Here is a 144,179-nt window from a genome sequence, read left to right as displayed (position 1 = left end):
TTCCCAGGCTGCAAACAGCTCTACAACCTGGAAGGCTTACCCAGGAGGCATTTAAAGGCCCCAACAACCAACTGTAATGAGAAGCAACTGTTGGAGATGAGGTCCTTGTCATTGTCAAATTGAATCAGCTAAATAAAGCCCAAACTGATTCAGGTCTCTGTGATTTAGCTGATTTAAACACATTAAATGTTTTTATTTGGCTTGGATAAGCATTGATCAGCATTGATTCGGGTACTTTTTGTCTTATCCAAGCTGAATGACCTATCCCTCATAGACATCTGTTCTGGCTTAAAAGTATGGGAAAATAAATTTCCTGAATATGCAGTAATGATGAAACTAACAACTTATTTGAGAAATAGCCCAACGGCAAAATTTGAAATGAGATGGAATGTACTATGAAAGCAGGAGACAAATTTAGAATGAGAAGTAGTCTAATATCTTATGCAAATGTATTAAAACAGAAAGAAGGTCAGTTTTAAAGGTAACATTGATTAATCATGAAATTTGAAATGTAAAATATTCAATACAAATGTACCTAACAGAAGTCTGTATCAGATAGTGTCCCAACAAACTTCTCAATGTAGTGAATAAGTTATTGGGAGTGTTAAGATATGTAATCCTTCCTCCTCACCCTTTTCTGTGTTTCCTTTATATTATTTCTTCGAAAAATAATTAGAAGTGTCTGTGTAACCACACAGCAGGTCTACATGATATCTCCATAATAGTCTACCTGCAGTTTGCACTCTAAATGAGACAGGTCCTGTGACTTGCACTATTTTCAGTGGAATCCACTGGGAACTGTTCTCATATTTCCAAGCCATATTTCCATGGAGAGAAGGCATGAAGATCCCTAGATTTCAAAGTGGAATACAACTGAAAGTAATTGAAAGTAATTTGCAATATCATAATAGAAATGATCTAAGCATGTCCTGAGATAAGTAACCCAGCAGGGCTGCACCCAGTTGAAGGGCAAGGTGTAACATGTTGTGCCAACAGGAATCTTACCAATCTGGTTGCCTACTCTTCAGAAATTACCCATTTCAGAGCAGCTTTCGTAGTCTGTACCATTCACTCTGTTTGCACATTTACCCAGGGTTGAGATGGTATCACAGTGATAGCCATAATGAGATATTTATTAGCAAGGTCATAGAATCATAGAGTTGGAAGGGACCTCCTAGGTCATCTAGTCCACCCCCTGCACTATGCAGGACACTCAAAACCCTATCACTCATCCACTATAACCTGCCACCCCCTTGAGCCTTCACAGAATCAGTCTCTCCATCAGATGGCCATGAAAATTTCGAAAGATGGAGAACCCATCACCTCCCGAGGAAGCCTGTTCCACTGAGAAACCACTCTAACTGTTAGGAACTTCTTCCTGATGTTTGGATGGAATATCTTTTGAATTAATTTCATGCCATTGGTTCTGGTCCATCCTTCTGGGGTAAGAGAAAACAACTCTGCATCCTCTATATGGCAGCCTTTTAAATAATTGAAGATGGTTATCAGATTCCATCTTAGTCGCCTCCTCTCCAGGCTAAACAGACCAACTTCCCCCAACCTTTCTTCATACATCTTGGTCTCCAAACCCCTCATCATCTTTGTTGCCCTCCTCTGGACACACTCCAGTTTGTCTACATCCCTCTTCAACTGGGGTGCCCAGTCCTGAACAATTTCAGAGGTGAAAGCTATGCCATCATCTAAAACTATTTTGTATAGCAGTTTGTGAGTTGCAAAAAGTTGGTGGACAACTGTAATGGCAGCATTCAAAGTTACAGCCTGGACAGTGGTTACTTCAAACCAAATTGAAGAAGCTGTTGAACAGGTAATAAATACAATAAATTAAAATGGGCAAAATGAATACAGGCAAAAATGAAAAAGCAAGGGACCAATAACTCTTAACTTCAGTCTTTCATGCATAATATGAGGATGTTAATGCTAGGCCAACTTTTAGGGCTGCTTGCAGAGATTACCATGACAATGTAAGCAAAATGCTTTCAGCACTGATAACACTGAATAAATGCTAAGAATCATTTTAGAGACACTACACAGCACACAAAGAAGCATCAACGTCTTTGAAATACTTAGAAAATGCACATTTTACATGTATTTTTGTTTTTTAAAGATTCTCTCTTGTTTCCTTGAGGCTTTTATGGATGCTTCAGGAAATAGCAGCAGGTAAGCCAATCTAAAAAGCTACATGCAAACTGAGCCTGTATTCTTTCAATATCATCACCTTCTTCCCCTCCCCAGTTTTGTGTGTGTGTGTGTGTGTGTGTGCTTTGGAAATCTGACTATACATATCAATCTGTTTGTTGTATGGATTTTTAAAATCAGTGATACAGTTTCTCAGGGCAATAAATCAAGTGAAATCAAGGGTGCTCTCATCTGGAAAGACATATCTCATTTTGAGGCTGCCTTTCTTTTTTTATTATTGCTTTTTGTAGCAGGAATAATGCTTGTCTGTGGATGTAGGTGGCATAACTACACAATTCACACTGCATTGCTAGCAGTTCACTGACTTCAGTTTCCCCCCCCCCCCAAAAAAAAGCACCAATTCAAGACTGAAGCATTAGACATGCAACAGCAGCAGGTTCCTGGAATGCTTTCCCAGGAGCCTTAGTCAGGGCTCACAGTTGTGCTAAGGATATCATTCTGGAGTAGCAATTAGACTTCTGCATTTATGCTCTTGGAGACTCAACACAAATCTTAGCAACTGCATGAAGCAGAAGATGCTTTCTTTGACAATCCCTTTGCAGCCATTCCTCAAATTCTTGAGGCTTAATTTAAACATTTGAATTAAACAAGAATATCAAAGCAAAGTAGCATCCCAGTTCTGAATATCCTTCAAACTAAGTCCAACTGGTATCCCACGACCTTTCCTTTTAAAGAAAAGAGTTTGATGCTATGAATCCATTAGTGCAATAGAATTTGCCAAATGGAATTTTTTTTCTGCCTTCCTCTTCAACTGTAGCTCTCACATGCCAGAGTTCAGAAGACTCCCAGAACACTACTCAGCATAAAGCCAGGAAACTGGCAAAACATTTTTCAGCACGTGTTTTTTTACTGTAGAAAATAAGATCCCATTCAGAATGTGTGTACCAGTATTGTGGTATTCCTCCACACTGTTGAGATGTTGTTGCTATAAGTGTGACATGATATGTAAAATCTATTATAACATTAACAGTCAGGAATCCTAGTAAAACTGATTTCTATTTTCTGGGTTTGTATTTTCTGGGTTTGAGTCTGAAGTGTCCAATTGTGCTATCAACACTGAACGATTATATGCAAGAGTGCTGTCCTGATAAGGTTTGTTTCTTTTGTGTTTTACTTTTCAAAGATGTAAATGATAAAAAGGACTGCCCCTTCAGAAATGGCAGCTCTACTAAACATATGTTCTGGGTCTGATTAAATATATAAAAATACCTTCATCATTGCTTAGTATAATATTGTTTATATAAATGTGAATAAAAGGAAAAATGTCTGAAATGCTTAGGCAGTCATATGGTTAGGTAAAAAGAATGGGCCATTCTGTACAACTTAAATGTAGCAGAAGTTTTACCTTTGGTAAACACTGCTAATTCAAGGTTCCGCATGACGTCGCACACAATCTGCAACACTCCTGCAACATTCCCACAAAAAGCGCTTCGTTGTAGCGCTTTTCTCCAAATCGGGAAAAGTGGATTCCCCCTGAGAAAATTGCTACACTTCTGTGCACAAGCTGCAACACATCAGCGAAAGGCATGTGCGTTCTCAATGTAGTGGTAGAAAGAAAGTCCCTCCACTGCTCTCGCCGCCAAAGCAATCGCCATTTTTTTTCCTTAGGCGGGGAAAGCAACGAATGAGCGAGGCTTCTCAGAGGCTTCTCCAGCTAAAGTCTCCCCACAGAAGTGATTAAAAGTTTTAAAAAAGCTCCATACTGCAAGTGTCTTGCAGAACCCTTGTCCATCATCTTCGGGACCACTTTAAGGACTGGAGATGTCCCGGAGGACAGGAAGACAGCAAACGTTATTCCGATCTTCAAAAAAGGGAGGAAGGATGACCCGGGAAACTACAGACCAGTGAGTCTGACCTCTGTTGTGGGGAAGATAATGGAGCAGATATTAAAGGAGCAATCTGCAAACATCTGGAGGACAATTTGGTGAGCCAAGGAAGTCAGCATGGATTTGTCTCCAACAGGTCCTGTCAGACCAACCTGGTTTCCTATTTTGACCAAGTGACAGGTTTGCTGGATCATGGAAATTTGGTTGATGTCGTTTACTTGGATTTTAGTAAAGCTTTTGATAAGGTTCCCCATGATGTTCTGATGGAAAAATTGAAGGACTGCAATCTGGATTTTCAGATAGTTAGGTTGTGCTAAGGATATCATTCTGGAGTAGCAATTAGACTTCTGCATTTATGCTCTTGGAGACTCAACACAAATTTTAGCAACTGCATGAAGCAGAAGATGCTTTCTTTGACAATCCCTTTGCAGCCATTCCTCAAATTCTTGGGGCTTAATTTAAACATTTGAATTAAACAAGATAGTTAGGTGGATAGGGAATTGGTTAGAGAACCGCATTCAAAGAGTTGTTGTCAATGGTGTTTCATCAGACTGGAGGGAGGTGAGTAGCGGGGTACCTCAGGGCTCGGTGCTTGGCCCGATACTTTTAAACATATTTATTAATGATCTAGATGAGGGGGTGGAGGGACTACTCATCAGGTTTGCAGATGACACCAAATTGGGAAGACTGGCAAATACTCCAGAAAATAGAGACAGAATTCAACGAGATCTGAACACAATGGAAAAATGGGCAAATGACAACAAGATGCAATTTAATAAAGGTAAGTGTAAAATTCTGCATCTGGGTCAGAAAAATGAAAAGCATGCCTACTAGATGGGGGATATGCTTCTAGGTAACACTGTGTGTGAACGAGACCTTGGGGTACTTGTGTATTGTAAGCTAAACATGAGCAGGCAGTGTGATGCAGCGTTAAAAAAGGCAAGTGCCATTTTGGGCTGTATCAACAGGGGCATCACATCAAAATCACAACTTGTCATAGTCCCATTGTATACGACACTGGTCAGACCACACCTGGAGTACTGTGTGCAGTTCTGGAGGCCTCACTTCAAGAAGGACGTAGATAAAATTGAAAGGGTACAGAGTAGAGTGACGAAGATGATCTGGGGCCAAGGGACCAAGCCCTATGAAGATAGGTTGAGGGACTTGGGAATGTTCAGCCTGGAGAAAAGGAGGTTGAGAAGGGATGTGATAGCCCTCTTTAAGTATTTGAAAGGTTGTCACTTGGAGGAGGGCAGGATGCTGTTCCCACTGGCTGCAGAGAATAGGACACGCAGTAATAGGTTTAAATTACAAGTACAACGATATAGGCTAGATATCAGGAAAAAACTTTTCACAGTCAGAGTAGTTCAGCAGTGGAATAGGCTGCCTAAGGAGGTGGTGAGCTCCCCCTCACTGGCAGTCTTCAAGCAAAGGTTGGATACACACTTTTCTTGGATGCTTTAGGATGCTTTGGGCTGATCCTGCGTTGAGCAGGGGGTTGGACTAGATGGCCTGTATGGCCCCTTCCAACTCTATGATTCTATGATTCTTTAAAGTTCCCAAGCACAGTACAGCCCCTTGTTCGACACTGCCCATAATTTTGGCCACAAATGTTGCCCATTGGGGGGGTGAATTTTTTTTTAATTGGAGGAGCCTGTAAATGATTAAGCGCCAGCTCCTACACCTGTGGAAAAGGTCTTTCTGATACATTGAAGGAACGAATATGCGTTTCTACAGGTGTTTGGGGTTTTTTTAAAAAGAGTTCTTAAAGGGAAACATGACACAACAGTTAATTGTCTGTTAAGGGGTGGGAGGAAGCACGGAAAAATATCACCTCCCCTATTGTGATTTCGGTGAGACCGGAAACTTGTGCGTTACGAGAACAGCGCTAGTGAGAGATCCTTTTTTCGCTAGAAACGGCTGCGTGTGTTACCGCGATCTGCCCCTTTTGCCTGCAGCGCTTTTCAATAGCACACAGATTTAGCCACATTGCCCTTTGTGCGGAATGGCCCAATGTATTTTCATATGTTACAGGGCTAGGCAACCTAGTATCATGTTGGATAACATTAAGCTTTGGATTGTTGTTGTTGTTAGGTGCAAAGTCGTGTCCGACCCATCGCGACCCCATGGACAATGATCCTCCAGGCCTTCCTGTCCTCTACCATTCCCCGGAGTCCATTTAAGTTTGCACCTACTGCTTCACTGACTCCATCCAGCCACCTCATTCTTTGTCATCCCCTTCTTCTTTTGCCCTCGATCGCTCCCAGCATTAGGCTCTTCTCCAGGGAGTCTTTCCTTCTCATGAGGTGGCCAAAGTATTTGAGTTTCATCTTCAGGATCTGGCCTTCTAAAGAGCAGTCAGGACTGATCTCCTCTAGGACTGACCGGTTTGTTCGCCTTGCAGTCCAAGGGACTCGCAAGAGTCTTCTCCAGCACCAGAGTTCAAAAGCCTCAATTCTTTGACGTTCGGCCTTCCTTATGGTCCAACTTTCGCAGCCATACATTGCAACTGGGAAGACCATAGTCTTGACTAAACGCACTTTTGTTGGCAGGGTGACGTCTCTGCTTTTTAGGATGGTGTCTAGATTTGCCATAGCTTTCCTCCCCAGGAGCAAGCGTCTTTTAATTTCTTTGCTGCAGTCCCCATCTGCAGTGATATTGGAGCCCAGGAAAATAAAATCTGTCATTATCTCCATTTCTTCCCCATCTATTTGCCAGGAATTGAGAGGGCCGGATGCCATGATCTTTGTTTTCTTGATGTTGAGTTTCAAGCCAACTTTTGCACTCTCCTCCTTCACCCGCATCAACAGGCTCTTTAGTTCCTCTTCACTTTCTGCCATTAGAGTGGTATCATCTGCATATCTGAGGTTGTTGATATTTCTCCCTGCAATCTTGATCCCAATTTGTGACTCCTCTAATTCCGCATTTCTCATGATGTGCTCCGCATACAAGTTAAATAGGCAAGGTGACAGTATACAGCCTTGCCGAACTCCTTTCTCAATTTTGAACCAGTCAGTGATTCCATGTTCAGTTCTCACTGTTGCTTCTTGACCTGCATATAAATTTCTCAAGAGACAAATAAGATGCTCTGGTATTCCCATCTCTTTAAGAACTTGCCACAATATGGTGTGCTCCACACAATCAAAGGCTTTAGCATAGTCAATGAAGCAGAAGTAGACGTTCTTCTGGTACTCCCTAGCTTTCTCCATGATCCAGCGTATGTTGGCAATTTGATCTCTAGTTCCTCTGCCTCTTCGAAATCCTGCCTGTACTTCTGGAAGTTCTCGGTCCACATATTGCTGGAGCCTAGCTTGTAGGATTTTGAGCATAACTTTGCTAGCATGAGAAATTAGTGCAATGGTGCGGTAGTTTGAACATTCTTTGGCATTGCCCTTCTTTGGGATTGGTATGTAAACTGACCTTTTCCAATCCTGTGGCCATTGTTGAGTTTTCCAAATTTGCTGGCAAAGCTTTGGATAACAGAGTTCAAATAATGAAAGGACCATGTTTTGTTTATTATATAATGTCTGTTTTGCAGGGTGGGAGTGCTAAAATCTGTAAAGGACTTGATTTCAGGTTCATAACAGTGCAGTTCTAAGTAAATAGAATGGAAGACTGTTACTTATTGAACTGTAAAAATAGTGTGCATTGAATGAGATCTGATTCTCTTGGAGTCTAAAGATGCTTTCAAGAGATGTCTCCTACTTCTGCTTTTCTGACAGTGTACAATAGTAATGAACATGTTGTATAATATCTTGAAAGATCATTTCTGATTTCTATTTATGTGGCAGTTTTTATCCATTGGTGAAGATCAGATTAGAGATGTCAGGAAATCCATCGATGAATCTTGTATTTTTAGCAGAGTAAAAAGCAGCGACATGGTTCTCCCAATTCATCAAGGCAATGAGGTTGGGCAGAATGGCTTAGCCCTTTTCTCCTGCACTATTTTCCCAATTTCACTGGACCAATTTGGAGCTACTCTTTCCCCCCATGGCAAATACCTGTCATATCTACTTGGCCTCTAAAACTCATAGCAAATTCTGTGACTCAAAAGAAAATTATCTATGGAAGAAAGGATTGAAATGTTATCTATCTTGTGCTTAAACTGAAATGATCACCATTTTAATCTATATTCCCTCTTCCCTTGCTTCACATAAAATATTTATATCCTGCTGTTTCCATAACAACATATAGAAGGCAGCTATTTTGGTGTTCTATCTAACAAAAAGTCGATAGTGGGTAAGGAGGGCAGGGTGTAGTATCCTAATATATGCAATTAAAAGGCAGCAAGTATGATGTCCTTGCTTACAGGCTATGACAAGATTACTATGCTGAATTCATAGCAAATTTCAGCTCTAGATTTGAGATCTTTAAGTAGCATTTATGAGAAACCGCAAAGACAGGGTTGCTATTTACATCCTGCTATAAAATCTTCAGGTAACCTGAGTATTGCTTAAATCTTGAGAAATATTTCCATATTCCAAATGGATAAAAAATGTAGGTTTAATATGAAAGGCTGCTATGTTTTTGGACCATGATAGGGAATTCCGGGAAATATCCTTCAAGTCGGGCGTCCAGATAAGCACAAAAATTCTATTCAGAAATCAACGGTCCTCTAAAATGTAGGGTTTTTCAGCAGCTCAAAAGCCATAAAATATAGGGAACCAAACCAGCTTTGGTGGGGGGAAAATCCCTTATTAATCTACACTTGATTTGATCATCCCTTCTGCCAGTAATTGAAACTGTAGACATATGTTGCTTTTCTGAAGTGAGATTTGATAAAAGTGAACACATCCAACTTTACTTCACCAATTCACCAAAGTTAAGATACGCACAACTGCACTTGCTTGTATTAATTCCGTGTTACACATCAATCAAATTTTAAATAGTACAATGGATGTTTAAATTAAATTTGATACTACTTTAATTATATCTACCACACACAGGCAGGGTCTTTTTAAAAAACCTTCTGTCAAAGAACCATGCACACAGAATGTAATATATTGATCCATTATTATTATGGATAATAATAATAAGGGTAGGATATCTAAATAGATTACTAGAATGAGTTTATTTATCTCAGAGTGCCAAGAAATTACTTAATAAAGGCAAGACCTACAACGAACTCTAACTGTGCTTTGTATTCATCAAAAACTGGTGCAAAATGAATATGCTTTCTCAGTCCTCTGGGAGCTCTAGACAATATGTTTTATCTCCTGCCTCCAACAACTGTTTGTCCCTTGTAAAATTTATGCTGCCCTGAGCCTTGCTTTTTGATGCAAATGTGTGTTAACAAAAGGCATCATTGCCTGAGACTTTATAAGGAAAATGTTCCACATATTACACATCCTTTAGCTCAAAGGCCACACTATTTATGCTTTACCTGGGTCTAAGCTGAAGTTTCCAAAATACTTGTATCCTCCAAGGAACTGCCAGAACTGGGTTATCTCATTCTCTGTGCATTTTGCAAAGGCCTATTATGCACGACCACCGAAATGGCGATTTCGGGTCACATGGAAAAGGAGCCAAGCAAACCGCTTATACACGGAATGGGATGCAATAGCGGCAAAACCCAGAGTAACCGATTATGCACGCGGCGACTGCGGCACCTCTTCTGGTTGCGCCCTGGTTTTCTGGAAGCTCTACTTTCTTTTGCGTTTCGCTAACGCGATTTTTCCGGCGGCCTACACCAAATCTGCGGCTGGTTGCAGCCGGCACCATGCGTTATCGGTGATTTTAGGCAATGCCATTCCACCCCAAATGTGGACCTTCCCCTCCATGCATAATGGGCCGAAGTGAAGTAAGATGTGTAGCCATAAGACCTTGAGTTGGCTAGGGACTCTGCGTATTATTGAGTACCCCCAATCCAAATTCTAGAGGAAATTTCTATTCTAACATCTTGCTTCCTCCTAGATAAACTTCTCTAAAAGAAAAAAAACTATTTCAATATTTTATAAATGTATAAATATAATTAAAATAAATTAACACATTATAAATAAATATGGCAGCTCATGTTTGTTCTGTTACAAAGTTCAAAGCATATCCCAGTGTCAATCCATTTGTAGTTCCAAATATGAACTTCTGATTCCATCTTTATATATATACTAGTATCAAAGCCCGTTTTCAAAATGGGCTTTGCAAGGGGTGGCAGGCAGGAGGGCATGAGAGGGTGGCCGTGGCTCCCTTTGCATTGCAATGGAGGCCGCAGCCACAAGGCTTCTAGCAGGCAAGGAGGGAGGGTGGGAACTGGAGGGAAAGGCCAATCAGCGTGGACCTGGACAGACAGGGTTCTGGACAGTCATATATTATTATTATTATTATTATTATTATTATTATTATTATTATTATTATTATTATTATTATTATTATTATTATTATTAGATTTATTTACCGCCACTCCCTACAGGCTTGTGGCGGGTAACAATAGTCTTAAAATCCCCCATTAAAACCGCTGTTAAAAGACTATAAAAATACCCAACACGGCGGAAAATACCACTCTCCCCTACTCGAACAAGGGCATTGGGGGACGGAGGGTGATGGTGACTACTTCAAACCCCCCAGGGGGGCAATGTTCTTCCTCGCCAATCCCAGCCTCAACCATAGACCTGGTGGAAGAGCTCCGTTTTACAGGCCCTGTGGAAAACTGGCAGCTCCCACAGAGCCCACAGCTCACCCAGGAGCTCATTCCACCAGGTGGGAGCCAGGACAGAGAAAGCCCTGGCCCTAGTTGAGGCTAGGCACACTTCTCTGGGACCGGGAACGATCATTAGGTTTTCTCCCACAGAGTGTAGAGCCCTATGGGGCACATAGGGCGACAGGCGGTCCCTCAGGTATGTGGGTCCCAACCCGCGTAAAGCCTTAAATGTTAAAACCAAAACCTTGAACCGGATCCGGACAGCAATTGGCAACCAGTGCAGCTGCCTCAGCACTGGCTGGATGTGGGCCCTCCAAGGTGTGCCAGTGAGGACCCTAGGAGCTACATTTTGCACTAGCTGAAGTTTCCGGATCAAGGACAAGCCCGCGTAGAGCGAGTTACATAAATCTAATATATATATATATATATAGCCATCTGCTCAGTTGTTGGGTCACTGCTGTAATGTACATTCTGTACTGCGCATGAAAAGCATAGAGATCACTAAAGCAGGAGGTTTAATAAAACAATAGAGAGGATGTACATGTTTAGCAATGTGTATTCTTTAAAGTTTGTAGTTACCCGGCCTGCTCGTCACCAAGCCTCACAACTTTTACTCTCTCTGATTAGTATTTAACCATGCTACTAGGCAGAACCACACACAAAATGATTTGTTTTCTTGCTGAGACCATTCCCTTCTCTTGTCTGCACTCTCCTTTAGGAAGCCCTCAACCCTCCTCTAGAAGAAGACTGAATGCTGAAGTAGCATTCCCATATGCTCAGGTGTGAAACCAGCTGAGTAGCTATTCCTTTCAGGGGCAGGCCAGCCTCTTTTCCATCACAGAACCAATACAGGGTTTAAGTATACAAACTAAACATTATTATGAAGGTTGACAGACATAATCTTCAAGTCTAGGGAATGGGCACAAACTGGCTCACAAACTAAGATTCATGACAAATTTTGATCAAATAATCTGAATTTTGGCCTGTGGTGCTTTGCAAAGTCAAGTTCATGGGAGGTCACTCAGCACAAACTTTCCATGAACTTTCAAGCACTCCTGGGGATTTGTGCCAGTTTGTGAGCAGGGAATTTTCCAGACAGACTGTGTCTCCTCAATCAAAATGTTTACAGAATATCAAAGCAAGAACTTGGAAGGCATGTAGAGAAACATCCAGGGGAGGTCCTTGGCAACTTCGATGTCTCTAGCTTGCACAGGATCTGTTATATGCAGTCATTTCAACAGGGTCCTGTTACTTAGCAGATTTCATCTGGATATTCTTCAACAACTGAACAGTGATGTGCAAATGAACCACATAAAGAACCATGAACTGAGCTCCATTTTCCCAGCTCATGCCCATCCCTACTCAAGTCAGTTATCTAAATTAATGCTGGTCTACTTGACTTCCACGCATTTTAGCTAAATAGCAAACATTCCACATTCTATCTTAATTGGTTTAAATTTGATCATCTTTCATCTCTGCTCATGCCATGTAACTATCAGTATTGAAAACATGTTATAGCAGACATTAAGCTTGAATAGACCGAGAAGCTTGGGCAATAACTGTATTTTATAATAAGTCACTGGTTTATTTATTTATTATTAGATTTCTCTCAGCCAGGCCAGTTATAGTATAAACACTTTGTAGACTACCTTGAGAATATCTGAATTCAAGGTCACAAGGAACATATTCAGCTAGCAAGAACATAAATATTCAAAGCAGACAAGTGAACATGAAATAGTTTAATTGTCAGCTTCCTAAAAACAGAAGTAAAACTTGCTCTGGTTACAGGCTAGGATTTTGTGAATCCTTCCTCAGTGAATTATAAATACAATACAGCAAAGTAAAAAGCCATGGTCAGTCACACCCTCAGTGCCATGATCAGGCCATTAAAGTGACCTACTTGCCATAATGGGCAAAGAATGCAGAGACAACCCAAACCACATAGCCACAGAACACCATTTTTATTAGTCATATACAAGTTAAAATTTGGGAGTAAAAGAAGACAACAACACTACAATTCCCAGATGGTAGTGTGAAACTATCCATGCATGACTTGTCCTAGATCTGGACACTTCAGCTGCCATTGTCATTAACAAACACTGAATCAGGAGCTGTAAAGGACAAAGAAAGACACCCTATGTCTATAAATGTTTTATGTGTAGGCAGTGTGCTAGTTAAGCAAGTATACATATTCCAGGGAAACACACAAGTGTATTAGGCACAATGCACTAATGTGCTATGAATGTATCGGTGGATTATGTGTCTTACTGAATCCATGCATGGACCCTGATGATAGTCTTGTGTATTCTCAAAGTCACCAGCCATTTCTATGCATTAGTATGTTCTTTAGCAATCCCCCTGGAAAATGTCACTTAGACAGTGACCCTACTACTTAGAATCCTATGGAGACCCACCCAGTGGTGCTTACTCATAGGAAAGTGTTCAATTATATATTACAGCACCCATAGGACCAACCCATGGGTGCTGATACCCACTATGCTGTAGGCCTGAACAGAATTAGGTCTTCAAGTCATTTTTAAATGGATGAGTTCAGTTCTAAAATGTGCTCATATCCATGAGTGAGACCCATAAATCACTAATCATCACTATCACTAAACATTATAAAGTTAAAGTTGCGTGCAGCCAACTCATTCCCTTTCTGATTGCCTCTCCCTGGGGACGTGCTGCCAATAGGGAGACAGCACTCTGAAAATAAGGGCCAATCAGTTCAAATTGTACTCTGCCAATGAGGGCCAATCAGGTCACATTGAATGCAGACAACTGACTCCCTACCTGATTAGCCATCCCTGGAGGGTATGCCACAAATAGGGAGAAAACACACTGCCAATGAGAGCCAATTAGTTCAAATTCCACTTTGCCAATGAGGGCCAATCAGGTCAAATTTCAATTTGCCAACGAGGACCAATCAGGTCAAATTGCACTTTGCCAATGAGGGCCAATCAGGTCAAATTGCATGCAGACAACTGACTCCCTACCTGATTGGCCCTCCCTAGAGGTCTACGACCAATAGGGACAGAACACTTTTCAAATGAGGGTCAATCATGTGGCTTATCTGTCCTCTTCATGTTGCTTGCTGGGTTACGTTCTGGCCTCTCTGGAAAGCCCTGCCACTGGTAAGTTGCTCCATCCCCAGGCTTTTCCCACCCTCCATCTCCTCTGGGCAAGAGAGAGCAGCCAGCTGCTTCCTTTGCCTCCTGTATTGGTCTCGGGTTTCAGCTCTCTGCTGTAAGGAACAAAGACAAACTTCCAGGGAATTAGAGAAAATCAGTATTTCAAAAACAACATACCATGGGACAGATAGAATGCAATGAATGTCTTAACTCAGTCCTAGTGCATCAAGGGTTCCTTCAGGCAGTCCAAGGGCATCATCAGAAGGAGCAGGTCACAGGTTGTGTCCACAATGCAGATCTCCCAGCCTCAAGCTAATATAGGCTGTCAGTAGCCTCTCAGTCTTCACTTTGTGAGGTCTCAACATCTTCTGCAGTCAACAACGGTCTTGCTAACATGATGTGGTGCTTTTTAGAATGGAACTCTCTTCCAGCACATAGCTGGCATTGCTTAATTGGCTCACGTGAGCCAGGTGTGCTGACAAGGCAGGGAGTTGCAGCTAGAGGCTAGGAAGAGGAATTAGGAGATGCTGCAACAACTTTGGAATCTAAGCTCTGGTTTGTCTGCAGCTCTATTCCCTTCTGCTAGTTAGAGCTCTCTGCCTGTTAAACATCTGGCTGGGTTAAGCTCTCATCCAGCTGAAGCCTGGGTGAAGCTGGGAGCTCCTGGCAAGGCTTTTTCTCCTAGGAGTCCTCCCTAACAGGATCTGGGCTCACAACTGGCCAATGGAGCACTCTTTGCTTTCCCCATCCTCCTTCTCCACAGAGGGGCTGGGTAGATCCATCAGTCTTTCCTATCCAGCCTGTCCTTTGGAAGATGTGAGGGGGTGGGAAGCCCCCCACAACCTTCCCTCCGTGACCTGGACTTTAGGAGATATGGTGGTGGGTGGGAAAGGAACCTCTGACCTTCCCTACCAATCATGGGCTCTGGGAGATGTGGGGGGAGGGATGGGAATGAGGCAGCCCCTTTATGTCCTTCCCTCCCTGGCCCAGCCTTTGGGAGTTGTGGGTGGCAGGAAGGTGACAGTCCCCACTCAACCTTCATGGCCCAGCCTTGGGAAGGTGTTAGGTGGGGAAAATGGTGACCTATGTAGACACTGTTGTATTGGGGTGGGGTAGGATTGCCAGTGTCCTTCTGAAACAGCTGTTATCTTTAGGAGAATTGATGCCTTCCTTTCCCTTCTTTCTGTCTGTTTTCCTCTCTTTTCTCCTGTTTTTCTATTTCATCTTCCTGAAGGTTTCCAAACTCTCCCCCGGAAGTTGGCAACCTTGCTGGATTCATATGGAAGTGGAGTCAGGAATCAAACTCAGCTCTTGAGATTAGCCTGCTATTTTTTAACCAGTTCACCACACTGGATCTCAAGATTGAGTATGGAACCAGGGAGGTTAGGAGGGCCAGAACTCAGGAAGGTCACAGTGCAGGTGTATGTGCTAGCATCTGTTGTATTCCTGGGTGCAAAGGGCTTTGCTTCTAGTGCTGTAATATAATTTGACCCTTAAAAAGCATCCTAAGCAGATCTACAAATCCTGCTGAGGTGTATCCCATGGAATTACTTGGAGAAATGCTTTCATACAGTTGCGCTGTATCATCACAAATCTCTGCTTTGTTTCTTTAAAGGTGTTTACAGCAAAGTATCTCATATGATTAATATATCTAAGAGCATATGGAGTATCAGTCTTTTTAGTGCACTGAGTGTACAAAAGAACCTGTGTACACTAGGCATTCTTGATGCTGATGCTTGCTAATATATGTGTCACTGCTTGCATTATATATTCTAACAGAAACATGAGTTTCTCAGAAATATCAAAGCATGTTCCCAAGACATTAAAACTTAGAGTCATCTTGACCATAGCTAAATAGTCGTGTGACTATAAATAAAAGGATCAGTTGACTTATTGATGTAGAAATCACCCTTTTATATCCTAATAATAAAGAGGAGAAACAAAGTTTTATATGTCATGCTGGACATAGGATTTGGGAATTCCAAAATAAGACCATACACAATACAAGAAATTCTTTCTCCCAAGAAAATGACAGCAGAATTAATGTTTAAAAGTGCTAAGAAAAAAGGGCGAGGGGATTTTTGCACATCTAGAAAAACACTGTAGGCACTCAAAAGATAAGAGGTTTTCTTTTCTTTCTCTTCAGTCCCTCAGCACTAAAGCCAGATGATTATGCATTTGAGAGCATAGGAGGTTTTTACGAGAGTATTTTACAATGCAATCTACTCTTATGCCCATTGACAGACTAGTATAACTGCATAAGATTTCTTAGTCTGAGGAAGAGTGCTTGCACTCAAAAGCTCATTCCTTGAATAAATCTTTGTTGGTTTTAAAGGTACTACTGGACTCTGATTTCATTGTGCATAGGAATGCATCTTACTGAACAACAATAATTCTGATCACGCAGTTCCTCTCAAGATTCCCTCCTGCCAACTTCCAATTTCCATTGCTGATAGGGCTGTCAGCTCCAGCTTGAGAAATTTCTAGAGACTGACAACAGTATCTACAACAGAGTTTGCAATGGATACTCAGAAGGGATATGATATATCGGTAGGACTTCTGCTTATCTTAGATGCTATGGCATACCACAGGAAGCCCTTGGAAGCTGCCATTTACTCTAGGGCAGGGGTAGTCAACCTGTGGTCCTCCAGATGTTCATGGACTACAATTCCCATGAGCCCCTGACAGCGTTTGTTGGCAGGGGCTCATGGGAATTGTATCCATGGACATCTGGAGGACCACAGGTTTGACTACCCCTGCTCTAGGGGACTGATTTCTCTTGTCTGGAGATCAGTTGTATCTCCTGTAAGATGAAAATCCCACATGAAATCTAGTAATACTAATTGCTGAAGTCATCAGAGGAAAGTTAGGCATCAAGCCAGAAACAGTGAATTAACTGTCATAAAATAGTGAGACAGATCCCCTTATGGGTTAGTAATTCTATAAAGAATCAGGAAGTGGAGGAGATGGAAATGGACCCCTTCCAAACAGGTGAGCAATGAGGTTTTCTCAATTAACTGCATTTTGGCTGCTATTTATTTATTCATAATAAAGTATTTGTAGTCAGGGTTAAACAGCAATTAGATAAATTTGTGGAATATACCTTATTAAAGAGAGGGAAAAATCAAGCACACTGTGAAGAACAGACGGGCTTTTCCTAATAGGCTGAATGAGCAACAGAAATAATGTCACATCATGCAGGTCAGAGTATGAAGCAAAGGAGCCTGAGAACAGCCTCAAGAAAGACTGTACCCCAGCTGCTGAGAGGAAGTAGGACTGGACTCCGAGGACTGAAGAAGGGCAGGCAGGGTTTTCAATCAGCAGAGCTGGGTTCAGTAGCACTTTCACATGGTGAACTTATTGTTTCTTAAAGAGTACATAGTCATCCAAAACAGCTAAAATACCATTTTTTCATCCAATAAACAATACTCCAAATTTGTCTGGATTTTCAGCCTTTATTTGCTCACCCATACTTCTCTGTGCAGGGGTAATACATAGACCAGTCTAAACAAATAACAGACATAAATAACATATCAACATTGACGTTGTATTTAAACTACTGGATAACCCCTTTCAGTAGTTTCATGTACATGTGGAAACAAGAACCTGCAGTATCCTATGGACAATGTCAATGGTTTATGATCTATAGAATAAGTCTCTTTGTTTAAATATACATTACATTTTTATGGTGCTCTTCCCTTGTGGGCTCAGGGCAGTTTACCCAGGGCTGGTTTATCCTTGTAGCACATGCTATAGGACAGTGGTCCCCAACCTGCGGGCTGCGGCCTGGTGCCGGGCCGTGAAGGCCATGGTGCCGGGCCGCGGCTCCCTCTCCCCGCCCCCCCCCGCAGTAAAAAACTTCCCAGGCCGCAAGCCTGGGAAGCTTCTTACTGTGGGAGGGCAGGGAGAGGGAATCGGGGCCGGGCCGCACCCGTGCGGGCGCGGCCCGATGTGCAGGCGCGGCTCGCGGGGCGCAGCCCGATGTGCGGGTGCGGCTCGCGGGCGCGGCCCGATGCGTGGGTGGGCCCGCGCGGGCCGCGGGCCGCGCCCCAATGCTTTGCCAGTCCCCAACCTCAAAAAGGTTGGGGACCACTGCAATAGGACCCAAGTTTCCAGGGCCCTCCATGTGATACATTTCCCCTATGGATCAGGATGTATCTCTCTCCTCCCTTTTCTTTAAGGACACTTAGAGTGATACCCCTTTTAACTGTGGGGCCCCCCTCAGGCCCTCAGTCTGGCTGCTTCTGCCACAATTGTACTCTGGTAGGGCCTCGCAAATGCTTTAACCACTCATGAGTTTAAAGATCTGTCTGATAGGAAGGTCTGAACCTACAGTAGAATTGTAATCCCCAGGCACATGACTGTTAAATAATTACACCAAAATTCAATGGCAATTCCAAGAAACCAGCAAGGATTTTCTCCTCATATAGCTGCCACGTAAAGGTTATCAAGAAAGATAACCAAGGCTATTTTTGTCTTACAGTTAGGTTAAAAACAGATTGAAAGGTTTTAGAATCCATTTTGTTCATACTCCAAACGCAACTGGAAAAGTAAGATGTCATCATTTCCAAGTGGTAGGATCTGAAGTGAATTCTAACACAATTTATTGAGTGAACATTCACTCTTGCTATTTTTCATACCATTTTATCAAGATCAGGTATTCCAAAAATTAAAACACCAAATGAGAACTTCCAAAAAATAGTTATTTAGAGCAATTGTATCAATTAATGGGTCATTTTCCCATTTAAAAATAAACTAGTGCATCTGCAAGACTGAAAGGAGGTTATTTCAGGGTGTTCAATAGACTGATATAAACAGAGCAGTAGTCTGATGACTCAGTGCCAGCAACATTGTGGGAGCCTCTCTCCAAGTCCTGAGGGCAAATTGATGGAAGTAGGCATAACTTTATATAAAAGCACCAGCAACTTTTGATTACCAAAAAGGAACTAAATAAGAGCTATAATTGTCTATGGACAGTCCATTGTAATACCTCATCACCATTTCCACTGCAGGAATTATGGAATCCCCAAAATCCAGATCTTAGTGAGTGATCTGTCCATGACTTCCTTATCCAGGTCACACTCCTCCTGTGCTGAACAAAATACCAAGTAATGTTTGGGTCCTCACTTATACTTCAAGACTGATATTAGCTAGTTGTCATGGCAACTTTGAAGTTCCAATCCATAGTTATCCACTATACCTAGTAGGATCTGTTGGTTAGTAACAAACAATGTGTTTCTTCACGCTATTAGCAGAAGTGGGCAATTTTATGGTACTTTATATTCACTTCTATTTCAGGTCAATCAGTGCTAGACTGATGTCTATAATCTTTAGGTGGATCAATCATTATCACTTATAATTTTTGTAGATCTGTCCCAGTTTTGAATTAATATCAGGAAATCTCAGCATTCCTATTTTAAATTCTGAAAATACTGTTCTACATACAAATTGTAGGCAATAGTTAGTTTTGCCAACTCCAGATTGGGAAGTTTCTGAAAATTTGGGAAGGGCAGAAGTTGAGGAAGGGAAGGGGTTGAGCAGGGAAGTGATGGTGAAGAGTCTCTGAACTTGCCCCTTACTCCAGGTGAAACTGATGTCCATAATCTAGAGATCTAGAGATCAGTTATAATTATGGAAGAACAGCACATTCCACCTGGAGGTTGGCAATTTTATCAGATGTTCTTGTGTCACTGGCAAAATAAACCATCTCTCTTTTGTCCTCTCTGCTCCATAAGAAATTACTGACTCACCAGAAACAGCACCATTCTCCCATGCCTCTCTTTCTCTCTTCTACCCTCTCATTCTGAAATTTCTTTTCTGTTTCTTCTTGTGTCCTTGCTGTATAAAATGAACAAATATTCCCTTGACCCTGCACCAAGGGATCAACACAATATGCAGTAAAAGAATATTACAATAACATTAAAGAAACTTCTTCTTAAAAAAACCAGTTACATTCTGTAGCAAAAGAGTTCAAAAGAGAACATGGAAACATTGTTTACCTCTTCTGTTACATGCAGACTTAAAAATAAATTATGCAGATTGTTTCCTTCGTGATACAGGATAAAGTGAGCTGCTCTTTCTGAACTAAACCAGACACAAGATGACAAAAAATGTTCCATTCCATGATTTCCAGTTTATAGTTCATTGGATGTAATGTATTTTCATTTTGTACTGTCTCCCTTGCTTGGGCTGTTTCACCTCTCTGCCCTAATGTTGTTTTTATCCTAGTCATCTTTTCAGTAGAAATTATCTAGTATACATTTTCATACTTTATACATTCATAACATTTATATTTCCAACTTTGAGTAAACGTGCATCTCACCTCCTTCTGTGCCAGTCTAACTGTTCTGATCTGTTATGAGATGGCTATGATTTCAGTTTTCACAGAATTACTATGCTACAATGGAGATTTGTGACCTGTTCTTTTGAATGTCATCCACTTGGCATATTGCACAAGTAGAGCAAGGGAAGCAATGATATGTCCAGTTCACACCGAGGGGCTGCTATTTTATCCTTAGCAACTTAAATGAATGAAATAATTAAGGGTCAAATGATGGGCTTGTGATGCAGAAATCTGACACTTAATTGAAATATGCAGACTTTACCACTGAAAAATTTAGAATGTGTTTTGACTGTCAGATTGGTTTATCTTTTGCCACACAGTGGCTTTGTGTTCTTCTTGGGTCCTTCAGAAATATACATTTAGAGGAACCCGTAGCTGTTCTGACAACAGTTGTAAAACACAGGTTTTAGTAGATTCAACAAACTTCACCAGCCAGTATCTCTGTACACATTCTTCATTTTTATATTATAACTAGAGGCAAATCCTGTTGTACCCAGGAATACAATGGGCAGTAGGACGCAAACCTGCACTGTGGCCTTCCTGGGGGCTGGTTACATGACAAAAGCTCCTGCCTACTCTTGGACTCTGGACCCCACCTCCAAACCTCAAGGAGCATTCTGGACCCAGGGGTCACCAACCTCCAGCTGTGGCCTGGAAATATCCTAGAATTGGACTATAGAGATCAGCTCCCCAGGGGAAAATGACTGTTTTGGAGGGGGAATCTACCATGATAACTCATCTCTAAGCTCCCAGAGAAGAAAAGGCTTACTTAGGGGGGAGGGAGAACTCTGTGGCAGAAAGGTTGCAGGATGGGAAAGGTAGGGGCCTGGGGATTTTCTGGAATTGCAGGTCATTTCCAGGCAACACAGATCAGTCCCCCTGGAGAAAAGCCCTGTCTTTAGATTCCATGGAGGTGCAGAGATGTCAGGCACCAGGTGAAATGTTGGGTGGCAGTAATTGCTAATGACAATACACATCAAATAATTCATAAATTTGTCACAGTTTCTTCCTTTAATGAAATATTTAATGGATAGCAAAGTTTGTTTAAAGAACAGAACACCTTTCAGTCAGTATGTTCTTCTGTTCAGTTCAATATCAAATTAAAAACATTTGTATGTCCTGGGCCCCAGTAGGCTTGCAGGGAGGGCATTCCAGGGCCTCCCACAGCACCCCCCTCCAGATGCACCCCTGAATATAATGTCCCAGACATCCTACTTGCTGCCATTATTTCCTATGGTGGAAAAACATATGCTTTCTTCAGGACAAAGAGTCCATTAGAAAATACACCATAGCACACAACCACTTACCAAGACTAAGTGCAAACAGGATCGACAAAGCAAATCTGCTTAAGCACAAGGCACTATTGCCAGCTTAATGGACCCAATGTCAAATCACAGAAGCAAAGCACAGCCCAAGGTAATGTGGCAAGCCCAAGAGAACCAGTGTTAAACCAGAGAACCCAATAGTCATGACTGGTCAGAGTTCTAGTGTTTCCACTAATGTCTGATCCCATGGTCTCCCCGCCTTCCTGTTGGCCATGAATCCTTTAAAATGAAATAAAAACAGACCAGGGAGCCTTAAAAAGCCAGTGCTAAATATTCCTAGAATTTTTCAGGCCCTGATTGTATGGAAAGTGGACAATTTTGGGGGCAGAATGATGACACAACACACAGAAATATAACTTTTGGCAAGAAGTTGGCCACAGCTATTATTGTTAAGCAAATTAGCATATGTGCAGCATGGGCAGATCCAACCATCTTTCAGTCAGCCGGCCACAAGAAAGCCCCAATACTAGCAGACAAACATGGAAATATATGGAAAGATGCGTGTGTGGTACCACAGGCCTAATGCTTACTGAGTACATGAGAGGTGGCAGGTGGAAATGAGACCCATAAGCATCAGCTTCTAATAAGATCCCCTTGCCACCCAGATATGTGAGACAGACAGCCATTCCAGGGATGGAGCTGTAGCCCAACTTCCACACTGCCTCTTATGGCACTATAGCTTAACAACCACTCAGCAAAGGAGCTTGACCCCCAACATAGATCGATCCCATGCACAATAACCACTAGCTATGACACAGAAGAAAACAGCATGAATGTAACAAAAAGAAATGCATAAAATGAGATGATACTAATACATTTCAAATATCATAAACTTACAGGGGGGAAGGGGGTGGAATGGGTGGGTCGCCACAGCACTGCAGGGGGGAATGAGGGTGAGGGACCCCACAGGGCCCCCTTTAAAGAGGCAACCTGCTCATTTTCATCCCTCTGCCCCCTGAACCACTCTCCAATCATGGAGGTGGGCTCTGGCAGCTTGGTGGAAAATTGCACCAGGGAATGTTGCTGCAGCTGCTACTGGTCACCCTGCTGACCTCATCCAGTTCAGCATTCCCATGCAACCACAATTAGTGGCACTGATGAATTGGCAGTGGCCACATTTATTAGAATTTTGAAAAAAAAATCACTTATGTGAGAAGCAAACGTAAACTAAAGGAGGCAATAGGCCTACTGTTGGGTGCAAGTGGACAAATTCTAACGGGGGATGCAGAGAAAGCAGAAAGGCTTAGCACCTATTATACATGTGTTTTTTCCCACAGGTCAAACGGTTTAGGCACATCTAGAGATGGCGGTAGCCAAGGGATAGTGTCTGGGTGGCAGGTTGACATGGAGAGAGAGGTTGTTGAGAGGCATTTAGTTGCACTGGATGAGTTCAAATCCCCTGGGCCAGATGAAATTCACTCGAGAGTGCTCAAAGAACTTTCCGGAGAACTTGCAGAACCCTTGTCCATCATCTTCGGGACCTCTTTAAGGACTGGAGATGTCCTGGAGGACTGGAAGAGAGCAAACATTATTCCGATCTTCAAAAAAGGGAGGAAGGATGACCTGGGAAACTACAGACCAGTGAGTCTGACCTCTGTTGTGGGGAAGATAATGGAGCAGATATTAAAGGGAGCGATCTGCAAACATCTGGAGGACAATTTGGTGATCCAAGGAAGTCAGCATGGATTTGTCTCCAACAGGCCCTGTCAGACCAACCAGGTTTCCTTTTTTGACCAAGTAACTGGTTTGCTGGATCATGGAAATTTGGTTGATGTCGTTTACTTGGATTTTAGTAAAGCTTTTGATAAGGTTCCCCATGATGTTCTGCTGGATAAATTGAAGGACTGCAATCTGGATTTTCAGATAGTTAGGTGGATAGGGAATTGGTTAGAGAACCACACCAAAGAGTTGTTGTCAATGGTGTTTCATCAGACTGGAGGGAGGTGAGTAGCGGGGTACCTCAGGGCTTGGTGCTCGGCCCAGTACTTTTAAACATATTTATTAATGATCTAGATGAGGGGGTGGAGGGACTACTCATCAAGTTTGCAGATGACAGCAAATTGGGAGGATTGGCAAATACTCCGGAAAATAGAGACAGAGTTCAACGAGATCTGAACACAATGGAAAAATGGGCAAATGAGAACAAGATTTAAAAGATAAGTGTAAAGTTCTGCATCTGGGTCAGAATAATGAAATACATGCCTACTGGATGGGGGATGTGCTTCTAGGTAACACTGTGTGTGAACGAGACCTTGGGGTACTTGTGGATTGTAAGCTAAACATGAGCAGACAGTGTGATGCAGCGGTAAAAAAGGCAAATGCCATTTTGGGCTGTATCAATGGGGGAATTACATCAAAATCACAAGATGTCGTAGTCCCATTGTATACGGCACTGGTCAGACCATACCTGGAGTACTGTGTGCAGTTCTGGAGGCCTCACTTCTAGAAGGACGTAGATAAAATTGAAAGGGTACAGATGAGAGCGACGAAGATGATCTGGGGCCAAGGGACCAAGCCCAATGAAGATAGGTTGAGGGACTTGGGAATGTTCAGCCTGGAGAAAAGGAGGTTGAGAGGGGACATGATATCCCTTTTTAAGTATTTGAAAGGTTGTCACGTGGAGGAGGAGGATACTGTTTCGTTTGGCTGCAGAGGAGAGGACATGCAGTAATGGGCCTAAACTACAAGTACGATATAGGCTAGATATCAGGAAAAAACTTTTCACAGTCAGAGTAGTTCAGCAGTGGAATAGGCTGCCTAAGGAGGTGGTGAGCTCCCCCTCACTGGCAGTCTTCAAGCAAAGGTTGGATACACACTTTTCTTGGATGTTTTAGGATACTTTGGGCTGATCCTGCGTTGAGCAGGGGGTTGGACTAGATGGCCTGTATGGCCCCTTCCAACTCTATGATTCTATGAAAATTTGAATATTGCTTTTGATGCCGAAATGCATACAAAAAACACCAAGATGGTATTTTCTGATATATTTTAGGCCTGGAACTATCCAAGTGTATATCCCTACTTCTAAGCCAGTTGACTTCCATGGTCTCAGAATGGTGAACGTCTCCTTAGGATTGCATGGCATATTGCATATTTCCAGCTCCTTTTCTATTCCTCTAAATAGTTGTACTCGCTCTTGACATTTCATTTGTATGTTGGTTTTAACATGATGACCATGGCTGATTTTCTTTTCTTTTTTTCATTATTGCTATTGTTCCTCTCTGGTTCCTAAAAAATTCTGTTGCTATGGGGAAAAGACATGACTTCTTCCTACTTCTTCGTTTTGTTACTTCTAGGTTTTTTGTTTACAAATATTTGTATGGGAGAAACAAGTCCCCAATGTGTATGATTTAAGTTATTCAGCCACATTTTCTACAGTTGTTGTTTACCCAAGAAGTTTTTGCATTAGCATCTCACTTTAGTGCATCACCTTCACATACCGTCATCCAATAAGGGAAACATTTCCAGAAAGATTCAATATATAATTTTTTAAAACAAAATTACCCCCAATAAAACCACCTAAACTTCATGAAAACTGCTACTTCAATAATCCTTTTTTCTTCCCTGTGGGGTCCATAGTGGCTTATAACATTCTACTCTTCTCCACTTTGGCCCTCACAATGACCAAATGAAGTTAGGGTAGGGATATCTGACTAGTTCAAGGTTACCCAAAAAACTTTCAAGGCAGAAATTAAACTGGGTCTCCTACACTGACATTCTAGCGACTACATCAGGGGTGGCCAAACTGTGGCTCTTCAGGTGTCCATGGAGCACAGTTCCCATGAGCCCCTGCCAGCATGTGCCAAACTGTGGCATGTGCTGGCAGGGGCTCATGGGAACTGTACTACATGCACATCTGGAGAGCTACAGTTTGGCCATCCCTGCACTAAACTATGCTAGCTCTTCAGAATAAATAAACTATGTCTACGGTTGTATCCTACCAGGTTTTTCACTGGTGCAAGAAGAATGAGGGCAAGCTGCAATGCAATGCTAGGTTGTATGTTAGTCAGATGGGCAAAAGCCTTGTTATAAATAAGAATGGGTTACATTAAAAAGCTGGGGGGTTGTAATGCAGATGTAGTAGCTCATGCTTTTATTATTATTATTATCTTTCGATTTATTGCCCGCCACTCCCTTACGGCTTTAAAATCAGGAGTGTTTGAGATTTTCGGAATATGTATGGATGGAATTTAGGTGCATTGTTGCAATTGTATTGATACTGAATGTGTAAAGGAGCTGGTTATAAACAAAATCAGAAATGTGATTAAACATTTGGACTCCATCAAGCATGCCTGCAGTTATCTAGAATGTTCTGTATGGGAAAAAGATGTATCCTGTACTAAAAACTACTTTTGAATTTTTGAGCAGATAGCTGTGAGTTACTGCATTGTGCAGAGGGCTAGAATAGATGACCCAGGAGATACCTTCCAACTCTATAATTCTATGAAAGCATTCATAATTGGAAATATTCTCCCAGTCACATATCAAACCATGTTCCTGTTAAAAATTGCAGCCAGTCTTTACCAATTAAATCAATGCAAAGGATTTCCTATTCATTCACCCAGAAGAAAATGCTGAATAAAAACAAAAGCAACTCTCTTTGTCCAGAAACTAAACTGTGAGAATGATCACTATCTATTCTAATGTATTTGCTATGAACATAAAGGAATCCTACCATACTCAAATGTGAGTGTGGATAATCATTTTAATTACTCATAATTTAACAGCACTAGTACCATCAGATTAAAAAAAAATAGAAGAAAAATTCATTGTTGACCAGTAGTATATCTGTTGCAAGTTTGATGGTGATAAAGTGAAATCATCTTAAAGTCATTCATAATGACAATATGTGCATATTAATTCTTGTTTATGCCAATGAAATTGTCACTCTTCCATGTTCTACAAACAACAGTGTAACTCTTTCTTATAGTAATATCTTGTATCTGTCTCTCATTTATTACTATGAATAGTTAGAATTCACACTCTGAATTATATTAATATTATGCTCATTGAGGCAGATAAAATTAATTTCTGCCCCATTTGGGAATTATTATAGAACTAACTTCAAAGCCTGTTCTTAAGAACAGGCCTTGAAAGAGTCCCTTTCCCTGGCTCCTGGCCAGGCAGCTTAAGGTGGCTTTGGGCCGCAGTTCACAGCCAAATCAAGTGGGACGGGTGGGGGCTGAGCAGCTCATGAGCAGGGCAGAGACAGAGCTCCTTAGCAGGCCCTCGTGAGCAGGCCCAGCCTAGCTGGCCAGGAGGCCCTCGTTAGCAAGGCCTCCACCACAACCCTTTGCCCAGGGCCCTCTCACCTGCTGCTGGCTCCAGGCACTGAGGCGTCTGAGAGCAAAGAGGCTAGAGTCCAGGGCCAGAGGGTGGGAGCTGCAGGGGCAGGGCCAATCAGGACAAAGCTGGCTGCACCCTGATTGGCCCTATTCCAACTTGGACAGCCAGACACGTCCCACCCCCTAGGCTGTTTCAGAAATATATAGAGGAACAACAATGGATAAGGATGTTCACTATGTCCGCTTTCATAGTAAATTCAAAATCCTTGAAATGTTTCATTTGCCTCGTGGAACTCATAGATCAATATAGAATTTACTAGTAAATTGTGCTGACCATTTTGGGGCCAACCACTTGAAAAGGCTACATTCTCATAAGATTGTTTCCCCCCCCCCAAAAAAAAGAAAAGAAATTAATTTACTTTAAAAATGCTAAATTTTTAACTATGGTCACATGTATCCTTATGTATTCACACAGAATTGCATGTATTTGTGTTTTAAACATTCTCCTAGTCAATCTTGCCAATAAATTTTAAATTCATATAAGTAAAGCAATTTGCTTACCTTTAATTAATATGCTTAAGTAAATCTGTTTTCTTCAGGTTGACTATATTGTTAATCAATGCTGTACTTAATGGAACTGTTTAGTTTGAAAACCCTGCAAAGAAATAGATTTACTGTATACCAAGGTTGCGCATTTTAAGAAGTCTCCACTGTGTTCACTTACCCTTTAGCATAATTCAAATACCTAGTGCTCTATCCTCTGTCAAGCATTTACTAATTAAGTTTGAACACTGTGACTGACACAAAGATCAGAAGAGTATTAAATTTAAAAGTACCAACTTTCAGCACCAGCACCAAAACAACACTTGTATAATGTTGGTGAAAGAAGCTTTCACCCTAACATTGGGAAGGAATAAAACCTGAAGCTCTAAGGTTGGGCCAGGACACTATGGCTCATGTGGCCATACCTCATGCTTAGCCTTGACTTGAGGTAGCCATGGCCACCACTGCATAGTGGGGGGGGTGCATGTAGGAGGTCAAGAGTCTCCATGGACACAGTCTATGGAGTAAACAAGGCCACAGAGATCAGCAGACTGCCAGGAAACATCCCTACCAATAGCCGCCTGTGCAGTTGAGGCATCCACTCAATCTTCAGGGCCAGCTGGGAACAACCCTAGGGGAAGTGGCAGGTGATGGGTACTAGTGGGCATGAGCCTCTAAATGGTAACCCTCTGCCACCCAGAAATGTGAGCTCACCAGCTGCCCCAATGAGGCAGGCCATGATCAGCATCCAACCAACTTCTTATGGAGGCCCCCAAGCTGGGTATGTACATTGCACATACTCAGACTACCCCCAAAACATCTTCACCCATGCCCAAACTGCCACTTTAAGGAAACAAAGACCTAAGCAGTAGCAAGCACAGCCAGCAAGAATGCAGTTGGCCAGGTCCTTACAGAAACCAAGTGGAGAGAAAACATTCAAGTAGTGTTCTCTCAGCTGCCCTAGTTTTAGATTGAGAACCAAATCCTGGTACTTATTTCTAAGGCCCTAAATGATTTGGGACCTTTATACCTGTGGAACTGCCTTCTTCTATATGCTTCCCACCACACAGATATATGAGATCAAGGCTACAAAATTTGCTTCAGATCCTTTGCCCCAGAGAAGTTTAATTGACCTCAACTAGAGCCAGAGCTTTTTCTGCCCTGGAACTGGCTTGGTGGAACACTCTCCCAAAAGAGATCAGTGCCCTATTTTACAGGGTCTGCAAAATAGAGCTGTTCCACTAGGTCTACAGTTGAGGCCCACAGAATAACATCAATATAGTTTCCTCTCTACATAGGCAACAATATCTGTGCACCATCCATCAAACTTCATAGCACTTTCCTCACCTTTCCTCCCATCAAAGGAGGCAGCGAGCATCCTGCTTTTAAAATGTAAATTGGACTTTAATATTTGAATGTTTTAATATCTATTTTATAGTATGAATATGTTGTGAACCACTTTGAGCCCTCATGGAAGGGTGGCATAATAATGTTAAAATAAACAAATAAAACTTTTTAAAAAATCTAGTTCTGAAATGGAATCTGCAGGGAAGGCCTGCTTTTTATCCTTTTTGTCCATGCTCAGAGACCCATAGAGGGATGTAAGAGAATTGTCATACTGGAAAACAATTCTTGTGTTTCCAATAATGCCTCATCTCATTACCTGGGAGAAATATCTCCCTCATCTTCCTTCCAGTTGCCCAAGAAACCTATTAAATGAAAAGAAAATATGCCTGGGAGTCTTAAAATGTTGGCCCCTGATATTCCCAAATATTTCTGGAGATATTTGGGACCCGATTATTCCGTTAATTGAGACCTAGTGTTACAAGGATCCGCAATATTAATTATGACATCTAGCTATTCATCTGATACATATTCAAGCAAGAGCTAACACGTCTCTGATTTCAAGTTACACAAATGGGTTCCTCACACACATTCATTAGAATTTACCAGGGTGAATGAAATTATAAACAAAAATGAGGACAATTCTAAACAGGTCAATTCAGGATCCCACTCAGGTCAGATTTGGGGAATTCCTCAAGTACTGTGATGTCACTTTGGATTGTACCTGCATAAAATCTCACCCCAATTTTTCTCTGCCCTTGTGAAGAACAGAGCAGTGGCAGGAAACTGACAATAGATTAGCTGCTACAGCAGGCAACTTGGTAAACAAAATGATGGTCCCCATCTCCAGAATGTGAAGGGTGCTGCCTGGCTGGTGGGAGTGGGCAGCTCTCAATAACTATGGAAATATCATATGGGAATCATTCATGCGTAGCAGTTTGAGTGCTTCCAAGAAACAGCCTCCTCTTCCATGGGGTGGGGGGTGCTATTAGATCTACTCAAGTCTATTATCTGCCCACAATTAACTATATGTTATCTCTTAAACAAATATTAATCACTTATATATAGATGTTTAGGATTTTGTGAGGAACAATCAAGGTTAGGATTGAATCTGTGGCCAAATTTCCACTTGGCAATGAAGTTCACTGGGTATTATTGGGTCCTGTATTCTCTTGGCATAAGATATTTCACTGGGTTGTTGTTATGATAAAATTGGGACTGTGAGAATCACAGGCATGTTATCTGGAGTTTATCAAAGAATGGAGGGGGGTATAATTGTGCATGGATAGATGACAGGGTGGTTGGAGCAGAATCTCTTGAAACTCTAGCCCTCCAAGGCGAAGGTCCTGTGGCTGAGCAGGAAGGTGGCGGATCAGAAAGAACACCTCCCCACCTTGGCTGGGGTATAACATAACATCTTGCCCTTGGCCTGGAATATGGGAGTAGTTCTGGGTGTTTCCGTTTCTGTGGAGGTCCAGGTCATGGGAGTAGCATGCATGGCATTTCTCCATCTACATTAGCAGTTCTCAACTGCTCTGTCTCGGTGACTCCAACTGTGGTAGCGGCAGGGTTGGCGTGCACATGCACGCGTTCACGCACAACAGTTGAAGCAGCGTGGAGGTGGTAGCACCACTCCCCGCCAACTCCTGTTGCCACCTGCTGCCATCCACTGCCTGCTACCGCTGCTTCAACCCACCACCACCAGCCACCACTGCCAAACTGGTGACCCCGGGGAAGGGTCCAGGTGACCCCAATAGGGGTCGGGACCCCAAGGTTGAGAACCATTGATCTACACCAAGTGAAGCTACGAGGGCCCTACCTGATGATGGATTGCTTGGCCACAGTCATCCATGCAACAGTCACTTCCAGACTGGACTTATGTAACTCACTCTATATTGTCCTAACCTTGTCCCTCCATAAATTACAGTTGGTGCAAAATGCAGTTGCTAGGGTCCTCACAGAAACACTTTGGAGGACCTATATCCAGCCTGTGCTGAGACAGCTGCATTGGTTGCCAGTTGTGGCCCAGATGAGGTTCAAGGTTGTGGTGTTAACCTTCAAGTCTATCCATGGTCTGGGCCCCTCAAATCTGTGAAACCACCTATCTCCTTATGCCTTCCTCCACAGGGCACTGGACTTTGCAGGTATGAAGGTCTGTTGGAGGTCTGTGGCTCAAGGGAGGTGCATCTGGCCCTGGCCCCTACCTGGTGGAATGAGCTCTCAGGAGATCTGGAGACCCTGATGGAACTTTCTCAGTTCCACAGGGCCTTCAAGTTTGAGCTCTTCTGCCAGGTCTTTGGTTGAGGCCAGTGCTATTAGATCTAGGACCCCCACTAGTTAGTCAGTTCATTCCCTCCCCACTTTATGGCCCCTGAAGCAATGTTTTATTAAAGGTCAGTTATGCTGGGGGAGGTAGGAATTTCGCTGCTTAGGGGGGGGGGGGTTTCATATTGTGATTTTATATTGTTTTAGGGGGTTTTAATGTTGGGCTGACTGCTCTTACCACGAGCCATGCTTGGGAGTGGCAGGATACAAATTGATTAATGGATGGATGAATAAAATGAACAGATAGATAAAAGCTCTCTGAAATTCTTCTTGAGTGCCAGAGACGATATATGAGATGGCCATAGAATAATGGTCTGTAGGATGGTAGGCAAGTTTGAATATGACCACAATTTTATAATGTGGTTAAAAAAAATCAAGAGATGGCAGTGCATTATACAAAGAAGGACCAGAGGCACTCTAGTCTTCTTTGTGTTAGACAAATAGGAAGGGGTTTATTGTTCAGTGGTTAGGCATCTGCTTGACAAGCAAAAAGTCTCAGGTTCAATCTCCAGCATAGAAGGTGATGTGAAAGACCTCTACCCAAGACCCTAGAGAGCCACTGCCAAGCTGTCCTGGAATTTGTCAACTCTAGATGTTGGCTATTTGATAAGGAGAAGGGAAAGAATGAAAGAAAAAACTATCTTGTTTTGTCTCCATAACTTGCTTGGAAAATTGACTTCCTTAAACTAATGTATAAACACATATTAGTTTGAATTTGACATGTATGGGTTTGATTTACAGGCAATTGACAGATGAAAGCAGTATTTATATAAATTGTGTTTACAGTGATAAAATACAATGTAAGCATACATTCAAAAGTAAAGTAAAATCAGCTGAAAATCAAAGGATTTTTTTGTTGTTAAAACAATATGCAGATAACACTACAGTTCTCAAAAACATAACAGGAGTTGACATTGGATGATAATGCAGGGTGAAAACTGGATGGCTTACAATTGTGACACTATTTGATGAGTCATGGTAGACTAGATAGAGAAATGTGGGGAGGAGAGTTGAAAACACTAAGGGTGAGAATCCAAGCAAGGATGCTCATTTTTGCATAAGAGATGTTGATTTGAAAGATAATCACAATTGCCTTCTTTTCTAACATCTGAAAAGTGCTTTCTGAAATTAATTCTTTTGTTAAGCAGAAAATATAGCATATAACTAGGGAAGGAAAAATCACACCTGAGACAAAAGAACTGATTTCTTATTCTAAGTATTCGGGGAGGGGGTGTGTAACAAGGAATTAAGAAGCAAAATCAACACAGAAATAGCATGTTAAGTAATGCAATTACAGGGAAAGCCAGTTATTGAAGCTGACCTAGGACATTGCATATTCCAGCTTCTACTTTGTGTTTTAAAATTTGTATAGGATAGGGAAGCAGTTGTTATTCAGAAGCACTGCATTATTATACAGAGGAATTGTATCCAAACGTCAGAACATCAGAACATGAAGTACTGGTATGTGCAGGGCCGCAAACATAGGGGAACTGGAGGAATCCAGTATGAGAGGCCTGAGTCAGCAGCATATGCTGTGTACAGAGTCCATTGTATGCTAATGGTTGAGAACTATGCTACATAACCAGGTTGCAGATCACAGATATGCTCGTGATTGACATAATAAAATTGGACTAAAAGATACGCTGGACCCCTGGGAGAGCAATATTATGATACACCCACTTGATGTACTGTATATGTTCACTTAGCCTGCAGTGCCACTGTTTGAATTGGTTCTTCCAGTTGCTGTAAAGTAAAAATCAGGCATTTGTAGATGAGGGTGCTGACCCTTAGAATTTTGCAGCTCAGATACATTTAGGACCAAATTGCCAGTCTTTCTATTTGAACATCTTCATTACATAGCTCTCTAAGAAATTGGCACCTCTCTAAGAAACCTTTCCTTAAATGCCGCAATAGTCTTCACCTATTCTAGATGAATTATATAGAGAATATGAATGGGGAAATGAGGCTGAAATAACTGAATAAATTGTGCCCCTAAAATTAGTCAGAAACATTCTATATTTTATGAGCTACATAAAGCAAAGTTAGCACAGAATGGAGTGTCGCACATATAATGGAAAACCACAATTCCTTTGTGACTAAAAAATAGGGGGAAATGGACAGACAGTATGTTATTTGGCTATTATTGCTGCTGGAATAAGTGTCTCTGCTGTGCTAACTCCTGAGCAGCTTCCCTGTGGTGTATGAAGATGGAAATGATGCATGAAGGTCTACAGGGAATGATTCAAGCCCTGAATGAGTTCTGTAGCTCTTCATCTTTCTTCTACACATCTATTTTTCTCCTTGATTGGAATACTTGCACTGCCATTGGAAATAAGAGTACTCGTAGTTAATCTGAAGGTGATTTCTCTATATATTATATATATTTATGAAAGTATCTCAAATGGCCAGGTCTACAAGTTCCTTAATATTAAATTCTGCTTCTGTACAGATCTATCTCAGTTGAGAACTATTTGGGGCACAATTCCATATACTATGAGTCTCTAAAATAAATAGGCAGTAACAAATGGACAGTGTAGTGTCAGATTCAAATACTCAAAATTTAACCGGTATGAAGTTCTACTGCTTTGGAAACCATAAGTGGCTTGAATTCATTGACTATGTCAGAATGTCTGCTTCTTGGGGTAAAATGGAATTGTCAATTAAAAGTGACAAATGCAGTTAAAAAATGTTCAGTTTGCACATTTTGCTCCTATTCTTTTTGCTTTGTCTTGATAGACTCGATGCTTTTTTACTGTAAATGCTGGCAAACAAAGATCCATTCTTGAAAGTTTAGATTCAGTTTTTAGAAACAAAAGAAAAATTAGTTTAATTTTTAAAAATGGATCTAAAGATGAGAGGACAAAAGACCCAGTCAAAATGCGCGGCCAAGACTCACCGTGGCTGCTGGTTGACTCTGCGGAGGGCTGGCTGGAGGCAGACGCAACCGGCCCAGGAGCCATTCATGGCACGAGGTGTGCACACACGCATGTGCAGCCTCTAAGTAGGTAGGGGGGACCCACAGCACCTATAAAGGTGCCACATACGTGGGTCCTGGATGCTTCACCCAGGATGCTGTGGAGCATCTTCCCTCCCATCCTATGTTGATGTGGAAAGAGCCTTATTCTAGTATTTGAGGTAGATGTTTCATGTTAATATTTCATCGGAGCTGTGTGTTTATATGGGATGGAGCCTATTGGCAGTGAGTTCGGTGTGTGATTGGACTCCCTGGTGTGCGGAGCCTCCATAAGAGGTAGCATGTAAATGAGTGTGGCTTACCTGGTTGGGAGGCTAGGGGCTTGTTGTAAGGCAGCCTGGGGGAAGCCAAATGAGATGGATGTCCATTGGCTCCCCCACACAGCGCTACCCTTAGGGCGGACTTCAGTAGGGAAGGGATTCTGTTCTTCTAGCTTGGAATGGTGTGGCACCTCTGGACTCTGCGAGTGTTGGTGCAGTCCACTGAATGCTAGATCAGGTTCCCTCTCCCATGCTGGGCTAACCCTCCCATCAGGAGTTAGTAAAGCTATGGTTTTGGTTATACCCAACATTGGCATGTTATGTCTTATTCCAGCCTAAAATGTCCTCCTGCGAGCCAATCCAATAGAAAACCATGCACAGTAGCACAATTGTAATCTCCTTAACTGGAACTGGAAATAGCAAAATAAAATGTACATCAATAATACATTTGATTTTAGAGAGCAATTATACAATAGACTGGCTGGATTTGCATAGGGATGAATATGATTTATGCCCATTCCTGATATAAGTAAAGAGTCCATGTTTAGAAAGCTGCTTTTACAGGTGGATCTTTTATTAAATTAGAATGCTTGGTTCCATGAAGGCGACTCTGTGGACAACTGTCAAAATCATGGCCCCTCATTGTGATAAGTACCTACATCAGCTGCAATGGATGTTCAACCCATAAAATAGTAACAGGAGTAGGTGAGCAACTTTGATCCTCCTTCATCCAGAAACCCCTGAAATACTTGCACATGTGCCCCACCCATGAGTGTGCAAATACATTTCCAGGCAATTTGGGCTCAAGAATCTTCTCCTCTCCCTAAGCCATTGGTCAAATCAGAACCAAGCCTCTGAAGCACTTTTATGCAGAATTACCAGCACGGGTCACAGCTGCAATATGGCTGTCAGTGCCTTTTGGGAACTTGGTAAAATGTGAAATATAGTTTGGTCCTCAGAAGCAACATTTCAGGATGGGAGTCAGGGTGCAGTGGGGGGAGATAAGAAAGTAATGACTCATGGATGGTAATCCTTCCATCTTTACAAGGGTTGTGGAAGATCCAATCCTCTTCATGATCCATATGATCAGTGCTGTTATTCCATTACACCTGATGGTAAAAATAACATAATAGTCAGTGTAATAGAAATTTCAATTTTAAAAGACATGACTGTGACTAGCAGATCAGAGGCTGAAAACAAGAACCACCACAATTGAAGCTAAAAAGCAGAACAGGCTTCTATCGCACAATCACAAAATCGCTTGATAAAAAAATTCAACAACCACCATAGAATGAATCTAATCAGGTACGCATATCACATTTAGGAAGTCATGCAAGGTAAGTTTAATAATATTCAATTCAAGCTACATGGCAATCATTTTTCAACATATATATGATTTTGATAAGTAATGAAATTTCATTTTTATCTAAAATGTGTATGATCTTGTTTAGAATCAGTTAATCATTACAGAATAAAGGCTGGATCATATTCTAGATCTATATTATCTAAATATTAATCAAAGTTAAACTATGGACATAGGAGTGAGGAAAATGTGGTGCTTTAGATATAACAGAGGACTATCAATGGATTTTACACTATAGTTACCTGAAGGCTAGCATTTTGTCCTAACATTTGATTATCTCCCTAAACTCTTTTCCTGCTTAAGAATCAGAGGGATATTCCCACATAAAATAACTATTAACTTGTAAAGATAATTTTATGGAACATGAACTTCTCTTTTCACATCTTTAACCGCTCCTATTAAATAAAAGGGTAAAGCCACCTGGGGAGGAGTTAGGGCGGGCCCCCCTTCAGACCTGCTGCGAAGGAGCCTCTAACAGCCCCTGACTGAGGGGAGGAGGCCTTTCCGAGAGCAATGCAGGGGAGTCTGAGGGCCTTCCTTTTGAGGGGGGGACTTTCCCCTTCTGCCAAACAGTTGCCTGAAAGGGGGGCCACAGAAAAGCCCCTTCTCACTTAAAATACTGCTCTGCCCGGAGGTTAGACACAGCCAAGCCATGTGTCTTTCTTCTTTGCAACTCTCTGCAGATTTGAGGCCACTGCACAGCATTATTCTGAAGAGGAAACTGGCTCTTTTGTCTCCTGTTTCATCTGCACAACAACCCTGTGCAGTAGGCCTCAAGTCTTTCAATTCAACAACAACCTGTGTGGGAAACCTTAAATGTTTCTTCTCTACCACAACCCTGTCCAAAGTAGCCCTTTCTGCCTGGGGAGCTGATCTTTATACTCTGCAGGTGAGTGTAATTCTAGGAGCTCTCCAGGCCACACCTGTAGGTTGGCTACCCCTGGGTTGGAAATATTCCTGGAGGTTTGGAGGTGGGACTTCAAAATCATACAATGTCTCAGAGTCCAGCCTTCAAAGGAGCCATTTTTGCCTGCAGTTGGTAGGGAGTGGTGCAGGGCTGTCCCTCCTGGCTTGTGGGTTATGGCCAGCCCTTACCAGCAACTGTTTGTATTCCGGGGCGCATACAGGCAGACCAGCATCAGTCCTGTGAGTCTGCAAAGTGCAGGAAGATTTAAATAAATATTTACAGCCTGAAACTGTAAATAGAGAACAAGTAAATGTCTGGAGACACATAGTAACTGAATGACTTATAGGCCTGGCAAATAACCTTGGCCTGGCAAATAAAAAAACCAGTATAAAAAACCTTACTAAGGTCAAGACTGCTGTGTACAGAGAGTCTTGCTAGCTTCCCTGTGAGGCTCTCTACCCCACCTCCCTCATGTGGCGTCTGCTATGGGGAGAGAAAGGGAAGGCGATTGGAAAATGCTTTGAGGCACCTGAGGCCTGCTGGGTCACTGCGGCCCATTCCCAGGTCTCTCAGATCTCTCACAACCCCACATACCTCACAGGTTGACTATTGTAGAGAGACAAATGGAAAAGGTGTTTGTAAACCGCTTTGAGACTCCTTTGGGTAGTAAGCAATAGGGTACAAAAATCCGTTCTTCCAAGGAGCAACCATGAAAGAAGCATGTGGGCACATAACATTTTACCAACAGTGAAAACATGGGAGACAGAAGGAACAGGGTGGACACCTGTGTACTGTGACTACCCCATGTGTATTAGGGCAGAGGGGCATTTTGGTGAATGTGGCCTAATTCACACAAGAAGGGAAATGACGCAGAACTGGGAGGAAGTGGTTGCCATGTAATCTTCCCCTACGAATAGTCTCCAGTCTGATTTTCCCTTCACATATCTGAGGACATGGCTCTGGAAATCTCATCTGTAACAACTATGCCAAAATTCCCAAAGGTCAGTCCTCTCCCACACTCAATGAACATTCCACACCACAGGTTCTTGACACCCATATCTCCACACCCATGTCCTCATTTGCCACCATGCCACCACAACCTCCCATACAACACACACATTCAACCCCAAGCCCTTACAGACTGGACAACTCCTCCCCTTCCTCTTCCTGCTGCCAAGCTCTAGCGCCCGTTGTATTCTTCGATACAACGGGCTTTGCCCCTAGTTTGAAATAAGATAGCAAAATAAAGCATTACTAGCAGTCAGCTGCACACCTTCTCTCTTTTCAAATCACCTTTTGTGACAACACAGGTTATTTGGAGAGCTAGATTTCCTAAAGTCTATACATCTAATTGTGTCATAATTTCATTCCAATAACATTGCTAAACAGGGGCACCATTATGCCCAAGCACATGTTCATTTGCTTCTAAGTGAAACCCTTTGCTGTCTTGCATTGGGAAAAATCACCGGATGTTAAATGAGCAACACTTGCTATAAAAGGAAGCTAAATGTGTCCCTGTATTACCAACCCACAGATTAGGGATAGAATAAAATAATGAAGAATACTGCTTGCCAGCATCAAGAAGAAAATTATAGTGCCTGAGTGACTCTAAAAACAGATCCATTGCCCCGTGCTGAGCTGCAGCTCCAGATCTCATGTTTCAAAGCAAGCACTATAAGGGGAGGGGAAGAGTCTCCTACCGTGACAAAATAAGTTTTCTTTCCCATAAAGCAAAGTGCAACCCAAGGGGTTTTTATTAGTCATTTAATTACCCCAGTGAAGGAATTATTTTATGATAATAGTCTGTTGCAATTTTTTTCTTTAGAGCTAAAAATAAAATTGTTGCTTATATCAATTCCTATTTTTGCCCCCCATTGCTTGGCTCACACTATTAAAACTGTTTTCTTTGAAATGATTTTGAGAGAGGGATTCCCCCTACCCCTGTTTTCTTCCCTTAAGAGTAGCAAGACTCAGAATCTAAGGATTATTACTATGGGACATCTTTGTATATGCAGCATCATGGGATTATTTAATTGTGGCTTACATCATTTATAAGGCTTTGTCTATAGTAGAGCATTATACAGTAGCCACATAAAGGAACAAATATATGCCCATGAAAAGGCCTATGAAACTCAGAGAGAATTAATAATCTACTTCATGAGATTGACCATTTTATTCACCATAAAGGAGTATTTAAACCAAGGGTTCACTTTGATAGACCAAAGACTTCCTGTCATCCTAAACAGATAATTTAACCACAAAACGTAGGTTTAGAAAACAGAAAAGAAAACCAGCCCTGTAAAAAATTTAAGTGCTGCAATTTTTACTAGTGCCAGTCCATCACTAACACTCTGATATCTTCACATATAAATTCTGAAAGATTAACTTTGATTTGCTCAAAGGAGAAATGTCCTAGATAAGATTGTGGTTAGGAGTGCAGACTTCTAATCTGGTGAGCTAGGTTCGATTCCCCGCTCCTCCTCCATATGCATCCAGCTGGGTGACCTTGGGTTCACCACAGCACTGATGAAGCTGTTCTGACAAAGCAGTAATATCAGAGCTCTCTCTACTTCTATGGTGTCTGTTGTGGGGAGGGGAAATGGAAGGCTATTGTAAACCACTTCGAGAGACATTCTGCGGCTCCCAATTGGCCCCTTCGAGTTTTTATCCAGGACTCGCCCCGCCCCTTTCTCCACCCACTTACCTCTTACTCCTTTTTTTTTTACCGCTCCCGCGGGAGCGGTTTACAGATGTTATATTTTATTTGGTGCTTAACTGAAAATCTAACTTCCTTTAAAATCATTGTTTTGAAATAATAAATGACATTGCGTTCAAAATGTGGGGAGGGAAGAAGCATTTTATTTTTAGATGAAACTAAAGCAAATGTTCAGTACAACTGAATTACAAGGTGATTTATCAGTATTTAATGTGCCCTTACTTGTATGATATGAGGAAATAAAAGTATCTATAGTTGGCATCCCTGTCTCCTTACTATGAATTCCTTCAGTAACTCCTGAGATTTGCTGAAGGGCACTTCATAAATGAGATCTACTGGAGAAGGGATTCTGCTGTTGCTGAAGGAAATGCTATAATAGGTGAATATGTTAAATTTTAATAACATTGAAATATTCAAGTGAAAGAACCAAATTAGGTGTTAAATGTAGAAACTCAATCATAACATATATCAAGGTCCTGATGTGAATTGAGATCATGAGGTAGAAGGTGATGCAACCTTCTCTTGTGCCATTTTCCTGACCTGAAACAGGCCTAGGTGTGTTATTTACCCAAATGGAGACTGAACACTTGCAAGGGCAGCCCTATGTGGAAAAATAACATCCAAAGGAAGGGTGATTTCACACCAGTGGCTCCATTCTGGGCTGCCGCTTGTACATTGCTGCAGAGCTGCATGCTCCTCAGTGTACTGTGTCCCCATGGGGGACACATGTCAGTGCTGGATCATCTTGGCCCTGAAATGTGTCCCACGGGGGACATTTTTCAGTGGAACGCCCGGTGTTCTCCTGAAAGGAGTCCTCCTGGGAATTGCAGTAGCAGCAGGAAGGTGAGAGCCAGTTTGGTGTAGTGGTTAGGGGTGCAGACTTCTAATCTGGGATGCCAGGTTCAATTCTGCACTCCCCCACATGCAGCCAGCTGGGTGACCTTGGGCTCACCACGGCACTGATAAAACTGTTCTAACCGAGCAGTGAGATCAGGGCTCTCTTAGCCTCACCCACCTCATAGGATGTCTGTTGTGGGGAGAGGAAAGAGAAGACGACTGTAGTCCACTTTGAGCCTCCTTCAGGTAGATAAAAGTGGCATATAAGAACCAACTCTTCTTCTTCCTCTTCTTCTGCCATGAAAGGGGGGTGGCAGGGAGCATTATAGTTAGCTGCAAATTAAATATACAATGCCCTGGGCTGCCCTGTGACACCACAAAGTGCTGCAAAGCCATCCAAGGCATTATTTGTCCCCTGCAGACCTCTGTAGTGTGGGGAGGACCCATCCTGATGGGCCTGCCATGGGACTGGCCCCCACAGTGCCAAAGGGAACACAGTAGAATCCGTGTTCCCTTAGTGCAGGGCCCAGGAGGGTAGTGGCCTGGCAGTGGCATCATATAAACATAGGGTTTAGCCCCAGCTCCATATAGATGCTACCCCGGCGATCAGAGAGGGTTAGGGCAGTGGTTGAGAGTAGAGGAGTAAACTAACCCCCCCCCCCCACCGGGTCTCAGAAAAGGCGTTGAGTGGTCCCTGGCGTTGAGTGGTCCCCGGTGATAAAAAGGTTGGGGACCACTGCCTCAGTGAGTTCCAACTAGCAAAGGTAAGAAACGTTAAGGGAAAATGGAAAGTTTTATCCCAATTCATTGAATGTGCAAGGACAAAGATCTCTAGCAAGCAAAACTGCTGAGAGGATCTTAAATTATTCAAGCTATGACACCTAACACAAAGCCTATAAACATGATTATGCAGTGGTTAGAAATAATTTAGTTTTCATTATAAGCTAAGCACTAAATTAACAGCTAACCACCATTTCAGCCTGGAGTGGCTGGTGGGTGCAAGCAGAGAAGGGAGCAGCCAGTCAGCTGAGTTGCCTGGCAGGCAAAGGCCTGTCACAGCAGCAGCCAACTGGGAATGAATCCAGCCACACAGAATGGGTCAGGGGACAGAACTTTGAAGCAGGAATCAGTTGATCCTGCCTTAGCCTATTCCTCATTTTATCAAATCAAATAGTTTACTGCAGCCAAAGATCATTAGATGTCAGATACATATAAAACTGTCAAAATCCATCTGCTATCCATTATCAGCATTACCAGAGTTTTAAAATATTTTATTTCAAAACAAACTGCACTTGTAAGGTCAAGTATAAAAGCTTTTATTGAAATTTGATACAGAAACTGAACAAGTTAAACAATGTATGATTAAATGGATGCAAAATTTACATTCTAATATTTCAATGGAAGAATGGAAAAGACTATAGTTTAAAATTCCTAAACTTACAAAATGTCAACCATTAAGAGAGAACTTGTATAAAATGTTTCATTGTTGGTATGTTACTCCTAAGGTTATTAGTAAAACTGCAAAAGAGTATAAGGATACTTGTTAGAAGTGTAATGATAAAACTAGTTCCTTTTTTCATAAGTGGTGAAGTTGTACTAAAATTGCTAAATTCTGGGCAAAATTGCATGTGATATTACAGTTAATGTATAATTTTAAGTTTTCTTTGAAACCTGAGAATATGTTGCTAAGTCTCTTTCTGGGGAAGCTACCACAACAAGCAGAGGTCTTCTTTTCATGCTATGACCATGGCCAGAATGATCCTGACAAGAGAATGGAAAATGTCAACTTTATGCGCTTTATCGGCTTGGTTTGACAAACTTGCCGATTTCTCAAAAATGGCCAAATTAACGGGAGACCAATACAAGAATTCCAAGAACAATAGCAGCATTACTTCTCAGATTTTCTTGGTAAATAGAATGAATGGAGAGAATGGGAAAACGGAAATTTCTGAAGTCCTAAATGGGGGGCTCACTGCATTTGCTACATTTTTGTATTATAATAACAAATAAATATTTGAAAAATTCATCTGGATAGTTTAAAATCACAATAAAATCATATAGGACAAAATCATTAAACATCCTAAAACAAAAATTCTATACATTGTGTTCTAGCCACTGTAATCATCATGTATCTTACTTGGAACTCTTCACAGATGAGCACAGAATTTTGCCACTTGCCTTGAGTAATATAAAATTTTAATAATTTGTTTGAATAGATCTTCTCTAAGTAGCCATAGAGTTTACCCAGTAATAGAAGAATAAGCTTAGCCTTTAACTCTTTGTAGCAAGGACAGCAAACAAGAACAAGATTCTATTTCTTCCATTGTATGAGGGCATTATTTTAACATGGGTGATCCATGCCGGGCTGGGCCCATGCATACAAGGAAGAGCCAGGCCTTCAAGGCCAAGCTCTTTCCCCTGCCTATGGTGTCCCAGTAAGGGCACAAAATGCCAAACAGGGCATTTTTAACTCCTGCAATGGTGGGATAGCATTGTGATGCCACCCCACCTTCATGCTTTAAAACACCCCTTCTGCACGATCATGTAGAATATGGTCGGGAAGCATAACTTGTACATAAGTACGTAGTGTTCCTCCCCTTTCTACCTGCTCCAGACCCATCATTGGCCACTGCGGGGGTCAATATGATCATATATGGTCACATCACCCAATGTTTAAATGTTTAACACATTTAAAAATATATTAAAAATTAATTAACTCCCACACAGGGCTGTCAAGAAACTTGAAGGTTTCACAAAACCCTGGTTGAGAAAGTATGGGTTAGAGTATAACAGTGCCATCCTAAACAGAGTAATGCCCTTCTTAGTTCACTGACCTTAACAGAGTTAGAAGGTTGCAATCTTGTTTAGGATACCAATGTTACATTTTAGAAAAATGAAAGCTAAGAATTAATCCAACTTAATGCACCTCAACAAGCACTGGGTTTTATGTTCAGAACACAGACAAAATCTGGCTCTTCTGAGATAATTTTACCAGTAGTCCTAAAAATCTTAAATGTTGTTCATTGTTACTAAAGTCAACAAGGAAAGATTATCTGAAAACCTCCAGAGGATAAGGAGAAGTGGCAATTGGAGATTTATAATTTCTCAGTGTTGGAGGAAGATGGTATTATAAAATAATGTAAGGATCACTCACCCTCAGAATGGATTAGGATACAGTTATGGAAAACTCAGCAATGGCCACAGGATTGGAAAAGGTCAGTTTATATTCCAATCCCAAAGAAGGGCAATACCAAAGAATGTTCAAACTACCGCACCATTGCACTCATTTCTCATGCTAGCAAAGTTATGCTCAAAATCCTACAAGCTAGGCTCCAGCAATATGTGGACCGTGAACTTCCAGAAGTACAGGCAGGATTTCAAAGAGGCAGAGGAACTAGAGATCAAATTGCCAACATACGCTGGATCATGGAGAAAGCTAGGGAGTTCCAGAAAAACATCTACTTCTGCTTCATTGACTATGCTAAAGCCTTTGATTGTGTGGAGCACAACAAATTATGGCAAGTTCTTAAAGAGATGGGAATACCAGAGCATCTTATCTGTCTCTTGAGAAACCTATATGCAGGTCAAGAAGCAACAGTGAGAACCTGGCATGGAATCACTGACTGGTTCAAAATTGAGAAAGGAGTTCAGCAAGGCTGTATACTGTCGCCTTGCCTATTTAACTTGTATGCGGAGCACAACATGAGAAAGGTGGGGTTAGATGAGTCACAAATTGGGATCAAGATTGCAGAGAGAAATATCAACAACCTCAGATATGCAGATGATACCACTCTAATGGCAGAAAGTGAAGAGGAACCAAAGAGCCTGTTGATGCGGGTGAAGGAGTATGCAAAAGTTGGCTTGAAACTCAACATCAAGAAAACAAAGATCATGGCATCTGGCCCTCTCAACTCCTGGCAAATAGGTGGGGAAGAAATGGAGATAGTGACAGATTTTATTTTCTTGGGCTCCAAGATCACTGCAGATGGGGACTGCAGCAAAGAAATTAAAAGACGCTTGCTCCTGGGGAGGAAAGCTATGGCAAGTCTAGACAGCATCCTAAAAAGACAGCATCCTAAAAAGCAGAGACATCACCCTGCCAACTAAAGTGCATCTAGTCAAGGTTATGGTCTTCCCAGTTGCAATGTATGGCTGTGAAAGTTGGACCATAAGGAAGGCCGAGTATCAAAGAATTGAGGCTTTTGAACTCTGGTGCTGGAGAAGACTCTTGCGAGTCCCTTGGACTGCAAGGTGAACAAACCGGTCAGTCCTAGAGGAGATCAGCTCTGACTACTCTTTAGAAGGCCAGATCCTGAAGATGAAACTCAAATGCTTTGGCCACCTCATGAGAAGGAAGGACTCCCTGGAGAAGAGCCTAATGCTGGGAGCGATTAAGGGCAAAAGAAGAAGGGGACGACAGAGAATGAGGTGGCTGGATGGAGTCACTGAAGCAGTTGGTGCGAGCTTAATGGACTCCAGGGAATGGTAGAGGACAGGAAGGCCTGGAGGATCATTGTCCATGGGGTCGCGATGGGTCGGACACGACTTCGCACCTAACAACAACAACAATAATTTCACTAACTAATTTCTCCTAAAATTTCAGAATCACTATATAAGGGTATCTCCCCTTTTCAACATGAGCTGCCCAAAAACAGTCCTTTTTGAGGAGAACTGATACTGCTGAGTCCAAATTATGACACAGCAATTTTTCATGTTTTTCAGTGCCTGCAGGCAGCAGACATTTTTATTAATACACAGCATGAGATCTAAATTAATATAATCAAATTAAGCCAATACACTCAAAATCAAAGTCTAGTGTCCCAGAATTATTAGGTGCCAGCTTTAAACTTTCTCAGCCTTATTATAAATTATACCATTCATTAATATAACTATGCTATTAGTTATAATTACCTGACTCTAGTATAGACATATAAAATAGCCCTGAACTCTATCTGTTGACATAATTCTTTATCAGTACCATCTTATCCACTTAATAAACACATGTTCTCTGTCAACAATGAACACATTCTAAAGAAAATTCTTCAGTAACTAACAATTTTTGAACTCACTGAATTTGTCTTGCCTATCACTTATTACTTTTCTAATTAAAAAAGGAAAATAGCTTTGATGATAATCTAAGGTGTAGATTCCTACTAATAGAGGGAGTTATGAAGGGTTATTTGTATCAGTGCAGCAAGCAAGGCATCTTTTGGGGTTCTTTTGATGATGGATGCTTTTGTTATATGTCTTACAAAGTGCACTAATTCTTTAACCAAGTTGGCTGATTACAATTGTGCATAAACTTCCTTGGTCCAAAACAAGTTCTTTATGGGGTTATTATTTATTTATTTATTGCATGGCATGTTATAATCTAGTCCAGTGGTACTCAACCTCCCTAATGTCACTACCCTTTAATAAAGTTTCTCATGTTGTGGTGATTCACAGTCATAAAATTATGCAAATAATCTTTCACAGAAATGAAACCAAAACTTACCAATGACATGAAGATCCATTTTTCATGATTGTATATAAATTGTTTTTTCCTGGGGTTTCTCAGTTCAGTTCTGCCTCTTGGCCCACCATACCCATCTCACTCTTTTCCACTGCTCCAGACAGATGAATGTTCTATCTTGATCTACCCTGCAAGGCTGTTGTGTAGATGGTGCATCCTCCCGGCCAAGCTGCTTGCCCTGCCACAACTCCTGAAAGGTTCATTCGACTCCCAAAAGGATCCCAACATGCAGGTTGAGAACCACTGATCTAGCCAGTAGATTCCAAGATTGTTTGGCTGCCAGGCAAGAGATGTTTGGAGGTGGTTTGCCACTGCCTGCCCCTGCATCGTGACCCCCTGGTATTTCTTGGAAGTCACCATCCAAGTGCTAGACAGGACTGATTCTGTTTAGTTTCCAATATCTGATAGAGACCTTACCTGGGCTATCCAGGTTAGGTGCTAAGAACAATTTAAACATCAAACATGTTTTTTCTTTGTTGGGCAAGTGGTGTTGGCAGATAGATTAGTAAAAGAAAATGAAAAGCAACAATGTCATAACATATTAATCTAGAAATCAATCTATTGTGTAAGAGGGCTATTGAAGGAAGATTTAATTTTGGGTAAAAGATTATTGAAATCAACATTTAAGTCTGTTACAAAAATTAATAATTTTGTCTGCTTTTTAAACTATACCCACAGTAATCTATGCTTGTTTATTTTTTCCTTCAGACCACAGAAATAAAGTGTTCCTGCTAGTTTGCGTATTCATAATATCTATAAGATTATGGCATTACACTTGCCTGAATGCTAATGGTGACCATGCAGTTTACTGAAGGGCAAACTGGCATGGAAAATCAGCTATATTTCCCCACCAGATTACATCATGTCTTAATTATGAACTACTGGCATACACACACACACACACACACAAAGGAAATGTCTTGATAACACACAAATAGATTATGTGATATTAGCAAGCTAATTACATTTTTAGGGGACCTCTGTGATCTCAGGATCTTATATGCTAAGTGCATGTGGAAGATCAATGACATTTACTGATGCAAAAGTCAGTTTAGTATGTAGCAGAAGTATGGTCAAATTATGTTGCCTTTTGTTTATCCAAGGACAGAGTTTTGAGGATTTCTTCACAAAGGCAAGGACCGAGAACACTGGAACCAAGAGAAAAGTGTAAGGTAGGTTGGCAAATATATAGAACAGCATGACAAAGCATTCTCTTTTCAAATCGAACAACAATGTGACATGTTTCCAATTGGAAACCTCTTAGGTCTCCCAGACAGCACTATAGAAATTTCACTGCATTTCCTGGCACTTCTCCTTGTCAGAGTTATTTGCTGGACAAAGCTTTCCCACTCGGCAGCTACTCCTTAAATCAATCATTCCTTTGTAATAGGAACGGTCTAATTCTCTTTAGCAAAACCTTGCAATTTAATTACACAAAAATATACACTCATAGAGAAGTGTGAGGGGAAGGTGCAATGTGTTTTACAAGTGTTAACTCTAAAACCCTGCTTTTTCACCTTTTACATCTGATGTCTAGTGACATATTCTATGTCCTTCATCTATATTTAATCCCAGCTGAAACACCATTGATTTTAAGATCAGAGGATTTAAAGATAAGTGGTTCTTTTTAAAATGAAAGGCATTTAAAATAACATTGTATTTATATTTGAATTTAAATAACTGTTTAGGGATAACTTATTTTTTTTTCTCAATAAAACTCCTAATTTAGAAAGTTATCTGAATTTCATACAAATATATTAAAGCCTACACTCACAATGTTTTAACAAGACTTGTTTTTATACCCTGCTCTTTTTTACCTTGAGGATTCACAAAGCAGCTTACAATCCCCTTCCCTTTATGTCCTTACAATAGGCACCTTGTGAGGTAGGTGGAGCTGAGAGAGTTCTGAGAGAACTATGAATGGCCCAAGGTCACCCAAGAGGTTTCATGTGGAGGAGAAGGGAATCAAAGCAAGTTCTTCAAATTAGAGTCCATAGGTCTTAACTACTACACCATGCTGGCATAAGCAATATACCACACCTAAATCATGATGCTTTATGAAAAACAATAGCCCTTCTCTCATATTCTTTGGATGTATACACATGATATCTATGCTATTAGTCTTTGTGTGTTCGTTTCAAACAAGTGCATGAGTAAAATGCTGGAACATTAAGCAGGTCATTTTAGGGTACAGCGATGTCATGGAATGGTGACTGGTGATCTTACATAGAATAGCATCATTAATAGTAGTAGTCTTATACACAATAAGGAATTGAACCAATTTAGAGTTCAGTGGCACTGTCAAGACCAACAAAGTTTTATTCATGGTATTGAAGACCAACTTTGCTGGTCTTAAAGGTGCCACTGGACTCTAAATTTGTTGATCGGTACATGCATTGAATGTAATATGAGGATTAATTAATGCCCGTGTAAATAAAAATCATATATTATACACAGATTGTATATGCATTCACTGTAACTTGTGAACAGCTGTAGGCTTCTCTTTAAATACTACACATGGACGATTTGTGCAAGCACTAGCATGCTTTAAAAGCATGGTAAACTCTTAACTAGGCTGGATTTATTTAATTTCTGTATTAATGACCTCCACCATGCTTAAAAGGGCAATAATGTGGCACTTGGGAATTAATTCTAGGCAAGTCTGCTTAAGAGTGCATCCCATGTTATTCAGAAGAGCTTACTCCAAATTGAAGGTTGTTAAGATTTCAGCCATAATCTGATAAAGAGATAAAGACTATACAGCAGGGGTGGCCAAACTGTGGTTCTCCACCTGTACATGGACCACAGTTACCGTGAGCTGGCAGGGGCTCATAGTAATTGTGGTCCATGGACATCAAGAGAGCCAGTATAGCTACCCATGCTATATAGAAACTCAATGAGAACCATTCTGTATCAGTTGCTCCAGCAGAGGTTGTGATTGCGGCCAACACAATGCATTGTATTAAATGTATTGATTTTGAACAATTCTGCATTGCAGAATTCAGCTGCTCTATGTTGAATATGCCTAGGATTCAAGTACAGAAATTAGATCTGTTCCCCTGTACCTTCATCTTTCCTGTTTCCCACACCTTGGAGCACTAAGCAGGGGATGAACATTTTGTTGAGTATCATTATTATGACACTCTAAAATTACTGGCACACACTTGGAAGGCTTTTATTTTCTCAAAGTAATCAGTGTTTCAGAGTGGCATATGTGCTGGGTTATTGATGACTGCCACGGTGGGCACTGAGTGTTTCATTTCAGGATCATAATCAGCTACCTCAACCCGCTTGTGAACATTAGGGCTCTAGGTAGCATCTGTCTTGAGTGGAAAAGGCTTTTATAATACAAGACATCAGCTGTACCAAGAAGCTGTTGTCTAGAAGGTACTTCTCCTGCTGTGCAAAGTGTTTTCATGCTTTCGCTGTTGCAGCTCCTACAATACTGACCTCTCCCCTTCTACCTGATCTTTCATCCTTGCTTGTCTGTCAGATAAATCCTTATGGATGCTCCTTAAATATGAGACTGCCAACCTGTTCTTATGCCTAGCAAACACTTCCTTCAGCAAACAGCTTGATTAAGCATGAATCTGCAGCTCTAAATTCCACTAAGATAGAAATGAGAGACTCATGATTAATCCATCAGATTCCTGTTTCTTTGGATTGCGGACTTTGGGATTCTTTGAATTCTACCTTAAACAATATGATAGAAAAAAACAGTGTGTGGTATTGGTTAAACTGTTGGACTAGGATCTGAGAGGCCAGGATATGCATTCCCATTTGCCATAAAGCTTGCTGAGCTATTTTGGGTCATCCACTCTCTTTTAGCCTAGCCTACCTCATAGGGCTCTAATTTTGAGGACAATAAAAGAGGAATGGGAAAATGATACCTGATGTCTGTGGGGAAAGGGCAGGATAAAGACACTTAAAATATACAAAGAATGGCATTATATAAAAATAATAAATAAATTACAGTCCCCAAAGGTGTCAGGCATGTTAATATGGGATTAGGCAATTGTTGGAGTATGTTGGTCCCAAATCACATAGAGCTTTGAAGGTCAAGACCTCTGCCTTACATTGTGCCTGGAAACAAATTGAGAGCCAGTGTAGGAAGGCCAAAATTGGAGTGATATGGACCTATGCGGTCCAGTAAACATCTGAAGTTTGCATCTATATGTGCATCCTCCTGCACCTAATACTTCAACATTTTTTTTAAAAGGGCAGCTCAAGTTCATCGGCCACAAACTGATTTTCTTCCTGGACTTTATTTCACTAAAATAATTTCCCCCTCCTTTCCTTCATAACTGGAACCATAGCTTTTTGTAGTTGGTCTACTCAAGGACCTTCTTTCTCTGTAGTCACGGGATCCACCTGCCAAACTGTCTAGTGCAGGGGTAGTCAACCTGTGGTCCTCCAGATGTTCATGGACTACAATTCCCATGAGCCCCAGTCAGCAAACATGTTTGCTGGCTGGGGCTCATGGGAATTGTAGTCCATGAACATCTGGAGGACTGCAGATTGACTACCCCTGGTCTAGTGGGTTCTGTATTTGGGTTTATTTCCACAGTTTTTTTTTTGGAGGGGGGTTGCTATATCACTGAATCCCTTTTTGCGCTCCTGTACCTTTATCCCTCATTTTGATCCCCAGCTTCATCATTGGTTTCAGTTTTGGACTGTGTTTCTCTAGTCGTGTTCTGGTTTTTCCTTCTCCTACACCAGACCACAGTTCACCAATCTCTTTTCTTCAGAAGAGGCAATGTATGATTTTACATTCCACTATTTCTCCTTTGAACTCTCATTTATACCCTGGCTGGGCAACAACTAAGGTTAGTATAGCATGGATAGTGTTATTGTATTACATTGTTGTTTTGATTTCCCCTTCCCTTCATTTTTGCAGGTTTGCATCTTACTAAGGGAATAAAGATTTTCTGATTTGAGATCCACTCTTTATCCTCTTTCTAATAAAACTGTTCTAGAAAGGGAGACATGTAAACAACAGCCTGAACTGGTCCAAAATAATTATCTGGGATCATGTATATGATTTTAACTATGTAGAGGACACGCTGTGCATGATGGAGAGGGCACAGAGACTGATTTAAGAAACAGCAGCGCACATATTCCAGGCCATGACAGAACAGGGGTCATCCCAAACAAAGAGCTTGCCACACAAGTCACCACTAACATAGCTGGACACATGTCATTACTTAAAGAAAGGGCAAGTTTCACATGTTATTGGTGTCGTCTTTTTATGGTTCACCTTTAATTCTTTAGCCAACCAAGGCTTTTTGCAGGTACTGTATTGGCAGAGTTTAAAATGCAAAGAGGAGCAGTACACCGAGCTGCTTAAAAGAATAACATAGTTTTATTTAGAAGAGAAACAGCTTTGCATAGGAAGAAATTAGAGAGTCCTAACTGTCTAATTGTTGTTCTGCATTCATTCAGTCTATTGTGGAAGCTGGGAGGAAGTATGCTCAAGGGAGGAGATTATTTGGAAGCTATCAGGAAGTCCTGTTCTATGCTAAATACACACCTCCTCTGATACCCCCTGCAGGGTATCCTCCATATCCTTTTGAATCATGCACCCTGCAGACATTGCATGTGGCTGGGGGAAACTTCCTTCTTGCCTCCCCCTGCCTCCTGGCCAGCAAACTGAGGCATACGGTAAGTCTTGACCAGGCTTTAGCCCAATTAAGTGATACTCATAAACAGCTGAAGAAGAAAATATGTAGCCACTCTTGCAGAAATCCATTGGGGTTCTAATTAATTAAAGGAAGCAGGCACATTTTTCCTTCCACCCCTTCAGAACACAGCACAAATCTGGGCAAGAGGTAATTCTCCTTTCCATACCCAGGCTTTTAAACACAGAAGCTGCCCACCCAGCTACTCTGGATATGGGCAGTAGGGAAGCAGCAGCAGAAATCCCTTCTGATTGGCTTCAAATAGGAGTAAGGTTAACCATTAGCTGTGGAAACATCAGACATACTTTCTGACAGAAAAACTCCTATCTCAATGTCAGTTGCCTGTGTTATACAGAAGGCTCAGAGGCAAACCAGAGAAGTGTTTGAATCATGCTTGCTGTGAACATACTCACCAGGAAAACTGACATTGCTCAATTATTCAATTGGACACCATGCAAGCTTCTGATCACTGTAGTTGATGGTCATTGTGGAAGCTCAATCAGTTTGAAGCCTCCATAGGGTCATGTTACAGGGTCATGCTTATGTTACAGGGTCAAGGCATTGCCACTTTGGTTGCCGCAATGTGAATTGCTTGTTGTGGTTGCCATTTTTTCATTGTTAAATTAGTCCTATCACACTATTTTTTAATCATTAGGCAATATTCTAGTGTCACTGGAATAAAAGGAAAATACAGAGTGAAAAATGACACTCCCAACCATGTCAGTAAACAGTGAGGAAAATGGATTCATGAAAAGGACCCAATTTGAGTTTCTGGTTGAAGACAAGAAATAATAACTTAATAGGAAAATTTCACTGCTTGCTTGTCTGTAGAACAGTAAAGTGAAATTCCACAAGATACCAGTAGAAAGGTTACCTAAAATACCAGTAGAAAGGTTACCTAAAAATAAAAGAAAAAAAATAAAGAAAAGAAAACATTCCATTCTATCTTGTCAATTAGATTGTCAAATGAGATTTAGGGAGTTATCCCATGATCAAGAATTGATAGGAAGCAGACAACACTAATGGATGCATAGATAAGTAGTTGAAGTAATTAAAATGGTAATTTAAGGTGAAATAATTTTTGAAAGCCATTAATGAAGGGTTGAAGTGAAAGATAGATGAAGAGTTTGTAATGATAGTCATGTATGGGACAGAAAGGTGTATGATGTTAAACAAAGGAATGGACATCTGCACATGTCTAAAAGTTGTTAGAGCACTGTTTAAAAAGCTTGCAATTTTACTTGTTCTTTAGTATACAGATTTGGAGGCTTTGTTGCAATAAAGTTTTCCTGTTCACATATAAAACCTCACTGGTTGCATTTCTGATTGGGACAAACATACCATGCAGTGGCCCATTGGGCCAACATGACCATAACATGCAGTCAGCAAAGACCCATATAAGCCCTTAAATACTAAGGACAAGTCAAATAGATAGGGGGTGGGTGGTTAAACTGTGCACCTTTAAAAATTAGCTGTGGCAGGATGTAGATAGCAGAAGGGCAGCTTCTGTGGGAGAAAAAAAACACTGTAATAGTTCAAGGAATTAGCATAACCACACAAAAGGAACACATTCAGATTCATTTGGATATATTCAAATAGCTCACCAAAGTACTCCCTGAGGAGCAACATTTGAGCTAAACAGATCAGCCATGCTCATATAGAAAGCATGGAAAGGCCCAAGCACAAGACACAAAGATAACACCGTTCAGTAATGCAGAACAAGCACTCCACTCATGGCTCACCTCCTTAGATTCTACTGCCCAATGTTCTTTTTCCTTGAGCTGGGATTTGACACTGGAAGTGAACTTTGCTGTGTAGGGGAAAAAATCAATTGAGTAATAACAGCTGCAGGGAGATAAGGGGCAGGCATGGGAAAGGTTTTTCACCTGCGCACCTCTTTCCCCCCTAAAAGCAGACCCACTATCTGATGACTGTCTGATTGAGACAAAGCCAAGTTTAAATACATGGAGATGCCAAGGCTCATAGTTATCTGATAATGGTTCTTTCTGGCAATGCAGTCTTTCAACTTGTGTGTCATGCTTTCGTCCTCCCACAGGGTAGAGGTGCTGCATTGCCAATGTACTGATCTACTGTACAAGGACAAAATGTCTCCTCATTTGTATATCTATTTTGGTTCTGACTTTCTAATCTATACTATAGAACATTTTTTTCTCTCCCAGAGGTCAAAGAGAGTTCAATATACTGAAGAAACCGTTACTTTTCATTAAGCTGCTAGAAGCTGTTTAAAGCTTTGCCTGAATCTAGAAACTGAATTGACTTTTACAAGGGTAGAAAAAAACAGCTTAGGATAGGCCCTATTCTGGTCCCAGTCATTTAATAGGTTGTGTTAACCATTTATGTTCATATTGCACTGCATAAAGGGAAATTTTAATTTACTGTGAATTTCCATTCTGTCCAAATTTGGGAAAGGCAGTTAAGAACAGGTCAACAGTGGCAGAATGCAGGTCTGGAAACCCTGTATTAGGAAGCAATGTGCCTCCCTTCCAAACTGAGCCGTAAATTCAGTTTCTTGGAAGTGGTAAACACTCTCAACTTTCCCCTAAAGTTATACTTATGGTTAAAGAACAGAAGTTAAAAAAGTAAAAGTGACAACTATTTAGAGGCATCCACAGGAAGCCCTGAAATAACTCAAGGGAATGACCACAAGACTGAGCAGTCAGACCAACCCCCCTCTCACAGAGTGGCACTTTACAACTTGGAGAAGAAGAAACACCCTTCTTAAAATATCATCTCATCGTAAGTTCTGGACACTGCCTGGCACAAGATGGATGCCAGTCAGAAACAAGGCTGAGCAACTATTGTTGGAAGATTAATAAGAGTGGCTGACTATATACTATCCCCTCCATGCCCTGGTAAGTAAAGGTAAAGGTATCCCCTGTGCAAGCACCGAGTCATGTCTGACCCTTGGGGTGATGCCCTCCAGCGTTTTCATGGCAGACTCAATACGGGGTGGTTTGCCAATGCCTTCCCCAGTCATTACCGTTTACCCCCCAGCAAGTTGGGTACTCATTTTACCGACCTCGGAAGGATGGAAGGCTGAGTCAACCTTGAGCCGGCTGCTGGGATTGAACTCCCAGCCTCATGGGCAAAGCTTTCAGACGGCTGCCTTACCACTCTGCGCCACAAGAGGCTCTTCCATGCCCTGGAGAGGAGCATAACAGTAGGACCATAACAGTAGGACTAGGATCCCTCAAAACTATTGGCTCACCCTTGGACCAATCTCATCAAGTTCAACCTTACTTCCTCTTTACTCTAATTTAGTGACAACTCTCAGTTCTGTTCATCAATGACCTCTCTATCTGGTATTTGCAGGGTCATCAAGCAAAAGCACTCACATCTTTTGCATAACATAGGAATACCCATCAAGTTATTGTTTCAAGTCAGCTTGCTGAGGGACCACTTTGCCCTATATCAACAGCACCTAGACAATTGTGCAATGTGTGTGTTCTTGGATCCATAACCGCACTCCCAATCTGTTGGGCCTTCTCACCACTAAATGCTGGCCATTTTGTTGTTGCTTCCTTCCCTCTGAGACTGGTAATTATATCCCTCCCCTGAAATTGCTTTTCCTATTTCCATCCTGCTTTTCCTTTGCTAGTTCTGTTTATGTGTGTTTATTCTGTGTGCATTTTTTCCTTCCTGAATAAAAACCTTCCTGGTTTACTTTGAGAGTTCTTTTACTGAAAACCCCATAAACATGGGTGGTGGTTCCCAGTTACCACTCACTCTGTCTCTTTTAAACTAATTCCTCAACTAATTAGGAGACTTCCTCTTGGGGAATGAAGACATTAGTGACCAGTCTTGAATCTATCCACAGTTAACTAATAACAAACCACTAGGAGAGTTTCTCTTTATTTCAGAAGGTCAAGATACTAGTTTTCCATAAGTCATACTTTCCATTCTAGACAGGAAAGGCAGCTAGAAATCATATGTACAATAGTGGTAGGAGAGTCAAGAAGAGCTTTACTCCACACCTTTGCCACCCATACAATTAGATTATTGGTTGCTACTTTCTGCTACCAAAATGCCTTAGCAAAAACTTTCCAGTTTTGCAGTGATTTTTAACTGTTCCTACTGGGTCTTCTTGATATTTATAAGAATTTTTTTTTACTGGTTTGGTTGGCAGACTATTTTATGACCTTGTCAGCCACTAGAATCAAGAGCCCACTTAGACTGTTGATGTAATTGCTCCAGTTTCTCCTGTGTGAGAGAATCCATTCAGCCTCTTGGTCCTCTGAGAAACTGCAGGAAATGAAATGACTAGATTAATGGTTATAGAGAAAGACTTATGTCAAGAAAAAGAGAATATAGACTAGAAACAGCTTTAGATCCTATTCTGCTTTTTTGAAAAACTTCTGTGCCACCATTGAGGGCACTCAGACTCAACTAGCAATCTTGTTTGAAGCAGTAAGAGGGTTTTTAGATATTGGCCATGGATGAGAAACAGCATATTCTCACCAATTCACTGCTTCCAGTTAGCAAACATTTAACAGATGTCATCCATATTTTCAGTGTCTACAGTTCCATATAACAGATATGATGTACCTAATGTGTCTTTTTTATCATATTTGTAAAAATACTTTTAAATTAATGCCATCTGAGGGCAGAATTTTTGGAGATATGGCCCCTAACAGCAACCTGTTAAATACATGACTCCCAGCTAGTAATGCAGTAGTTGGGGCAAATCATTAATGATTTTAATTATCTAAAGGACCTCCTACCTGAATATGTCCCCTGGAGGGCACTCTGCCCTGCAACAGCAAATTGCCAGGTAAACCCTGGTGCAAAAGAAGTCCGGCTGGCCTTTACTAGGGCCAGGGATATTTTGGTCCTGGGTGCTACCTGTTGGAATGAGCTCCCTGAGAATATCAGAGCCCTAACAGAACTAATGCAGTTCCATTGCTCTTCTGCCAGGCATATGGATGAGGCCAGTCTGGACAAATAAATATACCAAAAATAAATGGGTCTCCCCCACTGCCACTCAATAGGCCAGTTTCTGCCCCAACAAGAAAAGCTAATTGAAAATTGCCAACTGCCTGGCAGATTAATTGATAATTATTTTAATTGTTGTAATTGCTTTAATATTTTGTAACTATGTTGTAAACTGCTCTGAGACAGCTGCGCTGATGGGGGCAGTCTAGAAATTTGAGAATGAATGGATGAATGAATGAGCAAGCTTATAATAATAAAGAAGACTGCTATAAGGCCATTATTATTATTATTATTATTATTATTATTATTATTATTATTATTATTATTATTAGATTTATAGCCCGCCACTCCCTTGCGGCTCGTGGCGGGTAACAATATCACAAATCCCCATTAAAACCCCATAAAAAACAATAATAACATTGCCAATATTGCCGGCATGGCAAGAACGGCAGCTCAACTCCCCCCCCCCTCCCTCCCACTACTAGCGGGTGGAGAGGAGGTCCTGATGATGTTTTGCTTCGGGTCCAGAACCTGAGTCCCCGGGGGAGGCATAGATCTATTATCAGCCCCGGCCTCAACCATAAACCTGGCGGAAGAGCTCCGTCTTGCAGGCCCTGTGGAACGTTGAAAGATCCCGCAGGGCCCGCAGCTCTCCCGGGAGCTCATTCCACCAGGTCGGGGCCAGGACCGAAAAGGCCCTGGCCCTGGTCGAGGCCAGGCGTGCTTCCCTAGGGCCGGGAACGACCAACAGGTTTTCACCCGCAGAGCGCAAGGCCCTGCGAGGGGCATAGGGCGATAGGTGGTCCCTCAGGTATGTGGGTCCCAACTCGCGTAAAGCCTTGAAGGTTAGAACCAGAACCTTGAACCGGATCCGGGCAGCAATTGGCAACCAGTGCAGCTGCCTCAGCACTGGCTGGATGTGGGCCCTCCAAGATGTGCCAGTGAGGACCCTAGCAGCTGCGTTTTGCACTAGCTGAAGTTTCCGGATCAAGGACAAGGGAAGGCCCACGTAGAGCGAGTTACAGAAATCTATTCTGGAGGTGACCGTTGCGTGGATCACTGAAATATAGAAAGAAATCTTTACCAGATCCAAAAGATTGAATTGCAGGGTGAGAGTTCTGGCCTAATAAATACGCTCACAATGTGCTGGCATGAAAAGAGGCCACAACTTTATTAACGACAACCCTGAGAGGATTGACATGGCAGAGGATTAGGAGCCGGAGCAGCCAGCTGACTGCACTAATTTCCCCTATAACAGCTTGAAACCTTCCCTCTCCAATTCCCATCTGGAAATGCGGGTCCTCAAGCACTGTCCATCCTGTCCAGGGAAATGTCCCACCCTGGATGCCAGAGGAAGCACAAACCTCTTCTGGACCCGTCCAGGGCCACCTGGATTTGTGAAATCTGTGACTCATCCAGCCAGGCTTGGTGCCCACTTACAGCCTGCCACCTTCTTTAAAGAGTCTGATTCCCTGGAGAGTAGGCCACGCAAGATGTACTACCCACCAAACTGGCTCCGTCCCCTGACACCCCGCAAGTTGTGATGAAATAACAATGAAACAGCAACCAAAACAACCATGGTCCTGTAGCTAGCCATCCATAGTATACAACTGCCAACCATGTAATTGCTAGGGAGAGGGGTGGGAAGCTCATCTGCGTCCCGGATGAAGAGGGAAGGCAGAACTCAAGGTGCGCTACTGTGCCTCCCCTCCTCAACCAATCCCAGGGCTCCATGTCGCCCCAGCAGCACATGGCGGAGGGCCTTGCTCCCCCTCCCAGCGCATTTCCCCACCTGCCCCACCTGCAGCATAAAGGGCGGCCTCAGATTAATCCAGGCTGCAAATTATTAGCCAGTTTCATGTTTATCGTTTCTGAGAAAGGTACTTGAAATAATAATGGTATCTAGCACTAGGTACCCCCTTCAAGGATCGCTGCCTTGTTGTGGCAAGGGGGCTTGCGTAGTTCAGTGAAGCTATGAGCTATACCGTGCAGGGCCACCCAAGATGGACAGGTCATAGCTGAGAGCTCTGACAAAAGGTGATCCACTGGAGAAGGAAATGGCAAACCACTCCAGTATCTTTGCCATGAAAACTCTATGGCTGCGAAAGTTGGACCATAAGGAAGGCCGAGCGTCAAAGAATTGAGGCTTTTGAACTCTGGTGCTGGAGAAGACTCTTGCGAGTCCCTTGGACTGCAAGGCGAACAAACCGGTCAGTCCTAGAGGAGATCAAGCCTGACTGCTCTTTAGAAGGCCAGATCCTGAAGATGAAACTCAAATACTTTGGCCACCTCATGAGAAGGAAGGACTCCCTGGAGAAGAGCCTAATGCTGGGAGCGATCAAGGGCAAAAGAAGAAGGGGACGACAGAGAATGAGGTGGCTGGATGGAGTCACTGAAGCAGTAGGTGCAAACTTAAATGGACTCCGGGGAATGGTAGAGGACAGGAAGGCCTGGAGGATCATTGTCCATGGGGTCGCGATGGGTCGGACACGACTTCGCACATAACAACAACAACAACAACAACAAAAGCACTAGGTAAGCCTGAATAAGATTAATTATCTTTCAGTCTAGTTTTTTTATTTGAGAAGAGACAGTAATCATATTGATCAGCCTATAATTAACTTTGCTAGACTGCCAATGAAGGGTGTTAATTAATTCCTCTCCACCTCCAGTGGCTTTTGATTCTTTTAGAATGCCTTGACTAGGGAAGTCCATCTTGGATTATTATTGGTGAGGGGTTTGGAGACCAAGAAGTATGAAGAAAGGTTAGGGGAGCTTTGAGGGGATTTGATAACTATCTTCAAGTATTTAAAAGGGTGCCATATAGAGGATGGAGCAGAGGTGTTCTCTCTTGCCCCAAAGGGACAGACCAGAACCAATGGGATGAAATTAATTAAAAAGAAATTCTGTCTAAACATCCAGAAGTTCCTGACAGAGTGGTTTCTCAGTGGAACAGGCTTCCTCGGGAGGTGGTGGGTTCTCCATCTTTGGACAGATGGCTAGATAGCCATCTGATGGAAAGACTGATTCTGTGAAGGCTCAAGGCGGTGGCAGGTAACATTAGATGAATGATAGGGATGTGAGTGTCCTGCATAGTGCAAGAGGTTGGACTAGATGACCCATAAGGTCCTTTCCAACACTATGATTCTATGATTCTATGTCAGAGGACCAATGTCTTATGACCTATGAAAACTCAGGACAGCCTTGGTTTTTTCAAAATTTATCTTTCCATATAACTCTCTCCCTGTATTGGGTCACAAGTGGAGATATTTCTAAAAAATTGCTAATCTGTATTTTGCATAGATTTTTGAATTCCAAATTATCTGGTCAAAGTAGAACTGCTTAGCATTAACATTAATTTTAGTATCAGCAATGTATTGTTCTAGGTTTTTAATTGTCTAAATGCTACACATAGCAGTTTGCTGCATCTTTCAGTTTCTTCATTGGTTGCATACCCACACACACCATTATTGATACACTTGTGTATGTTGATAACACAGTGCAAAAGATCAGTCTTGATCTGGCTGTAACTATATATAATTATGTAAGTTTATATGAAATCCCTTCCAGGTCATAATTTTAACAATGCATACATCAATAAAGAACAAAGTGTTTGATGCCATCACTCATTTAATCACATTGATATTGTTTTTATACTGTTTTATCAATATTCACATGGTTACACTCTTTGAGGGTAGAAAATGCAACTGAATGGACAGAATTAAAAGTAGCTGCAAACAGTGCATGCTCCAATTTCTTCTGTCTAGGACTGACTTTAATGAAAGCCAAGTTCAGGAGTCAAATGCCAAACAATAATGTGCAAATTTACTGTGTCATTAAATTCAGCTTAGTGTTTCTCTCTGCTACTTATGTCTTGACGGTTGCAAAGATTTTTTTAAAAGCTCTTTGTAATTACTGATTACATCTGAAACAACCAGTCTATCTGTCTGGAACACTCTTTGGATGCAGTTTATTTGGAGGGGGGAATGCTGTAACCGTGAAAACTGATTATGGTTATTCAAGAAAGGCTTTTTGAACATGTTCAGGTGGCTTCTTTTTCTTAATGACCTTGAGATGCACTCAAGCATTGAAAACAGGCTATGATGCTCTTTAATGGCCATTCAGGATATATGGATAGGTGTCAGCAATGCAAGGTCATGATTTTTCTGTTTGTTATTTTCCTTCCTTTTATAAAAGATTGTAAAAGTATTGCTTCTTTGAAGTTGCATCAAGGTAGAAATAAAATGCCAGATCCTTTCCCCTTTGGTTTGAAAAAGGTTTCAGTTGTTTTTTACTTCTGTAAAAATATCATTGCAAAGGCACAAAAAATACCCTCCTTTTCTAAGTTCTCTGCATGGCCTATTATGCATGGAGGAGAAGGTCCACATTCGAGGTGAAATGTCAGCGGCTAAAATCAGCAATAATGCACGCCGCAGGCGGTAGCCAGGCGCAGAGTTCACGTATGCCACCAAAAAAGCTGTGTTAGTGAGATGCGGAAGAAAGTGGAGGTTCCCGGGCGACCAGGGCTCTTGAGTGGCCGCATGCATAATCGGGGAGGTACGTGGTATACAGGACTTCTGGGTGTGCTTGCTCTCTCCCCGTCTGTGACCTTCGGTTCTGCCGGCAGGGACTGCGCCTGCACGTGCTGTGGCCACCCTGCTTGGCGGCCCAGCCTCGGTCAGCACCGTGCTCGCCTCCCTCTCTGTTTGTTCTACATCGCTGCCTCCTCGGCTGCAGCCAGTGGCTGTTCTGGGTTTTGCCGCCGTTGCATTCATCTCGTGTGTTTGCGGTTTGCTTCGCTTCTTCCTCCTCTATGTTTTCCATGGAACCGCCAACCACCGTTTCAGCGGCCGTGCATAATGGGCCCATAAGACACAACTAGGGAAATGGATGGTAGCAAGGGCAGCTACAAATAATGGCTGATTAATAATCCACACTCAGATCTGTAGATCCCTGCCATTGCCTATTAATGGTTTTGGGTTTCTTTTGACATAATGGACCACTGCCACCTGCTTATTACTTGGTATATCCTAGGGTTGGACCATTCCCCCTGCTGTAGAGAGGATCAAACTTTTTCCCTTCCATATAGAGTACCTTATCATTCTGCCACAGTATTTCTTGTAGCTGTATCCTGTCTTTGGATAACTTAACCTTTGCAGATAAATGCTTTCTTTCTGGACTATGGATCTCATAGACTGTTGCAATTCTCTGTTGTGAACCCTCCCTGCCAGGCCACCACAGCAGTCTTAGCAGTTGAATGGCCTTGTGAGCTATGGGCCATTCAGCTTGTCCTGCCCCTTAGGGCTTTACAAGTTGGTAAACTGTAAATCTTATAGCCTGAAGTCATTGACTGCACTCAAGACGATCAGCCAGCTGAAGATCCAGATGAATGCTACAAACACTATGCTGGCTGCTTATGTTCAATTACACATAATGCCAGAAATAGATCGAGAATACCTCCCTTTCAAGTACAGATGTATTCATCAATGGCTATTAATAAACAAATAAAATACAATTAACAATAGAAACCTGTTTATTCCACATGATTAACTATTTTTATATAATTTTATATAGTTACCTCATAATTCTTAGATAATTTAGAATTTTTACTGTAATTATTTCTGTGCCATCTGTAAAATAAAATACATCCCATAAGCATTATTTATTATATCACTATATATTGCCACAGTATCATCTCTATTAAAATCCTGTTCATCTTTAATACCCAGTTAATAATATCACCTTGCCTGAAAGGTCTTCTATTTCTCATTAGCACTGGAGGGGATCCATGGTCTCTGCCTACTCCTGTGCCCCTGCAGAAGCTCAGGTGCAGTTGTGTTTTAAACTCCCATTTCTTCTACACATGCAGCTCTTAAAGCTACACTGCTTAATATCAATATCATCAAGGGTCCATCTCATGGAAACTTTTTTCACACATAATGCCCCAAAACCTTGTTTTACTAATTCATAGAATCATAGAATACTAGAGTTGGAAGGGATCTCATGGGTCATCTAGTCCTGCACTATGTAGGACACTCACATCCCTATCGCTCATCTACTGTAACCTGCCACCCCTTTACCTTCACAGAATCAGTCTCTCTGTCAGATGGCTATCTAGCCTCTGTTTAAAAATGTCCAAAGATGGAGAACCCACCACCTCCTGAGGAAGCCTGTTCCACTGAGAAACTGCTCTAACTGTCAGGAACTTCTTCCGGATGTTTTGATGGAATTTCTTTTGAATTAATTTCATCCCATTCATTCTGGTCTGTCCCTCCGGGGGCAAGAGAGAACAATTCTGCTCCATCCTCCATATGGCACCCTTTTAAATACTTGAAGATGGTTATCAGATCCCCTCTCAGTTGTCTCCTCTCTAGGCTAAACAGACCAAGCTCCCCTAACCTTTCTTCATATGTCTTGGTCTCCAAACCCCTCACCATCTTTGTTGCCCTCCTCTGGACACGTTCCAGTTTGTCAACATCTGTCTTCAACTGGGGTGCCCAAAACTGAACACAGTACTTCAAGTGAGGCTGAACCAGAGCAGAGTGAAGCGATACCATCGCCGCCTGCGATCTGGACATGATACTGCATTTGATACAGCCCAAAATCCCATTTGCCTTTTTAGCCACCAAGTCACACTGCTGACTCATGTTCAATGTGTGGTCTACTATTCAATCTCTCTTTAGTATCACATCACCCTTCGGGTCTATTATTCATATACACAATAAGCTCCACTGGTACCACTTACTTAAATACAACATATACCATTAATATATTTAACATCACATAGCCCATCGGCTCTACCATTGGCATAAAATTATATATGGAATCCTTTCCTATCTCTTATGTTCCCATTAGATGTCCTATATTTCTATTCATACCAATCCAAAAATGTATAACCTTTACAAGAAACATTGTCAATCACATTGTTAAGCCCATTTGCTATTAAAGTATCCAATTCATAAATCAACTGTGCTTCATTTTTCAACAATCTTGTGATGTCCATTTATAAATATCTAGATTCATGTAAAATCATCAGTCCAACAGCTCTGAGGTCCTCTGACATGATTATTTTCTATGAAATATGTCACCATTGGAGTATCCCTTACCTGATTACAGATCCTGAAAATGTGCTTGATTACACATGTCCTTAGTGGACATCTGGATGTTGCAACATGCAATTTCTTACATGGACATTGTAATATATGCACTGTATTACAGGAACTGCAATTGATGAAATATTTAAGAGTCAAACATATTCCCTTAGTTAGGTGAATGAAAGTATCCCCCGTAATCATCAATTTACATGCCTTACAGTGGCCACACCTAAAGCTGACTTTTGGTAAATGTGAGCCACCTTTCCAAGAGCCAGGCCAGGTGATGAGACAGAGGTAGCATGGTGGTGGTGAGTAGGCTGCTATAGATAAGGCAAGAGTGCACATCTCCCATAAGTCCCTTCTGGCTGTGTGGAGTATCTCTGCTGTTTGTAACTGGAGGTGCTTCACCACTGCTTGGGGATGCCACAGAGGTTGGGTCATGGCAGGGCAAAAGGGTAAGTGAGCAGGAAGACAAGACTTGAGCTGGGTGCTTGAAGCATTTTCCCCAATAGGGAGCTGACTTGGAAGAGGTTGCTTTCAGAGGCCTGATTCAGAGATCTCTGCTTTCTGAGATTAGAAAGGTGACAACCTGGGACAAGGACTTCTCACGCGCACAAACACACGGCACCAAAGCTCTGGAACTCTCTCCTAAGGGAGTTTAGTTTGTACCCTTTTGTTGCCATCTTCTACCCAAATGTGAAGACTTTTCTGATTCATTTGACATTTCCTCAGTGATTCATCCTTCCTGATGAATGTTTTAATTGCTGGGTATTTTTCTTTGTGTGTATTTTAACAGTTTTTAATTTGTTTTAAAGATGTGAGTTGGGGGGTAAATTGTAATGGTTTCGTAATGTAATTTTATCATGTATGCTTACAATTGTTAGCCACCTTGGTGGCCCTTGGAAGTGCAAAAAGGCACAATATAAACATCATTATTAAAAGTGGAAATCTGAAAACATTGATAAAATATAAAACAATTAAAAAGGAACAAAGCATTGTATATTCTTTCAACCTTTCAACCTCAATAAGGTAAAGGTAAAGGTATCCCCTGTGCAAGCACCGAGTCATGTCTGACCCTTGGGGTGACGCCCTCTAGCGTTTTCATGGCAGACTCAATACGGGGTGGTTTGCCAGTGCCTTCCCCAGTCATTACCATTTACCCCCCAGCAAGCTGGGTACTCATTTTACCCACCTTGGAAGGATGGAAGGCTGAGTCAACCTTGAGCCGGCTGCTGGGATTGAACTCCCAGCCTCATGAGCAAAGCTTTCAGACGGCTACCTTACCACTCTGCGCCACAAGAGGCTCTCAACCTCAATACAAAGGTATTAATATTTTGCATACAGTCAGTTGTTATAAAGAACATTTTGTTTTGGCTGTGTCTCTTTGTCACTTAAAGAACTCCATGTAACCCAAATGGAACTGGAGAGCAAGTCAAGAATTATGAGCAAGTCAAGAATTATGTTTTCTTTATAGAAAACCTATTGAAAACAGTTATATCTCAATGTGTTCTTGAGCAAAGTCAGATGAACTGTAATGTTTTTTTAAATCTCCATAATGTTTCCTTCATGTTTCACAGATGCCATACTAACAGACATACTTGATAGTGCATTTTTACTATGACTATCTAAGCTTACTGTCCAGGATGCATTCCAGCTGTCCCAAACTTCTCCTGGGGGGCCTGGGAGATCTCTACCCCAGCCCTGGAGGGAACACAGCCAGCCCAACTTACGTAGACGTCAGCAAAGCTCTCGTCATCCAAATGAAGGGGAAGCCACCAGTAGGCCCAGACACCTCCCTGATGTAAGTTCAGCCCTGACCAGTGCATAAAGTGCCAAGGCCAATCACCTTGTTGTGGTGGAGGGTCAGAGAACAAGCGATGCAGACCCACCAGGGACTCCAGAGTTGAGGGGCTGCATGGGAGCCAGAGGACACCATCCTAGACCAAGAAGCCTTTAAAAATGACAGTAACTGGCCTGAGGAACCTGCTGCCCAGGCTTCCCAGGTGGGGCATACCTTACATCACTTATGATCCAGTCAGGTGGAGGGGAGAGGCTGAAGGATATCGGAGGAAAGGGTGGGGCCAGAGGAAACCTTTGAGACCTTGGGGGGAGGAGGCTAGGAGGAAAGCACTAGAACTAGGGAATAAAAAGAGAAGTGAGAAGAAGCTCAAGTTTGGATGCAAAAGGGAAGGAGAGGAGGGCGGATAACTGGAGGACAGAGGAGAGAGAGTGAGAACGTGGATGGAGGAAGTATGAGGAGAAGTAGCAAAGCGATGGAGGTGACCCAGCAAGAACCAGACAAGGACCTAAAAAAAAGTAGAATTTTGTTGAAACAGTGTGGTGATCCTGTAATACAATTCAATTTATTTTGCACCAGTAGCCAGCCTTTTTTTCTATCTCTGATGCTTTCTGGTGGTCTTCTGAGACAGACAGGATGAAAGGAAACAGAAATCAATAAACAAGACACAATCTACAGACTCTATCCTTTCTTAAATATGTTCTTTATGTTCTTTGTCTTATCAGCGTCTGAACAGCTCAGACCTTTGTGAGACATGACTCTACTCCACACCTTTCCTTTCCACTGATAAGTTGAATTCCCACCTTCTTAAAATGTGGTGATGCCCAATAGTTCAGATAGTTTCTAAAAACATTTAAAACATAGAGAACAGGTCAGCCAACAGCTGTTAAACTCAATAACTGAAGCAGCCCCTCCCATATTTAGAAGAAGCAGACCTATGAATATTACATATTGTGGGATTAATGTTTCTCACAATGAAAACAAGAATGCTTGTTTAGATGGACTTTAAATAAGATCCTGCAGGTTAGCTTGTATAGCCATGTCTTCCTAGCACCCTCTTATTTATTATCATAAAGGTTTCTTTTAGTGCCTTGCTGTAGGAACACTTAAACACCTGTTCATTTTTCAATAGGCCATGGGTTCACAGTGGTTGTATGTGTTTCTAGAATCTTTGCATTACATTAGGGATGTACATTCACATACTTCCGGTCTGAAAAGATATAAAAAACCCTTATCGGTACTTTTCAGATATATTTGGGTATTGTTGGGATAGGAATACCAGTCTGAAGAACTCAGTCAAGAACATTTGTGCTGGCATTTATTTTCTGCTATGGCATTTGAAAGCTTCCATGTATGTTCTTTTTTTCAGTTTGGAAGTTTCTTGGGCAATGGGAAAGAGGCAAGTCTCCCAGGCAATGAGATCAGAGTTTGGGGGAGCATTAGCATTGTTGGAAACAAGTCTAAAGGGTTTAGGGACAAAGAGTTTGACTGCATTTCAGGAATATTGTCTGAAATACTTCTGACCACTTTCAACTGCTGCTTTGATCTCTGCCTTGGATTTCTGCTGCCTTCCTGGAAAGACTATTTTGTTCAGTGCCTGCCAGATATCTTCAGAACTGGATTTCCCACTGTGGACTTTGATTAAAAATATTATTTCTGTCTATGTGTGCGTTTTGTTTTTGCTTGATGAGTTGTAGGTCTAGGAGAGACCTTTTTTCTTTCTGTTTATTTTAAAAATTGGGTGCAATAAAAATAAATAAATACAGTTTCAAAAATGTTGTTCTTGCCATTGGCTTAAAGATACTCCCCACAAATATCATTGGAACCAAGAGATGTTAGGAAAGTTGTTAAGTATTTCAGTTACCTAGAGACAAGTAGGATGGCTAGGGTCACCTTCTTCAGGGGCTTATATAACTGGACCCTTGATCCAATTAACTTGAAATGGCTTAAAGGAAGATTCAGGAAGGCTTCCTTCCACCCAAGAGGTCACTTAACAGATTCCATAATCACATATGCATGAGAAGATTCTGAGCCAGAGTGAGTGGGGGAGGGGAGGCAGAAGCAAGCAAGGCAAGAAGTCAGAGCAACCAACTCTTATTGAGAGAGAAAGAATGCTTTTGCCTTCAGCAGCAATCTGAACGGTGATCTTGAAAGCTACTTGGAAGAGCACTGATGGGTGGAGCCTCTAGAATGTGCAGCTTTCTCACAACTCAGGCAGGCAAAAATAGCCCCATTTCTGTTTTCTAGAGGTGGGAAATGAGCTGGGAAAGAGGGGGTGGGATGTGACCAGGCATCCTTCTCCCGATCATACAGGTGTCTGAGCACCTTGTTTTTAAGCCAACAATTAACACAAAATGTCCTTTTGAGCTCCAGGGACCATGTTCATTGTCTCAGAAATCCACCCAGACAGAAATAAAGTCCTAAAGAATAGGAAATCCCCCCAAAAGGGGGCAATTCTGTATCATTCTGGTGTTTCTCCATAACAAAGCAGCAGTGTTGATTTTTATTAAAATGCTATTTAAAAATTACATTTTTATTAAAATGTATTACTGCATAGCAACGCAAAAGTGCCCTTTTACCAAAAAAAACAAACAAAAAACATTAATTTCAGGGCTGGGGCGGGGAAAGCAAGTTTCAGTCCATGAGAGAACTGTTGTGCTGTGATTGGAGGCTTGCTGTGATTGACAAGCCAAGGAGTAGAGGGAGAAGCTTGCCTTGTTTTCCCTTGCAGCCTTGTCAGGAGGCAAAAAGCCGTGACGAGTCAGAGGGAAAATACGGAAGGGGTCTCCACATGAAGAGGGCTGCAAATGCGAGATTTACCATCCCATGTTTCCAAGTGGGAAGCCACTCATATTTTATCCCTCCATGTGGAAATGGTTCCAGTTATCATTATGCTTCATTGCATTTACTATGTTTAATAATAGTTAAATTGGAATCTGAAAATTAAGCACAAAATAGTTCCCATTCATATATGATGTGATTACAATTCTGAGTTTCTGTATATGTACAAAAATAGAGTATTTAAGCACAGAAAGCAAAGGTGCAGTGTAGACGTCCTTTGCAGTGATACCAAGGCATTCAAGTTTAGTTGCCCCGTCTCTTGAAATTCAATAGTATTTGATTGATAAAATGCTTTGCCTACCCTGCAGGCTTGCCCTTCAACTTTGGCAGCATTTACAATGTTTTGGGCTGTGGATTAGCAAATTGAGTAGTATTTTTTTGAAAATACACTGTTGTATAAATAAAAGAGGTTTATAAACAATGTTCCTGGCTACGATAACACAAGTTTGACAATTGCATGGATATTTGAAAGGTAAAAACTATAATAACTGGTTATTTAAATACCAAACAAAGTTTTACATATTATATATATTCATAGCTTGGAATGCTGGGGGAGGGACTAATGTCTCCAACTCCAAAAACATTTTAAACTTTCTCAAAACTTATCCATTCTTCCCACTATAATTGCTTGCCAATTCCCCCCACCCACTGTCTTCACCATCTCCCCTTATGCCAACAGACTTCCTACAAAAGACTGCTAGTCTTGAAGGAATGATTAAAAATTCTCCTTTGTAGCCTCACTCAATAATTTTTTCAGGAAGAAAATACATTAACTATATGTCACCTCACACAATCATATTTTTATCTTATTCTCTCCTACAAGGTTTTTTTTTAAATCCACATATAGAAGTTAATGAATAAATAATGTCAAAGCTATATGCCAAATACAAATTTAGAGCATCACTTCTAACAGTTCTACAACGTCTTAGGTGATAGCATGTTAAGTGAACCTCATAAGCTGAACCTATATAAAAGCATCAGATGAATGTTTCACCACTTAAGTTTTCCATCTGTGCTGAGAAAAAATGTTGCCTTGGATATAAAAGCCCAAACATAGACTGCGTGAAATGGACCCATAGAGCTGAAGAGACATGCACCTTTATTTATTTATTTAGATTTGTGCATATATCCAACCTGTTACCAGCTACTTTTTTTAAAAAAAGAAAGAAAAGATGGATAGCCCAGTCTAGGCTGATCTTATCAGGTCTTGGAAGCTAAGCAGAGATGTCCTAGTCAGTATTTGGATGCAAGATCCCCAAGAAATACCAGGATTGCTATGAGAGGTCAGGGAATGGCAAACCACCTCTGAATGTCTCTTGCCTTGATAAGCTTACAGGGTTGCCATAAGTGGACTGCAACTCGATGGGGGGGAAGGAAATAAAATGACCTTCAAAAACATTCATTAGAATAAAATTATTGCCCAGTCTGTTAATGGCCCTTACTGGGCAAGATAGCATAAAGAGTGGTAGCAGAATAAGTGACCCATCTTGAAAACCATAAACAAAGGTTTATTGGAACTAACAGAATAGTATCAACAGCAATTCATGCCATGATAATATTGCTGAAGGCATTTTTTCAAAACAAATCACATGCTAAATAACTTTCTAGTCCTGTCCCGATGTGACATCATATGACAGGTGTAAACATCAATGACACATGATAAACTAGGTGGCACATGCGAGGACTTGCTGGGAGTTTTCCATGGTAGAGACTTGTTAAGATGTGGCAGGGCCCCCTGCCTCACTGACAGGCACACTGTCTTCTATAACCAATGGCACCCCACAATAGTCTAGGCTTAAACTAAAGCCAAGACAACACTTCTAGGGTCGGCCAAGCCAGGCCAGACTCCATCTTAGAAATCTTGCTCTCTGCCTTAGTTCTGGAATGACAGCCTTTGCCTGACCCAGGTGCCTCCAGGGTCAAACCCACATCAGCTCACATTGTAACCCCCCCCCACCCCATTGTATTTCTAAGTGAGTGGACTGGTTTCCTCCTGTTTGCCCCCTTTGTCTTGTAACATTTTTCATACTTGGCCCCTCGGCCATGGGAAATCTCCTCCCCACATCCTGCCAGCTAGACCTGATGGCTTTCTTCCTCATAGCCATTAAAACCTTTCTCCAAAGCCATCTATGGCCATCTCTCCCTCCCCCCCCCCTTGGCTAGGCATTGTCCAAGCCTCCGGGACCCTGGAAACTTCTAGCACATGCTCACCTGAGCCTTGTCACACAGACCCCTTCCCAAAACCCCATAAAAACTGTGGCTTCACACAGCCACTGAGTGTCTTCCACTCCGGAACCCTTAGAGCACTCCCACACTGGTTCATGTCGCTTCCTCTGACCCACCACTCCTCAGACAGGTAATTATCAAGCCTTCCACCCTTCCTCCCCCTTCTCTATACGACTGCTTGTAGGTGTGTTAGCTATTTGTGTGTCTTTTTGTTATTTTATTTTCAATAAAGCTTATATTACTATTTTACTATTTATATCTGTGTTTTCCTTGAGTTCCTATGGGGGGTAATCAACCCTGGTATATATAGGCAATTAGATCCATAAACACTAAGTTACCCCCCTCTCACTGCATTTGGGCTAATCTTCCCTACAAGCTCAAAGATATGTGTTTTAGGACATGAGTCCACACAATTTGGGTAACAGGCATTGCCAAATACAGGCCTTTATGGTGCAAGTAGGCCTCATACTTCCCATGCTAATCAACTGATGGAATGTGGTGAATGGAACAGCACCAGGTGCATGTCTGATCTCCCCATGATGTTTACTCTAACTCCCTGGTTACCCTCCTCCTCCAGGGTTTCCAGTCCTAAAAGCTAATATAATGTTTTATTACTTGTACCTTTAAAGTTATTAAATACATATGTTTATATATCTGTGAATATATGGTTAAACGTATATATAGATATGTAGCCAACCAATCAGTCACTAGCTTCAGTTAAAGGTTCACAACAGTTTTGCTCATCTGAGCTAATTCTTCCAAAGATGCTATTCTGCTAATTGGTGAAATCAGTAGTTTCACTGTATTCTCTGGTAGCTCCCACTTTGTAGAATGTCTTGCCTTAGGAGATTAAAAAAGCCCCCCAGGCGGCTGTCATTTTGCAGAATTTGCAAAACAGAAATGTTCAGGACGCCTTTAAAAAAAGCAACTAATGAATCTCCCTGGGGATAGGGGGTGGGATTTTTGGTATCATGACTGAAAAGACTTTCTCATGTTGCCACCCACTTAGCCTAAAATAGAGGAGTGCAACCCCATCCAAAAAAAGAAATATCCCAATTGATTTGCATGTGGGCACAGATGCCAAACAAGACACAACTCTCAGGAATGGCATAAACATGGCTGCAGCCTTTATTCCATCCAACCCTTAAGAGAGGGTTGGCCCAATTTGGGGCACCCCCCACAGCCATCTGGCTACACTCAACACAGAGCCTAGAGATGCCCTGGGATCACCTTACCTAGCTGGGAAGGCCGGCTCCTTGCCTCTGAAGCTCTCAATGTGGGAAACAACCTTACCAGCAGCCAATGGATGCCCATCTAATTTGGCTCCCTTGGTAGTTTGGCTTCGAGCCTTTGGCCACCCAGCTGGATCAGCCCTTAATGAGACCCCCAGCACCTCAGGGAGTCCAATGTAAATACTGGATCCCTGCTAAGCGGACTCCTCCAGTGCTCCCTAATCCAAGGCTGTGACAAATTCAACAGGAAAAGAGTTCAACATCACCCCCCCCCATAACAATAAACCGCATAAGGGATGGTGGGAAAACTGTTCCTGTGGCGTTCCAGGTGAAGAGGCTGGGCTGGATGCACGTGGAGCTTTATAAGGCATCCTCTGGCCCCGCCCCCTCTGCTATGCAATGCATGCCAGAGGCACACACGCTCCTGGGGCCATTGCTCCTTGTTCGGCGGCCTGCTGCATCATCAATAGGTGGCCACTCTTAGTAGTGGCCATTCTGTGTTGAGTCAAACCTTGCCCCACTAGTAGCACTTGCATTTTGTCAGGATTATGTTTCAGATTGTTAGCCATCCTCATTCAAGGAGCCCTGTTAACCCCTGGGGGCTCATGGAACTATGGTAAGTCACGTGCTTTTCTTTCTTATGATTTTGGATCTGGAAGAATACCCAGAAGTAATCTTTGGCTAGGATCATGGTGGCTTTGAAAGTTTTAGTTTCCAGGATAAGCAGTCACAATCCCTTCAGATTTTCTTATATAATTTGCCTCTACCCACATGATTCTCTTTTGAGTCCTTATGAATTTGCCATATATTCTGAACACTCTCTAGCACTGTGCCAAAAAGAACATGTTTAACAGCCCTGAAGAGAATGATTCTGCTACCCACCCATTCATGCACAAGATGTATCATTTAATTTTTGAAGTGACCATCTCCATAAAGTAGGTGGTAAACAGAGGCAACCAATAGTCATCTCTACTATCACCATCAAGCTTTCCTCAACGACCATTATCGGGGATTTCTACATGAATGCTCAGTAAAAATTACATTGCTCTAACTTACTTTGTATGCCTAACAAGTGATGCCTACACATGTCGACCACACCCAGAAATAATCCTACTGATGACCCCTGTTATGAGAGAGTGCCTTGAGAACTTGACAGTTTGCATGTGTTAGTCTTTACTGTGCTAAGCATACTGCTGATGAAAAAAAACACAGTGACATTTAAAGGATTGGACTCTTTAAGAACAAATGAACTGAATTACAAGCTATCTAAAATGGTAATATCTCACATAAAACGATATTGCCACTAGGATTATGGAACACAGGAACCCTACAACTAGAATAAAACAAAATAATCTACCTATTTATTTCTGAACTAAGGCACTAAATCAGTTGAATAATGTATTAGGCCAGATCCTTTAATTAATCTACAGTGTTCGTTAGTGCATTGCTCTACAAAGCTAGAGACTGATATGCTGTGACAGAGCTTTTTATAATAATATTTTTATGGTGAACTGTACTGACAGAAACTCTGTTCAGAGAAGCTAGCAAATTGGCCTGGGAAAGTGATGACGAGTTAGATTTCAATCAGAGGGTGAGAATGATGGTCTTAAACTGAAATTTTCAATATTGCCTTTACCATCTCTTCATGGACAGGATTCTTTTTTATGAACCATATTTCTTGTTCAAGAGCAATATCTCTGCACTTGACTCGGCCCTCTGAGCTGAAGCTAATATTTTAGGCTGTCAGCAAGAGTAAACACATGCATTGATTAATCCAGAGAGTTCAGTTTCCCATCAATATCTGTAATTCTCAACGTGGCCCCCTATGTGTGCATACTTAAATCTGGAAAATGGAGCCATGAACAGACAAAATATGTATTTCTACAAACCTGAGAAAAGCCCATGTTTTCAGAGGAAAATGTGAAATCTAAATCAAAGATAATGCAGGGGAGAGTTAAAAAACACTATGATGAAAAGATCGTCTGGAGCTTTAAGAAATTGTTAAGCAATTTGATTTCTGTCAGGAAAGAGCAGGGGGAAGGGCAGGGTCTTCGAAGGCTATTATGGACTTTGAGGGAAGATGTGTTGGGGCCCCAGGCAGGCTGAATTACTTGCTGCTATTTGTATTGTTTATTTATATTTTGACTTTTAGCTCGCAACTCCCGAAAAAACAGCTCATGGTGGGTTACATATCATTGTTCCCCAATAAAAACCCCATAAAAACCCATAGTTCCCACTGACAGTCTCAACAATAATTTGCCCAGTGGCAAAAGAACCCAACCCCACCCTCCAGATAGTGGTTTGCACCGGGGGGGGGGGGGGAGGCTGATGGCCTGGCTCCACCTGAAAGCCAGTGATGCTCAGTAGTTAGAATTTCAGACTAGGATCTGGGAGACCCAAGTATGAATCTGTACTATGATGTGGAATTTCATTGGTTGACCTTGGGCCAGTCACACACACTTAGCCTAGCTTACCCTTGTAACCTACCATGGTTGTTGTGAGAATAAATGGAGCAGAAGAGAATAATACACTACTTTGCGGAGAAAGATGCGGCCTAAATGAAGTAGACAAAAAGTAAATATAGCAGAAGATGGAGCTTGTGAAGGAAACAGAAACAGAAAAATCACAGAGGTATATTTTCCTGGTATATTTTCCTAAATAAACTATATTTATTTATATTTTATTATATTATTATTGTATTTATATACCACTCTTCCTTGTGGCCCAATGTGGTTTACATTTGAAACTTTCATAAAACAGTACAATATAATAACTACAGTATTTGCTGGCGTATAAGACTACTTTTCCCCCCTGAAAAACATGCCTCCAAGTGGGGGGGTCGTCCTATACGCCGGGTGCACTTCAGTTGGGATAGACATGGTTGCCCATAGTGGCCCATAGTACTGTAATATAATCTAACAAACTCTATATTTTGAGTGGAAATGTTGGGGGGTCGTCTTATACACCCAGTCGTCTTACACGCCGGCAAATACGGTATCTGGATTTAATATATAACATCCTTAACAATGAGAACTTGTAACAAAATAAAGCAGTTTATAATTTTTCAACATTCAACAACTCAGTTTTTACTGTAATGTAATTCTGTTTTTCCTTCTGTGGATGCAGCTTGATGGTGGGAGGGGCCTCTGGGCTCTGGTTGGTGGGTTGTTCATTTGTCTTGACCAACACTGAATGATTTTATAGCTGCCCTCTTCTGGCTCCTCTTCTGCCTTCCTCCATTGGCAGCATGGGGGGAATTAACTAAGAGGTGAAACCAAAAGGCATGCATTCTCCCAAGGCTCCCTGCACATAAGCTCTGCATTATGTTACAGTCTGAATGGGGAGGAGGCTAGGCAAAGGTCAGGGATGGGAACCAGCATTCTGAAAAACATCTTGTGTTTGCACATGACAGAGGTAGGCACTGGATGTGTGTTTGTGCAGAGGGGAAAGTATCTTTAATAATTATACAACCCCTATGAATTTTGCGTACAGCTTTTTTTGTGGGGGGGGTAGTTTGCTGTCAGATCTTTTTGCATTCCATTCCTATACAGATCCAGCCCTTGTAACAAATGAGTTTGACTCCTCTGATTATAACTTAGACTATCAAATAAAATGTTTAAAAACATGCATGGTCCATCTTCCGACTAAGCGATCGCCATTTTTTTTCTCGGAGGGAGCGGAGATCAATGCACCGGCGAGCCTTCATTTAGCCAGCGAGGCTTTCCCGGCTGCAGTCCCTCCCCAGAAGTGTTTTAAGTCACCAAGCACCAAGCACCACACAGCCCCGTTTCCTGGTTTATTTTCCCTTTATTTTTCACTATTTTTGGCCGAAAATCGCGCCCGTGCGGGGGGGGGGGGGTATTTTTTTTCACTTGGGGGGGAGTGTGGCAACGATGAAACAGCAGCTCAAACACCACCTGCTAGCTAGATGGGTCTCTCCGTTGCAACGAATCAACGCAGATTCGTTGCAACGTGTGTGTGTGTTTTTTTTAAACCTGCCTTAAAGGGAAAGGGGCTTTTTGGGAGCATGATAACGGCCGCCCATTGGCTGCTTGTTTGATTGACGGCCAGGGGCGAGACAAAGCTCGGCAATATCGCTTCCTGGCTAGCGATTTTTGCCGAAACTGGAAACCTGTGGGAAACGATAGAAACGCAACTGGATTCCACTACAAAGGCAGATATGCATAACAATGAATTCCACTATTTAAAATGGTGTTTTTTTCGTTCTGAAACCAATTTGCTACATAGATCCTGGTGTGGAATGGCCCAATATATTTATCCTTTGGACATGGTTTAGATTAAATGGCTCAGTGGTCTTTTTTAAAGTGAACATCTGTCCCTCTTAATAAAACAGTAAGGAGTGTTGGGTGGGCTGAGTCTGGGATCGAAACTCCCGGATTGGCCCCTGGCCCCAGAATGACAAGCGGAGGGTCCAATCAGAAGGCAGAAGTGCCTTCCGGTTGCGCCCTCACCAGGACAACCAGAGTTCCATCCAGTTAGCCCAGCCAGGGACAATCTGGAGACATCGCTTCCAGTCTGCCCCTGACCACCGCAGGGAGAGGAGGTCATTAGGGCTGCCAAGGGGGATGAGAACGGAGGCTTGGACAGGCTGTGCCAGCCCTTTTCACCCTAAGGTTGTCCTAACTGTCATGTCCAACTATAACTTTGCCTCAGAACCCTGACAGAGCTGGTCAGAGGCTGGCAGGAGGCTCCCTCCCCCCTCCCTTCAGGCCTGCTGGGAAGGAGCCTTTAACAACCCATGATTGAAGGGAGGAAGGCATTTCCAAGAGCAATGCAGGGGAGCCTGAGGGCGTTCCTTTTGAGGGTGGGGAACTTTCCCCTTCTGCCAAATAGTTGGCTGACAGGGAGGCCACAGAAAAGCCCCTGCTCACTTAAAATACTGCTCTGGCTGGGGGTGAGACACAGCCAAGCCATGTGTCTTTCTTCTTTGCAACTCTCTGCAGATTTGAGGCCACTGCACAGCGTTATTCTGCAGACGAAACAGGTTCTTTTCTCTCCTTTTTCATCTGTACAACAACTGTGCAGTAGGCCTCAAGTCTTTCAATTCAACAACAACCTGCGTGGGAGGACTTAAATGTTTATTATCTACCACAACCCTGTCCAAAGTAGCCCTTTCTGCCTGGGGAACTGATCTTTATACTCTGCAGGTTTGCTGTCATTCCAGGAGCTCTCCAGGCCCCACCTGGTGGTTAACGACCCCTGGGTTGGAAATATTCCTGGAGTTTTGGAGGTGGAACTTCAAAATTGTACAATGCCTCAGAGTCCAGCCTTCCAAGGAGCATTTTTGCCTGCAGTTGGGAGGGAGTGGTGCAGATGTGTCCCTCCTGGACTATGGCCAGCCCTTACCAGTAACTGTTTGTATTCTGGGGTGCAGAGAGGCAGACCAGCATCAGTCCTGTGAGTATGGAAAGTGCAGAAAGATCTAAATAAATATTTACAGCCTGAAACTGTAAATAGCGAACAAGTAAATGGCTGGAGAGACATGGGAACTAAAATGATTTTTTTCAACCTTGGCCTGGCTAATAAAAAAACAGTATAAAAAACCTTACTAAGGTCAAGGCTGCTGTGCACAGAGGGACCTCCTCTTAGGGTTGCCAGCTTCCATGTGAGGCTCTCTACCCCACCTCCCTCATGAGGAGTCTGCTATAGGGAGAGGAAGAGAAGACGCTTTGAGATGCCTGAGGCCTGCTGGGTCACTGCGTTTGTAAACCACTTTGAGAATCCTTTGGGTAGTAAACAGCAGGGTTCAAAAATCCGTTCTTCTTCTAAGGAGCAACCATGAAAGAAGCATGTGGTCATATAACATTTTATCAACAGTGAAAAATTTGGAGAAGAAGGCAAGAGTTGGTAGATGAGGTGAAGGAAGTGGGGACCCTAGGGGGAAGTGACCTCATAGAATTCCTTTTGAGATGGGGGGGGGGAAGGAAGCTGGTAGCCATACACGGATGTTGGATTTTCGTAGGGCAAACGTTAATAAACTCGGAGACATGATGAATGTCATACCATGGACGGGAATGCTGGAAGGGAAGGGAGCATTTGAAGGGTTTTAATCAGCTACAACAAGGATCACCATGAATTACTATTACTCAAAGTAAATCCTATAGTTCTGTGCGGCTTCCGCTCACATATAAGTCTGAGCACATCCTTAGCACAACAAAAAAAGAAAAAAATTGTGATTCTCTGGTCTAAGTCCGTTTGTCATAGTGATTTATTCTATAAAGAGAGCAACATGAACAGTGAGACTGATGTGTTGGCTGAATTTCCAAAGTTCTCGGAGATAAAACCGTACTTAAAATGATAATATTGATTAATTAAGATATGGGCAGTATTAAAGAAGGCATACTGACTATAGAAGAAAGTCAAAATACTGCTGCTATTTATTGAAATGATGAAGAAGGTTGAAGGCCTGGCCAATGAGACCTGAAGGACATCGGGATGGAAATCTGAAATGAGACTACCAACTATAATTATATTAGAGAAAATTATTGCAAATTAATCCTCCATTTATTGAGCTATTAAATACCCAAAATGTTTCTAAAAACCTTTTTGACATTGGCAGTAATGCTGCATAATACAAAGTAGAGAGCAAAATGTGCACTTATGGCAGTTGATGTAAACAGATTCTTAGGCCACTGGTGTCACTTCACTTTTACCATTACATATTACAACATTAGTAAAGGGAGAAACTCCTTTTGTTTAAACTTCTGGTGAAACAAAATTTCTATGGTTGGGATGCCAAAGGTAGAGACACACAGGCAATAACTGGACGCTTTGATTCCATTTTTCTGTTATCTTTCCTCCAGTTCCTCCTGAAGGTCAAGAGTCCCTCGGGATTGACATTTATGGTGCAATACTAAACAGAGTTATACCCATCTACGTCAGTTTAGGCCAGCAAGATTAGAAGAGTATCGTTTTGTTTAGGATGACGTTATCAGGATATTCAGAGTAACAGCATTCCACCTCTGCATACTTGGGAGAAAGGTTGGGTCCTATAGGACACTTACTGGACACTGGAAGTAAGATGTTATTCTTGGGCATTATATTGCTGTACAACTTTATAAACATCATATGGGGATTTCTAATAATCATATGCTTATAAACTTTATAAGTGCTCATCTGGACCAGAGCCTCCTTTAGAAACATAAGAAGCCTCAAAGAATTGTATCTGGCCTTCTGGTCCATAGAATCGATTAATATGCAATCTTATAAGCTTTTTGAAACAGTTTTACCTAATTGATTTATATTATGACTAGGGACAAAGTCCGTTGTATCCAAGAATACAACGGGCGCTAGAGCTTGGCAATGGGAAGAGGAAGGGGAGGAGTTGTCCAGTCTGTAAGGGCATGGGGTTGAATGTGTGTGTTGTGTGGGAGGTTGTGGTGGTATGGTGGCAAATGAGGGCATGGGTGTGGAGATATGGGTGTCAAGAACCTGTGGTGTGGACTGTTTGTTGAGTGTGGGAGAGGACTGACATTTGGGAATTGTGGCATAGTGGTTACAGATGAGCTTTCCAGAGCCATGTCCTCAGATATGTGAAGGGAAAATCAGACTGGAGACTCTTCTTAGGGGATGATTACATGGCAACCAATTCCTCCCAGTTCTGCGTCATTTCCCTTCTTGTGTGAATTAGGCCACCGACACCGAAATGCCCCTCTGCCCTAATACACATGGGGTAGTCACAGTACAGAGGTGTCCACCCTGTTCCTTCTTCTCCATTTTTTTCACTGTTGATAAAATGTTATGTGCCCACATGCTTCTTTCATGGTTGCTCCTTAGAAGAATGGATTTTGGTACCATATTGCTGACAACGCAAAGGAGTCTCAAAGCGGTTCACAAACACCTTTTCCATTCGTCTCTCCACAATAGTCAACCTGTGAGGTATGTAGGGTTGTGAGAGGTCTGAGAGACCTGGGAATGGGTCACAGTGACCCAACAGGCCTCAGGTGTCTCAAAGCATTTTCCAATCATCTTCCCTTCCTCTCCCTCTCACTATTTACAGTTTCAGGCTGTAAGTATTTATTTAGGTCTTCCTGCACTTTCCAGACTCACAGGACTGATGCTGGTCTGCCTGTCTGCCCCAGAATACAAACAGTTGCTGGTAAGGGCTGGTCATAGCCCATAGCCCAGGAGGGACACACCTGCACCACTCCCTCCCAACTGCAGGCAAAAATGGCTCCTTTGAAGGCTGGACTCTGAGGCATTGTAAGATTTTGAAGTCCCACATCCAAACCTCCAGGAATATTTCCAACCCAGGGGTAGCCACCCTCCAGGTGGGGCCTGGAGAGCTCCGGGAATTACAGTTCACCTGCAGAGTATAAAGATCAGCTCCCCAGACAGAAAGGGCTACTTTGAACAGGGTTGTGGTAGAGAAGAAACACTTAAGGCCTCCCACACAGGTTGTTGTTGAATTGAAAGACTTGAGGCCTACTGTACAGAGTTGTTGTGCAGATGAAACAGGAGAAAAAAAAACAGTTTCATCTGCAGAATAACGCTGTGCAGTGGCCTGAAACCTGCAGAGAGTTGCAAAGAAGAAAGACACATGGCTTGGTTGTGTCTAACCCCCAACCAGAGCAGTATTTTACGTGAGAAGGGGCTTTTCTGTAGCCTCCCTGTCAGCCAACTGTTTGGCAGAAGAGGAAAGTCCCCCCCCTCAAAAGGAAGGCCCCTAAGGCTCCCCTGCGTTGCTCTTGGAAAGGCCTCCCCCCCTCAGTCAGGGCCTGTCAGAGGCTCCTTCGCAGCAGGCCTGGAGGGGGGGAGGGGGAGCACTCAGCAGCCTCCTGCCAGCTCTGTCAGGGTTCTGAGACTATTTGCAGTTGGACATGACAGTTAGGACAGCCTTGGGGTGAAAAGGGCTGGCACAGCCTGTCCAAGCCTCTGTTCTCACCCCCCTTGGCAGTCCTACTGACCTCCTCTCCCTGTGGTGGTCAGGAGCAGACTGGCAGCCATTTCTCCAGATTGCCCCTGGCTGGATAGAATTTTTGTCTGTCTTAGTGAGGGGCCAATCAGAAGGTGCTTCGCACCTTCCGATTGGCCCCTCCAATTGGCCCTTCCGCTGGGCCACGGGACTAATTGTTGCCCTTCCTCATCACTGACTGAGCCCACCCCAACACCCCTTACTGTTTTATTAAGAGGGAAAAGATATTATAACACAGCTTTTCTTCTCCTTTCCTTTCCTATCCTTTCCTTTCAGAGGTCCTTAGTGTCCTAAATATTAAAAAATTCATATCTTTGTATGTAAAGGAGACTACTGTATATTTAATATTTATTTTCCAGCACTTTATGTATGCTGTTCTATTTACGCCTGACCAGTGATAAAGGTGGTCCTGCTGAAACATGTCTGGTCAGTGGAGGCATTAGTATGAATGTACAAATCGATTTTAATGAGGCTATACATAATCCTTGGGTTTTTCATTTAATAAATATTAATATTCAAGTTTACATTACATTCTACACTATAGAGGTTTGATCACATTTTCCTTATTTTGACCTTTTTTGGGTGGGTGTTCTTTGCTTGGGTCGCCAGAAGGTGTGACCTGACAAGATAATCATTTGCTTCCTGTGAATACATTAAATTGGTGCTCCCCAATTACCGGGCTGTGGAAGCCTCGGTAGTGGGCCGCGGCAAGGGGGGAGTGAGGCACAGGTGCCAGCGGGCCCCTCCCTACCACCCCTGTGGCATGTGCTCACTGCACTGGGAGCTATTGGCTGCCTCCTGGCACAGCGAGAGCTGCACTTTGGGGGGGAGGAGGCATGGGCACAGGCGTGCGTTTGCGGGCGCCGGATTGCCAGCACCCGCAAACACACAGGTGCGGCAGGTCCACATCTGTGCATTTGCAGGCTCCGGCATACCGGCGCCCATGCCACCCCCCCCCCCACAGCGCATTCCCAGCACAGTGAATGCCATGCAGCAGGGGGAGGCGTTCCTGCTGGTTTGTGGGTGCCGGCACACTGGTGCCGGCCCTTCCCTTCACCCCCCCCCAGGTCCCCAGGCCTGCCTCTCCCCCACCTGGTCCCCAGCCTGAAAAAGGTTGGGAACCACTGCATTAAATTATTCAGTTCACATGTGAATTTCCTGGGAGTCCCACTATTAGATTCTCTTTCTATATAAAGCATACTGACAAGAAGATAAATCTAAAGACTGTAGCTTTGAAAAAAGCTTAAAGTGCAGGGAAAAAATCATAACAAAACTCCAAAATATGGAGTTCTAGACTGCAGTAGTGTTAGACTCATTAGATATTAATATTAACTATTCACATCCAAATAATGGTTATTACACCTTAACTGACTGGATTATTGGCCACCCCTCCCTAGAAATAGGCCTGGGGTGGCTAACAGCAATAAAAATACATATACAAATATAACACATTCAGCATTCTTTTTTTTTTAATCGTTAATCTAAAAACCTTCTTGAGTGTCCCAGCTCTGACAACCTGGGTCAGAGTAGTTCTGACATCAATTTTGTGTCCAGATTTCAGGACTGAAGGGGAGGGTGAGGAAGGGGTCTTATTGATGTTATTGATGTTGGCCTCAACCATATGACTGGTGGAAGAGTGCTGTCTTGCAGGCCCTTTGGAATTTTGTCAGCTCCAATAGTGCCTGAGATTCAGCTGGCGACTCATTCCACCAGACTGGTTGAGGCCAATCACACCTCTTTGGGACCAGGGACTATCAGTAAGTTGAAGTTTACAGAGTGCAACACACTTTAGACGACATTTTGGAGAGGCGTTCCTTCAGGCATGGCCTGGACTGCATAAGGTCCTAAAGGTTAAAACCAGCATTTTGAACTCGGACCAGAATTCAACCAGTAGCCAGTGTAGTTGCTGGAAGGCAGGTCAAATATGCATTATCCTTGTGAGGACCCATGCAGCAGCATTCTGAACAAGGTGCAGTTTTTTTATCAAGGTCAAGGGAAGGCCCACAGAGTGAGTTACAGAAATCTAGTCTGGAGGTGTCTGTTACATGGATCACTGGTGTTCTGGGGCCAGATAGACTGTTCATAGTTCCACCTGGTGTAGATGGAAAAATGCCTGCCAAGCTACATTTGTGACCTGAACCTTCATAATACGGGAGGCGTCAAAGATCACTCCCAAATTCTAGGCGGTGTGTCCTGTTTTAGTTGAACTTTGACCAGACTGAGGAGGCAATGTTTCCTCTTCTGGACTTCCTTTTTCAAGGGGTTTAGCTTCAGGTGGCTTTGTGAGAGCCACTCTATCATGGCTCTCATGGCCAAGGATTCAGGTAAAAGGTTTGGCTAGCTACTCATCAGTAGATAGAGCTGAATGTCATCCACATATTGGTGACACCCTTGCACATATTTCCAAACAAGCAGTGCTAAAGGGCACATGAAGATGTTGATTAATATCCGGGAGAGAATCACACCCTGTGGCATTCTATATTGGAGTTGATTGTGAACCAGATAGTAGCTTTATGCATTCCTGAAAGCTAGCCAGGAGGAATGGCAAACAACTGAACCAGAATCATGATTCTAGTTGAAGAACAAATGTTGGGTATATGTGTGTTCTGCTTTTTCCGATCCCATCTGCAAAGCATGGATTTTTGATCAAAAATGAGAAACTCTTTGGAATGACTAGTGTACCAGATTTCTCAAAAGATAAATAAATAAATGGGTACACTGCTAATCTCAGCTAAAATCAGATTTACAAAAATTACTTGCACAGGCCTTAATTAAGCACTGCATAACTTGAGGCAATATATTTTGCATTATATCGCTGTTTTCATTCTGCTAGGATGAAAATCTAGGATTATCAAGAGGGGCTTTTAAATTATATTTTAACAAACCATATTCAGTGTTAGCAAGACACAGATAAGAAACTATTGGTTTGCACAGTATTGTAAAATATACTATGCCCAGTATTGTAATCTCTGTGTTATAGTCATTGTCCATGTGTCTGTTGCTGTTCCTGGAGTCATGATTTAAACTTTCACTGCTCTCTGGATGCAGTTACTTGTCAGTAGACATTTCTATTGCAGATTACAACATTTGTGAAGGATGGGTTCCAAAGCTATGATATGAGAATTAGAATGGTTTTGTGAAGCATATTTTATACTTGGGTTGGTATAAGTGGAGAACCTGTATGGAATTGCAGGGAGCAACTCATTTTTTTCCTTCCCCATTATTTCTTCTTTCCCTTCCTGAGAAGCCCCCATAGTCATTCTCTTTTCCTGGTTCTCTCCCATCTATCAGCCAACCTACCTGTCCCCTTGTCTTCAGATTTCCCTACTTCCTTCCTACTGGCAGTCTCTACTACTATGGTCAAGTTGCATACTGTTGGCTGCAGGTCCAGTTGCACATTATTAGATTTTGGGCTCAGGTGAATGGAAGAGAACCTGCAATGCTTTGTATTTCCTCTCTACACCATTTCTTCATTCTCTGCTCCTAGAAACCCCTATAACATCACCTTTCTCTGCTTCATTCTCTCCTTCCCACCCATCTACTAACATCTGACTCATCTTCAGCTATATTTAGTTACTTCATTTGTATGTCACTTTCTTCACAATGGCAAGAGGCAATAGGCCCACTGTTGGGTGCGTGGTTGCACAGAGCTGCTGCGCAGGCATGGCGCCCAGGCTGCCCTCTCTTCCCCACCCCCCTCTCCCCCACCCCCAGAGGCAGTCCTCCACCTGAAAATGTTTGGGGGCAGCTGCCTTAGAGGAAGAGTGGAATAAAAATGATCAAATAACAGAATATTCAATCCTTTTCTATCTATCCATCACTTCTATGGGACCAAGCCCATCTCAGCTATATGATCATGAAGTATCAAATGTTATTTTTTCCTCTTCCCTGTAAAACATGTGTGTGTGTGTGTGTGTGTGAGTGAGTGAGAGAGAGAGAGAGAGAGAGAGAGAGAGAGAGAGAGAGAGATTGAATCTGGGACAAGAATTACATCTCCTAAAGGGGTCCTGTTTCAGTTCTTTGACATTGTGGTAGCACTTATATCCTGGTCTGAAGAAAGTCCCCTTAATTATTTAGTTGATGCCATGCTTAAATTGTAAGGACTAACTTAAATACTGGCACTACTGGCTATGATGAATGAGACCTAAATAATGCAGCCAACCCACTGGGACCCTAATGAATGCCACCTCAACAATCCTCAGAGTGGGGTAAAATGAAAATCTATAAGTTCCAGGCCTATCAGCCTGACATGCTAAAAATATCTTATACTCAGTTCATAAAGTAACCAGCTAGTGCCCATTCCTAGCAGTTCCTAATTGTCACAGGGGGAGAAGGAACAGAACGGTGTGGACATAGAACTGGCTTTTATATCTCATCTTTCGCTGCCCATTGGAGTCTCAGGGTGGCTTGCAACTGCCTTCTTTTTCTCTCCCCATACACTGTGAGATTGGTGGGGCTGAGAGAACTGACAGAACTGTGACAGCCCGAAGATCACCCAGCTGGCTGTATGAGGAGTGCAGACCCAAACCCATCTCTCCAGATTAGAAGCTGCCGCATTTAACCACCATACCAAGCTGACTCCCTTTCTTCTGATTACATTGTCACTTTTGAACCACACAGTATAAGAAACCATCCTTTTCCCATTCACTATTTTCATCCATTTTGCAAGGATAGTGATAATTGACACATTTTTGCACCTTCCACAGCTATTGTGGTAGATGTGCATTTTGATATCTCCTCCTAATGTAGATAACATCACACTTTATACACTTCTCTGACTCAAATAACAAGAAAAACTTTCCAGGATCAAACCTGGAATATAAGTAGGTCAGGATGTCACACTCACCACCACTGTCTACAGTCATGACCATCTCACGCCTCATGTTGCCTTTCTCACTCCCAGAGACATCCACAGAGAGAACAGGCCAGCTCCCTTTAATAATCAGCCCTCACTCACACACAGCTGAGGGTGGGAGGGGGTCTGGGAATGGATGTCACACGTTGTTGTTGTTGTTTTTTTCCTCAGAGAAGAAACAATGTACCTAACTAGGATCAGGGCCATGGTGCTGGGATGAGAGGGTTTAGCTTCTACACCAATTTTCCAGTTGCAAATGGAGTCCTGGGGCTTCTGTGTTGCTTACTGGGAAAAACATACAGGTTGCCTTAATGAGGAATGCATGCTTTTCTCAATTCCTGTGAACTATATGAAGTCAAGAAGACAGCATAGAGAGAAGAATAAAACCTTCCTCCCACCTGGGTCATGGCTGCCCTGTGACATAGCTACTGACCAAAACAAAAAATACTGGCAGATCCAAGAAGGGTCCACAATTTCTCAGAATTTCATCTAGTGTGGCACTCAGAGGAGGGGTCCTGTTTGTCTCTGCCAACAATGAACAATGCAATTTAGGATATAATCAAAGCGTCTCATTTTTGGTGTTTTACTGCAGGTGGAATTGATCTTTAACTGAAATCTAGTCTTTTTAAAACTTTAAGTAAAAGCACTGTCACTCTTTAACCTTCATTTTCCTTTCCTGCTTATACTTCATTTTTAGAGTAGGCCATAAACAAGCTTTGCTGAAATACTGCTTTAAGGTGTTTAATTGTGCTTTTCTATGGGTCATTGTGTCTTTAAATCAGCCAACAGCAGCAGTTTGAAAAAAATGAAAAGAATCTAGTTTTCTCTCATTTAATCAGCGAAAGATCTGAACAGAGAGAGTGGAGGTGTATGTCTCAGAGGAAAAATGACAGGCATAAAAATACATTACTTGGCACAAACACCTCCTACAATGCAGTGCATAAGGGACTTGCCTTTTGGCTCCATTCCCAGATGCTAAAGAAAGGTTACTGTCATTCTAACAAAGAGAAGACCTTGAGATAGACCTATCTGCAATCCAAACAGAACCAAGCTCCTTTTATGCTTCTAAAATGATACATTTGTTTTTTTAGCAATTTTTTACACCTTGATCCGATTAAGCACTTCAAGTCTAACAGCACCAAGTAATGTTTTTGCAAAGTAATTCTTAAGAATAATGTAAGAAAACCCTTTTCTGTATAGCAGAAAATGGAGTAAATTGATGATATAAAAATGGTAGTTAATTATTACTGAACACAATGTTATATTGAAAGTTCAAAGTTATAAACTTTGGGAATACAGGCTGTCCATAGTTTATAGCTTCGCTACTCAGACTTCAATGATACTCAGTGATACTGGTCTACTAGCAAAGTATCATCAAGGATTTCCAGTTCACATGGATGGGGTGGAAATGGCAAAGTAGGTGTGGCATCCAGAATCAAACCAGAGATGCTGCAGCTGACCTGCTCAAAATTCTGGGGAGCAGAAATCAATATAAAGGAGACAGATACTGGTTTTACAATCCCCTTCTTTCGTCTCAAGGAGGCATGGAGGTTCTCTAGTGATTGGACAGTAGTTATGGAGATGCAAGTGGTGGTCCAGTGACTGGATGAGCTCCACACTACAGTCTCCTTTTTTTGTCTAGAGCTTACCATGTCTTTCATATCCTTAAATTGTTGTTCAGCTTTCCCAGCACCAGTACGTCCTCCACCACATAAGGTTCTTTTCCTACTCAATAATTATTGTGGCATACAAAACTGGTATTGATTGTTCTCTCCTAGTTTAATCTGTTCTGGCAAAAGAAAGGGAAGCGTCCAGGCCAGCCCTTTTAAAAAAAAAGACACTGTACAAATGTTGTCTTGTGCCTCATATATAGAGGGGACTAGATAAACGCTGACAAGCAGCATAGTGCTCCAGTGTTTAGTCTTTCCCTTTCAAGGGACTAAGTAATACTTGTCAACATAAATAATATAAAATTGCTGTTTTGATGTCTTTGTATGCATTTTAACTCATGTTGCATAGTGGTTAAGAGCGGTTCAATTTCCCCATTCCTCCACATGCTGCCAGCTTGCTGACTTTGGATTCATCACAGTGCTGTTAGAGCAGTCCGGTCAGCTCTCTCAGCCCTACCTATGTCACAGGGTGTCTATAGTAGAGAGAGAAAGAAAAGGTGATGGTAAGCTTCTTTGGGCATTTCCTTGGGTAGTGAAATGCAGGATATAAAAAAGCAACTCATCTTTTTAAAATGTCTTTTAATGTTGGGGGGGGGGGTGATTTTAATGTCTTTAAAATGTAATTTTTGCATGTATTTTTAAAATCGTTAGCCACTTTGGTGGCTCTTGTGAGGTCCAAAAGGTGGGATCTGTTTTTTGTAAATTAAAAAAATATATATAAACCCTGGACTAACAGTGATTTCAGTCTTCCCCAGGCTCCACTTACTAAGTCATTTATTTCAGTGGGGAGATCTTTGTTCACTGTCCAGCTGTTTAACCTGCAAAATTTAATAAACTCCTTGGGTTGTCTGGCCCCCATTAACTCCTTTCCTTCTCTTCTCTACCAAAGCAGACCAACTGCTTTGCTAATGAGTGGCTAGAGAACAGGGCAACAGAGTTCTCAACACTGCAAGCTAAAGCAAGGACTATTTATTGGCTGCATTCAGGATCCTGATAAGGCTGTGTTGCTATTTTTTAATAATCCCACCAACCTGAGGTACAAAACATCTTTAAGCTACTAAAAGTAGAAGGATCACATATGTACAAGGAATGCTGTTTTAAATTTTGATATGCTGATTTCTTACAAAGAAGATTGTTTGTACATGTTTGTCATGGGCATAGATTCTTGTAGCCTCAGGGGTATAGTCCCAGCCCTGGGCTGTGAGATTTGATTCTTTACAGTGCAGGTGGTAAGTTCTGCATTGGCCTGTCTCTTGTGAGGATATTGTCCCGCACATTTCTGTGCTCTCTGACAACTTTAGTGGAGCTTTCTAGGTAACCACTATTGCTTTGGCACCTGCTCACCCTCATTTTCTCATTTGTTACTCAGTAGGATAGTCAGGAAGGGAATTTATTCATCTTTTCAAAAGTTTGGAGTTTTGTTCAGCTTTACATTCAGTGCCTGACTACCTCAAATGCCCTGTGGAGCATCATTTACATATGCTCATTGACATCTTTGAGTCTTTCTGTGAGAAATGTAATCAAAGCACTTTCAGAGAAGGATGAACTACCTATGGTTTGCTAAGCAGCCAGCCCAGTAGCCCTAAAATAACTCTCCAGTATAGCATATCTCATTCTTTTTTTTCCCCCAGTGGAAAAAAAATGACATTGACACAGGAGATGGTATAGGCTTGACTTTCATAAACATATCTGCTACCACTGGGCCTGATGCAGTGTACTCCATACAGTGTTATTAGAGTAACACTGCATATGATGGTTATTGTGGTCCTGTATCTGTAAGTGAACTGGAATTTGACTGGTGTGCATATCTATGTGAATGTAATGAATAATAAAATTAGGGTTTAATTGGCCTTAAGACATTGTATATTTCTCATTATGTAGACACCATGATTTGTAAATAAATTGTGCCTATAGATAATTAGAAACAAAGAAGCAAAAAAGACCAGCCACAACTTACCCCAAGCCCAGCTGTTGATGCCACAGGGGGGAGGGTGTGGGACAGGAGAGAGGTGGCTGCATCTGGGCATGGGGGGATGTGCTTGCCAGCTGGAGGGCACAACCGCAGCGTGAGGGGCAGGGTCACAAGCACCTATTTAAGGTACCACATGCAGCCCCCCAGCACCTTTGCCGCAGGTTGCCATCCAGAGAGCTAGCTCTTTGGCAGTGGCAGGGAGGAGGTCTAGGCCCAGCTGACACTGTGCAAGGCCCGTGGTAGTGAGCGGAACCAGGGAGCCAGCTATTTTAAACAATCACCTTCGGGATGTCAGCTGGGTGGCACATGTGGGCCAGAGTATTTGCCAGTCCTCCCAATTTGGTGTCATCTGCAAACTTGATGAGTAGTCCCTCCACCCCTCATCTAGATCATTAATAAATATGTTAAAAAGTACCGGGTCGAGCACCGAGCCCTGAGGTACCCTGCTACTCACCTCCCTCCAGTCTGATGAAACACCACTGACAACAACTCTTTGAATGCAATTCTCTAACCAATTCCCTATCCACCTTACTATCTGAAAATCCAGATTGTAGTCCTTCAATTTATCCATCAGAACATCATGGGGAACCTTATCAAAAGCTTTACTAAAATCCAAGTAAACGACATCAACCAAATTTCCACGATCCAGCAAACCTGTTACTTGGTCAAAAAGGAAACTTGGTTGGTCTGGCAGGACCTGTTGGAGACAAATCCATGCTGACTTCCTTGGATCACCAAATTGTCCTCCAGATGTTTGCAGATTGCTCCCTTTAATGAAGGATTAATGAAGGAGTCTAAGGCCTCACTCAAAGGAAATCAAGAGCAGGTAAAAATCAGGCCTCAGTTCTTCGTCTGGTGAGTCCTCTTCTTGGGAGGAGGAAGACCAGTTGAGGGAAGAGTGTTACCACCAGAAGGGGTTTTTGTGCCAGGCTTACCTTCCTGGCTGCATAAGTGTTGGGCTGAAACCCAGCATTTGCTAGATGATGAAGATACTGCGCCTGAGGAGAGGGAGCCTCTGGGATGGTACACAGATACCGATGCCCCTCCGGGTGTCCATTTGCCAGTGATGGTCTGGGAACAGGTATTGGTAGGCTTTTTAATGGATATTTTTAGCATGTTGAAGGGCTAAGGAAAAGGGGGTGACATGGGTAAGCAGAAGGAAGCCAAGAAGAAAGACAAATCCCAGGTTTAAAAAAAGCCTTTGACATGGGGGGCACATGCATTTGACACCTTTATCTTACCCATAACTTTGATGCACCTAGCTGAGAAGCAAGGACCTCAAGTAAAAGAAGAAAATTAAGCAATCCAGTTATTTTTGGTATCTGTTCATTACTAGCTCCAAAGAACATGTGTTTGGCGAGCACTATCGATTTTCACATTTTGTAACATACAAAGCAAAATACTTATTTTTGTGGTCTTCCCCAAAACAATGTCAGTGGATTTTAGTACTCCCCACCAAACAAATAAAACCTATCAACGCAACATCCAGAAAGTCTAAACATTTTGTGCAATATGGGTATACTTTATTAAATTTTGATTTGTATCTGCTAATGCAGTGTGATTTAACACATACTGCAGTGAGTAATAACATTTTATGCCAACTATGTGGTAGCTTACCAAATCAGAAATGGCTGAGGCTCAGAAAAAGAGTTTGTGTCATAAACTGGGAAAGTCTATATTGCGCATTTTGACACTGACAGCCTGCTGGAATCTGCAGAGGTCTGAACAGTTCATTGGGCTCAAGGCTTACACAGCTACCACCTATCATATGCACATACATTTTCTTGACATTTAAATACTCATTCAATGTCTTAGGCAACTGAGTTTTTATGTTATCTAAAGAAACAGAAAATTTAGATCCTAATTACAGCATAACAACTACTTGAAAATGTTAGTTCTTGCATTAGTTTCATGCATTCATATTTGAATTGGCTTGTGAATTCTGAACCACAACTATGTATATTACTGATTACACAGTGTTTTATCCTCAGTATTAAGTATTCAGTGTAGCATGCATAAATATGTACTTTAAAAATATTTAAATATTCATGTATAGCTAGACGGCTATAATCCCCAGACCATTTTGATCTATTTTCTTTGGCAAATTTACCATTTCATTTGTTTCTTGTATTCCATTTCAACACAGTGTTTATTCATTGTCATATTTATTTGTTACTGATACAAAAATGAGCATCAATTATGATGGCATGTCTTTCCGTTGAATCTTTTTTGTTATAGGTGGGGAAAACGCTGATTGTGGTATTGTCTGCTGAAGAAACCAAAAAAGAAACTTGAACTTTCGAAGTTATCTGTAACCATCATAATAGTCAGTCATATTTCTTGATTCGGAAGTATATGTTCAGTCTACAGGAGGATGTTTTTCATTTGGCTGTCATGGTGAATAGCCAAAAACAGTCTTGTCCTCCAGAAATCTGTTTCACCTTTTTTTAAAGGCATCATAACTTAAGCTTGTGGCTATCAATTACACATCATCTTAATTTTAATGACTAGTGTAACTATTATCATGCTACCTAGGCCAAAAGTCTCTTATTATTTGTACCACCTTCACATTTAAACATAGGAAGTTTTTTTTTTTAAGGATAAAGTTTAACACAAATAGTAAAAAAACAGTAAGCAATAAAGCACAAATATCATCCCAATGTAAATAACTCATGGTAGCCTGATCTTTTATCATCTTAGAAGCTAAAAAGGATTGACCTTTATCAGTCAATGAATGGGAGACCACTAAGGCTGTCCAGGGTTGTTATGCAAATATAAGCAATGGCATACCACCTCTGCCCATCCCTTGCCCTGAAAACCCTACAGGGTCGATATAAGTCAGCTGCAACTTGACAGCACTTTTCATAACCATTAAACCAAATGTCAAAGTAGTACCAAATTTAGACTGAATGAAAAGAATGAACTTCACTAAGTGCTTAAGAGCCAGTTTGGTGTAGTGGTTAGGAGTGCGGACTTCTAATCTGGCAGGTTTGATTCTGCGCTCTCCCACATGCAGCCAGCTGGGTGACCTTGGGCTGGCCACAGCACTGATAAAGCTGTTCTGACCGGGCAGGGATATCAGCGCTCTCTCAGCCTCACCCACCTCACAGGGTGTCTGTTGTGGGGAGAGGAATGGGAAGGCGACTGTAAGCCGCTTTGAGCCTCCTTCGGGTAGGGAAAAGCGGCATATAAGAACCAACTCTTCTTCTTCTTTTTAAAAGATGGAAACAGAGGTGCTGGGCAAATACAAGTAGAGAAAGTATTCAACGGTCCCTTTCTTCATTTCCACATTTTTGTAATAAATAACATGAAGATGTTTGTCAGCTCATTCAAGTTACAGATTAAGGTAGCTGCTAAGAAGTTTTTTGGATAAAATCCCAGATATTGGTTGGGTTTCTTCTAGTTTCACTTATGCCATGTCTTTCCAATTGAAGATTTTTTTAAAAAAATGTGTTCATTGTTTAGTGCCTAAATTATTATATTCTGGCAAATTCCAGTGAGAAAATGTCACTCCAGAGCTATTTGAATAGTGACATTGTTTAATTTTCTGCTAGGAAGATCATGTAAAAAGACTTCTGTTTGCTCCAGCAGTAATCACAGTCTAAATGCACTGGGGACCTTGTCATGGAAAGCTCTGAGAATATTCCAGATTCATCAGCAAACAAAGAAGGGAGGTGATAAAATGCATTTTACTAGGTCAACACTCCTACTTCAAGTAAAACCCTTCCTCTTCCTAATTTTTTCCCCTCTGCAAAATGTGAATGGATATAGAAAATGCCAATATGTAAAGCTTATAAATGAGATGACAAGTCCCTTGCAGCTGGAAGCATAGAAGCTGGCAATGCCATTTATCTGATTTGCCCACATTCCATTCCAAAAGCAGCTCAAGTATTAAAAATATGCAATACTGGTTCAAATGCATAACATTTCAGAGAACTTTCTCCACTAATGACATTGACGTTGGGCACATTGTGATGGAGAGTTATACAAAGGAATATTTCCGTTGATAAGAGATCCTAATCAGGTACATTTGATTACCCCCAAGTTTTGGGTTGAACCCTTGTGTACAGAAACAATGAGAACTGGATGTTTAAGAGCTGAAGATCTTAAACATGCCCTAATGTAGGGAAATTATGACTGTATGCACAATTATATGCTGCTTTCTCCCAATGGTTGCCTGTTGGCACTGCACTGGGTGGTGCTGGTGCACATTTTAAAAACTATTTTATAGTAACTGGTTTGTTTTTGTTTGAATGTATTGGTAGCTGGTTACTCAAGTAGCTTCTTTACATAGAAGTGCACAGCTATCAGTAATTGAGATCACAGACAGATGCTGCTTAAAGGTAGGGCCTAGTATTTCCCTGGAACAACACACTATAGAGATTGGTTTCTCTAGAGGAAATAGAGGAAGTGGGGAGTGTACTTTGTGATATACCATAGGAACGAGTCCAACAAACCTCTGGAATAATGTCACTTCCCCACATCCCACTTCTCCACATCCCTCTTCCCCACTGCCCTCAAATCTCCAGGAGTTTCCCAAGTCAAAGTTGGCAGCCCTAGATACCACTGAATGTGCAGGATCGATAAATGTGTAGGTCATTACAAACACATCCTATCTCCCACACACAAAAAGTGATCAATCTGTGCTTGGACTGTCACATTAATGAGTTTACTGCCTGCACAAGCATACGTGTGGTCTTACTTTACAATGCCAAGTAAATAAGTTGTTTGAAATGGATGGCTCCATGCAAAAACAAAAACAAAAAACCAAAAAAAAAAAAACAATGAACAAAAATCCTGCCCCAGTCTGGCAATTTATTTTAAGGGGCATTAGTTATTTTAACAAGATTGTATTGAACTTTAAACCTTTATCTACCCCCCCCCCCCCAAATGGCCCATGATGAGCCTGAAAGGGGTGGGAAGGGGAGGGTCCCAGTGGGCATGTTCAGCTATGTTTTACAACCATATTCTGTACAATTGTGCCACTTCTGGGGTTTCTTGAAGCCTGATAAATGTTTCAGGGATTTCTCAGTGGTAAAAATGTTGAGAAAGGCTGTTCTAATCTAAAATGCCATTTTATTCTACTGCAGCTGATGAATTTCAATGATTTTAATCCAAGCAGGGTAGTCCCCTTCCTACTCTCAGATCAAAATCCTAATATAATTTTGGATGTTTCAATTTTCTTAATTCCCATTGCCTTTTGGGAAATAAATAGAGATTATAAGTGAAATTTTTAATTGTTATACGGCTCAAGACACTGAGTTATAGAACTTTGACTGGACAAAGGAAAGGCAATGAAAAGAAAAGAAGGTTCATTAGGAAATGAAGAGAGCAGTCAATTAAAAAACAAGCCTAAAAATTAAAGTTGTTGGAATGTTTTTTATTATATCTTTATACTGGCCTTGCCACTTCTCACTTTAGCAGTAGATTAACAACGATGAATCAGCGATTATATACAGTCTCTTCAGAGAATTCCACCCTCAAACTTAAAAGCTTTTGTCAGAGAGTACAACAATTAAGCATTTGTTGGACAGAGACTGGCCATTCCATTTTAAAAGATAATGGCATGGCACTGAAAGATGTTGCACAATCAAAGAAAGCCAGATGGAACAAAAAATGAACAAAAGACACAAAGAACTAGAACAAAACCATCAGAAGAACTAGATCATTTCAGAAGTGGCAGTATTTTATTTTTCCTTTCTACATGTTGAATCTGAAAAACTCAGATTGTTCAGTTACTTTTAAAACTAAAAGCAGTTCCAATAACTCCTATAACAAAACAGCAGTTCCATTTCTGTTCCCATGGTTAGTTCTGTTCCCATGGTTAAACAAATCTAACAGACTGAAACAAAACAGGCCACAGTATACAAAGCATTTGGTGTCGCATAGGAGCTTTGCTGCATCAACCAATATGGCCAAAGTAAGGTTGTCACCCTTTTGACAAGACAAGTAATTTCCCCCTACAAGAGCATTCAGCCTGCCATTGGTAGAGGTGGCATGCATCACTGTTGGAAGAAAGGAATCCCAATGCATAGCATTCTGTCCTATCTACACAATCTGCAGTTGGGTCTCTAGTCCTAGCAAAATCTCCCATCCAGATGTGGAAATGTAGCAACCAGCCCAGTGTACAACGTAGTGCTTAACAAGCCAGATGGTACTGATAAGGCCTGAGTGGACCTACTGAGGGTAAATGTAGTTATGATAAGCTGAGGACTTCCAGCAGCCCCACAAACAAATACTATCTGGAGACAGACCACATTCAAGAGCAGAAGTGTCAGAACCAATGCAAAATGAGTAGGAGCCAAACTCTCCAGGACACAATCTAAGGCAAATCGGGGCGGGGGGGGGGGGGGAGAGGAACGAAGCCCAGAGAGAACTAGGCTGATTCTTCACTTACTTGGACCAGTTATCATTCATTTCACTCTCAGTTGTGACTGGGGGTAGATATGTGTTAATTAGGATAATATGGTAATCCGCAGAGAGTGATAACACTTACTTGTTTTTTTCCGGTGTGGATCCTGTTGAATCCAGATCAATTTGAACTTGGGTTTTCCTCTACCCCCCCCCCCCATTGAAACAGAAAAGTGTTCTTTATGTGGTTAGGGGAGTTCAGAAGGGAAAGGGGTCGCCAAGCACAACCGGAGCCTCTTTCTTTGTTTTCTTGAGGGGGGGTGAGAGAGACGATTGGATACAACAGAGGAGCCAAGCACAGGTGGAGCCTCTTTCTTTTCTTGAAGGTTGGGGGAGAGGATTGGAGACAGCAGAGGAGGGAGAACAAAAACCCAAGAGGCAAATTTCTACCAACAGAAGTTAGGGATTCTGGGAGCTTCTGCTAAGAGAAATTAGGGGCTTCCCCTTTAAGAACTTGCAGAACCCTTGTCCATCATCTTCGGGACCTCTTTAAGGACTGGAGATGTCCTGGAGGACTGGAAGAGAGCAAACGTTATTCCGATCTTCAAAAAAGGGAGGAAGGATGACCCGGGAAACTACAAACCAGTGAGTCTGACCTCTGTTGTGGGGAAGATAATGGAGCAGATATGAAAGGGAACAATCTGCAAACATCTGGAGGACAATTTGGTGATCCAAGGAAGTCAGCATGGATTTGTCTCCAACAGGTCCTGTCAGACCAACCTGGTTTCCTTTTTTGACCAAGTGACAGTTTTGCTGGATCGTGAAAATTCGGTTGATGTTGTTTACTTGGATTTTAGTAAAGCTTTTGATAAGGTTCCCCATGATGTTCTGATGGATAAATTGAAGGACTGCAATCTAGATTTTCAGATAGTTAGGTGGATAGGGAATTGGTTAGAGAACCACACTCAAAGAGTTGTTGTTAATGGTGTTTCATCAGACTGGAGGGAGGTGAGTTGTGGGGTACCTCAGGGCTCGTTCGGTCCGGTACTTTTTAACATATTTATTAATGATCTAGATGAGGGGGTGGAGGGACTACTCATCGAGTTTGCAGATGACACCAAATTGGGAGGACTGGCAAATACTCCAGAATATAGAAACAGAGTTCAACGAGATCTGAACACAATGAAAAAATGGGCAAATGAAAACAAGTTGCAATTTAATAAAGATAATTGTAAAGTTCTGCATCTTGGTCAGAAAAATGAAAAGCATACCTACTGGATGGGGGATACGCTTCTAGGTAACACTGTGTGTGAACGAGACCTTGGGGTACTTGTGGATTGTAAACTAAACATGAGCAGGCAGTGTGATGCAGCGGTAAAAAAGGCAAATACCATTTTGGGCTGTATCAACAGAGGCATCACATCAAAACACAAGATGTCATAGTCCCATTGTATACAGCACTGGTCAGGCCACACCTGGAGTACTGTGTGCAGTTCTGGAGGCCTCACTTCAAGAAGGACGTAGATAAAATTGAAAGGGTACAGAGGAGAGCGACGAGGATGATCTGGGGCCAAGGGGCCAAGCCCTATGAAGATAGGTTGAGGGACTTGGGATTGTTCAGACTGGAGAAAAAGAGGTTGAGAGGGGACATGATAGCCCTCTTTAAGTATTTGAAATTAGTAATAGCTGGTGATACCTCCCCTCTCCTCAAAGCATATATTAAATTTCAGGGTATGGCAGCATCCCCAAGCAAACCATGACCAGTCTCATGCCTACTGACCTTTTAATAATAAGAGCAGCAGTTTGGGGGATCCCACATTTTTAGTACCTGAAGGCGTCTCAAAGCAGCTTATAATCTCCTACCTTCCTCTCCCTACAACAGACCCCCTATGAGGTAGGTGAGGCTGAGAGAGCTCTGAGAGAACTGTGACTGAACCAAGATCACCCAGCTGTCTGCATGTGGAGAAGCAGAGAATCAAACTAAGTTCTTTAGATTAAAGGTCACCGCTCTTAACCATGATACCAATCCTTTGCTTCACAGACTTGAAATATCAGATGTCTGTAATGTTCTCATTTGTTTCATTTATATCACCCATTGCTAATTGTTTAGCGGTTTCAATGTATTTATCCATTTTGGATGCAAATGCTAAATGTTGCAGCCCCACATTTACAAATATTTCCAAATGTATTTTGAAACAATGCATTTAAAATATTAATAATTGTTGCAATGAAGTTTTGATATAATTTTGCATAATTTTAATTGTGATATAACTTTAAATCTGCCTAAGAAAAAGATTTTGTCAAGTATATTGAATGTATTACCTTTTTTATTGAATCACAAGTCACATTATAACTGTAACTAGTAAATAAGCCCGCTGCAAGCTGAATGCAGCGGGCGCTAGCGGGGCTGGGGACGCGCGCTGGGGCCGGGGCGGCTCAGGCTTGGGTGCGGGGTCCGGTGGCGTGGCCTACCTGGTTGTGTCCGAGAGGTTTTGCGGGCCGTTGGGTCATCGGCGAGGTGCTCGGGGGCGGCGCTGGAGGGTGCGAGGCAGTTTGGGAGGCCGGGCGGGGTGGACAGCAGCGGGGCAGGGTCCAGGGCCGCAGGCGCGGCAGCGGGCGGTGGCCTGTCAGCGTCGAGGCACTTGGGGGCAGCGCTGGAGGGTGGTAGGACACGCACGGCGGCGGGGCAGGGCCCAGGGCCGCAGGTGCGGCAGCGGGTGTCAGCCGGCGCATTGGGTGGCATTGCGGGGCAGTCCTGGCATGTGGTGCGAGGGCCCTGGTTGGGGGAGGCAGCCTCAGGGGCACGGCAGTGGGCGGTCGGAGGGCGCACCGCGAGAAAGCGGCCGTCCGGGCCGCATGGCAGGGAGGTAATGGCGGCGGTAGGTAGGTCAGGAGGAAGGGGGGCGGTCAGGAGGAACGTTAGTTAATCCGTCAGCAAGGGACCAATCACGAGCCACGCTGTGTGCGGCTCGCGATTGGTCCCTTGCCACCGGACTGACACTCGAAGGGCCCAATTGAGCCCTCCAAGTGTCAGTCCTGGGGAAGGTGCCTATGGGCACCCTTCTTCATCACGGACAGGGCCCACCTTCAGAGCCCTTAACCGATTATTTAATCCGCTCCACTAGGAGTGGGTTAAAGATGACCAGACAGTGGAAGCTTTCCAAATACATTTAATACTGTCATTCTTGATTTCTAAGCCTTTCTCTCTTTCTTTGTTGCATATTCTCAAAAAGGACACCAATTTTATGCACTAAGACTTACCCTTCTGGAGAGTCCCAAATATTCTTTAATTCTACTTCATATACTTTAAAAATCAATGTTGACAGCGATTCATATCTGATCTTTCATGGCCATTTTTTCAAAGTTATGTTCTATAGCTTTCTTCTGAGTTGATTCTTTTTAATCCATGACTTCCCCCTATCAATGCTTCCTTTTTACCTGTGAGAATGTGATTTTTAGATTAAATGTAATGATGCAGAAATGAGTTTTCAATGCTTAAAAAGGATACTTTCTATGACTCGGAAGACTTGATTCTATGCGCAGAAATAAGTCCTACTGCATTCCTAACCATACTTGATTTGAAATGTCCCACAAATTCACATGACAGTCTAAGAACCCAAAAACACATTACATGTGACACATGCCAGACTGTCAGTGTCTGACCCCACTCTCAGTCACACATTAATACAAGGACTAAACTTTTAAAAGCTTCCTGTGCTGCTCCAAAAGCTGTAAAGGGGAAGGAGGGTTGTCAGGCTTCCCTCTCACACTGGATTCACTAAGAAAACAGTGCAGCAGGGAAGCCTGAATTCCCTTTTCCTTTTACAGCATTTGGAGCCCCATGCAGCAACACAGATGCTTTAGAACACTAATCCTCATGTGAACCTGTGATTTGACTTGTGTCAACTTATGACCTGACTTATGTCACACATAGTACAACACATTTTGTCCCAAGTCAGCATGGTTAGAACCGAGCTATTAAACACACTTTCAAAATTTAATTTAGTTCTCTACACAGCAGGCAGCAGAGAGTAGTACTAAATGAATAGTTCCCTCAACAGAGAGAAGTAAACCATGAGGTTCCTCAGGGATTAGTGTTGGGGCTGGTGATATAATTTCATAATTGATCCAGAACTGGGGGGTGAGTAGTATAGTGGCCAAGTTTCCATATGGCACAAAATTATTCAGGGTGGTGAAAACCAAAGCTAACTGTAAAACCTCCAGGCATGGCTCCCCAAATTGGGTGGAGTGACAAAGTGGCAAATACAATTCAATATAGGTAACTGTGAGATGATGCATGCTGGAACAAAATAATCTTAACTTTCAGCATGTGCTCCCCAGTTGGGCGGCGGGCATATTTTAGCCCGCCCGCGGAGACTCATGGATCCAATTGGATTCCGGAATGCTCTGCGGGACCCGATGCCTCCTGGCGACTCACTAGCGGCCTTGGTGGCGGACTGGCAGTCACGCCTATCGGCTGCTATAGATGAGATCGCCCCTAAACGTCCTCTCTGCCCTCGACTCAAACGGGCTCCCTGGTATACCAGGGAGCTCTGTGAGAGGAAAAGGGAAGTGAGACGACTGGAGCGAGTGTGGCGGAAGACTCGCAACGAAGCTACGAGAACATCTCATTGCACGCTTATGAGGGCGTATGAGATGGCGGTGAAAGGGGCAAAACGGGAGTATTTTGCCGCGGAAATCACGTCCGCAAGCTCTCACCCGGCCCAACTATTTAGGACAGTTAGATCTCTTACCGCCCTTGAGGGGCGCCAAAATAGTAGTAAATTGGAACTAGGCTGCGAGTCCTTAGCGAGCCATTTTACGGACAAAGTCTCGTTACTCCGCCGCGCTCTTCCCGCCACAGTTAATACAGTAAATGAACTGGAGACCCATTGGCCGCCTTTGGAGGTGACATTCGATGGCTTCAGATGGCTCTCTTTACCCGAAGTGGACAAGTTGCTAGGTTCGGTTAGGGCGACCACTTGCCCACTTGATCCCTGTCCATCCTGGCTCCTCAAGGGAGGTGGCCAGAGGATAGGAGGCCAGCTCAGGGATATCATCAATCTCTCCCTGGATACCGGGGAGTTCCCTGGGCAGCTGAAGGGGGCAGTGGTTCACCCTCTCCTGAAAAGATCCACGCTGGACCCTCTGGACCCAGACAGCTACCGCCCGGTGTCGCATTTGGCATTCCTGGGCAAGGTAGTTGAAAGGGCCGTGGCAGACCAGCTTCTGGTATTCTTGGAAGAAACTTCGGCACTCAATCCATATCAGTCTGGCTTCCGACCTGGCCACGGGGTGGAGACGGTGTTGGTCGCCCTGTTGGATGACCTTCGTCGCCAGCTGGATAGAGGCGGGTTGGCAGTGCTGGTTCTTCTGGACCTGTCGGCCGCTTTTGACACCGTGGACCATGAACTACTGGTCCACCGCCTCGCCGAAACGGGGATACGGGGCACAGCTTTACGCTGGATACGCTCCTTTCTCCAGGACCGGACCCAGAGGGTAGCAGTGGGAGATGAGCTCTCGCGCCCCTACAGACTTCCTTGTGGAGTCCCACAGGGCACGGTCCTCTCTCCCACATTGTTCAACGTCTTTATGCGCCCTCTGGCCCAGCTGGTGCGGAGTTTTGGGCTGCGTTGCCACCAGTACGCTGATGACACCCAGCTCTATCTCCTCATGGATGGCCGCCTGGACTCTCCCCCGGAACCATTTGCCAGATGTTTGGAAGCGGTGACAGAATGGTTCGAGCAGAGTTGCCTGAAACTCAACCCCTCCAAGACGGAGGCCCTGTGGTTGGGACGTAGGGGGCGGGAACAGGAAGCGCGCTTACCCACCCTGGGAGGGACGCACCTTACCATCGCGTCCCAGGCCAGGAATTTGGGTGTGATCATTGATGCCTCCCTGACCTTGGAGGCGCAGGTCAAAAGAGTAGCGGACCAGGCATTTTTCTAGCTTCGCCAGGCCTGACTACTAGCGCCCTACCTGTCCCCCGAACACCTAGCCACAGTGATCCATGCAACGGTCACCTCCAGAATAGATTTCTGTAACTCGCTCTACGCGGGCCTTCCCTTGTCCTTGGTCCGGAAACTCCAGCTAGTGCAAAATGCAGCTGCCAGGGTCCTCACTGGTACACCTTGGAGGGCCCACATTCAGCCAGTGCTGATGCAGCTGCACTGGTTGGCAATTGCTGCCCGGATCCGGTTTAAGGTTTTGATTTTAACCTTCAAGGCTTTACGTGAGTTGGGACCCACATACCTGAGGGACCGTCTATCGCCCTATGCCCCCCGCAGAGCCTTACGTTCTGCGGGAGAAAATCTGCTGGTCGTTGCCGGCCCCAGGGAAGCACGCCTGGCCTCGACCAGGGCCAGGGCCTTTTCGGTCCTGGCCCCTACCTGGTGGAATGAGCTCCCGGGAGAGCTGCGGGCCCTGCAAGATCTTCCATCATTCCGCAGGGCCTGCAAGACGGAGCTCTTCCGCCAGGTTTACGGTTGAGGCCGAGGCTAACATCTATGCCCCCCCGGGGACCCGGGACCTGGGATTGAGATTGGGGATTAGTACCATCAATATCCCCTCTCCACCTGCTTGTAGTAGGAGGGGGAGGTTGATTAGCCTATCTTGCCAGGTTAGCTTGCTAACCGATAATGTTATATTGTAATTGTTGTTGAGGGATTTTAATGGATTTTATTGGGGTTTTTAAAATGTTGTAACCCGCCACGAGCCGTAAGGGAGTGGCGGGCAATAAATCGAAAGATAATAATAATAATAATAATAATAATAATAATAATAATAATAATAATAATAATAATAATAATAATAATAATAATAATAATAATAATAATAATAATAATAATAATAATAATGGGCTCTGAACTTGCTGATCCCAAGAGGGAATGAGACCTTGAAGTGGCGGTAGATAGCACAGCAAAAATGTCAACATGATGTACCATAGAATTGAAAAAGGCAAACTCTAAGATGGGGAGTACTAGGAAATGGATTGAAAATATGACAACCAATAATATCATGTCCTTATATAAGTCTACGGTGCAGTCCCATTTGGAATATTGTGTATGTTTCTGTTCACTGAATCTCAAAAAGGACATTGCAGAGTTGGAAAAAGTACAGAAGAACGGTTAAATTGTTGGAGCACCTTTCCTATGAGGAAAGGTTGAAAGGTTTAAGACTTCTCAGTTTAGGCAAAACTAAGGGAGAGACATGACAGAAGTTAATAAAATTATGTACAAGATAGAGATAGTGGGAAAAGGAAACTTCAAAAAATACTACTCTAGGGCATCCAATAAAGTTTAATGGACAAGGGAATACCTTTTTTGGTTTTTTATAATTTTATTTTACAAAATTTATATCCTTCCTTTTTTATTTCACTAGGGCCACCAAGACAGCTAACAAATTGAAATATATACAGTAAAATCACATTTTAAAGCACTAAAACAAACCAACTCCCCACATCATTAAAACAGGAACAGAGATAAAACACATAAATATAAAAGCAATAATGAAAACATTGGGTAGGAAGGTAGGATCACTAAGGGAATACCAAACAGGAAAAAACAATCCACTTGCAGACAATATCAACAAAAGACAAATCCTTGGGAGAAAATTCCACAGTTTGGTGCCATGTTGCAAAAGTCTCCTTATGGGTTGTCACCTGTCTACTCTTGAAGGTGAAGACACCCAAAGAAGGATCTCCAAAGATGACCATACTGGTTGTGTATAAGGAAGTAGGAGAGAGCAATGATATTAGGACTGGTCAGTGGTAAAAGGAAATCAGGCTGACAAAGAACACAGTGGTTAGATACAATCAAAATAGACACTGGCCAGAGCATCATACAGTTAATAAAAGCAGTGCAAGATCAGAAGACATGGAGGGGGCTGAGCCATAGGATCGCCAAGAGTCAGACACAACTGAAGGGCTAACACCATCATCAAACACAACTAGGCCATGCACCACAGTGGCCAGATAACTGAGGCTGACCAGGGGGTTGAACTAGATAGCCTATATGGCACCCCCCAGCTCTATGATTCTATGAATTTCTGCTCAGGAAATGCTGTGGCTGGTTAACCAGTTGAAACTGCTAAAAGCCATTCCAGAATACAGCTTGCGCCTGCTTAACCAACAATATTCCTGGGTCCAAAAGCACCCTAACCTACGAGCCTCTTCCTTCAAGGGGAAAGCTACTCCAGACAGCTTGGTGACAACTTTTACTACTGAGTCAAGCCTCCTGCTCAACAGTAGCAGCTCCATCTTGTTGGAATCAGGCTTGCTTGTGACCCACAATCACTCAGAAACTTTCTCCAGACAGTTATACTAGAAGAGATCTAACGTTGCCTTGGATCATTGTTTGTTTTTTCTCCACCTGGGATAGAAGAATATAACCCATTCAAAGGACATGCTTCTGATTCTATGTCTAGAGAGCAACTGTGGGCCAAAATCACAGATTTTGGTACTTAATTCAACAATTATACTACAATCCCACTGCTCACGTTCATTGTGGCCTTGAGGGCAACTAACATTTCTTTGTTCAAGGACATTCCTTTGTTCAGGGTAGTGAAGCAGGGATGCCTGTTGGCTCCTTTTCTATTTAGTCTGTGTATTAATTACCCTGCAAGGGCCATCACAGTGGTGAATTCCCGTGCCCCTTCTCTAGTTTACCATGTTCTCCTTCTACCTATATCTGCAGTGGGTATGCATAGATTGCTAAAGGCATTTCAGAACTATTGTATTAGAGAGGACTTGGTGATAAAATGTGAATTATCTAAAGTTATGGTGTTTCTGAGAGCTTCTTGGCCCAAGCAAGTCCCCTGGAAGTTGAGTAATCAGCCAATTGATCAAGTGTCCCAGTTTCATTATCTAGCTGTTATTTTTCAAGCTCCTTTCTCATGGAAAGCTCATAAAGAATGTGCTCTGCTTTCAGTGGCCAGCTCCTCAGTGGCAGTTTGTCACTTTTACCCCCTCTGCTGTGGGTCAGTATGTCCCTGCAGTAATTCATGTCTTTATGGCTAAAGTGCTGTCTCAGCTTTTATATGGTGTAGCCATTTGGATTACTGGAGTAGGTAGTTCTAGAGATCAATCTTTTGAGGATTTCTTTCTTCAGAAAATCAATAGAGTTCCTCATTGTTTTCCCTCTGTGGTTCTCTGATTGGAACTGGGCTTGAGATCAGTTGAATGCCAAGTTTGGAAGGTGACATTTCCTATTTATTTGAAGGTCATATTTTATAAAGATATTAGTAATTTTCTTTCTCTTTCACAGTCAGATTATTTGTGTTTCACATCAGTGGTCCAATCTTGAATCCAAACTTTCCTTTGAGGGCTATCCTCTTCATTCGGCCTGTTGCCTGACAAGTTGCTTGACAGAGAGTCCCCTGTGGTCACCAGTAGACTTCTGGCATGGATAGTGTGCACAACCAGAAAATGATTATCACAAGAGGTAGATCTAATTGCTAAATGTAACCTTTCAATGTAACTCTTCAGCTCAAACACTTTAGCAATTCCGCCACAAACTATGTTTAACAGGATGACTTTTTAAATAAACATAAAGTTTTAAAACATTTTACCATACATGCAGATTATCTTCACTCATACAATGAAGATTCTTGTCCTGAGATGACAGCTGCTGCCAAAGCAACTCTTTAAAAAACTGCAATGCCAAATAGTGGCAAAGACTAACCTGCAGCCACCATTGATGAAGCGGAGGAGCCGGGCAATGAAGAGGATGCTCTGCAGGAGGGATGCCAGAGTCATACAGGATGGGCATGGTGCTGGCATGTCCTGGCAGGGATGTGAGGTGAGGAGGCATGGGCTCAAAGTGCCTTAAAAGGTGCCACGTGCGGGGAGCCCAGCCTCACCCACCAGAATGATGCCAGAACAGCTTCCCCACCCCCCACCCTGGTATCTGGGATTTATATTTGTTGGATTGGGATGGCCACTGTTACCGATCTTTGAATTACATTTTGTCACAGCTGGTGGTTCTGGGTGGGATGGAGACTGTTTTGGGGGGAATCCGGTCTGCGCATAAGATGCCCCAGGTATGGGACCTCCTTATGAGGCAGCAGGTCTGTGAGCTGGGCCAACCCAGCAGGTGAGGCATGGCACTTGCTGTGCAAGGTAGCTTGGGATGGGACCAAGGGAGGTCTACACCTCCCCTTGGTACCCTAGGGTTTACTATGCTGGGTGGCTTGGGATGGGTCACAGGGAAGTCTGCACTTCCTCTTGGCACCCCAGGTAGAACACTTCCCTATGATGGGAATCCAGTGGCAAGGGGTCCACATTCTCAATCGGAGAACCAGGTGTTTGCACCCGCTGGCAAGTGCCCTCTCCCTCTCCCCCCCCCCAGGCCCCGGTCCTCCCTCCCCTAGGCTTGAGCGATTCTGCCGTGGAAGCAGCCGATTGATCCCGGTGCCCGCACCTCCCCCCCCCCCGCGGCCCAGTACCAAGGGCCGTGGCCCGAGAATTGGGGAACACTGGACTCTAGACCATGCAATGGTCACCTCTAGGCTGCATTTATGAAACTCACTCTATGCAGCCCTACCCTTGACCCAGAAATTCCAGCTCATGCAGAATGCAGCTGCTAGGGTCCTTGCTGGTACACCTTGGAGGGCCCATAACCAGCCTGTGCTGAGGCAGCTACATTGGTTGCCTGTGCTGGCCCAGATCAGGTTCAAGGTTTTGCTGCTAACCTTTAAGGTCATTTGCAACTTGGGCCCTGCCTAACTGAGGGACCACTTGTCTCCTTATCCCCCTCCCCCCCGCAGGGCACTTCGCTCTGCATGTGTTAACCTACTGGAGGTCCCTGGACTCAAAAAAGCCAGACATATCTTAGATATTTGAAATTCTATTTTAGATTATTATAAAAAGTGCATCACACATTACCTATGCATGCAAAACATTTTATTACATGACAGTTCAATGGTCTCACTGGTTTTTAATATCTTATCAGATTTATGTTCTTCTGCATTTCTTTTTTTAATATTGCATGCATCTTTGGAGACAAAGTAACTGTAGAAATACTAGGGGAAAATAAAATAGGTTTCTAAAGCAACTAATGTGTCTTTTTCACTTAAGAACTATATTTTAAAATGTTTTTGCATGAAATAAAGTATTTTGGGTAAGAAGGACAGAACAGTTGGTATTCACACACTCTGTGATCTTACAGCAAGTCCTTCTTATCATCAAAGCGAAAACACAATTTACATCTTAGCACCTCTAGCAATATTCATACAGAGATAAAACAAAAACAGATGGCACCGGAAACCGAAGGCATGAAACCTTGCTTGGAAAAATGGGAAGGGTCATTTTTAGGAGCAAGGACAAACAAGTGCTTGAAAGATATCATGGGATTCTAGTCAAGCTGAGCATGGCATGAGCCAGTGCAAATATGACACTAGTGATTTCCCTCTTTTACAATGGTGGCAACAAAACTACACATGTAGCATATATCCTGGGACAGAATGGGAAGATAATAATTTGCATTAGCTAATGATATCCTGGTGTTTTGCAACCAGCTGCAAGTCATCTGCAAATAGCTCAGGTGCTTACTCCCTCCCTGCTTCTCCTCTTTGTATTTTAAAGGGATTTTCAATTATTTTTCCTTGTGTTGCAGAGCACACAAAAGCATATCATTTTTGCGGCATCTGCTCTTTCCATTCCCTCTATGTGTTGCCAAGAGTTGGCCTGTGGGGATTAACATCTGCTCTTGGTACCATGCAAAGACACCTGCAGAGGGTATTTTGGTCTGTTATCCGTCCAGCAAATCTGTCATTTAATAACAGCTTCAGTAGAAGGTCAGTGAGCTCTGTTTGAACAGTATCATTGACTTTCTAAAACTGGAAAGCAGTACAACGCCCCCCCCCCAAAAAAAAACCCTGCAAGACACTGTCATCAAAAGGCTCCTGAAAATAAATGGACAATGACTTAAAGAATACGTATAAATGGCAGAATGTTGTATTGAAAAATAAAACATAAGCGGTGAAAGGGGGAAAATTACATTCCAACATATAAAATGATTCACTCACAATCCACTGGGTAGCAAGTATAGATTTCTGCTCCGTTTGAGTCCTTCATCAAACAGTCACTGTCAATATGCCCCATACTGGAAGCTGATGCTCAGTTCCCAAGACTTAAGAACATAAGTACAGCCAGCTGGATCAAACTACTGGTCCATTTAATTCAGCATACTGTTTCACCCAGCAGCCAATCAATTGCCTGCCCTAGCTACTGCCTCAGAAGTTTGCTGAATCTGTATATGGACACTCTCTTTAGTTGCTATGGATAGTAGCCATTTATTTAATGTCTCTTCTATGATATGAATTAATCTCACTCACTTTTAAAGCTCTCTATGCTTGTGGGCTCTGAAGCTCTGACCACAAGGCTGAGAGTTCAATCTCAGTAGGCGGCTCAAGACTGACTCAGCATTCCATCCTTCCAAGATCAGTAAAATGAGTACCCAGCTTGCTAGGGGGTAAACGGTAATTACTGGGGAAGGGAATGGCAAACCACCCTGTACTGCCAAGAAAACGCTAGAGGGCGTCACCCCAAGGGTCAGACATGATTCGGTGCTTGCACAGGGGAAACCTTTACCGTTACCTTTATGCTTGTGGGCATCACTACCTCCTGTGGAAGTGAATTCCACCATTTAATTGTACCATTTAATTAAAGAATTTATTTTGTTTGTCCTGAAACAGTTTCCCAACAATTGTTTTGGGTGCCTAAGTTCTACTGTTATGGTGTTACTAGGGACAAAGCCCGTTGTATCCAAGAATACAACGGGCACTAGAGCTTGGCAGTGGGAAGAGGAAGGGGAAAAGTTGTCCAGTCTGTAAGGGCATGGGGTTGAATGTTGATGCCTACCGCACAGGGTTGTTGTGCAGATGAAACAGGAGACAAAAAAAAAACAGTTTCATCTGCAGAATAACGCTGTGCAGCGGCCTCAAACCTGCAGAGAGTTGCAAAGAAGAAAGACACATGGCTTGGCTGTGTCAACCCCCCGGCCAGAGCAGTATTTTAAGTGAAAAGGGGCTTTTCTGTGGCCTCCCTGTCAGCCAACTGTTTGGCAGAAGGGGAAAGTCCCCTCCCCTCAAAAGGAAGGCCCTCAGTCTCCCCTGCATTGCTCTTGGAAAGGCCTCCTTCCCTCAGGCAGGACCTGTCAGAGGCTCCTTCGCAGCAGGCCTGAAGGGGGGGAGGGGGAGCACTCACCAGCCTCTTGCCAGCTCTGTCAGGATTCTGAGGCAATTTACAGTTGGACATGACAGTTAGGACAGCTTTGGGGTGAAAAGGGCTGGCACAGCCTCTGTTCTCACCCCCCTTGGCAGCCCTACTGACCTCCTCTCCCTTTGGTGGTCAGGAGCAGACTGGTAGCCATTTCTCCAGCTTGCCCCTGGCTGGCTGGCCTTCCAATTGGCCCCTCCGCTTGTCAGTCCAGAGCCATGGGACCAATTGCTGCCCTTCCTCATCATGGACTGAGCCCACCCCAACACCCCTTATTGTTTTATTAAGAGGGAAAAGATGGGTCGGAGGGGGGGTGAGATTCTATTTTCCAACTGCTCCATACCATGCATAATTTTATAAACCTCTACCATGTTTCCCCTTCACTGTTTTATTTTAGACTGTAAAATCACAGCTTCTCAAGCCTAGAAAAGCCTAGATTGCTTTGCTTTGTTCTTTTTTTTCCAGCTTTACAATACTTTTTAAAAAATATGGTGAACAGAACTGAACACAGTATTATATGAGTCAAAAACATTTATAAACAAAACACCAGTCTCAGTACTGATCCTTTTGGGATCCCACTATATTGAGAAAATTGTCCATTTATTCCTGCTCTCAAGGTTCAGCTTGTTAGCCTTCATCCAGTCTAAAACTGCCTTCAGGAATGTGCTCATGGTTTTCACAGCCTCCCTAAGATCTGTTGGAAGCATAAGCTAGAGTTGAGTATTATCCACACTGATGGATAGCTGAAATTTCTGTATGACATCTCCTAATAGATTATTGTAGGTGTTAAAAAGCATAAGTCACAAGATGGAACCTTGTGAGAATCCATAAGTTAGAAACCAAGGAGCAAGCAGCATTACTGTAGCACCACATTCTGAAACCTACCTTTGAGGTAGGATGCAAACAAATGCCTCTCAATCCCAACCAAGAAAGCCATTCCAGAAGGATAACATGGTTGATTATATCAAAAACTACCAAGAGGACCAGGAGAAATAACAGGGTTATATTCCACCAGTCCATCTTCAAGAGTGTTTCAGTCCCATGACCAAATTGGAATGGATTCAAACAACACATGTCATTCAGGAATTTCTGAAGCTCAGCCACCACTTGTTCTACCACACTGCTCCAGAATGATATATTTCAGACTGCATAGTAGTTATTTAACTCTCCAGAGTAGGTTTATTTAGGACTGGATGTATCACTGCCCACTTCTAGACAGAGGTGACTGCTCTCTCTCTCTCTCTCTCTCTCTCTCTCTCTCTCTCTCTCTCTCTCAGGGAAGTATTTAATGTCTCCAAGACCCAGTCTGCCACCCCTCCTCAGAAGATTTAAGCAACCATAAGGGACAAGAAACATCCAACTCAGTGGTAAGTTTCAGACTTCCAAGAATCCTATCCATATCCTCAGACTGAACAAATTTAAAGGTATCTCACATAAATGGAAATGTTGGCATAATGGGAATATCCAGTTCTGTCCCTTCTAGTCCAAGTTGGAGTGGATGTGACAATCACAACATGTTGAGTAAAACAATCTCCACCTGGATACACTGTGGATACATTGGTGCCTGAGTAATATTGTTTCTTCAGTGCCTTTAAAGTAGGTTTAAAACGAGCTAAAATATTTAAAGGCCAGGTATTTTCCTCATTCCAAAGATCAATCAGAGCATTGACAGGAATGCTGATGATATCAACAGGATAAATCCCTTAATACCATTTCAAAGCTGGTTGGATCGATCAAGCTACAGGGGCAAATAATTGTAATTGACCCCACCCTCACCCTTAAGGAGTTTTGGTATCCCTGCACATATAAACCCCAGCAAGAGGGCCTATTCTCCACACAATAGATAATACACTTTCAATGCACTTTAGCAGTGGATTTTCTTGTTCTGCACAGGAAAATCCAGTTGCCAAAACACATTGAAAGTGCATTATCCTATGTGTGCAGAACAGGCCGAGGACTGTCTTCAATCCCCCCGCCTTCAGACCACCTTCTTCCTGCCCAGAACAGAACACCAGATCAAGAGTTTGACTTGTATAGTGTGCATTATTACCAGAGACAGGCCCATGGTTGTCTTTGAAACCATAAAATCCCAAGCATCTTCTGACTAGATGGCCTTGGCATAGATGTTGTAATCTCAAAGACAACCAACCTAGATGTCCTCATCACTACATCTAAGGAATATATCCACAAGTTCAGGCAGATAGGCAGTTGAGCAATGGGATGAGTAGTATACCAACAGAATCCTGATCCTGTCACATGCTCCTAGCATGAAATACACACTTTCAAAACTGGTAGGATCATGGACATGGCTTTGAATCCGGATGATAGAATCATGACAGACTACAGAAACACCCCCTCCCATCCTGCAAGGATTTAGTGATACATCATGAGTACTCTGGGATATAGGTAGAATCCTGTGCAGCAGTGAAGACACTGAACTGATTAAAGAGTACCAAAGGTTTTATTCAGGAACGAACAAACTGATAGGAAATATAAGACATAAGCCTAACTGTCTTACAAGCTAAGAAAGAGAGTTCTGGACCAGGGGTAGTCAACCTGTGGTCCTCCAGATGTTCATGGACTACAATTCCATGCAAACACTGGCAGGGGCTCATGGGAATTAGACTATTCTAAAAGAAAATCCTAAGAAGATCATTCCGCAGACATATAGTGAGAAGCCCCTTTAGAAAGAAGGTACTTACCCTATAGTATTTTCTAATTACAGCCTGCTGACCCCTACAGGATCTTCTATCATCTTCTTTATACAGAAGACATTGCTATATTCCAACATGGGAGGCATGGTTAGCTCCTCTCCCCTCCCTCAACAGGGTGTTGGTAGTACATGCCAGGTCCCTTGTCCAGAATGGCATCTGTTCTGCCTGTGATTAACCTAACATTTAAAAGCAAACAATTATAATCCAGCATAGTGTTGATATGGACACCTAAATAATTCTAAATCACTAGCTAGCAGGATATTAGTTATGCATTTCAAACCACAGACTTGATGCAACAGTGTATGATACCTTTAATCTCATTTCCTTACTTTTACTGTTTGTTTCCTTGTAGACATTCACAGTAACATGAAAGTTCTATTAAAATTCACCATCAAATTTAGAAACCATTTGGTGGGTTTCATATTATCTGGTCCCATTTTTCTAGAGGAGTAAGTCCATATAACCAGACTAATATGTCAGACCTTGAAAGTAAACCCTGAGCATCCCATAGTTTTTCCTGCCAAGTAAGTTTTTAAAGTTCATGACCCAAGTACAAAAAGCAAATGCATTAATGTCTCCCTTGAAGTTGTCTTTTATTATGTGTACTTCCATTGCTACAGGTCTCATCTGTGCGCACAGCTTCAAGATGCTTTTAGATGGTCCAGAATACAAAGGAGAAAAGAGTCAGAGGTCACATTTGTCAGCTTTATTGTTGTCTGTCAATTTGAAATTTATACATCTTGTCCAGGTACTTCTCTGAGTTTTTCTGTAATGAGCTCATATTCTGCATTATCTTTTATTGTTTTATATACATTTTGTACCTGTTTGCAACAAAAGTCTTATTAATTGCTGCAGTTTGTTGAATATCATCCCTTTTGAACTCAATAAAGTAACCTGGAGTCCAAACATTGGTGTAAAACATCCTTGGCCACAGCTCTCACCTGTGCATCCAACAGGAAGCCTAGGTCCAGCGGCCCCCCAAGAATACAGCCCGATCTAGAACAGGAGACTGTGCATGCTACAAATCACAAACTGAGCTGCGTTTTCCTGCTTTGTGCCCATTCCTAAATAAGTTTCAGCTTATTAGAACTCATTCATCCCCAAACTGCCTACAGGTACATCTTCACAGTTTCCAAGGCCTCTCTATGTAATAGAATGTAGAAGACAGATTATCAGCTGATGCAGTCCCAGTGTCGCAGTTTTGCAGTGTTGACCAGATCATTTACACTCTGTTTTCTATAGTGTTAATACTAGTAATGAAATCCTGGACTCTATCAATCCACTATAGGAGTCCCTTACACAAATAGGGTGTCACCAAATATATTTCTTTCCACACTTCAGCAAATGCTGGCTTAAAAAATCAAGGTATAAGATTTCACATGTGTATAAATTTCTTCAGATACAACAAAATGGAAATTACGATTTGATGATTGATAGATATAGTGTGACTTACATATTAGTAGACAACTTAATGAAGATGTTTAAAAGAATCAAGGACCAAACAGGAATAACAAGCTTAGTTTACATATCTTCAATTTGTTTGGATTTACTTCTGGAGGAAAACACAGTGAAGGCAAAACATGTCAGAATTGAAGACTGATGGGCAGTTGTTTCTTTAACTGTGGAATGCTGAGAGTAATCAACTGAGGCCCTGCCATTACACTCCATCCATCTCGAGCATGGAGGTGACCTTACAGCATCTTCTTCTCTGAAGAGGGGCAATTTTCCTGAAAGTCCCAATCTAGCTAAGTATTATTGGTCTCTAAGATACTCCTGAATTTGAATCTAACTGTTTTACTGTACACCAACACAATGACCCTCTAAAAACTAGCTAAACATGTATCTTTATCACCCTAATATCAAAAGCCAGGAGCAGGTCCAGCAGAAAAAGACATTCATAGCCGTAACCACATTAATGTCACATGAGATGCAATTGGGTCATGACAAATCTGGTTAGCCAGTCAGGAGAGGGAATCAGACTGCTTAATTCATAGCTATGGATGAGAAATGGCAAACATTTCCTTTATGCAAGCCTCAGTGTCAGTTGGTGATGATTGCAAATATCTTGTGTTTACAGTGACTGGCTTGTGTGTAGTGAAGGTGGTATGTATATGGTGACATCATCAGACAAGGAACACAGCATTTGTTATCCTTAAATCCACTCCCCTCCCCCCCCTCCCCTGAATCTTGTCTCTTGGCGTATCTAATCTCAGTGCTTTTAGCTGACTTTTACAAAAGACTACTAATTTTATGTAAGAGATAGGAAGCTGGCAAAGCACTGCTGTGTGTCAGGGGCTGTGCTGGGGAGGAGTACCAAAGGGTTTGGGGTATGTGTGTGTGTTTTCTTTAACCAAATAGCAGAGGTTGTTTAGGATTGAAAGCAATGAACAGAATGAGGCATGTTAGGGAAAATGGATTATGTATACAATGAAAACAATGTTTACTGCAGTATATGAGGATGAACTTAAAAAAATAATGCATTACAAGAAAACCTAATGTGCAAAGCTTCCTTTCTGTGGCTGCTGCCTGGCTGTCAATCTACTACCCTGGCTTCTCTCAGGCTTGTATATAGGAGGTTTTGTACAAGTTTTCCTAATCAGCCATTACTAACCTTGGGCAGGATAACACACTGCAGGTGTCTATTAAAGGCATAAATCTCCATATACAAAGGAGGAGAAACATAGCTACTACCAGCAAGTAGATTGGAAACATGAATTAAGCACAAAAGAGGTTTGAATCACTCCTTGAAACAGTCTCCTGCATTTCTACAACAGGGGAAGGCAGCAGCTTTCCTCCCACCAAATTCCTCGAGACCTCTGCCAGTGGGATCCAGGCTTTGTCTCTGCTTGTTTGGGTACCTGTTTTCCTTTCAATATTTGGCAGCAGCAAATTTGTTCACTAGTGCACCTGCACTGAATGGCAGGCTGACATTTTGTTTGCTATAAGCTTTAATTCTCTCAGATTCAGTAGTTGAGGGGGAGTGTTGTTAATAACCAAGAGGGATACTTGGGGCTTTGGAAGAGTAGGGTAGCATCCTTGGGGAGCAAAATCATAATTAGCTGTGTTTTAATTTGTGTGTGTAAAATGCCAACAAGTCACAATTGACTTATGGAGACCTCAACAGGGGGCTTACAGAAATTAGTGAAAAACATCTAATAGGGGTGGTTTTTTTTTACAGCAAATAAAAAGGGTGCCTATTCTTAAGAACCTAAGTATTTGTGTGCTGTAGTTCCAGGTTCATGTAGGCAGAGCAGGATGGTACACATGTGCCAGTTTTACATAGTGGCACATACTAGAATCTGGCATCACTGTTAGAGATCTTTATCAGGCTTGGGTTTCTCAGTCACACAGAAGGGGCAGGCTTGGTGGTTAATCAATGACTATATCAAAATGCAGTGGTGTATATGGCGTGGCTTGATGTCATAAGCCCTATGTTTTTCTGTGTAATAAGTGGATGTTCCCAATAGCATGACACTTCAAAATGCACACATAAAAAGAGGTGGAATGGCAAATAAGCCTCTTCTAAAAGACTGCCAGTGCACCTCTCATCCAATGAAGAAGATGATGTTAATATGGTTACAGCCTTCCAAAGAAGGCTCCCCCAATACTCCATTGTTTCCAAAGGAGGGGATAACCCAGAAAAAAAGAAAAGCAAGGGCAATAGAAGCCCTACCAAACAGAATCAAAGCCTCAGAGAATCTTTGCAATGGAAACTGAAGGTTTGCCAAGCCCAACAGACCCAGTATAATGTACTAGTGCCCAGCAGAACCCAGTGCCATTATGACAATGCCAGCACAACTAGACTGATGTCTATTGCAGAATCACACTTCAAGCAAGACGGCATTGCAAGCCCAATGGAACCCAGTGCCAATGCAGGAGTGCTAGCTCAACCACAATCCAAATAGTTGAGGCATTTTTGCAAGTGCATCAGAACCTACACAATGTATAGAGTGCCCAACAGAACCCAGTACCACTGACACTGCAAGTGTTCCTCTCTGATATCAGGCACAAATCAGCACCCCAATGATGGCAGGTATCATTTGCTGGAATCGATTCCACATGAACAGAGCAACCACCCAGGCCTGTGCAAGGAGCCCCTGACTTATGGAATGGCCTGCCTGAGGAGGCCAGGAAGGGTTTTATTTTCATGGATTTCTATATACTACACAAAGCTGAATTATTCAAGAGGGGTTTCTATCCGGGTTATAGGGTTTCACTATGCTATCTATTTACTTATTATATTTCTATGACTGCCCCTCTTGGCACAGCTGTCTCAGGGCAGTTTACAATACAAATGGTTCACAAAGTTATATGGCTAAAAATATTAGGGACTGTGATATGTTATATGTAACTTTTAATTGGGGTTTTTATGGGGATTTTATTGTGTTTTAACTATTTATGTTGTAAACCGCCCTGAGACCTATTGGGAGAAGGGCGGTCTAAAAATTAAATAATAATAATAATAATAATAATAATAATAATAATTGTATACGCTACCTTCTCTACCATCTCTGGGCCATCCTGACATAGAGCTCAGGCAGATAACAATCTGGCTTCCACCCACAGCCTCACCTCACAATGTCCGGACTCTCACCCCCAAAGACAATTCAGTGTGGGAATGCCACCATAGGACCATCCTCAGATGTCACCAAGGCACTAGGTCCAGTACTGACCACAACAGCAGATTCCCAACCCCAAGAAGGAGGGGGACTTCACCAACATCATGCCCCATCTCTGCAGACAGGGTGGTCGTCGAATGGACTTGACACCATGACACCCATGGACTTGACACCATAGACCCCATGTTCATCCAGGAGGAGGTGGAGCTGAGGGGAGGGGAAGAGGACTATTGTTGTTTTCAGCCAGCTACTAAATTAAGTGTTGGAAGACAAGATGACTGATGTATTTTATTCTACAGATTTCAGACAGGGCTATGATAGAGTTTAAAGAGATAGATGGGCTAGGGCTCTAACATCCTGTTGTCTCTCATTCTTGTTGCTATTCCCTTTGACCTGTAGACTGGCACTTTCAGGGAATATTCCATCCTTCCTGCTTCTTTTATTGCCCGTCTCTCACCCACACAGCAGAATCCATCTTTGGCGATTTGAGGATAGGCATGGATTCCTGCATCTCTCTGCATTCTAGTTAGTTAGACTGGATTAGGACTCTCTCTCTCCTTTTCTTTATAGAATGTAGTTCCAATTAGAGATGGGCATGAGCTAGCCCATTGCTCTATGCGAACCCACAAAATGTAGTAGTTCGTGGGTCATGATCTGGGACTCATATGGCCCTGAACCCAATGACTGTGCACAATCACATATGGGTCTTACCACTCTGTGCATATTCATGGGCTTTTCGGCAGGTGAAGTTTCTTCCTTCAGTGCATGCATGTGAGCATGTGAAGCACACAAAAATCTCTCTTCTGGCATAGATAGTGTTTGGGAGGGTTGTATTTTGGTTTTCGTGGCTACTCCAATGATTACCCATTTAGCTTGATGGGCATCCTTGAAAGCCAAGAGTACAGCTCCCTTTGGTTTCAATGGGAATGCCTTAGAATAGATACTCCTTGGGGCCGCTTGAGAGATCATGGTGTTCTTTTGCCCTTGGTGGGAGTGGGTAAAAGAGAGAGGGAGACATGTGTAGCCATTTTGGAGGGAGAGAATGTTGTGAGATAGGTGGAGGGTTTAGAGAGAAGGAGCTGCTTCAGTGTTGCCTGTGTGTCTTCAGCTGTTCATTACTAGTTGGCATTCTTTCCTCCCCCCCTCTCGCCCGGGGCTGATTGCTGTCAATTGGAGCCACGTTGAGTGCAGGCAGACATCTTTTATTTTTTATCTTTGAAGAGACATATATTCCTCTTTCCCCATGGGGGGGAGGTGTTTCCTGGAAATATTTTCTGGGTTAACTCTCCTAACTTTCTTTCTGGAAGTGGAGTAAAGGATCACAAATAAATCTTGATTTCTATTTTATTTTTCTACAAAGTCCTTTTGTGACACATTTTATTTTGACTTTTCCCTTTACTTGAGGTGTATGTGAGTGGAGTGGTCCATTCTCTGTGTTTGGGGCTGGCTTTTCTTGCACAGCCAAATGGGCATAAACACTTTCAGCAATATATTGTTATACTGTGGAGCCATCTTTTATAAATATTAGGATCAGGTGAAGCCACTACCAGCGTTGATCTTTATTTATTCTGTAAGGGGATTTTATACCACCTCTCTAGGAAGAGGATTGTTTACCCCACAAACAGCTCCCACCAACTTAGTCTATACAGGTTTATGTAGAAATAAGTCTCACTAAGCACAATGGTATGGCACAGGGCTGCCGTTTATGCATGTGCATGGGCCAAGCTTATCACAGAATGATCTTCTGTACTGTTGCACCACACACATTCTGGCCTCAAACTTAATGCTGGTTCTTGCTAATAAGATTATAAACCTGGCCATCCTCCCACAACCCTTTTGCTTTTTGAAAAATTGTTGCGCCAGAAAAGACTTCATTTTTTCCCTCCTCAGCCAGGTGTGTGTAGGGGTGTCTTAGAGCACAGGTGAACAGCCAGCTTTTGCACTGGGCACAATAAAAACCACCAGACCTCGAACCATAGAGTTCTGACCCTGACAGAACCCACTGAGGACTTCAGCCCTTATCAATCTTAGTTAAAAGGCTCCAGCAGTCCTATCTAACCACATGCCTCCCAAATTATACAGTCTGCATTCTTACAACTATATTTGAAATATTCAGGCACCGAGTCAGCTGCCAAGTTCTCTTCCTCTGCTTGTGATCAGTGCTGATCTTCTCACTGTAACTTAGCTGCCTGAACTACTTTCACTTAGTCTGCTTCACACTACACTGTCATGTCATCACAATCATTTTCTAATATTAACACAAGCTAGGGTTGCTAGGCTGTCAGAAAAGGATGATTTTATCTACCTATCTGTTCAATCTATGTGCAGAAAATATCATCAGGAAAGCTGGATTACATTTATATGAAGGTGGAGTGAAAATTGGTGGAAGGAATATTAATTTGAGAAATGCAGAAGACACTATATTACTGGCAGAAAACAGTGAAGACTTGAAATGACTACTGCTGAAGGTTAAAGCAGAAAGTGCTCATACAGGATTACAGCTGAACATGAGGAAGACAATCAAACAATCATGTCAACTGAGGAACTATGCAATTTGAAGACTGATGGTGTAGAAACTGACACTTTTCAAGATTTTCTGTTCCTTGACTCTTTCATCAACCACAACAGAGACTGAATAAAAAAATCAGAAGGAACTTGAGACTAGGCTTGTGCACCAAGGGCCCATTCAGCTTTGGTGCCCATTAAAGTCAATGGCACCACTGACTATAATGGGAATTTTGGCTTTTCTTCCTTTCCCTGGGGGGGAGGGTTAACTTACAGCCTCCAAACTCTCAGGGTAGCTCTGGGAGACTTTTCCCTGACTCCCCTCTAAATTTCAAAATGATTGGTCTAAGGGGTCCACTTCTAGGGGCTCCTGAAAAGGGTGCCCCCATCCATTCCATTATATCCTATGAGATGGATTCCCCATTGGATATAATGGAGGGATGGGGGAACCCTCTTTAGGAGGGTTTCATTAAAAGGTAAAGGTATCCCCTGTGCAAGCACCGAGTCATGTCTGACCCTTGGGGTGACGCCCTCTAGCGTTTTCATGGCAGACTCAATACGGGGTGGTTTGCCAGTGCCAGTGCAATACTAGGAAAAGGTATGAGCCACAGGAAATGAGACCCCACATGAGATGGATTGACTATCAAGTAATCCGTGGCCCTCAGATAGTAAGAATTGAGCAAGGCTTTTAATAATAGGATGTTTTGGAGGTCATTAATTCATAGGGCCACCATAGATTGGAACTAGAAGTAACTTGACTAACACAGGATTGCCAATGATCTGGAGAGAAAATGTCCTGCTCTCTTAAACAGAGGCTAAACGAGATGTTATTTACATTTGTGCCATAGAAAGCTTCAATGAAGTCAACATTATGAGGCAAGCCATTTTGAATGTTGTTAATCTGCATTGGCAACCTGGTTTACATTCACAGGCAACCACAAGATGTTTCAGCCAAATGTTCGTTAATTTCTGAACTCTTCCAATCTATACACATCCACTGTGTTGACTGTGCTATCGATTATATGATCATTTCTTCCCAGGTGAGGCAAGATTAATAAATCAGAAACAAGTTTCCTTCATTTAATTTCTTGTACTTAGGAAAGGGACTCCTATTAAAGAAGCCCTGAAAGAGATAATAAGAGGTGTGTCTGCCAGATCCCAGAGGTAATCCAGCAAGACCTTTCGGTTAACTGTATAAAAAGCTGCTATAGGACAAACTACACTAACATGTATAATGCAATCAATAAAATAGAGCCAGTAAAAAGAAGATATGGGGTTTATTTAAATTAGTAAAATGATTGAGAGGACGATGCTTAACTCTTTCACTGTCCACTATTTATTTTATTCTATTTATTATTACATTTTTATACCACCCTTCCAAGAAGCTCAGGGTGGTTAGTATGGTGGTAAAAACATACAGTATAAATCAGGCTAAAATATAATCAAGTTTCCATAGAAAAATTAAAATCAATAAATATATAAAGACCATTTCCAATTTTCCTGTTCTTTTACTATCCAGAAGCATCCCTTTCTTCTTGCAGTGGGGGTGGGAGAAAGTGCTAAAGTTGACTTTTTAGATATGTTGACATTGCAGATGTCTATTTGAATGCTTAGGGAGGCCAGGTATGTGGGTGGATTCTGGGCCTCAACAAAAGGGAAAACTCTGACCATTTCTGCATCAGAAATTTGCCCTGACTCATTGTTTGTCCGATGCCAGGGAAAATTCCTGGTTTCCTTTGATGTTGGCGCCAGGCCGGGGCCATACTAGACCTAGCCCATCTCAGGCCCTCAGTTGCTCCAGGGCAAGGGAATGCAGATATATCCATGTTCCCTTTCTTGCCCTGGACAATGGGGACTATGCCAGACCTGGGCCATCCAGGCCAACTCCCCCCCACCCTACCAGCAACTGCGAGTACTGTGTCCAAGAAAGGACAAAAAATGCCCAGAGATATTTTTTGTTGTTGTTTAGGTTTGTGTGATCGCATCCCAATGCAATACTGCATTCGTAAACAACAACAAAGGCTTCCACCACCCTGCACCAAAGCTGAACTTTGCTACCCATACAGAAGTACAAATCCAGGATGGATGAGGTGCAACCCTCAGTGCTCCCCTGTGCGGGAACTTCAAGAGGCCTGGTAACCTGCCCTGTGGTAAATGCCAGGCTGCATCCCAGTGCAACAGCCATTGTACAGTGAAGGTCTCTGTCTTGCAGGCCCTGTAGAACTATTTTATATCCTGCAGGTCCCTGATCTCCTCTGGCAGAGTGTTCTACCAGGCTGGTGCCAGGACTGAGGAAGCCCTGGCTCTGTTTGAGGTTCATTTTACTTCTCTGGGGCCAGGGTTCTTTAGCAGATTTTGTGTACTGGATCTTAAGCTTGTTTGAGGGACATGGGAAGAAGCCGGCCCTGCACTAAAAGTCACTATTTTAATTATGCTTGCACCCAAATTCAAAACATGTTTTGAATGTTTTTGTTAGACGTTCAGGATGGGAATAAGGGCAACTGAAGCTTTCCATGCCATGAAAGTAAACGACACCACCTGGTAAATAGCATCTCACAAACCCTCTACTACAGGAACAGAACATTTCCTCCCAAGATTGTTGGTCGTTACATTTTCTGAGTGGGAAAATAGTCATTAAACACTTCTGCAAGTCTAATTCCAAATGTTCTCCGTCTGAAAATGGATTTCAAGCACCATTTGTGGTCTAGCCTTTCTTATATATATTGATCTGCATTGTTTAATTATTTTGAGTTTAATCATATCCTTGTCTTTTCTGGGGGGGTTCTTTGCAAACTACGGGACTTCATTAGTTTTTAGTTTCGCTTAAGCTTCCATTTATGGTTGGGGTAAATTGTTCTTTGAGTTTGTTAAACATACCTCTTAAAAAGAAAAAAAATGAAATAGAATTTTTAAAATCCCTGACTCATTGGATATGTCAAAATCAGAGTCCAGTAGCACCTTTAAGGCCAACAAAGATTTATTCAATGCATGAGCTTATCTTCTTCAGACATCTAACAGGTGTACACTTTGGCACATGGCAACAACTTTTTTGAGGGGGGCATCTTTTAAAATGACTTCAGTGTGGTAGTCAGTTCGTGACCACCCCTACTATAGTTCATAGTTCTCATCCCTGCTCCAAACATGAACACACTATCTCAGAAACAATTTTAAAGTTAATAAAATGGCAGCTGCATCTGACAACCACATCACATCACATCACACTAGATATATTTGTGAAACTTGCTAGGCTCACATTGCAAAATTATTATTTTATTATTTCATCTACAAATGTGCCGAGCCAACACAGATGTTATGCTCAGGCGGTTGTGCATGAACATACTTCCAAAGAAGTCTAATGTTGTTTTTGTCTTACACAGTGGAAAAGAAACATCTGTCATATCAAATGTTTGTTTTTAGAGTGGGTTTTTTTTTTGGTGAATTCTCTGTGCAGTTGAGAATAGAATGCTGTACTGAAAGGACTTGTGATCCAATAATAATGATGCTTTTAGGTTAATTTGAAAACCAGCACTGTGGAAATGTGGGACAGTAACATTCGGAATGGATATATAAGGGCAGTTTACACAGAAGCATATCTCATTGAGTTCAGTGGAACAATTCTGAGTAAGTTTGTATAGGATGGCAAGAATCATTGATCCATCCATCTGATGAGCCCTTGTCACATAAAGCTTTTCTGGTGGAAGTCTGAGCTATCTGTTAGGCTTGATGTTTTATCTTGCTACACATTTTCATCTTATGTCCTAATTTGAATACATTGATTTTATTTAAAATACAGCAATTTAATCTTGTGTGAATATCTGCTCAGAGTGAAAACCTAAATATGGCATAGTAACAGATGATACATTGAGAAAAATAAAATGTGTTTAAAAGTTTCAAGAAGGAACTAATGATTTTTAAACACTTCTTAATCATTTTAAACAATAAAAAGCAGTTTGCTCAATTCAAAGTATTATGTAGAATTTGTTTTTCTGCTTTTACAAAGTAGCTTTTGTTTACATCTAGCAGGGAACAACAACTTCGGTATCTATAATTCATGTATAAAAATGGTGCTTCTGCACATATATGGTTAATTTCCGGGTATAGTATGCAAGCATATAGATGCATTAATAAAGAGTACTTTTTTTCTGAAGAAGGTGTGCTTTGGACGGCACTGTAAGTATACAGTTCAAATAAGTGAAAAAAAAAACTTTTGTTTGTTGTATCCTTGCCATACAATTAGTTTAAACTGAAATGCTCCAGGTTCCCCCCCCCATTTTAGAGTTCTGTTCCCTCCCCATTTTTAATAAATAGATACTGAGATTTTAAGCACTGGGAAACGCTGACAATTTCCACTTTGGTCAGTGTAATTTATTTTCTGCATAAATTTCCAAGACTCTTTCATTTCCTTTCGTCCAGCATCTGTTATTAGCAGTGGTCACAAGAGACAGGAATAAATTCACTGGCCAGGAAATTCCTGTTAATAAAATGTAGTAACTGTGCAGCCAATTTATCCATGATCTGCTCCTCCCCAACTAGTAAGGTCTGCAGAAGGGTGACACCCATACCTAGCTCTTTTGTAATCAAGGAATTTATGTTTAATTAGAGCTGACAAAAGCATGACTGTACTGGGAACTGAAGCATAGCTTCTTATGGATGAAAAAGCTTATAATAATCTTGTTATAATGAATCTGAAGAAAAGATGTAAAAAAGAGATGAAAGTTGTAAAGTAGCAATGTTATTATTCACCTTGGGTGAATTATAACAGAGAGGTGATTTTAGATATTTGGTTGCACATTAATGTGCACTTTTATCAATGAAAGACATTTCTATTTGAACAAATAGAGACATTTTAATAGATTTTTGACTCCTACTGTCATGCCTTATGGTCAGGACCAAAGGGTCACAGGAAGGTCCTGCAGTCTGGGTTTCAAGAGACAGTCCCAACAGTCCCTAATCCAAGATGCCCAGACACAAAGATTAGGTAGTAATCCAAGACAAGATGCAGGAGCTGAGGTATGGTCTATTCTGAGATCGAGGAACAAAAGTAGTAAGGATCCTTAGTGAGCCCACAAGGCATAGTCAGGTTCAGAACAGAGGTCACTGCAATAGGAGTTAGGGTGATTGGCAGAGCCCAAGAGGCATGGTCAAGTCAGGTTATGCAGAGACAAGAAACAAGTCTGATCATGGGAGTCACAGCAGAGAGCCGGCATGAATGTTGTTGTGGGTGAAGGACTGGCTGTAACTGCTTGGCATTTATGGAACTGCAGCAGTTCTTCCCCAACGTGTACTTAAAGGAGCTACCAGCTTCTCTATCTGTGAGCCCTTATGGCCAAATTTTCCTCTACTCCTGTTTTGCACTCTTCTCTCTCCAACGCTCTAACAACATAAGGTAAAGGTAAAAGTATCCCCTGTGCAAGCACCGGGTCATGTCTGACCCTTGGGGTGATGCCCTCCAGCGTTTTCATGGCAGACTCAATACAGGGTGGCCTTGACAATGCCTTCCCCAGTCATTACCATTTTACCCTCCAGCAAGCTGGGTACTCGTTTACTGACCTCGGAAGGATGGAAGGCTGAGTCAACCTTGAGCCGGCTGCTGGGATCAAACTCCCAACCTCATGGACAGACAGCTTCAAATGGCATTTCTGCCACTTACCACTCTGTGCCACAAGAGGCTCCTCTCTAACAACATAGGTGGGGTGATATCCCCATTCTCAGAGTTGGCCTGTGTTTCTGAGGAAGAGCCTTTGCTTATCAATGGTTCAGGCTGTAAATCAAGGAGGGTATCTGCAGCAGGGTATGTAGAAAAACTCAACATTAGTCAGTTTGGATGGGGGGGAATCACTATTTGCAAAAAATCTGGAATTTTCCAGAAATCCCTAATTCTTTTGGTCCTAAGAAGAAAAATGTCAATAATTTAAAAAGCTAACCTGACCCTGGGGCTGGCTTAGCTTTTCCTGAAGTGCTGCAGGAGAATCTGGCTCCAGGATCTGTGTGTGGTGGGGTGTTTTCTCTGGCTGGGAGGGCTTCTCCTATGGCATGGGTTTGGGTCTGGAGGCAATGGACGCATGACCCAAGAGCTCCCCTTCAACTACCGCCTTCCTCGTGTACTGTGTCCCATGCCTGCATGGCAGCTCCTTCCTGCCTGGTATCCATTATGAGGGCAGAGGGAGGCAGCATGCATCTCAAGGTCCTATGGTTCCATGGCACCCTGCCCAACCTCTTCATTCCCCAGTGTGCAGGTGGTATGACTGTGGCAGCATCTCAAAGCAGTGATGGCTACTGACAACCTAACTGGACTGAGGCTGACAATATACTGCTGTATGGGTTGGTAGTAAAACATGCCAGTGAAGCATGCCAGTCACCATCTGCCCCCTCTTCTAATTGTCAAGTGGGGGAACAGGACTGCTGTATCTCCTCACCCAACTCCCTGGTTGTTGGCTGGGAACATAGTGAGGACTCCTCCACTTCCCAACTACCAACCCCACTCCAGATTCTGTCAGTGCATGGGGTGGCCTGCTGGCTTGGCAGGGAAGTTGTATCTTCCTTCCCCCTGTCAACATTGCTGCTGCTGCCAACTAAGGTTTCTTTTGCCTGAACACTGCTACACAGCTGCTGCTGATCTCAGATGCAATGAGGCTCCTAACTGTGCTGCTAGCCCACTAAAGCTTCTCCCTTTCCCTAACCTCACTGCTTTGGCCACTGTGGATCCCAGGACCAGTGAGATGCCTGGGTTCTGTTGCCATCATGCTGCATCTTCCTCCCTTCCCTCCACATTGCCATCACATATCTAGTGTGCATCCTGGGCTGGCAGCTACTGTCAGACCCAGTGCAGAGCCCTGGGCTGGCCACTGCTAGGCCCAAATTGGCTTTTATGCTCTGGGATGCATAGCCACCTTCTCACCTGATTTAAACTCTCCTGTGTATTTTTTAAACAATTTTTGCAAAACTGTGGATTGCTCTAAGTTTGTAGAAAAATTTTTTTTGTCTCCACATGGCCCAAATCTCTTCTGAGAGAGAGAGAAAGAGAATTGATATTGTGCTTTTTATTTTGCTATAAAAATTGATTCTGATTATTAATATAATATAATAGATTAGTTGTGACATTCTGTTTTCATTTTCACTGGCTTTCAAAAGCAAATATATTTGAAAATGTAGACTTTTCTCTCCCAAACAAGAAGAAGAGTTGCACATTTTAGGACAGTTAAAATTGTTACTTGCAGAGTGGGCATAGGACATATAACAGCAGCTCTTTGTTAGGAGGTAAGAGATCTTTCAAAAACAAGAACACAGCAGTTAGTCAAAGCTTTGTTGATCCTTACCACATGCTTAAGTAAGTTCAGCACTTTTCTTCTAGTTTGGATACTTCTAATAGCACAGCAAGATTGGGAGAAACATGATATACACAACAGAATAGCAACCAAGTGCCTTACCTGTATGGCAGCGGGCAGCTGCGGGCGAAGACACGGCTCCCAATTGCGCACGGCTCCCAATTGGTCCCTTGCCGGCGGACTGACAATTGGAGGGCCCAATCAACAGGTGTGAAGCACCTGCTGATTGGGCCCCCCGATTGTCATTCCAGAGGAAGGGGCCTATAGGCACCCTTCCTCATCATGGACAGGGCCCACCTTTGGTGCCTTTAACAAAATATTTAATCCGCTCCGCTAGGAGTGGTTAAAGATGATGATGTGAAATTTGTTATATCCTTACCCATGGGTCCTCTTGATATTTCAATAACTGGCTGGGGTGTCCAGTCCCCAGCGAGTGTCCAAGCTCAAATATGGCCCAATCAGGGTGTGGCAAGCTCATACAGCTGCCGCCCTCTGTTGCCCACTGCTCGCCACTCTGATCACAGAGGCGCCTGGCTGCCAGAGCCAGTGTGTCTGCCATAGTCTGCCGCTCTACCCGGGTAGGGGCGGCGAAGTGTGGTGGATGGCCGCAGAGGTGAGGAGGGCCCACCTGAGCCAGGGCCACCAAAACGGGTGACTTGGCCATGGTGGACACAGAAGATGAGGTGGTGGCGGCGAGCGACCTGGCCAGTACAGCCATGAGGTGGCAGCACCATCCATGCAGGATTGCCGGCACCACCGCATGTGCTCTGGAGCCAACGCCTGTGGAAGGCCCTCAGAAGGGCTGCTGCCACTGCTGCAACTGCAGAGGTTGCTCTGGACCCGCTGCCAACACTGATGTGCCTCTGCCCTGCTGCCTTCGGGGCTCAAAGATCGGCAGGGGGCTGGAGGTCTCTCTGTACCTCCACCAGCCTACTTCCCACCCACCCCCCTTTCTCCATTAGCGCCCGCTGCATTTAAGAATGCAGCAGGCTTCAAGGCTAGTTCACCTATAAATATAAGTTTACCTTATCCAGAATTGACATTTTTATTCCTGTGAGTAGTTATATAGGTAGGGCCCTAGTGCACTACATATCCTGGGGGCCTAGCTAGTAAAATGGCCCTGGGGCTTGGTCTCCCCCCCCCCACACACACACACACACATCAAATCAAACTGTAGCTGCTATTGGCCAACAATTTCTATTGTGCAAATAGCATGGCAGCTTCTATTAGAAATTAAAGAGGCTGTGAAATCTCAGAAAATCGATCCTTGCTGATCCTTCCCACAGAGGAGTTTCCATCCAGTCCTTTTACATAATAAACTCTATACAAAGAAATGAATATTAGGAGAATCCTCTTTGCAGAGTCCTTTGCTAACTCTTCAAGTTGACTGACGCTTCTGTCAACTAAATTATTTGCTGAGTTGCTTCTTTTTTTCCACAGACCCTCCCATTACTTTCACTTCAAGCATGAAAAGAAGTCTGTTAATTACCAAGAGTAAAGTTGTCCATGTCAAAACAGCTAAAGGCAAATATATTATTCCTCAGACCACAGATAAGGACTAACATAAGAATTGCTTTAAGAGTCCTAGCATTCTCGAACTAAGGCCATGTGATCCCAGCGCAAGTCTTCAAACAACAAGTTTTCTGACACTCTAAATTAGAAATTGTGTCACTCCAATAAAGAACAGCTTTCCCTTCTTCAATGCTGAATCAACTACTGCTTGTAATCTTCGTTGAGATTCATGACAAATCTATGATTTAGCCCACAAGCATTAACTGTTGTAAGCTCTACAGACGGCTTTCTTTGTGGCATTGCCACAAAGAGGCTAGCAGATGTTCTATTACTCAGAAATCACATAATTAATGTATTTTTCCTCTATTTTAAAAATCATTTAATTAGAAACTGTTTTGGATTTGTGCTGTAAATTAAATATTTTGTCACTCCACAAAAAAACTAATTCTTCATCAGAATGACTTATTAACTCATTTTCCTAACTACAAGCTGCTAAGAAATGTAAGCATTGAGAGGATAAAAGGAGAGATTAACTATTAATGCAATGTACTTGCAACATTTGACACCCTACTTAGCATGACCATTATCTACCACAGCCTACACAATTTATTCCTCATGCTCCCACTGTATTGCTGGAGCACCATATGGCCATGCTTGTTTTTGTTCAAATAATTTTCACATAAACAGCTGGTGAACTGTTTTCATTGTAACACAGGACATATTTTCTGAGACAGTTAGTAAGGATTGATGTAGCTGTAGTTGATGCCATGCTTCTCATATCACCATTACACGGAAATGCACATTTATTATTCACAAGAATCTACATCCTTTAAAAAACTTTTTGTACAGATTTCCCCCCCCCCTCCTTTACAGCTAAATCCAAGCAGGAAGAAATTGCCCAAAAGAATTAAAGGGGGAAATATTTTCTTTTGCATTTGGTAGTGGTAATAAAGCTTATACCCCATTTTTTGGCATGCCATTCTTTTACTATGGCAACACAGTGAATCATGGACAAATATCTGGCAATGCTACCATGTTCTCACAATACTGCAGGACATGCCTTGTGGAAGATGCAATTGATAAATGCAATCAATCTGAAAGGTTCAGGGACAAATTTAATTAACCCCCAACCAAGTTCAAACCAATTTCCTTTACTAGTTGCATCATCTGTTTCCTTTAGGTCATCTCAGAAGCATCATGCATAAAAGCGAGACTTATTGGTTGTCTGGATTTGTGCTGCCACAGCAAAATATAAAGCACTGGTGCAGTAACCCAGGAAAGGATTGTAGATGTACTTCTGCATCTAACATATTGCAAGTGTGCTTATGCTGCTCCACAATATGGGACTTTCACTATGCATCATTTGGAATATTTTTGATGGGGTATAAAAATTGGACTCCTAGGAATGTGCATGATTTTCTGCTTACATTTCTATCATCCATCAATTTATGTATTATAAGCTAGATTTAGGGTAGATATAGGCTAGATATCAGGGGGAAAAAATCACAGCCAGAGTACTTCAGCAGTGGAATAGGCTGCCTAAGGTGGTGGTGAGCTCCCCCTCACTGGCAGTCTTCAAGCAAAGGTTGGATACACACTTTTCTTGGATGCTTTGGGCTGATCCTGCGTTGAGCAGGGGGTTGGACTAGATGGCCTATATGGCCCCTTCCAACGCTATGATTCTATGGTATTATATTATTTTAACTCATCAGTGTCTGGGGATTCCAGTGTGAATCTAGCAAGGTTGAGCCTTCGAGGACTCATTCCCACCCCCCAGTGAGCTTTTTAGCAAGCCTCAGAAAGCAAAAAATGGTGGGAGGTTTGATTTCACCCAGTTCCCTGTTCCCTACTCAATCCAGAATGCTCTCCAGCCTTCTATGACCCATGTTCATGCTCTCTTCAGACCACCTTCCTCTAGACTTTTCAATTTCCCCTGAAGGCAGAGCCTCCCTGGACTTACTCTTCCTTTATGGGAGGCATATGCTTGACTGGCGTTGTTTGCAGACCATGAGAAGCCAGCCAGCAATCTGTGCATTCTCCCTCCACCTTCCTGTGCACCTCTAAAGGGCTGTGCTTTGGGCAAAGCTCTCCCCCCTTTGCTGCGCTATTCCTCCCAACATGCTGCAGGGCATCCTCCCAGACACCTACCTACTCCCCCTCTTCCCCAGCAACATCATCTTTTTCTGGCATGTTCAGCAGTTGAGCTGGTCTCCTTGCTGCTGCCAGTACCAACATTGCTTGCCCTGTCATGCCCCACAGCAGTGCTGGGCTTAGGGCCTTACTGCTGCCACACTTGTCCTCTGGGATTAAATATATTTAAGACATTTGTGGGAGAGACCATTTTGTGCTTTTATCGAGATACATGGAAAAGAGAGAAACTACTGATTAATCTATCTACTGATGACAGTCAAATAGTAATGGATTAACTCTTACCAATGTAAAATACCAAGACCCTCATTAACAGTTACCCTGATTAAGTATTTTGCTGATAAAAAGCATTGTCTTGCTTTATATACAGTTATAGATTATAGATATAGAGTATAGATAATAGCCTTCCCCTTCTACCAAACCTGGCTTGGTTCAGAATGAACGATGGAATTCCGTTTCCTCCAGGAATATATTTTTATGACGCCCAATTATATTACTAGAAGGATTCACATATCAGGTTATCAACATTTCAGGGAACAATCGAGATGCTCTCTCTAGCCCTCCCCATCAGTGCTGTCACCACAGCAACATATATTCATGTTGAAAAGTGACGGGGTGTTAAACGGTGGTTTTGCTGAAAGCTAGTTACTGGATGAACACATTTTGAATGGGGCCCTAAATTTGTAAAGCATTGAATATGATTCAGAACAAGGAAAATGCACAAATTTATGCTCTGAAGTTCCTTCCACTTCTGGCTAAGCATTGCCATTTATCTGTCCACAGTTCTGTTCTTTTTCAGTGTTACGAAATGTTGTCCCCTACATTACTTTTCCTAAGAAACGCAAAGCTATTATTTTAAGGTGGGCATTTACACTATAATGAGGGTGGATAATCTTGAAGGAAATTGTGTCACTGTTCATCTTTTCTTTTCTTCTTCTTTTTTTTGGCTATCTGTGGAACCTTTTGGTAAGCTACCTTGAGATTCCATGATTAATAGTAATAGCAGTGTATACCTATATTAATAAGTAAGTACATTTGGCACTATCCCTAGTTTTATTTTATTTTAGCATACTCTCCTGGCTGTAAGAGAAACAGGGCTAACAGGTGGTCCTGCAGGGCATCAAGCAGGTAGTAGCATTTCAGCCACTCATTTTGAGAATCCGGGCCAGAATGATGAGCTTTCTAAATTCAAATAGGACCTATTTGGTTCCTTTGGCCACTTGATCCCTGCTGAGCTGAATATTGCAGTAGAGTTTTCAGCCAGCAGAGAAGAAAAGATTACTCAGCAATTCCATCCCCCTGTAAACTTCCACAGTGACATGTGGAGGATGGGGATTGCTTTACAATAAATCTTATACATTCATCTAAATGTATCAAATACTTTCTCATGCAAACGCATGGCCTTGTGGGAGACACTTCTCTATAGTGCATACCACCAGAGCTGAGTTGCCTGTGAACACTGCTATCATTTATTCAGGATCCTTTCCATCTGTTTATTACCCTTTCAGGAGTGAGGATAACTAGAAACAGTCATGTGATTAACTCTGCCCACATGGTGGCATTATTTACTCAAATACTACAGATATGTTAGATGATAGCATAGAGAACTGACTATAATGAAATAGAGGCACATGTGTATAGCATTCCTGAAAAATTGGACTAATTTTCTCTTGTCCTCAAGTCACAGTTGTTGTACATGAATGATTATGTGATGTTGTAGGGATGTGGCTTCTTTTCAGCTACATAGCCCTAGACTTTAGAGTGAAGTGAGCATGTGCTTTTGCCTGTGTCTTCTAAGCCTATCTCAGTGAGTCAGGGGAACATTCTTCTCCTAAAAATGAAAACTCAGGAGTAGAAAGAAACAGTAGAGAAGTTGCCCAGTTTGACTGACACTAAATACATTTCACATTCCAAACTGTATTCTAAGAAATCTTTTTTTTTTAACTCACTTGAACCCTAGTTGCTGCACATGGAGGATTTCTGGCAGTGCTCAGCATCTGAGCACAATTCTGTGCAGAAAATAAAATAAATATGGTTATCAAAAATGTTGTTCTTGAAGTTTTCATACAGGAAAATTCCCACTAATATCATTGGAACAAGTTGTTCAGTGAAAACAAGTTGAACCCATGGAAGCACCTAATACGAAATCCATGCATGTGCTTCTTCCTTACGGAGGTGGGAGGGAACAGGAGTGTCAGTGTTTACCGGCAGCTGCCACTCCTGAAGATCCTCCTGTGAGTCACTGCTTGTGTAGGCTGCATTTGCCCTCGCCCCCTCCTTTTCACTTTCTGAGGCCTTCCTTGGGGAAGCAATATTACTATTCATGTGCATAGGTAGTGATATCTTGCAAGGTCTGTCTGACTTCCTTTGTACTGGTTTGCCAGGCTGATTTGTCTGGGATCCCCCACTATGCTGGGTTTCTGCTTGGCTTCTGTGCTACATTAATTCTGTTGGGTTTGCAACAGACTATGTCACCTCAATTCATTTGACTTCCAATCTCTGGCTTGGCATTAGCTTTTCTAAGCTTGCCATATTGCCTTGCTTCTGCTGACATTCTCAGGTTTGACATTGATTATGAGGGCTTGTTGGTTCTGTTCACATTTTGACATTTTTGGTCAGTACTTCTTGTCTATTTAGCTATTGGCTTCTTTGCATTGGAGAAAGCCTGGCATCTTTACTCCTTAATAAACAATGGAGATAAGTAGGTTGGCTGAGATACATTGTTCAGGAGTCCATAGAATGTGACCCCTTGATGCAGTGTAAGATGCCTCCTTGGTTGGCCCAGCCTACCTTTCCTCAACTGTCTTCTCAACTGTCTTACTGTCACTGCATTAGGAGTCTTTTGATGCCTCAGAATAGGGGCAGAAGGGGTTAAGGTGTACTCCTGTGCTTTCTCAGCCTGTCACAGAAAGTTATAGCCACTTTCTTTCTCAGCCTTCTGGAAGCCTTTATATTTAAATCCATAAAAGTGGATTCCCCCTTAAATAAACCACTTTTGAGAACAACCTACAATACATCTGAAAAAGACATGTGCGTTCTTAAAACAGCCGTAGCAAGCATGTCCCTCCCTAATCTCTCGCACCCAAGCTTCCGGCACCCCGGTCGCCATTTTTTCCCCTTAAGCCGGCCAAAGCAACGAATCAGCGATGCTTCTATGGCTGAAATCCCTCCACAAGCAATTGTCCGTAAAATTTCCGAGCACAATACAGCCCCCTGTTCGACACTGCACTAATTTCGGCCAGAAATAGCACTCAGGGGGGGATTTTTTTTTAAATTTCAGAATGTGTAAACAAATAAGCGCCAGCTCCTAAGCCAGCAAAAAAGGTCTTTCCGATACATTGAATGAATGAATATGTGTTGCTACTGGTCTTTTTGTGTTTTTAAAAAACGTTTTTAAAGGGAAACACGAACACAACAGTTAATTGGCTGCTCTCTTTGATTGACGGCCAGGGGAGGGAGAAAGCGCGGAAAAATATCACCTTCTTTGTTGCGATTTCGGCGAGACCAGAAACTTGTGCGTTACGATAGCAGTGCTAGTGGGAGAACCTTTTTTTCGATTGAACTGGCTGTGTGCGTTACTGAGACCTGCCGCTTTTGCTTCCAGCGCTTTTCAATAGCGCTCAGACTTAGCGAAATGGCCCGTTGTGCGGAATTGCCCTGACTGTTGTCTGCAGTCAGTCTGTTGTTCCACTGTTGTTCTGGAGGCTGGCGGGGCGGGGTGGGTGGGAAGTATGCTAAAAAAGCAGGAAGACTGTTGAGTCAATAAGGACTGGAGGAAATAATTTTTAAATCATCTGTAAATTCCTATCCTATCTAAGCTACTTGTTTCCTCTGACGCCCCCTGCAGGACACTATGTTCTGCTCAGTCATGCATATTCCAACAAAATCATGGCACAGAAGCACACAGAAACTGCAGATAAAGTTACTGACAAAGGCAGGAGAACGGCTTCTCTCCTATAGCTGCCAAGGTGAGTAAAGGTAATCTCTAAGGTAGCCAAAGGAGGTGAAATGTGAAAAGTGTTATTGACAGTGGGTGGGAAGATAAGGGAATTGCTAATGGCCAAAGTGGCTGGTTGATATCCAGCCTGGAGAGGCAATGACAGCCAGCACTGCAGTAACTGCCTTGCCACTGAGATGGAAACAAGCACAAGCGTCATCGTGCATCTTGCTGCATCAAGCCAAAATACCTTGGCCAGGAATCCTCTCACCTTTAGGCAAGTGGAACTGGAAGGAATGTCATTTGCCACAGATTCATACATTAAAAGATTTTAAAACATGGTTATAAAACCAGCTGAACTCACTGCTTTGCAGGGCAAATGTAAAAAACACTGGGCATTATTTCCAGTTCTAAATTGAACATTACTGCAATGAAGATTTAAAATACAACAATTTAAACATCAAAACCTAACTTTAAAATTAAATCAAACTTAAAATCCCAGAGCCGAGAAAGAGAGAGAACTTTCAACATTTTCAAAGATCTTGTACAACAAATGTGTTTTCTTCTTTCTTCAGAGGAGCTATAAAGACAAGGGTGCCTCCTGGGAAAGAGAGTTCCATGGTTTGAGTCTAGCAATGAGAAGAGTGTTCCTTGGACCCCTGAGAAACAAACCTTTGAAAGAGCAGGTGCCCTCGACAAGAGTCACCTGGATGTTATCAAGACTGGATATGATCCATGTATTGCTGCATATTGTGCTCTTTAAAATTCCTTTTTTAGAACATTTCTGCATCACCTCTCTATGAAACCCAGAGATCAACTGTTTTCCTACTGGATCTTCCAGCATAACAGGAGGGCACTTCAGGAGATAAGTGATTGCAATAGCACAATATCCAAAGGTGCATGGATCCAGTGTTTGTTTGGCTTGTACAGATGTATACAGCTCAGAAACAGCAAATGCCAGAAGCCAAAATATAGTTGCTAAATCAAGTATTACATGTTCATGGAAATGGCCGTTTAGACTCTGGACTGGCACAGTTTGAACTTGCTGAAGAGCTCATAATAATCCTGTATCTAATGCTGAACCTGGCTCTGCTGCAGATCGATAGACCCACAGAATCAGGTCAGGTTCAAATAGGCAGTCTTTTCCTGCAGGTCAGGGTGACCACAGTTTTGCAGAAAAATATGCACCCCCACCCCAATGGAGGAGAGTTTAAATCCCCACAAAAGAGAAGCATATCATGTGTGCTTGTGCAGACACTGTAATGGACCACCCCTTTCTGGGTGGTTGTGGGGCAGGCAGAGAAGCAGGAGGCACTGTGTAAGCCACGCAGGCGAGAGAGAGGTTTCAAAATGTGCCAGGGAGGCAGGAGGAGAATGCTGGAGCCACCGTTATATACGGCAGGCAGGCAGCCAGGGGTGGCAGCACTGAGAAGAGGTGGAGGGAGGACAACAGAAGCAAGCTAGGTAGTCATTGGCAGTTGCTTTGGAGGCAGGTGGACTGGCCAGCAGGCGGGCAGCCCATAAAGGGAGGGGACAAAAAGGATGCAGGTTCCCATTTGTAGTAGTCTAATCTGGATATTATCACGTAGGTAACTCTTTCCCATACAGGCAATGACCCCCACGAGCTCCACATCCCTCACCTGTTTATTGAGGAGCCCTGGAGTACTTCTAGACTCCTGGGTCTTTCAGATGGGATTGCAAAGGAATGGCTGAATTACTGTACTGGCTTTGTTCCTGAATCACAGCACTTGCATCTTGTCTAGGTGCGTCATTTTTGTTCTACCTCATCCAGGCCTTCAAAAAATGGCTTTTTTCCATCATCTTCTTAGAATTAGATGGAAGGGGAGGGGAGATTGGTATGGTTTACATATTGAATTTGAGAATATAGAGAACTCAAAATATGTGTCACTAAAGAGAGGAAACTGTTGCTTACAAGAATAAGGATTTGTACTACTGCAGGAGAAGGAAGGGGTTTTCATATCTTCTAAGAAATGGGATTTTGGTTAAAGATGGAGGCCAGAAGCACAACACAAGAATTTAACTATGGGACACCTTATGCAGGCAGAACTTTACCCTCCGTGGCCTGAAACATGAGACTATCCATACAGTTTGTTGGACATAACCGTGATGTATAACATGGTGTTTATTCAGAAATCTTTTGGGCCTCAGAAACAGAAATTATTATCCAGAGCCACTACCATAGCTTATATGTACTTTCCCTTTTTCAACATAGTAAGATTAGAGCTTTCCCAACAGGACAATTTCATACAAATGTCCCCCAACACAAAAATAACGTGATAAAATCTTTGACTACGGATTTTACCACTTCAGCAACATGTGGATTGGGTTCTTTGTTAGCATTTATTCTCGGTATGATTTGCAGAGAGAGAGAGCGAGAACAATATAGCAGTAAAATATAGACAAGGTAATAGATTTGACCACTGTGTGTTAGATTTTAAAGCAAAGTACAATAGCCTGCTGTTTGGAAAGCTGCTCTTTCTTACTTCACTGAAAAGAATTTGGGTGTCAGTGCAGAAAAGCATTACTGTTACAAAGCTAGTATAGCCCAATGTAAAAAGGCCAGTATTCCAGGCAATTTGCTTATGTATTTATTTATAGCCCATCTTTCTTGCTAAAACCCAAGGCAGATTACAAAATTTAAAAAGAAGAGTTGGTTCTCATATGCCACTTTTCTCCACTCAAAGGAGTCGCAAAGAGGCTTACAGTCACCTTCCCTTTCCTCTCCCCACAACAGACACCCTGTGAGGTGGGTGAGGCTGATATCACTGCTCGGTCAGAACAGTTTTGTCAATGCCGTGGTGAGCCCAAGGTCACCCAGCTGGCTGCATGTGGGGGAGCGCAGAATCGAACCCGGCTCGCCAGATTAGAAGTCTGCACTCCTGACCACTACACCAAGCTAACAAATAGAGTCAGTATAAGAGATAAAATAAGCAATGTAATAAGATTCTGTTACAAAATTAGAAAGCAATGCAGTAAAAACAAGATAACACTTATAATAAACAGTGCCATAAACTACAGCTCTTGTCCCTGTTGTTTGGAAGCAGTGGCTGGATGGCTCAGGCAGAGTCACCTGAAACTCAACCCCTCCAAGACAGAGGTCTTGTGGCTGGATAGAAGGGGGGCAGGATCAGGAAGTGTGTCTTCGCTGCTTGGACAGTGTACAACTTACACTTGTGCCAGAGGCCAGGAATTCGGGGGTGCTCTTTAATGCCTCCCTGTCTTTGGAGGCTCAGATCACGAAAGCAGCCCTGACTGCACTTTTCCATCTATGCCAAGCACAGCTACTAGTGCCTTCCATGTCCTCAGAACACTTGGACACAGTTATCCATGCAACGGTCACTTCCAGCCTAGACTTCTGTAACTCACTCTACACAGGCCTACCCTTGACTTTGACCTGGAAATTGCAACTGGTACAAAATGCAGCTGCAAGGGCCCTCACCAGGTCATCGTGGAGGGTCCATATTCAGCTGGTGCTGCGCCAGCTGCATTGGTTGCTGGTTAGCTTCCGGATCAAGTTCAAAGTTTTGGTTTTGACCTTTAAGGCTATATGTGGCCTGGGTCCTACCTATCTGAGGGACCACTTATCTCCGTATGCCCCCCACAGTGCTCTTCACTCTGCAAGTATGAATTTGCAGGTTGTCCTGGGCCCCCGGAAGTTCACCTGGCCTCAACTAGTGCCAGGGCCTTTTTGATCCTGGCCCCAACCTGGTGGAATGAGGGCCCTGACAGAGCTCTCTGGGCTCCGCAGGGCCTGCAAGATGGAGCTCTTCTGCCAGGCATTTGGTTGAGACCGGGGTGAAGACCAGCGTTATTAGATCTTGGGTGCCCTCTGGCAATTTGCCCCCCTCCAGGCTAACATCGCCAGGGTCATCTATTGGAACAGCAACAATGACTGTGAGCAGCAGAGCTGAGGGCCTACAAGCTAGTTAGGTTGTTAACTATGCCGCCATTGATTGATTGTATTGACAGTAATGGGTTTTATCAGGGCTTTTATCAGGGTTTTATCAGGACATTGCTGTACCCCCTTCTGGGACCTAATGAGTCCCTTCTACTCTCTGGCCTACTACCTTTATTACCCCAATGGCTGTGTCTCCAGCAGCTCAATATAGGTCAGGTGAGACTATTCCTGATTTCCCCACGTCCAGCCCAACAGTGCATGCCCTGCCACTGTCCACTCAGGCCTCCATCTGCAAGGGATATTCTTCTTTGCTGGCAGTCACTTTCAGTGTCATCGCCCCCCCCCCCCCACACACACACCCACCCACACCCACATACACAAACCATGGCCAGGCTAGAAGCCAGACTAGATGGATTCAAGGCTGAAGCTTCCTCTAGTATGCTAATAACTGGTCTGCAGCGGACCTTTCAGTCACCTCCGCAAGAAATGCCAGGTGTAAAAATGGGATGGTAGCTGGCTAGGTCATGCGGGTCCAGGGATGTTTTTTTAACGTGCACATCTGAGAAAGCTAATGAGCAATGCAAGGAAGAGAATGCAAAGGTTGCATTTTCTTTGAAATTTTTCCTGCAAGTCTTCTAACAAATGAAGGGATAAGTGACTGTTTAAGGTGAACAGTGACTTGTGTCTTCTGTTGTGAAAGGCATTGCTCCAAAACAGATGCACCTGATGAGTTTCTTTAAATTGCAGCCAAAAGTGCAATTCTTCATATTTGATAGATGGCATTTAGATATAATAAAAGTATAAATGTCAAAAACAGAGGGTTGCTTAGGACCACAAATATACTAAGTAACAGTTTGCAGAATGACAGCAGCCTCACTGTAGTTATTCTGTTAAAAGTTATTGATCAGACTTGGGCTATCCTGTGTCCTTCAGCAAAGGAAACACATACAACATGACAGTGGACAGCAGCTTATACAAAATAAAAGCATAAAGGAATGTGGATTGTCATTCATAGCATAACTGTTGCAATTTTGTGAGAAGGGAAACAGTTACAGAAAGAAATCTCTTTTGGAAACTTACTTTTAATAGTTCCATTTTATTCAATGACACAAGATCTTTCCAGTTTAAAAAAGAAAAGAAAAACTACACTAGTTGTCATAAAGTATTTTTCACAAAATAGATAAATGGGTGCTAGGCCAAATATTTAGCATTGCAAGGTACTGAAAAGAAAGTGAAACTGTTATTGCCACAGTGTCACTTGTTTCCTTTCAATATCAGGAGCTCAGGGGAAACTACCTAAGCATAGTTATTGGAAAGTTCTATTAATTTAAGTGGGACTCATTTCTGTGTAAATTTATTTAATTACTATTGGAGATTTACCATGAATTCTGAGTAAATGTTAAGTCTCTCTCCCTGTCTCTCTCTCTCTCACAGAGGGAGAGAGAGAGAAAGAGAAGAAGAAGAAGAAGAAGAAGAAGAAGAAGAAGAAGAAGAAGAAGAAGAAGAAGAAGAAGAAGAGAGTTACTTAGATTATAAGGGATAATGCACTGTCCTTCCACATATATAGAAGCCTGACCATGGTGTACACAAGGAGCAGTACAATATCATGTCCATAGAACAGAGAGAATAACGAACTGCAGAAAACATGTAGGATTGTGCCAAACATTTGAAACAGAATCCCTAGTCAATATGAAATACAGAAAATCCATTGTGAAATCTCTATTTATGATTATTTAGGTAAGTGAACTTAACAGACATACTAACCACACTATTCCAAATAAAGTCCCCAAATTAGTCTTAGGAAACAGAATCTTACACAATTTAACGAAAGACATTAAATGCTGTAGATGCAAGAAGAGATACTTCTATTTAAGAACTAAAAAGGAAGAGACCCAAAAGAGAGTTCTAGATGCAGTGCCAGTGATGGATTCTACAGGTATACTGATTAAATCTGAATTAACTGGTATTTTGGAAAACAAGTGGGACTATGGCACACAAAGTCATGGATTTCTCCTTGAACAAAAGATTTCAGTACAAAAATACTCTTTCTTGGTAGATGAAAAGTCAGCACTCTGGTACACTGCAAAAGGGTAACATTTCGCTATGACCCAGAAACCTACTTATTCAATTTAAGTTTAAGAAGAGCCCTAATTATACTTCTAATTTTACTTCTACAGCAGAAGAAAGTGTGTGACCTTTAACAGTACACATACTCACACTATCATCTTATAAGCCTGGACTTCTCTTATCTTCAATACTGAACATTATTTTAAAGCAGCACAGAACAAAGAGCCAACAAAAGAGACTATGTCATCTTGCTACAAGTAAAAAAGAAAAAAAAAGATCTGTTGTATTTTTTAAAAGTAACAGATCAAATTATTTTAATTTATCACATCCAATTATTTTAATTAAAATAAATTTAGCTAATATATTTAGCTAACACGGTTGTTTAAAAAAAAATCAGCAGCACTATCATTTCCTTTTATTTCAAACTGTATTTCTTTTACTTGCAGCATATGCTTTGGTGTCTGATAGATGCTGAAATATTAGCCATAATACTTCTCTAGAAATAAGGGTCTAACACTGGATTTGTCACTGAGAAGCTGCTGTTGCAAAACCATTTTGAAAGCTTAATTTCAATTTCAGTTATAACAACAGAGTTTTATTCCCTAGTTCACACGCACAAATGAAAAGTCTACAGCAAATTAAGAATAAGGACACTGCTGATTTTTTCCCCCAAAGGTAGAAGTTTATTAGGCAAAGTGAATCTTTTTGATTGTTTATTTAAAAATATTTATCTGTGGATTATCCACAAAATTAAGGCCTTCAAGGCCACAAACCTTTTCAAATTGTACATACACCAAAAACAAACAATTAAAAACAAACAAGAAAGAGGAGCAGTAATGGTACACCAGCTGAAAGAGAAATATATTCACCCACTAGTGGAAGACGATCAAGGGGAATAGGTGCAAGATCTGATAAAATATATTTTGAATCTTATTAAGGGTTTGGATTTAGATGAAGTTTCCTACATTTCTTAATTGCATCAATAATTTTTTTTAATTTTTAAAAACATTTTTGATGTCTGAATATCATACTGTGGCTTCTGGAAGCTAACCAGAAATCCACAGTCAGTCATGGGTATAGTTAAGGTTCATCAGTGACAGCTACACCATAATACATGGACATGAATTTTTATATCTAGCAATGGTGGTGGCCATTTCTCCACATTTCTTCTTGACAAGTGGAAGCTAATTTAGGATACATCACTGCATAAGTGTAACTGAAGACAACTTTACAGCGTGCATAGATTTACATTTATGAACACGACATTCAGGAACCTATGAGATTTGCAGTAGGTATCCCATAATTTCATCCTAATTTGTCTGTCATGCCGGTCACTTGCCAGGTAGCCCAACCAATGGCAAACCTGCAACCAATCCCCCTTCTCCCATGGATTTATGGCATGGGGCACATGTCAGGAGACCTGCTGGGGAATTCAGCAAAGCTGAGGCAGGTGATTGAGGGAATGGCTGGGGTAGACCTCTGGGTGCACAAGTTATCTCTTATTAACCCCTTCCTCAGGCCTGGCTTAGGTTGCAGAAGCCCTTGGTATCCTTTGGGGCTGAAGCCTGTTGCTCCCTGCTCCTGGCACTTGGACTGATTCTATGGCCATGCCACCTTTAAATACATGGGTGGGCACTCCCTTGTCAGTTTGGAAGTCATTGTGGCTCACTGGGCTTGCTGCTTCTTCCTCCTGTTCTGGCAAACTGGCACAGCTGGGGGGCAGAGGCACCCACCTACCAGGAACATGCTAGCAGTGCACATTGGCTTTATGCTGCTGGTGGGGGGCAAGGACTGGCTGGATATGAGCCCTCCAAGGTGTTCCATTGAGGACCCTGGCTGCCACATTTTGCACCAGCTGCAATTTCTAGATCAAGGATAAGTGTAGGCCCATGTAGAGTGAGTTACAGAAGTCAGTCCTGGAGATGACCATAACATGGATCACTGTGGCCAGGTGTTCTGGGGACAGGTAGGGTACTATTAGCTTCACCTGGCAAAGATGGGAAAATGTCCGGCATGCTACTCTTGTGATCTGCACTTCTATAGTAAGTGAGGCATCCAAGGTCACACCCAGATTCCTAGCACAGGGCACGATGTTAAGTTGCACTCCAGCCAGGTTGGGTAAATGCACTTCCTGATCTGCTCCCTTCCTTCACAGCCACAGGACCTCCATCTTAGAGATCTGCTCTAATCACCCATCTACTGCTTCCAAACAACTGGTAAATATATCCATGGAGAGTCCGGGTGGCCATCCATGAGGAGATAGATCTGGGTGTCATCTGCAAACTGATGACAACCCAGCCCGAAACTCCGGACCAGATGGACCAAAAGGCGCATAAAGTTATTTAAAAACATTGGGGAGAAGCCCGCCTCCTGTAGAACTTCACATGGGAGCTGAAAGGGGTGTGACAACTCATCCCCTACATTGACCCTCTGTGTCACTTCCCATGACAGCTGATGGGCCTCCAGTTCCCTATCTGTAGCAGTCATGTCAGGAAATCCTAGTGGAGCAACAAGACTTTATCTGCAAAAAAGTTCACTAATGCCTCACAGCCAAGCTGCAATTGATTAAAATTTTGGCAACCTCCTTCAAGGACAGTAAGAGACATAATTATCCTAAACAACTGGGCTGGGTAGGAGCTCACAGAAACAATTTCAGTGGTGTAAAACTCTTAATTTGCCACATTCACTGCCATCTCATACACTCTCATAAGCATGCAATAAGATGTTCTTCCACCACACTGGCTCAATTTGTCTCACTTCCTCTCCCAAAGCTCCCTGGTATACCATGAAGCCTGTTTGAGCTGAAGGCAGACAGGATGTCTAGGGGCAATTTTGTCAATAGCAGCAGCCAAGCGAGACTACCAGTCCTCCACTAGCACTACTAATAACTCACTGGGAGGCATCGGGTCATCGGAGCCATATGTCTCCACAGGTGGGCTAAAATATGCCTGGCACCTAAGCAGGGTGGGGGTGGTGTCCAAATCCAGGCCTGCAGGGCATAGTAGTCTGACCATGGGATGACATTTGTCACCATCAGTTCCAACTCTTCCAAAGATCAGATTAATGAGTGGCCAGTCTGACGGGTGGGACTAGCAATGAATTGCGAGAACCTTAGTCCAAGCCAAAACCCGGAGACAACGAATCTGCATGGGCATTGAAGTCCCCAGGACCAATAACCTGGGGAACTGCAAAGCCTCTAGGTGGCTCGACAGGGCATCTGGTGGTTCACTGAGTGAGTGGTATGCAAGCCAGATGGACAAGTCCTCGACTGATTCCCAACTGATGCTGACACACTCCACTCTGGGAATTGATGGCCCCTGGAGACCCATGTAAGTACAAGCCTCCCGGATGATGATGATGATGATGATGATGATGATGATGAGTTGAATCTTGTAATATGCTACTTTTCTCTACCCAAAAATGTCTCAAAGTGGCTCACAATTGCCTTCCCTTTCCTCTCCCCAAAACAGACACTCTGAAGGTAGATGAGGCTGAGAGAGCCCTGATATAATGCTTGGTCAGAACAGCTTTACCAGTGTTGCGGTGAGCCCAAGGTCTTCCACAGTTAACAAGGATGGAACATAATGCCAGGTGGCTTTTGGCCTTTCAACAGCCCTGTGTGGTAAGTTAGGCTGAGAATGTATAATAGGTCCAAAGTCACCCAATGAGCTTCCATGGCAGAGTGAGAATTTGAACTGGATCCCCCGATCCTAATCTAAAATTCTAACCACTACATCACATTAGCTTTTGTGGGACAGCTGTTGCTGAACAGCAGCAAACAGGCAGACATGGGTGAGTCATGTGAGTAGGGTGGCAAAAAGGCACCCCATGTAAGCAGCTGATTCTGATCCTGAGAAGTCCTCTCTCAAGGCCAAAGGCTCTGGCCCCTTCCCCTGCCTTTCATTGAGAGAAACCTGGGCTTCATGTATTCAAGATTGGCAGTATTGTTAGGCAAAAGAAGAGTTTGCTCACAAACCACCTTTCAGGGAATATTGCCTACATCTTGATAGCAAAACATCATTGATCACAATGTACTAAGTCATGCCAGTTTCATCCAGAAAACTGACAGCCATTTTTTCACTCATGCAGCAAACAAAATGTCCATTCTCTAGCTGGATGCCACATTTCACTGGGAGTACCCTAAAGCATGGGTAGTCAACCTGTGGTCCTCCAGATGTCCATGGACTACAATTCCCATGAGCCTCTGCCAGCATCTGGAGGACCACAGGTTGACTACCCCTTCCCTAAAGTATGCAGAGCAACATAATTGTTTCCACGAGGGGCCTCTTCTACTGACCTTTCCCTCACTGTTAAGGATGAGATAATGGCATCTGGGAGCTTGTTATTTTCCTTGATAGACTGAAGTACTTTTTCTCACACCTTTGGCCATTCTTTTCCTTAATTAGTTCATCTCTACCTCAGCCATCTCCCTTCCTCAATTATCAGACCCCTGGATATCCTAACTTGTCTGTCCTGAAGAAATCAGCCAATTGCTAGGAGCAACCAATAAATCAGTCAAAGGCTTTTGTCTCAAAAACTGCAGAGCCTTCTTCAGTTTTCCATTTCTTGCACTATTTTGTTATAGGGGCTATCTGGCCAGCCTTAGCTTCCAGACATGAAATAGGGTATTTAAATAGTGGCACTTAGCCATAGCCATGTGTGTATCATTTCCAGATCCAAATCACACACCCAACTTTTATGCAGGTCATCTTGCTGCTTTGTCTTCTATCAGATTTCTATATGTCAGAAGGTAGCTATTAATCTTTTCCTTACCCAAAGTATTCATCCTCTATCTCACCATCTCAACTCTTTACTTTCCTATTGTGTTTGTGTTTATATTATCTGCTAATGCATTAGGGATTTAAATTTACTTTCTCATGATCAATCATTTTATTTAATTTCAAATTTAATTTTCTTACAGGGATACTTTCCCCCTTCTGTATACGTAGGTGAACATCTCCTTCCTCTAGGAGAGGAATGGGAAGGCAACTGTAAGCCGCTTTGAGCCTCCTTCGGGTAGGGAAAAGCAGCATATAAGAACCAACTCTTCTTCTTACCTGCCTCAGACTAAGT

The 144,179-nt window shown here is 42.5% G+C and overlaps 1 long non-coding RNA gene across 1 annotated transcript; it reads left to right on the top strand.

Annotated features, from left to right (window-relative positions):
* The first annotated feature begins 46,642 nt into the window (after positions 1 to 46,642).
* LOC143840706 (uncharacterized) lies at positions 46,643 to 111,770 on the top strand. Its single transcript, XR_013232334.1, has 3 exons — positions 46,643 to 46,711; positions 109,638 to 109,727; positions 111,695 to 111,770. It is a non-coding gene; the product is annotated as an uncharacterized LOC143840706 (long non-coding RNA).
* The last annotated feature ends 32,409 nt before the right edge of the window (positions 111,771 to 144,179 follow it).

The sequence above is a fragment of the Paroedura picta genome, chromosome 6, assembly GCF_049243985.1.
Source record: "Paroedura picta isolate Pp20150507F chromosome 6, Ppicta_v3.0, whole genome shotgun sequence".
NCBI classification, from domain to species: domain Eukaryota; kingdom Metazoa; phylum Chordata; class Lepidosauria; order Squamata; family Gekkonidae; genus Paroedura; species Paroedura picta.
The sequence above is the reverse complement of the archived record's forward strand: the minus strand, read 5'-3'. Positions and strand labels throughout refer to the sequence as shown.